Here is a 139,545-nt window from a genome sequence, read left to right on the forward strand (position 1 = left end):
AGCGGCCTGTTTCTTTTTTTTTTTTTTTTTTTTTTTTTCTTTTCAAATTTTTATTAAGGTATTATATGTGTACATATCTTACCATTGCCCCCCACCCCCACCCCACTCCCATACATGCCCTCACCCCCCAATGTTTTGCATCCGTTGGTTACTCTTATATACATGCATATAAGTCCTTCAGTTGATCTCTTATTTCCCCCACCTCTCCCTAACCTTACCCCTGTAATTTGACAGTCTGTTTGATGCTTTACTGCCTCTGTAACTATCTTTTTGTTCATCAGTTTATAATGTTTTTCATTATCCCCAAATGAGTGGGATCATGTGGTATTTTTCTTTCATTGACTGGCTTATTTCACTTAGCATAATGTTCTCTAATTCCATCCAAGTGCCTACAAATGGTAGTAATTCCTTCTTTTTTACGGCAGCATAGTATTCCATTGTGTAGATGTACCATAGTTTTCTGATCCAGTCATCTGCTGACGGGCACCTAGGCTGTTTCCAAATCTTAGCTATTGTAAATTGTGCTGCTATGAACATAGGGGTGCATATATCCTTTCTGATTGGTGTTTCTGGTTTCTTAGGATATATTCCTAGGAGTGGGATTACTGGGTCAAATGGGAGTTCCATTTTCAGTTTTTTGAGGAAACTCCATACTGTTCTCCACAGTGGCTGCACCAGTCTGCATTCCCACCAGCAGTGCACGAGGGTTCCTTTTTCTCCGCATCCTCGCCAACACTTGTCGTTTGTTGATTTGTTGATGATAGCCATTCTGACAGGTGTGAGATGGTATCGCATTGTTGTTTTGATTTGCATCTCTCGGATAATTAGTGACTTTGAGCATGTTTTCATGTGTCTCTTGGCCTTCCTTCTGTCTTCTTTCGAAAAGATTCTATTTAGGTCCGTTGCCCATTTTTTTATTGGATCCTTTATCTTCCTTTTATTAAGTTGTATAAGCTGCCTGTAGATGTTGGAAATTAAACCTTTATCAGTGATACCATTTGCAAATATGTTCTCCCATACAGTGGGGTTTCTTGTTGTTTTGTTGATGGTTTCTTTTGCTGTGCAAAAGCTTTTTATTTTGATGTAGTCCCATTTGTTTATTTTCTGTTTGGCTTCCATTGCCCTAGGGGCAGTATCACTGAAAAAGTTCTTTTGGCATATGTCTGAGATTTTGCTGCCTGTGGATTCCTCTAGTATTTTTATGGTTTCCTGTCTTATATTTAAGTCCTGTACCCATTTTGAGTTTATTTTTGTGTATGGTGTAAGTTGGTGATCTAGTTTCATTTTTTTGCATGTATCTGTCCAATTTTCCCAACACCATTTATTAAAGAGACTGTCTTGACTCCATTGTATGCTCATGCCTCCTTTGTCAAATATTAAATGCGCATATTGGTTTGGGTCGATATCTGGATTCTCTATTCTGTTCCATTGATCTATATGTCTGTTCTTGTGCCAGTACCAGGCTGTTTTGAGGACAGTGGCTTTGTAATACAGCTTGAAATCTGGTATTGAGATCCCTCCTACTTTATTCTTCTTTCTCAGGATTGCTGTGGCTATTCGGGGTCTTTTTTTATTCCAGATGAATTTTTGGAGAGTTCTTTCTAGGTCTGTGAAATACGCCGTTGGTATTTTAATGGGGAGTGCATTGAATCTATAGATTGCTTTGGGTAGTATGGACATTTTAATGATGTTGATTCTACCAATCCATGAACATGGTATGTTCTTCCATCTGTTTACATCTTCCTCTATCTCTTTTTTCAGTGTCCTGTAGTTTTCCGCATATAGGTCTTTTACCTCCTTGGTTAGGTTTATTCCTAAGTATCTTAATTTTTTTGGTGCGATGGAAAATGGGATTGCTTTTTTAGTCTCTCTTTCTGTAAGTTCATTGTTGGTGTATAGAAATGCCATAGATTTCTTGGTGTTAATTTTGTATCCTGCTACATTGCCGAATTCATTTATTAAGTCTGTTAGTTTTTTGATGGAGTCTTTCGGGTTTTTTATGTACAATATCATGTCATCTGCAAATAAGGACAGCTTTACTTCTTCTTTTCCAATTTGGATGCCTTTTATTTCTTCTTCTTGTCTAATTGCAGTGGCTAATACTTCCAGTACTATGTCAAACAGGAGTGGTGAGAGTGGGCATCCCTGTCTTGTTCCTGTTCTTAGGGGAAATGGTTTTAGTTTTTGCCCATTGAGTATGATGTTAGCTGTGGGTTTATCATATATAGCTTTTATTATGTTGAGGTATGATCCTTCTATTCCCACCTTGTTGAGAGTTTTTATCAAGAAAGGGTGTTGGATTTTGTCAAATGCTTTTTCTGCATCAATTGATATGACTATGTGATTTTTATCTCTCAATTTGTTTATGTGATGTATCACATTTATTGATTTGCGGATATTGAACCATCCTTGCATTCCTGGGATAAATCCTACTTGGTCATGGTGTATGATCTTTCTGATGTACTGCTGGATCCTATTTGCTAGAATTTTATTGAGGATTTTGGCATCTACATTCATGAGGGATATTGGCCTGTAATTCTCCTTCATTGTGTTGTCTTTATCTGGTTTTGGTATTAGGGTGATGCTGGCTTCATAGAAGGAGCTTGGAAGTGTTCCTTCCTCTTGAATTTTTTGGAATAGTCTGAGGAGGATAGGTTTTAGTTCTTCCTTGAATGTTTGGTAGAACTCTCCTGTGAAGCCGTCTGGCCCCGGGCTTTTGTTTGCTGGAAGCTCTTTGATGACTGCTTCAATTTCTTCCATAGTTACTGGCATGTTGAGATGTTTAGATTCTTCCTGATTGAGTTTTGGAAGGTTATATTTTTCTAGGAATATGTCCATTTCCTCCAGGTTGTCCAGTTTGTTGGAATAGAGTTGTTCGTAGTATTTTTTAACAATCCTTTGTATTTCGGCGGGATCTGTTGTTATTTCACCTCTTTCATTTCTGATCTTGTTTATTTGGGTCCTCTCTCTTTGCTTCTTGGTGAGCCTGGCTAGAGGTTCATCAATCTTGTTTATCCTTTCAAAGAACCAGCTCTTGGTTTTGTTGATCTTTTGTATTGTTTCTTTGGTCTCTATGTCGTTTATCTGTGCTCTGATCTTTATTATTTCCTTCCTTCTGCTTACACTGGGCTTTTCTTGTTGCTCTTTTTCTAACTCTTTGAGTTGTTGGGTTAGGTAATTTATTACCCCTGTTTCTTGTTTTTTGCAGTAGGCTTGTAGAGCTATGAACTTCCCTCTCAGGACTGCTTTCGCTGTGTCCCATAGATTTTGGATTGTAGTGTTTTCATTGTCATTTGTTGTCATGATGTTTTTTATTTCTTCTTTGATCTCTCTGGTAACCCAGTCATGGTTTAATAGCATGGACAGCGGCCTGTTTCTGAGGAGCGTTAGGGCTCTCCTTGGCCCCCCCCGCCCCCCCCGCACTGGAGGCCTCCTTGCTCCCATTCCTCTGATGAAGTGTCTCCTGCTCCGGGCGCTCTGAGGGACAGCCCCTCCAGGGTCTCTGCCCACTCCTGTGTGCCCCCATCCTGGCTGGTCGCGGGGCTGAGCCATCACCCCAGGGCCTGCCAAGCCGGAGTGGAGGAGACGCGAGGTCTGGGAGCCTGAAGGAAGGCAGTGTCTCTGGAGCTGTCTCTGAGGTGCGTTAGGTCCTGTGACCTACTGCTGCCCCCACCCCGCCCCCACCGTCTCCGGACCTGCGCCCTGAGTGTGGGGCATCTGGGCTCGGAAGGGTCGAGGCCACCAGCAGGGGTGGATGGAGAGGATGGCGATTTGTCATTTAGGAGCCGAGGGAGGCTCCTTGCTGAGGCCCCTCCCCATCCTCGTGACCTCTGGCCATGGCCACAGACAGAGAAACGGGGGCGGGGGAGGGGGGAGAGGCTTCCCAAATAACTTAGGAAGTCCTTGTCAGCCCCGTGTTTTCATTTAGCCGCCTGAGTGCAGGCTGCAGCGGCCCTCCGAGGCTCGGCCCCCTGGGAATTGAGTGGGAAAATAGGAATCCTGGAGCCTCCAGTGTTTGTGGTGGGGGAGCCGTGGGAGGATGGGATGGAGTCAGATCTTCCCGGGGCGGGGGTGGGGAGCAGTTCTGTGCTCAGCTCCGTGTGTGTGACCCCATGTCCGGGGAGCTCCGGTGGGAGAGAATCCCACCCGTGCGCTGTGCCCGGAGCTCCAGCCCAGGAGGAACACGAAGCGGGGTCACCGGGTGGGGACAAGTGCGGATGGTGGGGGCAGGGCGGAAGAGAGCTGTGTCTTTAAGACTGTGCCGTGGTTATACATACTTTTCTCTCCTGTGAATGGGTTTTGCTGTAAATTACAGCTCTGCCCGTGGTCCCTTGGGTCAAAAGAACTGGTCTCCAAACAGAAACAGCTCCGATTGGTGCCCTGCGCTTCCCTCCCAGCCCCTTCCTAATTGAAACCAAATGTGCAGCGTGCTGGATGCTGGGAGCCTGGCGCCTTCCCAGGAATCCTCAGAATGTGAGGTTTCTCGCAAAGGCATCTTGCATCAGCCCCGTGGATGCGCGCTGCCGCGGGCCCGCCGGCTGAGCGGGACCCGCTGTTCACACCCAGCTCTCCCTCCGGCCGGACCGGGATTACAGCTCCGTCCGTTGGCTTCTGCCCACAGTGCGCACTCCTGGATGAGTGTAAGTTCTGCGTGCTTTTTCTTCCCCTCGTTTTCTTTCTTTTCCGCAAACGAAAGCTGACTGTGCTTCTGGCATCTCCGGAAGAGTTTACAAAGGAGGCCCGAGGCGTTTCATCAGGTGGGGCCAGGCAGCTGGGCGGCTTGGGATCCAGGCCTCCCTGCTCCGGGCCCTGGGCTCTCGTTCCAGGGGAGATTGGGAGAGCTGCGCGGAGGGCCAGGGAGCCGTGGCCTGGGAGGCAGGCCTGGACGCAGAGCCCGGCGGGCGGAGGCGCTGGGCGGGAGCGGGGCTGGCCACTGGCCTTTGAGGCCCCAGTTTGAGAGAGGGTGTTCCCTGGTGCTTTGTTTTGGGGGCACCTCGGGCAGAGGGGTGCCTCGCCCTGAGGTTCTGTGCGCGGGGCCTGCGTGGACGCGATGGGAAAGCCGCTGCCTCCTGGTCCCCGCGCTGGCCTGGCGGCGCTCCCTTTGTCCCAGGACTTGGGGCTGTTTGCCTTGTTGGCTGTGGGACCGCTGAGTCGTGGCCGAGGCTCCAGAGTCCTATCCCCGGGAAGGAGCCTGTCCGAAGGGCGGACGCCGCCAGCCATTTCAGGCGGGAGCCCCTGCCGGGAGCGGGGCCTCAGCACCATTTTGCTGTCGGCCTGGCCGCAGCGCCCTCCCAGGAAGACGCCCTCCCAGGAGACGGGCCTGAAAGGCACTGGTGTCACCTGCCTCGCCCTAGGCTGGGGATGAGCTGGTCTGAGTGGGACCTCCGCTTCCCGCCGCAGGGATGCCCCTCCGGCCCGGCTCCACGGAGCCATTGCAGACAGCACAGTCTGATGCCATTAGTAAGCAGGGTGCTGAGGGTGCACGTGGGGCATGGTGTGGGTGCACTGGGCTGTGTGTGGACCCAAGACAGCGACCCCCAAGTGCTCACAGCACCCCAAGCTCCGCTCAGAGCTCCATGGTTGCAGCCCCACCTTCTGCAGGTGGCGGCCCAGGAGGGGGAAGCTGAGAGCGGTGGGCCAGCTGCTTGGACGCACTAGGAAGTCTGACAGCCCGTGCTGTCCTTGCTGTCCGCCTTTTCTAGCTGAGCCGCTGCAGCACAGCAGGTGCAGGAATGGGTGATGTGTATCTGCCTTGGACATGCTCACCCCCCTCATCATCTGCTCCACATGGAAGAGCCTTGTCCTCTCGGGTTGAGGACTCGGGCCTGGGCCGCGTCCCCAGCAGTGCGCCCTGCCGCGCGCCTGTGAGAGGCACTGGGCGCCTGGCGGAGGGCTCGTCCTGGGCGCTCCATGAACGCCTTTGTCCTGCAGAGCGCCCGGGAGAGCCGCCCGGCTCGGTGGGCAGCGCTGGCCGTGCTCTCCCTCCGACCCCTGGTCTGTGAGAGTGGCAGCCGCGCCTCATGGTGCTGCTGCTCTGAGAGGTCCTGGACGTGGCCGCGCCTGAAGGCTCTGCAGGGCCTGCACCCCCAGTCCAGTGTGTGGTCATGTGAGCAGCCTCGGCCAGGGCTGGTGTGCCGGCCCGAGGGGGTGTACTTGGGCATGTGACTGACAGGGTGGCCTGTCTCCGTGGCCACCTCCTTGATGGAAGCCGTCCCTGCTCACGGTCAGTGTCCCCAGGTTTCTATCTGAGCCTGTGGCTGGCGTGGCCACGACCCCGTCCCCTGCTGCTCCCGTGTCCCTGCCCCGCAGTGTCGCTTTGCACAGAGGGGTCTGAGGCGCCGGCACCGCCAATAGCTTTTGGAGAATTGTTGATATTTGGTTCCAAAAAGTATCGAAACATCCATGCCGGGAAACCAGGATCTTTACTGCCTGCTCCTCCGCGCCACGCTCGGCACTACTCTCACAGCACAGCCCGGTCGCTGTGCGTGGGGACGGGCCGCCCGCATCCAGGCCCTGGGGCCCCTGAGGTCTCAGCAGGTCCATCAGCTGTTGTCACCCACGATGTCCTGAACCCACTCAGCCACCCTGTGGGGCGGTAGGCGACCTGCTGGGGTGCAGCTCCCTGTGGTGGATGCACGGGGCTGGGTGGGCAGGTGACAGCGTGGGCGTCCAGACCATGCCGTTTCCTCATCAGACCCCGGCACCCCCTGCCCTGCCACCACCCACCCTTCCCAAAGCAGGGACACACCCTGGCCTCTCCCAGGTCCCGGAAGTGGGTGAGAGCTGGGGCCCCTGAGTGTGTGCTCACCCCTGACTACCCAGGCACCCCCTTCCCCGGAGTCAGCTCCTCAGGGCAGTTGGCTGCTGGGCACTGTGAGCACAAGCAGCTGTCCCAGGTCTGCCCTCCACTAGGGCCCCGCCCATCCCCCTCCAGCACAGGCACCTCCTCCTTGGTGCGTGGGCACCTCCTCCACTGCCCATCTCTGCCCACTGGGCCTCCACCTTCGTTGGCATCACAGGCCCCTGCGAGCTCCGTAATCAGGCAGACCTCAGGCTCCACCCCAGACGGCAAAGAAGGGCGTTTCTGCCTGGTGACCAGAGCACCTGGACTGAACCACCTCGGTGACTCTGGTGGCGTCCTGCCTGCATTTGGGGGCCTGGAGGACCACATGGTGTTTCGTCTTCATCTCAAGAATGGACTCTGAGTGGAGAACATGGTCTTGGGAAGGACACGCCTCTGGCCAGACCCTTGGAAAATCCAGAGACACAAGTTCAAACCTCCCTTCGCAGACCGTCGCGGCTCCTGGGGGCCAGAGTGCAGGAAGCGCAGCTCCGTCTGTCAGGGAAGAATGGGAACTTCCCGGGGCGGGGCAGGCCGTCTGCCTCCCTCCCTTCCTAAACGAAGGTGGCTGGAACTAGCCAGGTTTGAATGCCTGTGGCCCAGAAAGGGGTTGCGTGGATGTGGCGTTTTCTGCTTCACTCTGTCCGAGGTTAACGGGACTCACTCCTGTTGGGCAGCAGGTTTCAGAGTATCGACGAAGGGCCTGGTGCCAGCCCCGCTTCTCAGACCCCCTGTTCCGCCTCGGGCTCCCCTTCTATGCTCTGCTTGCCCTGTGCCCTGTCTCCATCCTCAGGCAGCCACGTTCTCCATGTTCAAAACCCGCTCCTCCTGGCTTGTCGCAGGTTCTGTTCTGGGTCATGTGCCCCTGTCACGTGCAGCTGGGGCTGCCCATCGCCGTCGAGCTCTCGCCATAACTCGGCTACGGAAATGGTCCCTTCTCTTAGACAAAGGACAAGTTCTAGTTATGTTTCAGAGTCAGCAGTCTAACGCCTGCCCCCTAGGTCTCCTCTCACACCTGCAGGGGCGACTCTCCCTCGTGGAGCAGGGGGCCCAGTGTCCTCGAGACCCTTTCGGGGAATCCACAGGTCACCGCTGTTTTCATAGCAGCACTAGATGCTTTTGCCTTTCTCTCTCTCTCTCTCTCTCTCTCTCTCTCTCTCTCTCCCTCCCCCCCCCTCGCCCCCCAACGAGGTGACGTGACATTCGCTCTCGCAGCAAATTGAATCCAGAAGCAGCGGAGACTCGTGTCCCAGTGCCGTCCTTCTAAGTACTTCTGAAAAGACGTATTTTTAAAAAAAGTCATTATTTATGTTAACACGCAATTGTCATTTCACTGAATTCGTAAATGACGAACTCTCAGTCCTCAGTGTCTGCTTCTGAATCGATGACGTCATGAGCAGAGCCTCTGGACAGCCTTTGGGCCCAGGTGGATGTGAGGTCAAAGGGGAAGAAAATGGGAATGAGGCCGAGTTCGTAATGAAGCCCTGAACCCGGTCTGGGTTCAGTGGTCTAGAATGTTCCGAGGCCTGTGGCCCGAGGCAGAGAAGCTGCGGTAATTAAGGGATAACGAGACCAGCTTTCCAGTGGAATCTGGTCCTTAGAGCATGTCCTGCGCCTGCTGACTGGAGAAGGCCCGGCCCTGGCGCTGTCCCATGTGAGGTTGGGGTGATGGCAGGAGGGGAACCAGGTTCGACATGGCCTTCAAGGCCCACTGGCCCTGGCTGGGTCGCAAGGAAAGCTGGGTCCCGGGTCCCGGGTCCCGGGTCTGTGCTTGGTGCTGATGTGAAATTCAGGGATGATGCCCTGAGTGTAGGAACCCGAGGTTGAATGTCTGCTTACTCTCCACACGCCTCGGGCCCTGGGCCCCACCCCAATTAGAGGTCAGATCTGGGGATCCCAGCTCAGGGGGAAAGCCCAGCCCCACGTGGCCAGGATGCCAGGGCCTTTCCTATCCCTTCAGGACCTGCCTGGACCTCTGGTTCCTGGATCCATCTGGGTTTCTGCTGACATTGCAATGTTATTTATTTAAAGTTGCTACCTTACAGCAATAACTTAAGGTGGCTTAGGGGAAAATACTTAACAGAACTACTACCAGCAGATGACAGCCAGAGCTGCGGGAGGCTCAGAAGCCTCAGTACTAGGAAGCCTGGCCCCGGGCCTCTCCTGCAGACGGGATACACCCCCTCCATCTCCATGTCGCCATGTCTCCATGTCTCCATGTTGGCAGCAGGTCAGCAGGTCGGTCTGGGTCTGGGACTGTCAGTCAGCAGGCCCCGCGTGCAGTGCTGGGACTCAGTCAGCAGGCCCCGTGTGCAGTGCTGGGACTCAGTCTGCAGGCCCCGCGTGCAGTGCTGGGACTGTCAGTCAGCAGGCCCCGCGTGCAGTGCTGGGCCTCAGTTTGCAGGCCCCGCGTGCAGTGCTGGGACTCAGTCTGCAGGCCCCACGTGCAGTGCTGGGACTGTCAGTCAGCAGGCCCTGCGTGCAGTGCTGGGACTCAGTCTGCAGGCCCCGCATGCAGTGCTGGGACTGTCAGTCAGCAGGCCCCGCGTGCAGTGCTGGGAGTGCCAGTCAGCAGGCCCCGCGTGCAGTGCTGGGACTCAGTCAGCAGGCCCCGCGTGCAGTGCTGGGAGTGCCAGTCAGCAGGCCCCGCGTGCAGTGCTGGGACTCAGTCAGCAGGCCCCGCGTGCAGTGCTGGGACTCAGTCAGCAGGCCCCGCGTGCAGTGCTGGGACTCAGTCAGCAGGCCCTGCGTGCAGTGCTGCAACCCTGTCAGCAGGCCCCACGTGCAGTGCTGGGACTCAGTCAGCAGGCCCTGCGTGCAGTGCTGCAACCCTGTCAGCAGGCCCCACGTGCAGTGCTGGGACTCAGTCAGCAGGCCCCGCGTGCAGTGCTGGGACTCAGTCAGCAGGCCCCGCGTGCAGTGCTGGGATTGCCAGTCAGCAGGCCCCGCGTGCAGTGCTGGGATTGCCAGTCAGCAGGCCCCGCGTGCAGTGCTGGGACTCAGTCAGCAGGCCCCGCATGCAGTGCTGGGACTCAGTCAGCAGGCCCCGCGTGCAGTGCTGGGATTGCCAGTCAGCAGGCCCCGCGTGCAGTGCTGGGATTGCCAGTCAGCAGGCCCCGCGTGCAGTGCTGGGACTCAGTCAGCCGGCCCCGCGTGCAGTGCTGGGACTCAGTCAGCAGGCCCCGTGTGCAGTGCTGGGACTCAGTCAGCAGGCCCCGCGTGCAGTGCTGGGACTCAGTCAGCAGGCCCCGCGTGCAGTGCTGGGATTGCCAGTCAGCAGGCCCCGCGTGCAGTGCTGGGAGTGCCAGTCAGCAGGCCCCGCGTGCAGTGCTGGGACTCAGTCAGCAGGCCCCACGTGCAGTGCTGGGATTGCCAGTCAGCAGGCCCCGCGTGCAGTGCTGGGACTCAGTCAGCAGGCCCCGCGTGCAGTGCTGGGACTCAGTCAGCAGGCCCCGCGTGCAGTGCTGGGACTCAGTCAGCAGGCCCCGCGTGCAGTGCTGGGATTGCCAGTCAGCAGGCCCCGCGTGCAGTGCTGGGAGTGCCAGTCAGCAGGCCCCGCATGCAGTGCTGGGACTCAGTCAGCAGGCCCCGCGTGCAGTGCTGGGACTCAGTCAGCAGGCCCCGCGTGCAGTGCTGGGACTCAGTCAGCAGGCCCCACGTGCAGTGCTGTGACTCAGTCTGCAGGCCCTGTGTGCAGTGCTGGGATTGCCAGTCAGCAGGCCCCGCGTGCAGTGCTGGGACTCAGTCAGCAGGCCCCGCGTGCAGTGCTGGGACTGGGCTGGGTCCTGGAGTCTGGAGTCCGGACCTGCAGCCCTGAGGGAGCAGCCCTGTCCTTCGTGCCTGCAGAGAGAGGGGGGAATCCAGCGTGGCCCAGGTGTGTCTGGTTCCTCGCAGCTTCTGCAGTTTTCAGAGCGAAGAGTCAGGAAAGTGGCTGCGAGCTCTTGGGGGGAAGGCTGAGTCCCCAGGGGTTTCTCCTCACTATCAAGACTTTCACAGGTTTGCCTGTTCATTATCTAGGGACCCCACCCCCATGTCTCCTTAGCCACCTTGTGGGAGAAAATATTCAGGTGCCCTTGTCCCCACAGACTCCTTGAAAGGAATTCTTTCCTCCTCCCCGCCCCCCTCCCTGCTTCCTCCCCTTCTTTCCCCCCAACAGGCTCCGGATACTGCATTGCTAAGAGGTCTTAGCCAAGCCTCCGTGGCATGCATTTCAGAATGAACAATTCGTAGCTACAGTTAACCACTACCCAGAAGTTATTGCAGGCTTCTCTATTACATGAGATTCCCCAAACATTAATTCTCTGAATCATTCTGCTGTACCTTTCAGAAACTATCATTGTGGTCTTCCTTCCCCGGCCACTCCATTGTAAGTGACTATTTCCAGAAATTACTACTCTGCTGTCCAAGGCATATGCTATGTATGGCCTCAGCCGGGAGCCTGGTCGGAGCCCCCACGGCCCAGCATCGGTCCTGGAAGTGTCCCAGGGGAGTCCTCTGGGGCCTTCTGGTCACGGATCCAGAGAGTGCTACTCCGTTTCCTGCGTGTCGTTAACAACAGGTGTTAGCCTCTGACCTGGAATCCTGTCCGGGCCGGGGGCGCTGCCTTGGGTCCCACAGCACTGAGTGCTCCTAATGGGTCCGCAGAGCAGTCCTGCCCGGGCCCCTCGGGACGTTAGCACTTCCAGGGGACTCAGGCTGAGGCTCAGGTGTCACCTCCTGCTGGTTCCCTCTGAGCCCCCTTCCCTCGGCATCCTGTCCCATTTCCTTCTGTGTCTCTATGGACAAAAGGGGCCACATGCTGACCTGACAAGCTCAGGGGAGGCCTGCATGGCGGTCTTGCAAACGCAGAGACCTAAAGTCACCACAGAGGATGGTCTGAAATTAAAAGCAGTTATGGTGGGTAGTTACATCCTAGGCTGGTATCTTCCCTGACAAGGTCAACCTTTACCTTAACTGAGCCCACCTGTCTTTTTGCACCTGTGATAACGTATCCTTGAAATGTCTGGGTCACTTGTAACTTGCCTTTTTTCTGGACCCCTTGGGGAACAGCCTAAAGTGCTGGGTGCCAGGACAGAGACCACAGATTCCTTCATTATTATTGTTATCATGTTAATTGTTGACTGTTAGCTATCCTGCACCCACCTAAGGATGTGTCTATCATTTTACATTTTAACCAATCCCAGGGGTTCCCCCCCTCTGCTCCCCCCCCGCTTTGCTTTCTCCCGCCTCTCTAATCCATCACCAATGGCTTTCCTGTAACCCACCTACGTCCCTCCTTTGATTGCAATGTATAAGAACAGATGAACGACCTCCATTCTCCGGAGCACTCTCTGCTTTCTGGCAATTGTCGACAGTTTGGCTCAAATAAACTCACAAAAATTCTTTACGGGTTTGAATCTCTTTGTCTCCGCGCCACCTGTCACCCTTTCTTCCCCTTCATTGGAGGGTGGCTCCCGTGAGCAGTGCTGCCAAGCTGCCTCCTCCGTGAAGGGAAGGGCTTCAGAGTTTCCCTCAAGAGCCACCACTGCACCCATGTCTGTCCCACGTCTCTCGGGTGGACACCTGGTCCAGGGGTTGGCTGGTGGGAGGCCACGCGGGGGCTGGGACTGAACAGCGCGAGTGTCTGCTGTCTCAGAGTGGGTCCCAGCTGGCGGGAAACGAGACAGCATGGTCGTCGCTGCACAAACCTCAGGTCGGGCGTTTGGATCTGTGCCGGTGACCATGGAGGAGGCCAGGCCGGGCCGAGAGCATCAGGAAGCACTGATAATGTTTTTGTTGTAAAACTTGACTTCCCAAAGCCCTGGGCCAGTGCGGAAGTCTCTGCCTTCAGGAGGAAACACCAGACAGAAGCCCTGGGCAAGTGGCAGGACTGATGACCCGAGAGCCTGAGAGGCTGGGCCAGCATTGGGGCGGGCAGGTGGGGCGGGACAGAGGGAGGGAGCTGCCCTCTCTGCAGGCAGGAGTGGTCCCCACGGACGCCCAGTAAACGTCCCATAAGCTGGTCTTTTCCCACAGTTGAATTTTATGGAGAATTTTCTTTTCTTCAAAGAGGAAATATATTTGTATCTAAAGAAATATCATTGAAACAGAAACTCCTTGCATTCAATAAAAACCCCGGTAATTCTATGTGAGCGATATGACCCCAGAGCTGTGACTCAGTGACCGTACCCCGTCCATGCTGTTTGAGAGGGTCTCACTGTCCTGGGTCTGTTCAGAGGAAACACTCCCAACCGGACCACGTGCGTCACAGAGATGCAGCCTCGGGGGGAAGACGGCCCGCGGCCTGGAGAGAGGAACAGAGTCTCCGCCTTTAAAACGATGGTTCTGAGAATTTTAGATGCTACAGGGAGGTGCTTTACTTCAGTTTTTATTCACTGAAGTTACAAGTCATGAAGTTGTATAAAGGTATTCAATCAATTATGTGAAAATGCACAGAAAAAATCTCGAATGAAAACGGGCCAAGGTGTTAACCAGGTTTGATTCCTGGAGAACACTTTTCGGTTCTTTATGCAGTTGGAAGTGTGTGAGTGAGCCTGCGTTCCTTCAAGATCAGGAAGGAAAGAAGTTGTGTAATTTCTATGAAAGGGGCTGCCTCCCTTCCCGGGACTCAGAGGCTCTTTGCTCTCGGAAGGTCTGTCCTGCTCCCAGCGGGGTCATCACCACACGTCAGTCTGCCCCTGGGGACGAAAACTGCTATTCACGCTCTGCTCATCACATGTGGATCTCGGGCATGCGTGGATCTCCAACACACATGGATCTTGGGCACATGTGGATCTCGGGCACACGTAGGTCTCTTTCAGGCACACATGGCTCTCAGGCACATGTGGATCTCTGGCACAGGTGGATCTCGGGCACACATGGATCTCGGGCACATGTGGATCTCTGGCACACGTGGATCTCGGGCACATGTGGATCTCCAGCACATGTGGATCTCTTTCAGGCACACATGGCTCTCAGGCAAACGTGGATCTCTGGCACACGTGGATCTCTGGCACATGTGGATCTCTGGCACCCATGGCTTTTGGGCACACGTGGCTCTCTGGCACACGTGGATCTTGGGCACACGTGGATCTCTGGTACCCATGGCTCTTGGGCACACGTGGATCTCTGGCACACGTGGACCTCGGGCACATGTGGACCTCGGGCACATGTGGATCTCTGGCACCCGTGGCTCTCGGGCAAACGTGGATCTCTGGCACATGTGGATCTCTCTTGGGCACACGTGAATCTCTGGAACACGTGGATCTCTGGCACATGTGGATCTCTGGCACATGTGGATCTCTGGCACATGTGGATCTCTGGTACCCATGGCTCTTGGGCACACGTGGCTCTCTGGCACACGTGGATCTCTGGTACCCCTGGCTCTTGGGCACACATGGCTCTCTGGTACACGTGGCTCTCTGGCACACGTGGATCTCTGGCACACGTGGATCTCTGGCACATGTGGATCTCTGGCACCCGTGGCTTTTGGGCACACATGGCTCTCTGGCACACGTGGATCTTGGGCACACATGGATCTCTGGTACCCATGGCTCTTGGACACACGTGGATCTCTGGAACATGTGGACCTCGGGCACATGAGGATCTCTGGCACACATGGATCTCTGGCACCCTTGGCTCTCGAGCCAATGTGGATCTCTGGCACATGTGGATCTCTCTTGGGCACACGTGAATCTCTGGAACATGTGGATCTCTGGCACATATGGATCTCTGGCACATGTAAATCTTGGGCACACGTGGATCTTTGGCACACGTGGATCTCTGGCACACGTAAATCTCGGGCACACGTGGATCTCTGGCACATGTGGATCTCTGGCACACGTAAATCTCAGGTACATGTGGATCTCTTGGGCACACATGGATCTCTTGGGCACATGTGGATCTCTTGGGCACACGTGGATCTCAGGCACACGTGGATCTCAGGCACACATGGATCTCTTTCTGGCACCTGTGGATCTCAGGCACACATGGATCTCTCTTGGGCACACGTGGATCTCAGGCACACGTGGATCTCTCTCAGACACACGTGGATCTCTCTAGGGCACACGTGGATCTCAGTCACCTACATGGAATGGAGATCTAAACCCTTGGTTTTTTGTCAGCATCTTTTAGACTCAAACCCAATTGCGCGTATGGGCTTCTCTGCCACACTCACTTTCTGCTAAATCAGAGCCCCTCTCAGAAGCATGGCTTCACCTGGGGCCCAGCGTCCTGTTTCTGACCCTCTGCTCATGCCCAGGGACAGCACATACCACCCAGCCCGGCGGGCTAGGGGCCCCTTTCCACATGACAGGTGGATGGTGCTGGGTGGACACTTCTGGATCTTGGATGGCACACCTGTGACCTGAGGGAGGGTGACAGCTGGTTGCCACGGCTCCCTGCAGCTCTGAAGCAGGTGACCGTGCTCTGTCACTGTCCCAGAGGTGGCATTCACCTGTCTGCACCTGCCTTGGGTGCCTGTCTAGCTCATGTTCCTTTTCTGCCACGATGTGACCCCAGCGGTTCCAATTCGCAGCAACTGTGCAGTCCATTGGCCACTCATACATACCGCCTCTTATCAAAACCACGGCATGCGCCAAGGACCTACGGATAGTATTTGAATAAAAATTCAGTGCCATGGGGAGATCAAGGAAATGTCGGGGAAGAAGGTGCGAACTTCCCTGGCGCTGGCTGCGGACCACAGGGCAAGGGGCATAGAGGCCGTCCACAGCATCTTTGGGAACCTCGGGAAGCCACACCGGCCTGCGGCTCACGGCTGCTCTTCTCCCGACCGCAGCCTCCGCTCCTTCAGGTTCCTGTAGGCTCCTCTTCCTCCTTTCTCGCCACAAGCCCTCTGTCCACGTTGGCTAGAGAAGAGGTCGGCCGAGAAAGGTGAGGATGTGCAACATGCTGCCAGGCCCCACACAGGGCACACGGGAGGAGGGCGTGTCCCAGCGGGAGGAGGGCATGTCCCAGCAGGAGGAGGGCGTGTCCCAGCGGGAAGAGGGCGTGTCTCAGCAGGAGGAGGGCGTGTCCCAGAGGGAGGAGGGCGTGTCCTAATGGGAGGAGGGCGTGTCCCAGCAGGAGGAGGGCGTTCCTAATGGGAGGAGGGTATATCCCAGCAGGAGGAGGGCGTGTCCCAGAGGGAGGAGGGCGTGTCCCAGCAGGAGGAGGGTATATCCCAGCAGGAGGAGGGCGTGTCCCAGAGGGAGGAGGGCCTCTCCTGGCCAGCCTCACAGTGGGGCTGGCTGAGGGGAGGCCTCTTGTTTATCCGCTGCCTGGGAGTGCTCGCTTCCTTCTGTTTCTTGTTAGCTGCAGAAGAGTCTGAGCTGCTTACAGGCAGGAATCTTGCCAGTTCATCTTTGCAGCTCTTTCTGGAACCTACTATGGTGCTACACACAGGCGGGTGTCAGTGCTGGGAACGATGAGTGATGGAGGACAGGCACGCCCGAGGGCAGTGGGGCCGTGTGAATTCGGGTCTGTGGTTGTGGTCAGAGCCGATGACGGGTCATTCATTGCTCAACAAATCTTCGGGGGGACACAGTGCACCCCAGCAGTGCTAGATGGTGAGGTGTACTCTGGGTGCAGCAGACGCCTCGTGGATTTGTAGGAATATGGCAGCCGAGACGGGCGGACACGTCATGATTTAAGCGCCTAAGAAAATATTTAGGGAAATGCAGTCGAGCTGCTTTGGGGTTCATATGACACACACCAGGCACGGGATGGATCCCTTTACGTGTATTCCTTGGCTCACGCGTGCCCAGAGGCTCTGTGACACAAGGCTGTGCAGGTGCTCTGGACTCCCCACCCGGGAGACGGACACATGTCTCCTGCAGGAGAAAAAACACAGCACAGAGTGGCCGATGCCCTGCCCTGGTCACCAGCAGGGGCGGGGGAGGGGGGCGGCTGAGAACCCAGGCGCCTGGCGTTGGGGTGGGGGACTGCACTGCTGGCTCGGGAGAGGAGGGGTGAGCGCAGGGGACAGGTGGCCAGTAAGCGGGGGTGGGGGAGGGGGTTCGGGGGGAGCGGTGACACACACAGGTGGGCCTGGCAGTGGCAGAGGGCGGGGGAGGGACTGCGGGGGGCAGCGGGGGAGGCACAATAACTACAGTTTTGAACAAAAAGAATTGAGATGAGATGACCCGAGACAGGAGAGGGAGAGGAGAATGTAAGAAAGCACCGAGTCCTCCCACAGGAAGGCCGAGCATTTCCACGGGGGTGTCACCAGGGGCCGTGGGCGAGGCGAGGAGAGAGCGGGGCGAGGCAGGCAGCGGGAGTGCAGAGCCGCCTCAGAGGGAGGACACGGAGGCGGTGCTGAGATGACAGGGAGAGGACCCAGGAGGGAGAGGCTCGGGAAGGGCATTAAAATGGGCACCACCTCAGCGACGCTCAGCTGTGACCATTCTCACTCGCGGAAATCGCTTGATGGCGCACTCACTCACCCGAACTGCTGCTGTCCTGGGCGGAAGGAACGAGGGGGTGGACACTTCCCAGGGGCGTGGGCATCACAGTCACCTTCCCTGATGGCCACGGTGCGTCCAGGGAGCCCGCCCTCCGACCGCGGCCTCCGCGCACCCACAGAAGCCGCTCAGGGTCTGCGCTCGGCCAGGCCAGGCTGTGGAGGCAGAGGCGGCAGCGGGCAGAGGCGGCCAGCGTCCCCGAGGCTCCCGCTTGGTGTTGGCCACATTTTCCTACCGCGTGCCATGGTCCTTCTGGCCTGTCCGTGAGGTTCGTCTCCAGTCCCCGGTCCTCGCGTCAGGCCCGCATCTATGAGCTTGTTTGTCCACCTCGGCCTCTCTGCCGGGTCCCGTTCTGGTTGTTTCTGGTCGTGTTTGCAAAGCCACCCGCAGCCTAGTGGCTGAACCCATGTGCGCCGCATGGCACATGCCATGCTGTCCTTCCACGCCCCCCAAACGGCAGGGATCTCTGTTATCTGCATGCATGTTATATGTACACACGTCATGACACACAGATTCCCGTACACTCTGTTTCTTAATTAACTGGCTTCATGTTTTGATGATGCTTCTAAGTGAGAAAGACTTACATAGGCAACTTCCTCCCCGTCGTGCGACAGCAGAGGTCCATTCCCAAGCTCTCCGGAGAGCAGCCTGCCCCACGCTGACCGTGAGCTTGACGTGCTCAACTCCCGGTCCTTCGCCCGGGGGGCGCGCTGACTGGCCCCACGGAGTCTGTCCCCCTGACACGGAGCCTCTCAGAGACTCAGACACGCTTGAGCTGGGCTTGTCGCTGGACGCTTGTGCGGGAGTTCTGGGCGCAGAGTGCCCGGACCCACTGGCCCCACGGCAGTGTCACCGTCACGCACGTCCCCTAGTGCCATCTTGCACGCCCTGTCGGCTCTGTAAGGAGAGATGAGGGCGTCCATTTTGGGGATGATACAATGAGCGCAAATGCACTTTCACGTTCTTGCCCTCAGAGAAAACTACTGCGTCCTTGCAGGCTTGGGGGCAGGAACCCCTCGGGGCGGCTTTGGGGGCTGGCATGTACCACGGGAGCCCTGCTCAGGAGGAGGCAGCCGGTCACGGCCATGACAGGCGGCCCCCAGCGAGCTCCTCTCACCGTGCAGACCCGGCTCCGGCTGGAGGAGAGCAGGCGCATCGGTGCTCAGGGGCGCGCGGGGACAACTCCCGTCAGAGTGTCTGGCTTTTGTTCCCCTTGTGGCTTCTGAAAGGGTGAGGAGGTGAGGCGACTCTAGATTCATGGAGTGTGTGCTTCATATTTGTGTAGGGCCAGCTATGCCTGCTATGTATCCATCTGTCTATCTATCTATCATCTATCATCTATCTGTTCAGCTATCATTCTATCACTATCATCTATCAATTGATCTATCTATCTTCTACCTATCTATCATCTATCTACCTATCATCTGTCTATCTATCTATCTATCTATCTATCTATCTATCATCTATCTATCATTCTATCACTATCATCTATTGATTGATCTATCTATCATCTATCTATGCTGCTCCTATTCAGTTACATACCTGACCCCACAGTGAATTATGAGTTTTTAGGGTGCACATATCAAGCATTGGTGGGGTGATGGGGGGCTGTTCTTGGGGGTGCGGAGGAGCTACATCCACGGTGGAGGTGAGCATTGGTCCGCATGCACGGCTTCTGACATGAAAAGCGTCCTGCTGACTCGGCAGGTGACTGGTTTGGAAAGTCTGATGGCCTGGCTCCCTGGCATCCATGTGCTGCGAGTGGAAAGAGGGCCGTTAAAGGCCCTTCGCTTTGGACGTGGGCCAAGTAGCTTTGATCCTGGGAACGCGGAGCTGGGGTCAGTGACCCGCGTGGACCAACGTATTTCTCCAGTGAGAGCCAGAGTGTGGTCTGCAGGTCAGGCGCCTCGGCCTTTCTCCGCCTGCGCTTGGTGCCTGGCTGCCCGGCCTCGCCAGGCCCGTGACCATGGCCGTGTTTACTGAGGCTCCCAGGCTGATGTCTTGCGAGGTGGACGGTGGTTCCGTGAGACGTGAACCCAGCAGCACATGCCCTGAGTTGGAGCTCGGAACCAAGGCTGCGTTGGCACCATAAGTCTGTGTGTTCCTTGATTTCAGTCTGTTTGTGGGAAGGCACTTATGCCCCATTTCTATGAGCAATTCGAGCTGTGTGTGGGGTCTGAATATGAGTCCATCTGTCGGGAGGCTCTGCCGTGACTCACACAGGAGGGCGTCCAGGGTGTGGCTGGCCTCAGTCATTGGAAAGCTGTCTGGGTTGAGCCACTGTGGCCCCAGGACACTGGCTGGAGAAGGTCCAGGAAAGCCGCGGGCCAGCGAGGAGGTGACGAAGGGTGCCCTTAGCCCTGCCCCCGCCCTGCCCGTGGTGCCGGTGGTACTGGTGGTGCTGGCAGGGGAACGGGCTTCTTCGCTCTCGTCAGTGGCTTGGTACCTGGTGCCTTTGTTGCCACTGAGGATGGAGGCCCAGCCCTGGGGTCTCCTCACAATGTCCTGCTGACACGTGCCGCTCTGTTGTGACTGGGGTTCCTGACTCAGCCCGGGGAGGCCGTGGTTCTGCGTGTCTTGGGCTGGCGTCAGCTGCCCTGGGGGTGGAGCTGTGGCTCTAAGCCAGTGGCAAGGTGTCCCTGCTCAGACATAGCGAGGGACACGTCAGCCGCACCTGCCGTGTGGCTGAACCGACATCCATGAGTCCATATGGATGTGCCGTGTGTGTGACGCTGTCCATTGAGCAGACCAGCCAAGGCACCAGGGCTGGTTTCGAGCTGTCGATGGTCGGTGGGATTTCTGGAGTGGGTCCTGCACTCACTGCCGCAGTCACTCCCAGATAGAGGCTGTTCCGACGGGGTGCAGGCCCACGGCCACCGTGTGGCGAGGGTGTCACGGGAGACAGGGCTCAGCCCTGTGGTCGACATGCCTACCCGAGAGCTGGGGACAGGAAAGACCTGAGGGTGGCCGCTGGAGATAGGCCACTGCAGGCAGGCTGGTTAGGGACATGGGGCCTGGGCGGCACAGCTGTGCATGTGGGGACACGGGACACGGGTGGCACAGCTGTGTGTGTGTGTGGGGACACGGGACACGGGCGGCACAGCTGTGTGTGTGTGTGGGGACACGGGGCACAGGCGGCACAGCTGTGTGTGTGTGTGTGTGGACACGGGACACGGGCGGCACAGCTGTGTGTGTGGGGACACGGGACACGGGCGGCACAGCTGTGTGTGTGTGGGGACACGGGACACGGGCGGCACAGCTGTGTGTGTGGGGACATGGGACACGGGCGGCACAGCTGTGTGTGTGGGGACACGGGACACGGGCGGCACAGCTGTGTGTGTGTGTGTGTGGGGAGGCAGGACACAGGTGGCACAGCTGTGTGTGTGTGTGGGGACACGGGACATGGGCGGCACAGCTGTGTGTGTGGGGGGGAACATGGGGGGCACAGCTGTGTGTGTGGGGACACGGGGCCTGGGCGGCACAGCTGTGTGTGTGTGGGGAGACAGGACACGGGCGGCACAGCTGTGTGTGTGTGGGGACACGGGACACGGGCGGCACAGCTGTGTGTGTGTTTGTGGGGAGGCAGGACACGAGCGGCACAGCTGTGTGTGTGGGGACACGGGGCATGGGCGGCACAGCTGTGTGTGTGTGGGGACACAGGACACGGGCAGCACAGCTGTGTGTGTGTGTGTGTGGAGGCAGGACATGGGCGGCACAGCTGTGTGTGTGTGGGGACACGGGACACGGGCGGCACAGCTGTGTGTGTGTGTGTGGGGACACGGGACACAGGCGGCACAGCTGTGTGTGTGGGGACACGGGACATGGGTGGCACAGCTGTGTGTGTGTGGGGACACGGGACACGGGCGGCACAGCTGTGTGTGTGTGGGGACACGGGACATGGGCGGCACAGCTGTGTGTGTGTGTGTGGGGACACAGGACACGGGCGGCACAGCTGTGTGTGTGTGGGGACACAGGGCACAGGCGGCACAGCTGTGTGTGTGTGGAGGCAGGACATGGGCGGCACAGCTGTGTGTGTGTGTGTGGGGACACAGGACACGGGCGGCACAGCTGTGTGTGTGTGTGTGGGGACACGGGGGGCACAGCTGTGTGTGTGGGGACACGGGGGGCACAGCTGTGTGTGTGGGGACATGGGACACGGGCTGCATAGCTGTGTGCGCCGGGCCTGTGGGTACCAGCACCTCCATCACCGAGTGGAAAAGGCTTCCGAGCGGGCTCCATGAAAGGTGTCTGGTGTGGGTGGGGTGAGTGTGCTTGGAGCGGAGCCCCCTCCTGGGGAGACTGGGAACCGGGGGCACAGAGAGGAAGCAGCCGGCCAACTCCCGTGGCCCCTCCTGGCCCCTCCTGGCCGCTCCGTGGGCTCGGCCGCGGGCGTGTTGTTTGGCTGGGACTCCTTCCCTTCGGTTTCCTTCTCCGGGGCCCGTTTCAGGGGCTCAGGGCCAAGCAGAGCCACTGGCCTGCATCCCGGCCTCCATGGCCACGCAAGGCGGGGTCTGAAAAGACACCGATCGGGGCCATTTGCTGGGCGCTTGCTGGGCGCCAGGCGAGCACCTTCCCAGGCCCAGCCGGAGTAGCAGCTGGCAGCCCACCCTCTGGGTTGGGGCCCAAACCACTGCCTTCAGGGAGGCCCTCCCCCCCTCCCCCTTCCCCCCTCTCTCGCCTTCTCTTCTCCCCCTCCCCCTCCCCCTCCCTCTCCCCCTCCTTTCTCCCTCCCTCCTCTCCTCTTCCCCAAGAGTCTGCAGCTGCCTGCCCTGCCTGCATGTCCCGACTTCTGGACCTGAGGCCCTGACTTAGCTGCCAATCTCCATGCCCTGTGGCTGGTCCCCAGCAGCCCCTGTGCCCTCTCCTTGCTCGCGGGCCCCACCCCGCCCTGGCTGCGCGGAACACAACTCCCGCCACCGTGGGGAGGGGGTGGGCGCACAGCCTTTGGAGGCTGCCCCTGGGCGAAGCACCTCCGCCTGCCCCTTGGGTGTGAGCCACAGAATCCGTGGACGGGGCTGCTGGTGGAGTGCTCCTCCTAGAAGATGTGGAGGTGGACGCAGCGTTTGGAAGAACTAGGAACCACCTCCCAGCAGCCGGGCGCCAAGCCCCAGCCCCACGCCTGGTTCTGCGCGGAGTCTGGACATGCCGCCCGTCCCCGCGGTGATGTCTGTGCTGAAAACCCAGGCTTCCGTGTGTCACGGAGCCGCTGGCTCTCACGGGGCTTGCCCACTCGTAGGCGCGTCGGCCATGAGACTGGCTGGAGGACTGTGCGACGTGACTGTCCCCGCCAAGCGTTGTCTCTCCGTGCCCGTGTCTGTTTGGCTCACTCAGAGCAGAAAACAAAAGCAGAACTCACTCCTGTGAGGTCATTTGTTTCCTTTCCACGTGAGTCACTTACTATTTCCACCGAGTTTGTCCACATGAAGGCCCGGGTTTGGTTTTACTGCTGGGCGCACATGAGGCTGAGACCAGTTCCACGTGACGTCCTCAGGAGGAGAAGTCTGCACCTGCGAATGCGCAGCGAACACTCAGAAAGGCCTCTTCCCCTACCGAGCGTCGGGGCTCCTCCACTCCGGTGCCGCGCCCGGCTGCGAGCCCAGCCATCTCCAGACAGCACGGCTGCTCCCGCGGCGGCCCCTGGACTGCACGGCCGCAGAGGGGGGTCCACCCTGGGGGACCGTGGCCTTGCTCTGAGCTGCTCACGAGGTTCTCGATGCTGGCCCTGCGGGCTCTCACCTGCGGGCTCTCACCTGCGGGCTCTCACCTGCGGGCACGGCTTTCTGTTTGCAGCCAGCTGGGCCCTCGCTGGATCTCAGCCATGGCGCCCTGGCTGCCCGAGACACAACTCCCGCCACCGTGGGGAGTGTGTCAGCCCCGAGCGGGGCCTCTCGCTGTGGCAGACGCTTGGCCTAGAGTCCCAGACCCATCTGGACACTCACATCTGTGCCACATTCCTCTCCAGGGACCCAGGTGCTGGGCATCATGTGGCCACTCCAGGGCCGTCCCAGAGGCTCACACCTGGGGACCGTTTGTCCTCGGGCAGTTGGGACCCTGGGGCTCCCGGACGATACGGAGACTCTGAGCCCTCGGTCGTCCTCCTGGCATTGCTGGCTGGGACCCCGGGTGCACGCAGGGCTCCCCGCAGAGGCTGAGCCGTGTGGCCGGCAGTCACCCATTGAAAGTACATTGAATACGTGTACCACGTGGGTTGAATACACATTCTCTCCAAAGTGTTAGAAGCACTGGGAGCCCAGGACTCACGTTGGGTCGGGTGTGTGACAGCCGTTGGAAGGCGTGCTCCTGAGAAAATGCAGCTCCGAGGACTTAGCCAGAGGCCGCGGCCCCACTGTCAGGGCAGGACAGCGTCCTCGCCTCACACTGCGGTGTGAGCAGGGGAGGGAGCTGGATGGCGGGCCTTAAGCCATGTTCCTCCCCGGGTTCTGTCTCCCACGCATTTGCCAGGAAATGAGGCGGGACACGCGCTGGACAGCATCAGCTCCCGCTCCTGCTCGTCTCAGGACGGACGCCGAGGCAGATCAGGGCTGGGGGTCAGGCCCTGGGAGGGCGCGGACAGAGGCAGCCTCCCTGGACGGAGGTAGACACCTGAGCAGCGGGCTTCATGCCTGACCCCAGGAGACCTCGTTCTTGCAGCTGCACAGGGCTGGCTGCAGTGTTTTGGGAAGGCGATCCGTTTTGCCCTCCAGCTCTGACTTCCGGGGGAGCTGAGCGCCGCCCTGAGCAGGGTCGCTGCAGAGAGAGCGCTGTCCTCACCTGCCACGTGGCCACTGAGTCCGGCCAGACGACGCGCGCAGGGAACGCAAGGCGGCGTGGCCGCTGTGTCAGCACGCCGACTGGGGGTCGCGGGGGCGCCCGTTGTGTTCCTCCCGCAGCACAGCCCCGCCTCCGGCCTCACTGCTCGCCGCTGGCTCGCTCGGCCTATCCAGGCTCTGTGGGTCGTGGCCCTCCCTCCTTCCTGGTGGGTCAGTCTTTCCCTTTTCCTGTGGGCTGCCTGCCTCTCCCATCAGCTGCAGCAAACACAGACTCTCAGGCCCCTGTTCCCTCCAGCTGGGAAGCCTCACGGACCAGTGAGCCCACGAGGCCCCCGCACATAGAGCCATAGTCCCTGGCGTGTGGCCATGCCCCCCAAGCGATTCATGTGCGGCCCCCGCCCAGCTCCCGCGCCCGCGCCCGTGCCCGCTGCTCTCGGAGTGTGTAGTTTATGGGGCTACAAAGTAGCTGCTTTGACGTGCACTTTCAATGTTGCCTCCTAACCCGTCAGCCTCACGCCTCCCATCCTCTCACTCGCGACCGTACTCTGTTCTCTGCTGCGGGTTTTAGTCAGAGGACGCCACTGCTCGTGGTCCGGAGGGCAGGGCCCTGCAGGCTCTGCAGCGGACGGGGGTCCCAGGGCAGTGTCGGGTGCTGCACGGTCCCACCCTCAGAGGAGCAGCCGCGCAGAGGCTGTTTCCACCGAGCATTCAGCCGGCAGAGAAAGGGACGTAGGGTGGCGTCTCTGATCTATAGTGTGTGCGTGCATCGTGTGTGCACGTGTGCATGTATCGTGTGTGCATGTGTGCGTGCACGTATGCGCATACACGCGCATGTTTGGGTGTGCACATGTGAGTGTGGTGTGTGCCTGCACTGTGCACATGTGTGTGCACATGTGTGCACACATCTTTTCCTCTTTGCCACCTATCACGTTGCTGGCGTGCAGAAGGTCAGTGGCTGCTGGCTGCCGTGTGTGTATAGCCTTCGCTCCTTTGGAAAGTAGGCATGTGTTTAGGGGAAGAGACGAGTGAGGCCTGAGGGATGGAGCTGGGGAGTGGGGCTTCGGGGTGTCTGTGAAGGTGGTTCCAATATGTAAAGCATCAATGCTGGGTGCCGCGGTCCCTGCAGCGGGCGTCCGGCCCAGTCCCTGGTCGCAGTGTGTTTGTAATGTGCTAATACAGGCAGCACCATGCAAGTGGGTAAAAATGGAACAAGACTGAGTCGTATGAAAAAATTAGCTTCCGGTCCATGGTAGAAGGTGATTGACACGGTGAGGAGCTGGGCGGGGGGGCGGTGAGATTGCTTGCTCGTGGTCCCCGTGGGAGGGTGGTGGTGTGAGTGCGGAAGGGACCAGGTGGAAAATGAATGGTTCTGACCACCAGCCATGCCACGGGTGGCGGACTTGCCCCACAGCCACAGTCCACTTGAGTTCCTTCCTGAGACCGAGGTGGCGGCAGCGGAAGGGAACAGAGTCTGCGCACCTGCCGGCCGTCGACTCCGCTCCTCTTTCCGCTCGGTGGCAGGGGCGGCCCGAGGCGCTCACAGCATGAGTCCCAACAGGCCCGGGGGCTGGGGACCAGGTGTCCCAGGTGTTCCGGCCCCAGTGTTCACGTCCCTCCTCCCAGCCCCAGCCTTGCCCACGTCTCCAGCTCCCCAAACCTCCTCCGACCCCCTGGGAGCTGCTGGGGTCCCTGTGAGATTGTGACACCGTCTGCCACGGTCTGGACGCCAGATGGGCGTCCCCACAGTTACTGCTGAGGAGGGTCCTGCACTGACTTCAGACCTTCCTGCCTTTGTCCTGGTGCATGTGTGTGCGTGAGCATGTGGGTGTGTGCATGTGTGTTCATGTGTACATGTCTGACAAACATTGTGATCGGGAAGGAACTGAGAGCTGGGGAAGGGTCGCCCATGTGTTGCTGTTAAACCCACAATATTGTCACGTCTCTGCCACTGCCTTCCCTGGCAGAGGCACCTCGGAGGGGCATTTCCGAATCTGCGGGGTCCAGGGTGCTGAGCACGGGAGCTAGGTTTGTGGGGGCAGCACGGGCCTGCTTCTCATCTGTGGGGCCCCTTCACCCAGAGTCACACTCCAGGGATGTCTGCGGAGGCCCCCAAGCTGTCAGGGCCGTTCCCAGAGTGTGAGGGCCCCGGGGGCTCTGCGGGGGAGCCGAACAGCACAGATGCTGCTTCCAGTTGCCTTGTGGGGGCAGCAGGTGCCCTGAGACTCGCCGGCCACGGGGAAGCCCGAGGGAGACTGTCCCCTCCACATTGCCCACGGCTCCATCCCAACGGAGTGCGGGTGCCTCCCAGGCCCGGGACTGGCCTCCTTCTCATGAGGCCTTTGGCTGGACTCCTCGGCCTGTCCGTGTCCCAGGGGTGAGGACAGGTTCCTGCAGCCTGGGGCATGGGCCTGCCCTCTCTGCTGGTCCAATCACTGCAGCTGGGCCTCTGTCCCGGAGTGACCTGGCCCTCCCTGACAGGCCCAGTGCGTGGCCACAGCGACATTCCCTCCTGATGCAGTGTGTGGCCACAGCGACATTCCCTCCCAGGCAGTGTGTGGCCACAGCGACATTCCCTCCCAGGCAGCGTGTGGCCACAGCGACATTCCCTCCCAGGCAGTGTGTGGCCACAGCGACATTCCCTCCCAGGCAGTGTGTGGCCACAGCGACATTCCCTCCCAGGCAGCGTGTGGCCACAGCGACATTCCCTCCCAGGCAGTGTGTGGCCACAGCGACATTCCCTCCCAGGCAGTGTGTGGCCACAGCGACATTCCCTTCCAGGCAGCGCGTGGCCACAGCGACATTCCCTCCCAGGCAGTGTGTGGCCACAGCGACATTCCCTCCCAGGCAGTGTGTGGCCACAGCGACATTCCCTCCCAGGCAGTGTGTGGCCACAGCGACAGTCCCTCCCGATGCAGTGTGTGGCCACAGCGACATTCCCTCCCATGCAGTGTGTGGCCATGCGACGCTCACTCCAGTGCGGCCAGGGGCTACTGCAGGGCCGGCGTGGCTTCTCCTCCTCTGGGGCCTGGGCGGGCCGTGCAAGGAGCCGGGCAGCCACGGGCTTTGTGCTGTCGCATGGAAGCCACGGGACTCTCGTTGAGGCGCAGGGCAGCCTGGGCCGTGGGCGGGCCGTCTTCGGGACAGGCAGTGGCCTGGCGCTGAGCCCGGCAGTTTGGAAGCAAGGCCAGTGGATCATGGCGCCAGGGAGGAGTGGACCCGGGGTGCTCCATGCCCACCTCTCCAACCAACAAGGGCACCCAGCCGTCAAGGGCCGCGGGCCTGCTGCTTCAGGCACAGCCTGGCGAGTGCGGCGGGCCAGCATTCGGTCTGCGTGGTGCCACCCCCAGTGCTGAGGTGCCCACCTCTCCTCCCACTTGCTTGCGACCCCGGGAGGCTGACCCGACCGTGTGTGTAATTTTATATCCTCACTAAGGGGGCCTTCCAGCTTGTCCGAGTCCAAGGCCACCAGCCCTCCGTCACGCAGACCCTCCCTGCCCTGCGCTGCCCTGGGCCCCGCTCGGCCATGTGCGGGCACCTGGTGGCTTCAAGGCCCAGGCGGCACCCGCTCCCTGTCCCCTGCCCTCCCGCCCTCACAGCACCGTGCTGCCGGCTCACCGTAGCTGCGGCCCTTCCTTGGTGCCCGCCCCTCCTCCCCCCTACCCCCCCGCCCCGTTTGGTTTCACCGGTGACACCGTTCCCTGCTCCCACCCACATCGCAGGGTGTCTGTAGGAAGTGCTCTCCACTGGCGCCTCAGACGAGGGGGGACTGTCGGTGGCCCTGCGTCCACTGGCGCCTCAGACGAGGGGGGACTGTCGGTGGCCCTGCGTCCACTGGCGCCTCAGACGAGGGGGGACTGTCGGTGGCCCCGGCACTGGGCGAGCACTCGCCTTCAGGAGGCCCAAGCGGGTCACATGAAGGTCTCTGTGGGCCTCCTGCGGGGACAGAAAGCAGGGCCCCTCTCCCTGAGGCTCTGGCGGGTTCGTGTGTCTCGGTGACAGAGACATCGCCAGGCCCCCGAGTGGCTCCGAGCCCCTACGGACGAGGCCTGTGCCAAGTAGCCAGCAGCCTGAGGGCCAGCGCCTACGGGGTCACACGCCCCCACATGGAGCCTGAGGGCCATGCTGTCTGGGCCTCAGCTGGCTTCCTGGGCGCCTGCCCTCAGATGAAAGTGGGGTGTGGGGTGGGGGGTGTGGGGGGGCGCGCACTGCCTCTGGGAGGCCCAGCCGTGGCAGCACCTGCTGTGAGCCTATCGCAGAGGCGATGCTCGGCTGTGCCTGTGTTCCGGGGGGCGGGGGGGGTGGGGGGTGGGGCTGGTTCCAATTCTCGGGCTCGACGGCAGTGTCAAGAGTGTGCACCCGCCTGAAAGCCACCCCAGGTGTCCAGGGAATTTCACTCTGGCTTAAAGAAGCCATTACCGAGACGAACAGGCCTAAGGAGGGAGGCGTGCTGAGGCCACAGGCAGGCGGGAGGCGGGAGGCGGGGACAGGCCTGCCACCTCTGACCGGGCTGCCTGGAGAGACCACCTGCCTCTGGCCCCTGCCTTCCTCACCTTGGACGAGACAGGACTGAGAAAGACGGGCTCTCGGGTCCGTCCGAACTCCCGTGGTGGCGGCTCTATGACCTTGAGGACGGGCATCCCTCCTTCATCGCCAAACACGCTGACCGCAGCCCCTCCTGCTGACCTTCCCGGCTCCGTGGGGACGCCGCCCAGGTGCCCGGGGTCTGTAGGGCCAGGAGGAGTGATGGGCAGGTGGGCAGGGCTCAGGGGCAGGATGACAGTCCAGGGACGGAGCAAAGTATTCAGGAAGGAGCCAGGATGCTGGCCCAGCGAGGCTCAGTGGCTGTCCGGGGTCTCAGCCCAGGGACACGGGACTGCAGCGCAGGCAGCAGATCACTCTGCTTGAAAAAGGCCCCTGCCTCTGTCCTCCCCTCGTCCCACTCATCAGAGAGGGCGTTAAGTGTGACCCCTCTGCTTCCATGTGGACAGCATGACAGGCAGAGGGCATCACCCAGGCGTGGTCTGTGCCCACTGCCTGAGGGGCGTGCTGGTGATGATGCCCGGCGGCACGGGAGACTGGGAGCTCTTGCCCCCTCTGCCTCAGATAAGCTCTAGTTGTCTGCATCTTACAGATGAGAGAGCGAGACAGAGGGAAGCACAAGGCAGGGGGGGCTGGCTGCTCCGTCCCCTCTGAGCAGTGAGGGTCACCTCAGGTCACCAGGCACGTGCAGCGTGGACACCTAGGGAGGGGCCGGGCCTCCCAGGGAGAGCTGGGAGTGAGGAGACCTCATCACACACTTGAAAAGCAAGAAAAACCGTGAGGATGTTGGGGCAGCTATGGGACATGTGCATGGGTGTTTGCACATGTGTGTGCACGTGTGTGCGTGTGTGTGTTTGGGGGCTATCTCCTGCCAAAACCGGGCCCACATCTGCACACTTGTTTGCTGAGTATTAATTCCTCCCCGCGTCCTCTTCCCCTTTGTTGAATCTGAAATGAAAATGACTCAGCAGAAAGGAAAGCCACACCCTGATGCCCTGAGTGAGAATATGCTTGGTTCCCCCACCAAGCCCTCGTCACCATGGCGCACGGGCCGGGGCTCTGCTTCTGACCCTGTCTGTTACCTCAGCCCTTCCCATGGCCTCTCGAGGCCCGCCCTTCCTGCAGGGAGGCCATCTGTGGAGGTGGAGGTCCCACTGGGGCCACGCGACCTTCCTGGAGGGCAGGCCCTTCCTCTCTGGCCCCGCCACGGGCTCGGGAGAAGGGTCCTGCGGGGGGTTGGTGACTGGTTTTCAGATCTGGGGAGACCAGCGGCTGCCATGCTGGTACGCCTGCTCTGGGAGGATAACCTGGGTTAGGGCACGCTCCTGCCGGAAGGTCCTGGGAGGGTTTGCTGTTCGAAGGCACCCGCCCTGGTCCTTTGGGAAAGTTGAGAATTGTCCGTTGCGGGGGGACTCCCTGATGGGGGGGCGGGGTGAGCAGACGGAGCATGTGTGCACTCTGGATGCGACGTGAAATGCGCTGCGTGGAAGCTTGTCACCTGAGGACTGAGGGCCGGCCGTGGGGGGTTCGGCTGTTTCCTGGTTCAGCTTCAGAGGAAAAGACGGTTGTTCATATTCAGACTTCGGGGAGAAAGAGCGCTGTGCCTGGGGGATTGCTCCAGGGGTGTGAGGCCACTGAGGCGCCGGGGCTCCCCTTCTGTTAGGACAAAGGCCCCCAGGATCCGCTCCCCTGCCCACCGCTCCCCATGCTGTGTCCGAGTGGACCCGGTGCTGCGTCTGCAAATAAATGAAGTTACTCTGACAGCTACGCCTCGAACGCACTTCCCTGTACATCTAAATCTCCACTCTCCATCACCACCCATCCAGCCACCATCTACCCATCTGTCTAAATACCCAGCTGCCATCCATCATCTCTCTGTTGCCAGCTATAATCCACCCATCTGCCACTTTCATCTTCCTGTGATCCATCTCCCTACCAGTCCTCAGTCACCTCGCTCGCTCTACGCACACTCACTGCCGCCATGACGCACAGACACCAACTGTTTGGAGACAGACGGCCGGGGTTCCCCAGGCTCCCAGAGCATCGCCCCATTGCCCCCCGTCCCCCGCCGCCGTGTCCCAGGGGTGGGAGCTCACTAAGAGAAATCTTCCCAGGTTTTGCTATTTACAAAATATTGCACCAACAGTGCTCCAGGGTTCCCCTCTCTCCACACCCTTGCCTACATGTGCTTTTATTTGTATATTTTTGAACAATAGCCGTCCGGACAGGTCTGAGGCCGTTTCTTGTGGTTTGGACTTGCATTTCCTGATGATTAGCGATGCTGATGCTGAGCATCTAGAATTATCTGTTGGCCATTTCTGGCTTCTTTGGAGAAATGTCTGTTTAACTCCTCAGCCTATTTCACTCGGGTCGTTTATTTTCATTTTCGGCGGTTGGGTTGTGGACGCTTTCACGTGCTCTGGGAATTCATCTCCGGCAGACGTTTGGTTCCCAGAGGTTTGCTCCCGTCTCAGAGGCCGCTTTTCGGCCTGCTGGCGGCTCCTTTGCGGCAGAAGCTTTTGGTTTGCTGGGCCCTCCCACTTGTTTGTTTTTGTTGCCTGTACGTTTGCTGTGACATCTATCCAGTCAGTGCCAAGACCACTGCCATGAGCTGTTCCCTGTTTCCTTCTCAAAGGCTTACAGTTTCCGGCTCCCGTTCTGAGTCGCGTCCGCGTGGAGCAGGGCCCGGCCAGCCGCCCGCGCCGGCGCGGCGTTCTCAGCACCCTCGGCCGAGGAGCCCGGCCTTTCCTCGGCGTCCCTGGGAAGATCACTGGGCCACGGCCTCGATGGAAACATTAGGAAGATCCTAACAAATAAAAATAAAACAAAACCACCAGGTGACCCAGCCATCCTTCTGCTGGGCATTTGTCCAAAAGGACAGCAACGAGGGCCTGAGGGCGGCTGGCACACGCATGTCCCCGCAGAGCTACTCACAAAGCCACGCTGTGAGTAGCGATGAATGAGCAAGGGCCATGTGTGTGTCCACGCAGCGGAACACTGTTTAGCCTTAAAGAAGGACAGTCTGCAAGGCCCGCGGGTGGACCTCGTGGACCTTACGACACGAGCCAGTCAGAGACTAGCACCGCTCGCTGCCTGCTGTTGGTCTCCGACACCACCAGCTCCCGGAAGGAGAGTGGTTGCCAGGTGGTTGCCAGGTGCCGAGGAGACAGCAAGATCCTAGAGCTGATGTCCACGTTGTGCATATGGTCCCATCTTTGGCCGTTGGGAATCTTTCCTTGGTTTCTGGGTCCCTTTGACCCCCCCCCCCCCACCATTTTGTGGGTGTAGCTTCCTCAACTTCCGACACGGGAAGTGTTCAGGCTCGTCTTGTCCGTCTCCTGCCCCCGTCCCAGAGCCGCCCCGGCCCAGGCACCCTGCTGCCTGTGGGGGCGATGGTGTTAGACACAAGGTCTGCATGGGGAGTTTGCTCATTGCTACTGGGGTGCCATTGCTCCTCAACCCTGTCAGCTGACAAAGCGAGGAGACGTCTGTGTGCGTACTACCCGCATGCATACACGTCCACAAATACTTCATTAAGGTGGACGTGGTTCGTGCTGATGCCTCTGCTCCGATTCCTCACCTCTGGGTCATTCTGGGGGAACATGCAATTCCCAAGCACGGCCCCAGAGCCACCGAGTCAGGGCAGGGTTGGCCTTACATTGTTTCAAAGGCAGACAATGAACATCCTGGAATATATTTTTTGGTTTAATGTTGGCATTAGTATCAGAATTATGAAAGTATTGTAAGTGTGAGTTTTACTGTTTCATCACTCACCATTTGGGTAAGTATTAATCTTAGGGCGACTTTGTTTCCTGCCTGTAGTATGAGCATTCCAATCCCATGAGCGTGTGAACTAACAGTGTGAAAGTCTCACATTATGTGACTATTGCGTGTCCATTCAGCTCTCAGGGCCTGTGGTTTGAAGCTCTAAGTACAGAAACCAACGCTGTGGGAGCATGAGCCTCGGGCACGTGTGCCCTCGTGTTGGCACGCCTCACTCACAGCTCTCCTTCTCTCTCCCGTGCCCCGCCCGTGGGCTGCGCTGCAGGTCCCTCGCTGCCTCTGAGATGGCCCCGGCCCCCAGGATGCCCTCGGTGCTGCTCCTGTTGCTGCCCATCTTGAGTTCTGCAAGAGCTCAGGTCAACCCAGGTAACAGCGTCGTTCAGCTGGGCCCGACAGGCCGGCCGACGGGGCAGGGGTGGGGGGGTCACAGCAGGAGCAGAGGGGAACCCACTCCCCACTGGGGAGAAGCACGGGGCAACCTATCAGAGTGGGGGTGGGGCCGCAGCCACGTGCTCTGCACCTGTAGAGCAGGAGGCACTGGCCGGCTCAGGCCTACGTTTTTCCTGGGGGATCTGCGGCAGGTCCTCCTTCCTGCACGTGTGGCGTGCTCAGAAAGAAACGTCTCAGGAGGAAGCTTTTAGGCCCCCCGTGTTTTTATTACATATATTTTAAACTTACATTGACATAGACAATGGTATCACCTGTCTGTTACCACGGTGATGCTGCCTGGCCACCTGGGCAGGGGGTGACAGTCGGGCCTGGATGGACCGTTCTCCGAGTTCCTCTTGAGCATTGAACCTGGGGCCAGCTGGTACTGTCCGTCTCCGTGGCCTGGCTCTGAGGACCAGGATGCGGGCTGTGCCCCGCAGCTGGTGTGGGTGGATTGCAGTGGAATGACTTGGCGGCCAGAGCAGACGCGGGAAAGTGTGGCATCGCCTCGGCCAGCCTGTCATGGGCCCGGCCCGGGGTCAGAGGGCCAGGACACGGAAACCACTCGGGGGTGTGAAGGATCGGGGCTGTGTCTGCATTGGCCGCCGATGCAAACCTAGGAAAGCACACATGCCAGGTGCTCCCACGATGGACTCGGCCCGCGCGCCGGGCCCTCAGCCCCAGGTCAGGAAGCGGCGCCACGCCCGCGCCCACGGCCCGCGCCTCCTCGCGGCGGGTGAGTTTTGCTGGCTGTGCACCTCCGTCAGTGCCTCAGTGCGCGGAAGTGCGCGTGCGCCTGGCTCTTCCGTCTGAGGTGTCTGACGTCGCCGTGCTGCGAGCAGTGGAGCCTGTCATGCCGCGTCGTGTTGAGTATCGTGTGTCCGGTCCACGTGGTGGGACAGGGCATTCCGGTTCGGCTGTTACACGTGACGCTCCTGTGACCGTGCCGTGCAGGCCTTCCGTGGGCGTGTGCGCTCAGTTCTCTTGGGTGTGGCCTAAGAGCGGAATTTCTGGGTTTTGTGTCACCCGTGACCGTTTTGGCACACTGCCGTGGGGTTTTCCCAGACGCCTTTGCCGGTTCGCCAGCCCCGCAGCGTGAGGCTTCTGCTCCGTCTGCACTAGGACGTGAGAGCGTTTTCATTTTCTTTCCTTTTTTTGAATTTATTGGGGTGACACTGGTTAAAAAAACCACACAGGTTTCAGGTGCACAATTCCACAACACACCATCTGTCCACTGTACTGTGTGTTCACCGCCCTAGTCAAATCTCTGCCACCACCACTTACCCCTGTGCCCCCCTCCCCCGCCCCTCTCTCCTCCAGAGCGCATTTTTACGTTGTTCCCCTCACGTAGCACCAGGGTCACTTGTGAGCATGCTCACCCTTTCTCCTCGCAGAAATCCCACTTCCATGGGACGGGCTTTGTGCCGCCAGGAGGGGTCATCGACACACCTTACACTCACAGACTGGCTGTGCTGCGGACAGCCCACTGTGGGCCTCAGGTCTGAGCGTGGACGCCGTCCTCTCCTGTCCTGTTCCCACCCGTGGGGTTGGGTGGCTCCTGCCGCACAGACAAGCCTGCTGTTGTCATTGTGTCGTTGTTCCTGCTCTGATCTCCAGGAAGAGCCACTGTGAGTGACAGAGGCACAGTGCTTGCCCCTGGGTACACTCACGAGACGGCGGGCATGAGGCTTGCACAGCTGCAGCGAAGGAGCAGCCTCCGGTCAGAGGCCCGGCTGCGGCGGGAGCAGGAGCGTAACCCTGCAGCGTTTCCCGTTTCTAACGAATGATCTGTACAGGACACGAAATATCTCTGTGTGTTGTGTGTGTATGTGTGTGCATGTGTGTGCATGTGTATGTATGTTTTGTGAGCGCATGCATGTATATTTGTGTGTGCACATTTGTAGGTACATGTGTGGTGTGCATTTGTATGTCCACAAGTGTGTGTGTGCGTGTGCATGCGCTTGTGTGTGTAGACTTGACGTGGCCTGAGCAGAGCCCTGGGAAGGAGAGACCTCCTGGTTGAATTTCTCTCCTGTGAGTGATGCGAGACGTGCGTGTTGGCTCTTTGTGTGTGTGCTGCTGGCCTCGTCTGCCCTGAGGGTGCTCCGGTGTCCGTCCTGCCAGTGAAAGGATCGCTCCATGGAACAACGGAAATGCATCTGCCCCTTCAGCACCCTTGACTGTGCCAAATAGAAAAGCGAGAATGCCCCGTCCCAGGAGAGGGTGACTGGCAGTCCTGAGCCCTTACTGCATTGCCGGAGCCATCAGCAGCTGTGCTTCTCCCACACCTCCTGAGGCAGGTCAGCATGATCCCGAGTCCCGGAGGAGGACTTGGGCCCCGGTCCACTAGGCAGCTCGCTCGGTGCGACGGGCGAAGTGCAGAGCTGGGCCGCACCGCCTCCAGCCAGCGCCTCCCTGACCTCTGTGCTTCACCTCCTGCAGCTCCCAGCACGGGCTCCAGTGTCTTCGTGCTGAGAGGTGGAGGGTGAGAGGGAGCGAGAGATGAGGGGCCTGGCGAGGTCAGGCGAGCAAAGGAAAGGAGAGCAACTGAGCTAGAACACGTCCCAGAGGCACCAACAGGAAGTGAAGGTGGGTGGCTGTCGCGAGGGGCACCAGGCAAAGGCAACGCGGTGTGGCACCTGAAGCAGGAGCCGCCTGGTTTTTGGATCCTCAGCAGGTGATGGGAGTGCCTGGTCAATAGCTTTGTCTTCACCCGTGATAACAAAATGCTCCACCATGTTCTCCCTCCCAGGATGCAGGTTCCATTATTTTTTAAAATTAGAGTCTTTATTTTATTTTTAAAATTTTCAATAGATTTATACCCCTTCTGCCATCCCTCACACCCTCCACCTCCGGCCACTGACCATCGGTTCTGTTTCTATGAGCTTAGTGTTTTGTGGTGGTGTTTTTTTTAGATTGCACATTTAAGAGAAATCATATGGTATTTGTCTTTCTCTGACTCCTTTCATTTAGCATAATACCCACTAGGTCCATCCATGCTGTCACAGATTGTTAGATTTCCTCCTCTCTATGGTCTTGTAGCATTCCAATGTGTAAACGTACCACAGGTTTTCAATCCAGTCACCTATTGGTTGGCATTAGGTTGCTTCCTTCTTGTTGCTACTGTAAGTGTCGCTGCATTAAATCTGTAGATGGCTTTGGGTAGTACAAATATTTAAATAATATTGATTTTCTCACTCCACGAGCATGGGATATCTTTCCATTTCTTTTTTTAAATAAATCTTTATTGTTCAGATTATTACAGGTGTTCCTCTTTTTTCCCCCATGGCTCCCCTCCACCTGATTCCCCACCCCACCCCATGCCCTTACCCCCCGCCACTGTCTTCATCCATAGGTGTAAGATTTTTGTCCACTCTCTTCCCGCACCCCTCACACCCCCTTCCCCCTGAGAATTGTCAGTCCACTCCCTTTCTATGTCCCTGATTCTATTATATTCTCCAGTCCATTCTGTTCTTCAGATTTTTTATTCACTTGATTTTTAGATTCACTTGTTGGTAGGTATGTATTTGATGTCATTTTGTTGTTCATAATTTTTATCTTTACCTTTTTCTTCTTCTTCCTCTTCTTAAAGAATACCCTTCAGCATTTCATGTACTCCTGGTTTGGTGGTGATGAACTCCTTTAGCTTTTTCTTATCTGTGAAGCTCTTTATCTGCCCTTCAATTCTGAATGATAGCTTTGCTGGGTAGAGTAATCTTGATTGTAGGTTCTTGCTGTTCATCACTTTGAATATTTCTTGCCACTCCCTTCTGGCCTGCATAGTTTCTGCTGAGAAATCAGCTGACAGTCGTATGGGTGCTCCCTTGTAGGTAACTAACCGTTTTTCTCTTGCTGCTTTCAAGATCCTCTCTTTGTCTTTTTCCCTTGGCATTTTAATTATGATGTGTCTAGGTGTGGTCCTCTTTGGATTCCTCTTGTATGGGGTTCTGTGCGCTTGCTGAACTTGTAAGTCTATTTCTTTCACCAGGTAGGAAAAGTTTTCTGTCATTATTTCTTCTAATAGGTTTTCAATATTTTGCTCTCTCTCTTCTTCTGGCACCCCAAAAATTCAGATGTTAGTACGCTTAAAGTTGTCCCAGAGGCTCCTTACACTATCTTCAACTTTTTGGATTCTTTTTTCTTTTTGTTTTTCTGGTTTGGTGTTTTTTGTTTCCTCATATTTCAGATCTTTGGTTTGATTCTTGGGGTATGTTGATCTACAGTTGAGTTTCTGTATATTCTTTATTTTAGACAGTGTATGCTTAATTTCTGACTAGTCCTTTTCCATTTTTTTGGCATTCTCATTAAGATCCTTAAAGGTCTCACTGAGTTCCTCAGAGGTTTTTAGAAGATTCTTGAGTAACCTTATAAATGTGGTTCTGAACTCTATGTCGTCCAGTAGTTTGCTTTCCTCCATTTCTTTCATTCGTGACATGTTTCTTTGTCTCCGCATTTTGCTGCTTCCTATGTTGATGGAGTGGCTTTGTGTGGTAGGTGACCTATAGGGGCCAGTAGCTCAGCCTCCCCAATCACCTGAGGTGGACGCCTTTGGTACACCCCTTTGTGGGCTGAGTGCAAAGTCTTGGTGTAGTTAAGCCTTGATTGCTGTTGGTACACTGGGAGGAATTGACCTCCAGGCCAATTGGCTGTGAGGACCCGCTGTGTCTATAATGGAAGAACTGCTGCACTGGAGACACGCTTATGGTGCAGGACTTGTTTCAGTGGGGCTTTGGTGCTCACTGAGTCTGCCTCTTGAATGTGTCACTTATGGATGTGAGGAGTTGAAATCTGGTGTCTCACACTGACCACTAGGTACACTGGCTTCTGGCTCTCCATTGGGGTGCAGGTCAGCTACTGTCTGAGGCCACCCAGCAGGAGGTACAGGAGAACTACAGTTTTCTCCTCTTTACTTGGGGTTTGGAGGTTTTGGAGCTGTCTGACCCAGGCTGCAAGTTTGCTAGGTTAAGCTGCGATAGGGCAGGCCATTCATATGCTAAAGCCACTGCTTGGAGCTTGGGTGGGTTTGTAGGTTGTGTGGGGCAGGGTCTCAGGGCGTCAGTAGGCTAGAGTGTGGCAAACAGCAATGGCTGCCAGTTAGCTGGCTTTGTGTCTCCGACCGCGTCCCCGCGTCCCGTGCCCCAGCGCAGTAAACAAGTATTCCTGCGTGCAGCTCTGCAATCAAGCCTCCCTCACTTTCTGACCTGATGGCAGACAGTCCAGCTTCTCCCCGTAGGAGTTTGGGTCCCCCGTGTCTCCCCAGAAACTGGAGTTTGGAGTAATCGGGAGCTTGTCTCCCTTTGGGTTGAAAAAAGCAGTGCTCCCAGTTGCCCGCCGCCAGCCCGATTGGCGCGCCTCTGTACCTCAGCTTTTCAGCACTTGTGCACGTCTCAGTGCTCTTTTCTCTTTCCTTCTAGTTGTAGAACTTCCACTCAGCCAGCTTTCCTGTGGTTCTGGGTGACAGACGTTTTGTCTTTTAGTTGTAGTTTTGAAATTGTTGTGCGAGGCAGCAGTTTAGGTGCAGTTTACCTACGCTGCCATCTTGGATCCTCTCTCTTTCCATTTCTTTGTGTCTTCTTCAATTTCTGTCATCCCTGTTGTGTAGTTTTAACATAAAGGTCTTTTCCCTCCTTGGTTAAATCTGTTTGTAGGTACTTCAGTTCTTTTTGATACAATGTGAGTGGGCTTGTTTTCTCTCCTTCTCTTGCTGGTGGTTCTCGTCAGTGGAGATGCAACAGCGTTTGTGTGTTGACCTTGTCCTGGAGCGGGATGCAGGTTTCTTTTGCCATCACATGTCAACTGCCCTGGGGCAGGGCGTTCTGAGACTTACACAGGCAGTCAGCCGCCCTCACCCTCTGTCCACATTGTTGCCAACTTGGTTCTTCTTGTCCCCGAGGCACATGCTACACAGTGGGGAGGGTGTGTGGTAATGGCAGCGTGAAGACACAGGCCCTGTGACCTCCCCACGGCCATGGAAGTCAAGAGGTCTCAGTTCTAGTTCCAGCTCCATCACCATTCAGCTTTGTGACTTCGGTGAATCTCTGGGCCTCACTATGCTCACCTATAAAATGGGCAGAATAGGCTACTCTGCACTTCACAGGAAACCAGGTGAGACAGCGGGGGGTCAATGGGCTTTGGAAAGTCACACGCAAATATTGAGGGATGGGATTTGTCACTTTTGGATTTGTGATTTTTTTTATTAGAGAGGAAGGGGAGGGAGAGAAACAGAAGAGAGAGAGAGAGAGAGAGAGAGAGAGAGAGAGAGAGAGAGAAGAGAGAGAAACATGGATAGGTTGCCTCCTGCATGCGCCCCACCTGGGGGATTGAATCTAAAATCTGGGCATGCGCCCTGACTGGGAATCAAACCCATCACCTTTCGTGTATGGGATGACTCTCCGCCCAGCGGCCAGGGTTGGGGGTTGTTACTTACGGAAGAGGAAGGCATTGAAACACCTGGACAGCGTGAAACAATCGTCCTGTCAAGCAGCTGATGGAGGAGGAAAGCAAAAGACCTCATCAGTGACCACGATGGCCCTTGTAGTTCTGAGAGAGACTCAAGGGACCTTTGGGGTGTGTGTGTGTGGGGGGGGGGGGGGGCGGGTTCCACCAACCCTGGACTCTGGTCACCCTAACTGCAAGGGGCCAGGGCCCTGTGCCAGGCCAAGTGTGTCCCCTGACAGTGGGCTTTTCTGGGGAGAATAGTCTGATTGCTGACTTAGCTCTTGGTCTGACCAGCAGGCCTCAGAGAAGCATGGATGTGGCAAGATTGGCGTCCCAGCGTTTTTTTAAAATGTGTTTTTAAAAATTGATTTTAGAGAGACATAAAGGGAGAGGGAGAGAGAGAAACATCCATGTGAGAGAGAAACATCGATTAACTGCCTCCCACTGCACCCCAGCTAGGGATGGAACCCACACCCGGTTATGTGCCCTGACAGGGAATTGAACTGGTGACCTTTGGTGCCTGGAAGCATGCCCAACCCACTGAGCCACACAGCCAGGGCAGCCGCCCAGGACTTTTTGGTGGTTTGGACACATATACAGTAAAGTAAAAGTTTGACTTTACAAACAGTGAGGTTTTGAGGGGGGACATTAAGTAGGAGGTGGTGAGCTGTTTAAAAGTCTGTGACTTTCTCCTGCTTCCCAGAGTTTATGACCCGGGCCACTGTCCGTGTGCTGTGGTGACCATGGCTGAGCTCATGACTCCCACCTCCCGCCTCCCTGGTGCTTGCTTCCATCAGTAAGGGGTGGGGGGTAGGAGAGGCAAAAAGGAAGTCAAGGAGCTCCCACCGTCTCTGGGTTCTTCTGTAAAAAAGGATCCAAATTATCCACGTGGGACATGGCCTCACAAGAGGATAGGAAGCCGAGAGGATCCTGTGGGAATACCATCGCTTTACAGTAAAGGGTGGGGATACGGAGCCCAGAGGGGCCAGGGGTGGGCAAACTTTTTGACTCGAGGGCCACCATGGGTTCTTAAACTGGACCGGAGGGCCGGAACAAAAGCATGGATGGAGTGTTTGTGTGAACTAATATAAATTCAAAGTAAAGGAGCGGAGGGGAGAGCAAGAGAACCGGATAGAACAGCCGGATCCGGCCCGCGGGCCGTAGTTTGCCCACGGCTGGCTAGCCAGAGGGGACCTGGAAGTCCTGCAGGCCCTGCTGTGGCCCCGCCCCCAGCCTCCTGCAATCCCTGCTGTGGCCCTGCCATCGCCCCTGCCCCCTCCCCGCCTGCCCCTGGAGTCAGGACTTGAGGTCTAACAGTGCAGTGTGTCCTAAGCACAAGTGAACTTAAGCAAAGGTTCATCCTGGCGCCGGAGCCTGGCTATGGGGGTAGGGTAAGCGCACCATGAGAAAGCTGTGATTTTAATTTGTTTGCTTTTAGGGGGTTAGACCAATATTTAAGACTTCATTACAGCTTTCCTTATTGAGGAATTTGCTCAGTAGTGACAGAGAGCTTTGCTAGGAACTACTAATGCTAACAGCAACAGCATATATCTTCGCTTATTGGTTGTGTTTCATGATTAGATAAAATTGACCCCTAATTTCTCTTATGGGGATGGATCTGAATTTCCCCCTTGAAATGCCAGGAGCAAGAGACTTAGACGTATTTGGACACATGTGAGCACATTTCCCCTTGTTTATAGCCACTGAGATGCCTGGCCTGTGGGAAGCAATTGGCTCGGCGAAGCTGGGGTTCTTCTCTTTAAAATGTGCTTGGATCTTCGACTCTCTCAAGAAGATGTGAGCCCATAGTCGGACCGGCCAACAGTTAAAATGCCCTGTGTTGTCTGGAGCTCCCTCCCTGGTGGGTCCTGAACTCTGATCTTGCTTGGTCAGAACTCAGCTCAGCCTCCCTATGTGTTTAAGTTGCTGTCTCCACATCCAGCAACTGTGCTGAGTGAGAGAGGCTGCCTCCAGGGGGCCGGCTCTGGAAGCTCGGGACTTTTTCTCCGGGACCCTCTGCCTGTGCAGAGCCCGTAGTCCACCCCTTGCCCAAACCGACAAACAGCTAAAGTGGCCGCAGAGGGTCTGTCTCCTGTGTCTGCCCCTCTGCTCTCCAGACCTCACCAAGGATCAGGTGCCCTCAGAGACCATCTGTGGATTTCATCTGTTCCTCGGTTTCTCCTCAGGGGGGCGCTGGTTCCTGCCAGCTCCTCCATCCACCAAAAACAGGAAGAAGATGCTAACTTGTACCTTGTGGCCATTGTGAGTCAGGCTGATTACCTTTTACTTTTGAATTGGCTATGAGGAAGCTCAGAGCCCAATTTGAGGCCCATCATTAGCAAAACATACAGAACCAAATGCAATGTGTTTTGGATATTAACCTGAATAAGCTCCCTTTATTATAGTCCCTATTTTTTGTTGCCCTTAACCCCTCTTTCTTTCCTCTCTTCCTTCCTTCCTTCCTTCCTTCTTTCCTTCCTTCCTTCCTTCCTTCCTTCCTTCCTTCCTTCCTTCCTTCCTCCCCCCTCCCTTTTCTTTCTTTCTCTCTTATTTCTTTCTTCCTTTCTTTTCTTTCTGTTTTTCTGTCATATCTTATATAACTTTGGAAGCCAACTGCAATTTTTTTTAGGCTGTGTCAGAGGGAAAATAATTATAAAATAAATAATATCGCCCAGCTGGCATGGCTCAGTGGTTGAGCATTGACCTATGAACCAGGAAGTCAAGGTTTTATTCCCAGTCAGAGCACATGCCTGGGTTGCAGGCTCGATCCCCAGAGCAGGGGGTGCAGGAGGCAGCTGATCAATAATCCTCTCTCATCATTGATGTTCCTCTCTCTCTCTCTCTCTCTTGCTCTCTTCCTATTTGAAATAAAAAAAGTCTAAAAAATAATACCTAACTTTTATTAAATGACATGTCTCTAAGTAGCTGACACATATTAACTCATGTGTGTCACAGCGTTCCTATAACCAAGTTATCACCGTTAGACTGCAAGCAGCCTTCCAAGGCTTGAGAAGTGGCTGCCATGCCTTCCAGGAGGCCCCCATCCATTCCCGAGCGCCTTGTTTCTCACAGAGCACCCAGCTCTGTGTGACCCCCCAGACCTCCAGCCGGCTTGGTACAGACGGGAAGGCGAGCTTGGAGAGCGGCAGAATCAAGTGCTGAGTGTAGGCACTCCCCGGCCGCCTGGCCGGTGGCTTCTGTGCTCCTGGCGTCCAGCTGCCGCGCCATGCAGCGCCCTCCTGGCAGCGAGGTGCATGGTCTCACTGTGCAGCCTCTGACTCTGTTACCAGGGGAGGGGTGCACCTGTCTGACCCTCGTGCAGTGCCTGGACTCCAGGACAGCTCAGGGAGCTCAGCAGGGTTATTTCTGGAGAGTTCTGGGTCTTCCAGGAAGACTGTAATCCCAAAGGGCAGTTCCTAAGGGGAGTCTCAAGGCAGGCAAAAGGGGCTTGGCAGAACAGCTCCTTGTCCCCGGAGCAAACCCAGTCATCGTCCGTGGCCCCTGGCAGGGTCCCATTGCACGGAGCCTTCCCTGATACTTCCCTGGCTGAGCTGCAGGTGGACCTGTGGGGACTTGTTTCAGCTTCTTTAACTGGGTCATCCTGTCCTTTCTGGACTTGGAAGAACTAGACAGTGGTAGCCTGGGGTCGACGAGAGAGGACACAGGGATCGGGAGACCTGGGCCCGGCCTGGTCACATGAGTCAGCGGCATCCTTGGTCTGTCAGCCCTCAGCTCTGGCTGAGATTTAACTGGGGCCGTTGCAGGGGCTTGTCTCCTGGAGGCCCTTCCTGGCTCTGAAGGCTCAGGATTGCAGGCGTCCTGTGGACCACCGACCGTCTTGAGCGCCCCTCCCGGTCACTCGTGTCCTCCCTGTGCCCAGAGGGGCCTCGTGTGCGCCTGGCGTTTTCCTGGAAGCGCAATAGGACTCGCACTGACGGGAGCCGAGGCCTGGGACTCGCAGCCAGACAGCAAACAGCACGAACAAGCAGCCCTTTGAGGCTTCCACCTTGGCAGCATCGGGCGCCCGTGGTTCCTGGGCAGCTGCTCCTCCCAGGCCCGTCCGCCAAGCCCACCGGATGCAGCGCTGGGGATGCGCCCCCCGGGCCTGGGCCACGGGCGCTGGTAGTTTTCCACTCTGGGAGCTGGAAGAGGGAGTCAGCTTCTCCGTCCAGGAGATGGGCAGCGGAAGCGTTGGGGAAACCACCAACACAGCCAGGCAGCAGAGCCAGGAGCCACGCTCTGCCTGAATGCCAGGCCCTGTGCCCCTCGCTGTGCCCCTCCTGGCTCTGGCCGTGCCCACATGGGCTCCCAGACAGACCTTGGGGCCTGAGGAATTACAGGGTGGGCGTGGGGCCTCGGGCCTGGCACTTAGAACTTGGGCCACTTGGCAGCTCTCACCTTCAGCCTTGGCTGGGTCCCTTCCCCATAGGAGTTTGCCTGAGATCGGCGCGCTCAGCAGGCAGGCCCGGTGCTGCTGATGAGGGCCGCGCAGGTGCCGGGCCACGGCTCATCCTGGTCCCAGGGACCCACCGGGATGCAGGACGCCAACCCCAGCTTGTCCTTCCCTGCACCCTTGCCCTGTGGCTGAGGGGGCCCTGACTCAGGCGCCCTGCCTGGCTGAGCCTGAGCCTGTGTGAGAACTCTCAGGAGGGGGCCCGGCTGTGACCTGCTTTTCAAGGTTTTTTGGCTATTCTGGGATCTTTGCGTTGCCCTCTGAATTTTGGAATAATTTTGTTTATTTATGCAAAAACGCCCATCCCAAGGCTGTGGCTGGGTGGCACGGATGTCCTCACAGCCCTCCCTGTGCCACCTCCCCCGGCGTCGCTCTGGAGCAGCTCAGCAGCTGGTGTGGCGTGCGCACCTGCCGGGCCTGCCTCAGTCTGTCCTTGGGTGTCTCACATCACGTCCCAGAAGGGACAGCTCCTGCGTCTCCTTAGGCCTCTAGGCTGTCACCTTGATGCCTTTTACGTTGTGTATGGTGTGAACCCACAATTCATTATTGCTCTTGTTTAAACGGCCACTTGCCCCTTAAAGAGATACAAACAACACGAATCCTCCTCCTCGGCGTTACGAGGGACTTGCCATTTTGGACGGGAAGGTGCTGTCACGGTGTCTGCGGGCCCCTGGTCTGTGGGCCTTTCCTCTGGCTGCTTCTAGGTGTTCTCTCTGTGCATTTTTAAGCCATCGGAGGAGGACCTGTCGCATAGTTTTCTTCATGCTTCTCGTGCTTTAGCTCATAGAGCTTCTTGGGTTTAGACTTTTCATCAAATTTTTAAAAAGTAAATCTTTATTATTGAAAGTATTACATATGCCCCCCATTGCCCTCTCCACCCCTCCCCCTTCATCAAATTTTATTCAATTAGTTTTCTGTCTCCCTCCCCCTCTTCCTCAAGGAGCCCACTGATCTGAATCCAGGAGGCCTGAAAATTCCCACATCTTACTGATGTTTTATTTTTGTTGACTGATTGATTTTCAATCTTGTTTTTTGTTTTGGATAGTTTCCATTGATGTTTTTAAGTTCATAAATCTTTTCTTTGATGTCTGATCTGTAATCCCATCCAGCATGCTTATCTCACATGTTCAAGTCTCATCTCTAGAAATCTGATTTACTAATTATCTATCTATCTATCTATCTATCTATCTATCTATCTATCTATCTATCTAAAAGCCTAATATGCAAAGTGTCCTCTTGGGAGTTCAACCGACCAACCAGGAGTTCGATCGCTCGCTATGATGTGCGCTGATCACCAGGAGGCATCGCGGAATGAAGGGAGGCCCTGTCTGGCACCTGGCAGCTGGGGAAGGGAGGCCCCGGCTGGCAGCCAGCAGCTGCTGGGGACTCTACCCATGCACGAATTTCATGCACTGGGCCTCTAGTCTATATATATAAAAGGCTATTATGCTAAGTGTCCCTCCTACAATCCGACCAGTTGCTATGATGTGCATTGACCACCAGGGGGCAGATGCTCAATGCAGGAGCTGCCAAGCTGCAGTGACTTGGCAGCGGCAGTTCTCAGGTGACACACCCTGAAACCAGAGAGGAGCGAGCCCAATTCCTCGTGGGGCTGCATGATTCCACCTTTGGCCGTGGGTTAATGTGGTTGCTGGGGCACTGTCGGCCCCGAATCTGGTTTACTGCACACTTGTGTTTGCGTTCCACATCCTGTATGACAGCAACTTTGCAGAGTGCCTTCTCATACTCTGGGACTCCTCGGGGGATGTCGGAGAGCCGGTTTTGGCCCTATCCCCACAGGCCAGGCCGAGGGACCCCACCTGCCGGAGGGACCCTGCTCACTCGGCAGCTGCCTTTCGAGTCACGGCGCCACCCCAGGTGCAGCCGGCCTGGGAGGGACCACAGGAGGTTGGCTCCAGGGCATGTCCCGCCCTGCCGGCCACCTTCTAATTAATTTCCTTTCAATGTGCATGAATCCATGCACCGGGTCACTAGTATCATATAAGATCTCCTTACGGTTTAAATACACGCAACACAGTTCTGTTTTACTGTTTGATTTCCCAACTCTCATTTCTATATTAGCTCTGAATCAGTTGCAATTGGTTGATTTTTTTCTCATTAAAGGTTCTATTTCCCTGCTTCTTCACATGACTATTTTTTTCTAATTACATGGGACATGTTTAGCTCAGAGGTATTTGTTTTTTGTCTGGAATGTAAGTGTAGCTGGGAGGCCTGCATTTCCTCTGGCCAGTCCTTCCTGCAAGCTCTGTCCCCTGTCCTCCGGGGTCTGCTCTGTCTCCACTCAGGACACCCTCCAGCCCCGGGGGCTCTCACTCCTGAGCCCCCGACACGGCATGGCAGGAGCTGGTGCAGAGTGGGCTCATCGCTTTCTTTCCTCTTTCGGGGTCGCTGCCCTGCGTTGCCTGATATTCATTGTATTGGACCCCAGTTTTTCACATGCTTTATCCTTTTTTGTGTGTTTGTTTCACCCAGGAGAGCAAACCCGGCCCCAGCCCCTAACTTGGATGGAGGGGGTCCATCTCAGGTTCTGGATTGAGCCAGGGGTCTAGCCTGGTGCTGATGGGCCGCGGCTGTGCTCAGCACCTTCCCGGGAGTCTGGGCTTGCTCCAGAGTTCCATGAAACCACTCCCGGGAGGAAGGGGTGCTCTGGGCTCCGGCCCCGGGTGGCGGGGAAACCCCACACCTGCTAGCAGGGAGTGTGTGTTGGGGGGAGATCGACATAACTCGTGTTAGAGTCCTTGTCAGTGTTTGGACCAATCGGTACTTTGGCCGCGGGTCAAGGGTCAATGCTCAGACGATTGCGTGGTCATCGGTTTGGGGGCAGAACCTGGAAGGCAAGGCTGAGCATCATGGGAGCAAAGCGGTCGTAGTGATCCTGAGGAGCTGAGTCGTTTTTTCCATGTTTAATAACCAACCGTGCTCTTCCAGGGAGGCCTCTGGACGTAAAAATACGGACTTCCTGTCTTTGCTTTCTCTTGGTCCAGCCGTGTGCCGCTACCCCCTGGGCATGTCGGGAGGCCACATTCCGGACGAGGACATCACAGCGTCCAGCCAGTGGTCAGAGTCCACCGCAGCCAGATACGGACGGTGAGGGCGGGGCCCTAAGGGGGGCCGGGGCAGCAGCTCCGAGTGGGACCGGCTTCCTGCACAGGCTGGTGCTTGGCGGGAGCGCGTGGGAGCGGTAGGACATCACGGGCTGCCCCGGGCTGCGTGTGCTCAGGGAGAGTTGGGGCTCGGCCGCAGGTGCAGGTCTGGCGACATCCTGACCGCAGAGGCCAGGCACACTACAGCGGGGGCTCCGGATGCAGTGGGCTGGCCTCGCCCTCTCGCTGGGAGTTGCTGGAGGGTGGCTGGGCGGCAGATGCGGGAGGTGCAGGTTAGCGAGGACCTGAGCTCGGAGACGGTCCTCCGGGGCCTGCTCTGGGAGCATCCTGCTCTCAAGGATGCCTCCTGGGAGGCCGCATCCCCAGGAGCATGGCGCTCCCCGTGCTCTGGGACCGGGTCGTCTGCAGGAATAAGCTCCTTGTCAAAAGCCCCTCGGGCCGAACCTGCCTTCTTCGAGCTGAGTCTTTTGGTGTAAAGTGTGGATATCTGTGAAACTGGCATCACCCATAAGAAGAGCAACCTCCATACATTCCACTCGTGCATCAAGGACAAGAGGGGTGGTGGGGCTGAACAGGGTCAACAGGGTCCGCAACACCTGTGAGCAAAGGCACGTGCCAGGGAAGAGGGCTGGTGTCCCAGGGTCCCCAAACGAGCCTGATACCCAGTCCACCGTTCTGCTCCCGGCAGCGCAGCCTGGACCTAAGAACCAGATAATTCGCGGTTCTCCTCTCCCCTCACTCCCACCATGTTTCTACCTGCTGGGCAGCCACGCCCATCCTGCTGGCTACACTGCCCACACTGGGAACCTTAGGCCCCACCCTCCCACCTGCTGTGACATCCAGGCGGCCATCAGGGGAGGCAGTGCCGTGACTGTGTGGAGGCTTCACGGCACGGCCCCTCCATTGAGGTCCCGCATCTGGAATCAGGCCTCCCTGTGACCTGAGGCCCAGCTCCCAGGGATGACTGTCCTCTGGGTCCCTGGTGCCAGGGAGAGGGGCCTGACCATGTGGGGGCCCGGTGGTGCAGCCGCCGCAAGGGAGAACGCCCTGGCCCTATGCCAGGCCGGGCACTGCTGGCTGCATGGGGAGCGGCGTTGTCTGGGAGTCACGGGTCCCTGTCGCCCCCTCATGCCTCAGGCTGGACTCGGAGGAAGGGGATGGAGCCTGGTGTCCCGAGATCCCGGTGGAGCCTGACGACCTGAAGGAGTTCCTGCAGATCGACCTGCACTCCCTGCACTTCATCACCCTGGTGGGGACCCAGGGCCGCCACGCCGGTGGCCACGGCATCGAGTTCGCCCCCATGTACAGGATCCACTACAGCCGGGACGGCGCACGTTGGATCTCCTGGCGGAACCGGCACGGGAAGCAGGTCAGAGGCGAGACGTCCAGCCCTGGGTGGAGACTTGGGGGAGGAAGGGTCAGCGGAGTGTCGCAGCCATCCCACTCGCTCTGCTCTCCGCTCAGGTGCTGGATGGAAGCAGCAACCCCTATGACATCTTCCTGAAGGACCTGGAGCCGCCCATCGTGGCCAGGTTCGTCCGCTTCATCCCGGTCACCGACCACTCCATGAACGTGTGCATGAGGGTGGAGCTCTACGGCTGCGTCTGGCTAGGTAGGTCTCCGAGCACCGACGGGGGCGGCAGGTGAGCGGTCCCAGGTGCAGCACTTCCCTCTCTGTCAGGGGAGAGAAGGGGCGTCGCTCACCCAGCCGGGCTGGTCCCCATCCCGGGATGGGGTGTTCCCAGCGCGTCACCACTCAGTCACCTGGCTGCTCTGTGGACCTCCGCAGCCGGGCTCCTGTGCCCAGGTCGAGGCCTGGGGGGCCTGAGCGCAGGGGCAGCCGGATCCTCCGGGGCTCGGGGCTGGTCGGCTCCAGGCGCTGACTGTCTGTTCCCCTCACAGACGGCTTGGTGTCCTACAATGCTCCAGCCGGACAGCAGTTTGTGCTCCCTGGGGGCGCCGTCATTTACCTGAACGACTCTGTCTACGATGGAGCTGTTGGGTACAGGTAAATTCTGGGAGACTTGGTTCTCAGAATGGGAAAATGGCCACTAAAAGAGAACCCTATTTTATCATGGATTGGGATCAATAGCCAATCAATCAATCAATTAATCAATCAACCATCCAGTGTTCCTTCAGACCCTGTCCTGGGCATTGTGAGATAATTCAGATGATGCCAACGGGTAGTTTACTCACCAGGAAGTGGGGCCTTGCTGGGAGAACAGGGCAGTGGCAGGGAAACTGAGCCAACGGGACGGCTCCGGGGCCGAGGGCGCAACCGTGCTTTCCCCTTGAAGCAGAACATAGGGTCTGACACACGAATGGCAGCCGTGCACGGGCCGCAGGGACTGAAGGCGTCCGTTAATAAATTGCACAGGTTAAGAAGTTCAGGCAGAATGACCCCCATAACTATAGGTGCTTTAGAAGGTGTGAAAAGACGGGGACAGTAGGTAAGGCTTAGGATAGACAAGGCGGGTTTGGTTTTGAGGATGGGTTGGTCCTTGGAGCGGGGCGGCAGGGGGCGGGGTAAGGATGCCTGGCCCAGGAGCTGGAGCTGAGGGTGGGGTGGGGGAGTGAAGACAAGGACTCCTGGCCCAGGAGCTGGAGCAGTGACGGCCTGAAGTGGACCTGTGAGGCCGTGTGCAGTCTGTTCGGGCCCTGCAGGAATTAGGGTTGGATAAGACCTGTTCCCACCTGTCCCAGGTGCCACCACACCTGGCCATTTGCCCACCCACTTCAACACCTCATCTCGCTCAGCTCAGTCTTGATCGGCAAAAGTGGAGCCTGGCGGAGTCAGCCCACGGCGAGGGCCAGACTGGAGCTCTGAGGTTGGTGACTCAGGAGCGTGAGGTCCAGTGCCCACGGCCCCGAGGGGAGAGCAGGTGGCTCCCTGCCGCCCTGACTGCAGCCTCCTGCTCCGGTCACTTCCTTCCCATCTGCTTGGTCCCGCTCCCCCGCTGCTTTATCGGCGTGGCATCATCCCTCGGCCACAGCCCAGCGGCCGATTCCCTGGTCCAGAGGAAATCCCAGGCTTGAGTCCAATTTGCTCACCTATCGCGCCTGAGGTGCAGGCGCCCGCCAGGCATGGTAGGCATTCTCACACTGCAGCCCCTGGTCCCGGAGCTCACAGTAGGGATGGGGCTAAAACAGGGACCAAGGGCCACACGTGGGTGTGAGTGAGCTGTGTCCCAAGCCGTCTGGTGCAGAGGAGGGGCACGCCAGGAGGAGCCCAGCATGGAGGGAAGACCCTGGTCCACACAACGAAGGTTCCTTCGCTTTGCTCCGAGGCTTATGTGATTAAAACGGATGGAGAAGTGCCCGTGAAGGGAGGGAGCTGTACGTGTACGGAGGGCCAGCGAGCACCTGATAGGGTGGATTGACGGACCCCAGACGGTGGTGGAGCCAGCAGGCAGAGGGCGTGGAAATGGCGCTGGAGGCAAAGGGGCAGCGAGTGGACAGGACCACAGCCTCCCCTTTAGGGGAAGAGCAGCAGTTCAGTTCACTGAAGCCACAGGTGCGAGGCAGAGCGAGGCAGATTTTATCGTAATTCGTAGGAACCTGAATGCCAGGGCCAGGACGGGCTGTGGGGCAGAATGAAGTTCTCGGCCATATGGTGACTGGGTGGGGGTGAGGAGGGGCGTTCACGCAGGGAATGAGACATAGAGGCTGACATGTGACACGAGGAGGTGGGAGCAGTGAGATGCCGTGTGGCTGAGCGGGACACGAGCTCCCCAGTGCAGAGTCCTGGGAAACGGCCAGAGCAGCAGGCTCCCACAGCTCTACCCTCAGAGCGGCCTTGTTCGGAGGTCGAAGGGCTGCAGGGCCCAGAGCAAAACTGAGCCAGTCCCAGACCCTCGTGTAACCCATGCACCTCACTCTGTGGGTCTCATTGTCTATAACTTTGACTAAATTAAATATAAATGAGTACTTAAATGTGGCAGGTTTTTTATTCTTAAACTAGAGGCCTGGTGCACGAATTTTGTGCACGGGGAAGGGGGTGTCCCTCAGCCCAGCCTGCACCCTCTCCAATCTGGGACTCCTCGAGGGATGTCCGACTGCCCGTTTAGGCCCGATCCCACCCAGCAGTTGGACATCCCTCTCACAATCCAGGACTGCTGGCTCCCAACTGCTTGCCTGCCTGCCTTCCTGATTTTCCCCAACCGCTTCTGCCTGCCAGCCTGATCACCCCCTAACCACTCCCATGCCAGCCTGATTGATGCCTAACTGCTCCCCTGCCAGCCTGTTTGCCCCAACTGCGCTCCCCTACAGACTTGATCACCCCCAACTGCCCTCCCCTGCAGGCTTGGTCACCCCTAACTGCTGTCCCCTGCAGGCCTGGTCCCCCCCAACTGCCCTTCCCTGTAGGCCTAGTTGCCCCCAACTTCCCTCCTCGCCGGCCTGGTCACCCCTAACTGCCCTCCCCTGCAGGCTTGATCTCCCCCAACTGCCCTCCCTTGCAGGCCTGGTCCCTCCCAACTTCCCTCCCCTGCTGGCTGTCTTGTGGCGGCAATCTTGTGTCCACATGGGGGTGATGGTCAATCTGCATATTACTCTTTTATTAGATAGGATTACAGTTTACTTTCAATATTATTTTGTATTGTTTTCAGGTGTACAGCATAGTAATTAGACATTTCTATCATTTACCAAGTGGTAACTCAAGAAGTCTAGTCCCCCCGGCACCGCCCGTAGCTATCACATGGTCATTGGCTCTGTCCCCTGGGCCATGACTGCCTGGGACTGCCGACTCGCACTTCTCAGTCCCTTCGCCTCTTTCATGGGATGGGGTGCAAGGGCCAGTTGCCTCCTGTCCTTTAGTTTGGTGTCGGATGGGTTGTTGGGGTGTGGGCTGGCTTACTGGAACTGACTCACTGAATAACAAGTTTCCAGCCCGCTCAGGGACCAGGACATGGGACGGGCAGGCTGCTGTCCACTCCATGTGTGTCCCTTCACTCGCTCACTCCTGGATTCATTAATCAAATGTCTTTGATAACATTAGTCATTATAAAAAGACTTGTTATGTTCAGTATATAAGAATAGGTAAGGACACAACAGAGCATAGAAAGTGATAAAATACTGTTTAAAAGCTTTGCTACTGAAGGGGGAATCAAAATCAAATGTTTTGCAAAATTCATTGATATGAAGCTTAATGCTGCACCGATGCAGGATGAATGAGCCAATACTGTGAGATATATCAGATTTTTCATAATCCTACACCCTCCATGATAATCAGCTTCTTCAGAACCCGGCGCAGACGGGTGAGAGATCCTCTGTGAGCATGTGCTAACTCGGGTGCCTCTGTCCCCTCCTCTTGCCCTTGGCCGGCAGCATGACTGAAGGGCTGGGCCAGTTGACGGACGGGGTGTCCGGCCTAGATGACTTCACCCAGACCCATGAGTACCACGTGTGGCCCGGCTACGACTACGTGGGCTGGAGGAACGAGAGCGTCGCCAACGGCTACATCGAGATCGTGTTTGAATTTGACCGCATCCGGAACTTCACCACCATGAAGGTCAGCAGGGCGCATGCCCTGTGCGTGGCGGGGGCTGGGCGGCCCTGGGTGGGGCTGCAGGACACGCTCCTGACTGGCCACGTGCGGCCCCCAGTCCCCAGCCTGTCTGGCCATTTCCTCATTGTAAACAAGGCAGTCGGACAAGGCTGCTGTCCCTTGTTGCGTGTGGTGCCAGGGTGCGTCCATCAGCACGGGGGCGGTCTCCAGGGCCCACCATGCTTGTAGGCCCACAAAAATGGTTAACTCCTTTAAATATCAGAAGAAAACAATTCACTTTAAGGCCAAAAATTATCCTCCCCTTCTAACAACACAGTTGTAACAATTGATTTTCATATCTCTTTAAGGAGGGAGGGGCCCACAGAGGCACAAGTGCCAGGCTGCGGAGGCGACCCTGTGCCAGGGAGGTACCTCACTGTCCCACCCAGCAGGGCGCTCCGCATGGCGCTTTCCCCACGGAGAGGGTGGGCTTTGCATTTTGAACCACTTCCCACCCGGTGCCTCCCCCAGCACCGAGCACCAGCTGTTCACGGGCAGCGATGTGTTTGTTCTCTGACTGGACCCCTGGCTCCTCCACGGCCCCCCCGTCGGCTCTGGCCCTGCACTCAGCGTACGACAGCTCAGTCACCTCTGGGAGCGGCCAGGCTACCGCCCTTGGTTGCCTGCGCCAGCTGTCTGTCCCCAGGTCTAATGTTCTGCCACGCTGGTGCGAGGAGGCGAGCTCGAGGGCAGGAATGGGACCCTGGCAGAGAGCCCTTCCTGCGGTCACAGCCCCGCAGGCAAGTGACCAGGGAGCGGACGCGGGCCTCCCTCTGGGCCGGAGCCCTCGCCCCGCATGGCAGGCTTCGGTCTTTCTCTGTAGGGACTTGGGGGATCTATCAAAGGATGGGGTAACCTCCGCCTGAAATGAGGCCTGGAATGCAGGGTATGTCCATTTCTGTGTGCGGCCAGTGCCGGCGCGGGAGAGTCACGGCCCGGCCCCTCCCCCAGGTGCACTGCAACAACATGTTCGAGAAGGGCGTGAAGACCTTCAAGGAGGTGCAGTGCTACTTCCGCTCGGAGGCCGGCGAGTGGGAGCCCAACGCCGTGTCCTTCCCGCTGGTGCTGGACGACGTGAACCCCAGCGCCCGCTTCGTCACCGTGCCCCTGCAGCACCGCATGGCCAGCGCCCTCAAGTGCCAGTACCACTTTGCCGACACCTGGATGATGTTCAGCGAGATCACCTTCCAATCAGGTTGGGGCTGGGCCCCGGGAGCGGGTGGGGTGGGGGGCGCCCCCGCCGGTGGCTTCTCACGGGCACGGAGGGACCGTGCTCCTGGCTGCCCCCATGGAGGGACAGGGACGGGGCCGTCGGGAAAGGACGTTTGCTTGGCTCTCACATGTTTGTCTAAAAGAACTGAGATGAGGATTGAAAAGTGAGGGCAGGGCGTGCTGGACGCTTCTGTAAAGTGAGCCCGTCGGCGGAGGCCCACCGCGTCCCTGTTCAAACACCCAGAGGAAATTTTCTAAAAACACAGGAAGAAGCACAGGGAGCCCATCGGCCCCCCCAGCTCCGACTGTCACACCTGTTTGCTCTGTTCTCCCTTTGCCACAGTGTTTCAGGGCAAATCTAAGGCAATGTCTGATTTCATTACTAAAAATGTTAGGGTGCCGCTCAGAAAATCGCATGGTCTTTACATGCATAACACCACTGTGACATCTAGCAACATGTGACATCTAGCAACAAGCGCGGCCATTCCTGCATGTCCCCGACGGCCCGCCCACTCTCTTCGTGCTGTCTTGTGAGGTCTTCTGCACTTGGCTGATTGGATAAGGCCCTCTTGGGCTATTTCTTTTATTATATTCCCAAATGTCTCTTTTAATCTGAAACAGTCCTTTTTAAAAAACTGCATTCTGGTTTGGCTGGTGGCTCATCCCTCAGACAGGAGGGTATATCTAAGGCTGATTTCAGTTCTGGTTCCATATTTATTTTTGTCAATGGCTTTTCTTAGATGGTGCTTTGAGCTTTTTTTAATTTATTTTTTTGGGGGAGGGGAGACTGTTTTATTTATTTTTATTTTTTAAAAATATTTTTATTGATTTCAGAGAGGAAGAGAGAGGGAGAGAGAGATAGAAACATCGATGATGGGAGAGAATCATTGATTGGCTGCCTCCTGCACACCCCCTACTGGGGATCGAGCCCACAACCCGGGCATGTGCCCTGACCAGAATCGAACCCGGGACCCTTCAGTCCACAGGCCAACACTCCATGCACTGAGCCAAACCAGCCAGGGCTGATTGTTTTATTAGGGAAACTTTTGCCTGATTAACCTGCCAGAGCTTTCACCCCTCCCCCTGAAGAAATAATTTTTAAAGGGACAAGCAGTAGATTTACATAGATTTTTAGAGTCTTTTCCTAGTTTCTTTTCTAAAGGCTATTTGTGAGTAAACCTGGGATTGTGTAAAACTTTCTCATGGGTCAGGAAGTCAACAGATTTAACCTCAGGGATGTGTTTAGTGCTTTATGTCGAACCTCGCCTGGGCTGGGATGTTAGGAGCGCTCTCGGGCAGGGAGGGGGCGACCCCCACGGGCCTGCACCTCCAGGATGCAGCTGCTTGAGTCAGTCAGCTCCTCAGGGATGCTGAAGGGCGGCCTTCCACCTCGTGCATTCCTCTGCATTCATCAGCCACCGCGTCTTCCGACCGGGCCACCTCCTGCACCATCCGAGCCCCAGGAGGGCAGGATGCACGCCTGGTTTCCCCTCGTCAGCTGTCAGCCGGAGTAGGTGCCCTCGCCACCTTCACGGACATCCAATGAGCGCTGTTTGCTTTCCATCCTTGTTGGTTTTGGTTCACTGCGCACTCACTTCACTGCTTTTTATAAATTCAATGTGTCGAGTCAAATACAGCGCTTCTACCTTCTGATGCTCAGACTGTCCTGCGGTGAGCGCACACCCCCTGAGCAGGCCCCATGTCCTTCAGACCCAGCCCCACAGCCTCGGGAACGCTCCTGTTTTTAGAAGGAACAGCTGCCCCAAGCCCATTTTGAGCATTTATTGCCCCAGAAGTGGGACCGATCATTTCCTCCGGGGATCTTGGTTGCTGTTGGTGGGAATGATGTCCAGAGGTCACCGTGGGGTCACAGCACTGTGCCAGGTCTGGAGAAGCCAAAAGGCATTGAGGATGTTGTCAAATTGGGACCAACAATCAGCAGTCAGAGGAGAGAAGAGGCCACAGGCAGTGGAGCTGCCTGGACGCTGCCCGAGGACTGCGCCTGTGCGTGGCCCGGAGGACCCGTGTGGGCGAGAGGCAGCAGGAGCGGAGGAGAGACCAGCTCCGGGCGAGCAAGGGCCCCACACTTCCTGAGCTGGTTTTCAAAGAGAAGCTCCAGGATGCACTGCTTAGAAAGCCAGCCTGTGCCACGATGCCCGTGGGAGAGGCTCCGTCCGGAGGGCATACGGGTCATCCATGGGACGTGTTTATGAAGAGCAGACGGATCCATGGTCCAATGCGCTTACGTGTGTGAAGGGGGACCGCGGACTTCCGTCCACGCACAGGGTGTGCACAGGGGCTGGTACCGCAGTGCAGCGAATGGCAGCCTGGACGGTGTTAGGCTCCTGGGGCCTCCTGAGCTTTGGGTCCCACGTCACGATACTACTCGTGTTCACTGGACCCCAAGGACCCAATTCCGAGACGTCCTGGAGGGCCAGCCACCGCGCACAGTGTAAAGCATGCTGAGAGGGAGAAGCGTGAGGGTTTGGAGAGAGACGTCTATGGAACACAAGTGCAGGTCTAGTTCTTGACCTCCTCGACCAGACACCCCAGAGGAGAACTTCAGTTGCCCACGTCCGTCTGGCGAATACCGGGGTCCAGTCCTGAAGCTGCGGCCTCCCAGAGAGAGCACTCGGTGCCGCCCTCTGTCCGCAGGACGAGGCGCGTTCACAAGGCCAGGACCAGGCCATGCGCAGGGTGAGAGCCCTTTGGTCGCACAGTTGGACTTCCTGCGGGGAAAGAGGCCCTTGGCAGGACCCGTGCTCCTGTGCCTTGTCTGACTTTGGGTCTTACTTCCTATGAGCTTCATGATAATATGTAGTCACGGCTCTCCACATCCCCCTCCCTCCCTCCCTCCCTCCCTCCTTCCCTCCCTCCCTCCCTCCCTCCCTCCCTCCCTCCCTCCCTCCTTCTTTTTCCTTCTTAATCCTCACCCAAGGACTTTTTCCCCATTAATTTTTAGAGGGAGTGGGAGGGGGAGAGACACACAGAGAGAAACATCGATGTGAGAGAGACACGACGATGGGTTGCCTCCCACATGTGCCCCAACCAGGGCTGGGGATGGAGCCTGAAATCAGGTATGTGCCCTTGACCGGAACTGAACCCGTGACCCTTCAGTCCGTGGACTGATGCTCTAACCACTGAGCAAAACGGGCCAGGGCCACATCACTGTTTTTTTCTTTCTCATATCATGGCACCTAGTATATAATAACTTACACAAAAGTTTTACAAAAGTTGCGCTTACTAAATATATGAATGGTGATATTTTTGTTTAATGTACAACATGATTTTATGTTTAACCAGTAACTGCCATGCATCCCAAATGGAAACCATCCCCACACACCATGGTATTTTGAATTTAATTTAAAAAATCAATTTGCAATGAATATTATAAATATATTACAATCTGGGTGCTCTTGAATATTTCCAGCTGAAAATTCTCACGAAAAATCATTTTAAAGTTGGTCAGGGCTGCCACTTAGAGAAAGCATTTTTTATAGACGCGCGTGGCGTGCGGGGAAGGTCTGCAGACGCTTATGGCGTCCAATGGGTTAAGAAAGGTGAGGGGCAGGCCGAGAAGTTGCGCTTACTACATAGATGCATGGTGACATTTTGTTTAATGTATGACATGATTTCATGTTTAAGAAAGGTGAGTGGCAGGCCGAGAAGTTGATTTCACGCTGGGCCCGGCTGGGCCCGCCCTCTGTAAGACTGCTGCCTGCTTCTCGCCCACAGCTCTGACTCAGCCTGTCTTTAACAGATGCTGCCATGTACAACACCTCCGGGGCCCTGCCTGCCTCGCCGGGGGCGCCCACCACCTACGGTGAGTCTGCCTTCCACAAACTAGGTGAAGGGAGCTCCTGGGGGCGGAGACTGCACCTGCTGTCTGTGTGGGCGCTGGCGCAGGTGGCTCTGCCCAGAGACAGCGCCCCCACAGGTAGGCCCAGCTCCCACTCCTCCCTGCCAGCACCTGCTCGCCCCAGGCGAGGCGGCCTGCTTCCAGTGGCTTCGTGAGAGCTGGGGAAACGGGAAACAGAAGCAGGGGGAGACGTTTCTACCCGCGGCCCGGGGTGTCCAGGGATGGGTGGGATGCTGAGAAGCAGCACCAGTCTCTCTAATCGGAGATAAATATGCAGACGTGTGTCCGTTGCTTCGGACACTCACTGGCCACAGGAGCCAGCCGCCTGGGAAATGCGTGACCCTGTGTCTCAAAGACGGGCCTCGGCGAGTTGTCACATCTCAGAGAGCGCAGGCCGGGACCCTCACCTGGTTCTCATGAGGTGTGACGAGGGGCCCGTGGACCCCGGCCATGGTGATAGAGGAACAGCATTTGGGGAAAGTTGGAAAGCTGTCCATGATCCAGTCTGACACGGGAGGAGGAGCGAGAGGATTGATAGCAAGGCCGAGAAGAAGCAGGTGCTAAGGTGGCACCGGAGGAGTTATCTTGAGGCCCTTGTCCCTGGTCCAGGCCCCCTTCTCTTCCTTGTCCCACGAGATGACAGTGTTCTCCGTCTCTCTTCCTGGTTGCAGACCCAATGCTGAAAGTCGACGACAGCAACACCCGGATCCTGATTGGCTGCCTGGTGGCCATCATCTTCATCCTCCTGGCCGTCATTGTCACCATCCTCTGGAGGCAGTTCTGGCAGAAGATGTTGGAGAAGGTGAGAAGGCGTCAGGCCGCTGCTGCCCCAGGACCCAAGGGCGAGCTGTGAGAGTTTGCACCCAGCGAGGAGCTCGCCCAGGCCCCGGGAGCGCAGGGTGGAGAGGCTTGTAGCTGAAGGAGCCAGAAAAGAACGGGCCAGGTCCACGTTCTCCTTTTCAGAGTGGAGACGGGCCCTCCCCAGAGAACTCCCCCCAATCGTTAGATCTCAGCGCAGGCTTCGCCTTGGAGATGCTGATTCCCTGGATGGAGGGGGGGCGGGCAGGCATGTGTGTTAAAAATTAACGGGAGGCCCAGCCAGCGGGGCTCCAGGGTTGAGCATCGACCAGGAGGTCAGGGTTCAATTCCCAGTCAGGGCACATGCCTGGGTTGCAGGCTCCATCCCCAGTGTGGGGCATGCAGGAGGCAGCTGCTGAATGATTCTCTTTCATCATTGATGTTTCTATCTCTCTCTCCCTCTCCCTTTCTTTCTGAAATCAATATATATTTATTTATTTAAAAAAAATTAACAGGAGCCTAGCTGGTGTGGCTTAGTGGTTGAGCACTGGCCCCTGCACTAGGAGGTCACAGGTGGATTCCCTGTCAGGGCTCATGCCCAGGTTGTGGGCTCATCCCCAGTAGGAGATGCGCAGGAGTCAGCTGATCACTGTTTCTCTTCCATTGATGTTTCTATTTCTCTCTCCATCTCTCTTCCTCTCTCTCTTAAAACACAATTTAAAAACATTAACACGTGATTCTGATGGACAACTCATACCTATTTAAAACCTCTGACAATGCCGCTCCTCTTCTCTGCTGTTTATTTTTTGGTGTGTGAGTGTGTGTGTGTGTGTGTGTGTGTATGTGTGTGTGTGTATGTGTGTGTGTGTGTGTATGTGTGTGTGTGTGTGTGTGTATGTGTGTGTGTGTGTGTATGTGTGTGTGTGTGTGTGTGTATGTGTGTGTGTGTGTGTGTATGTGTGTGTGTGTGTGTGTATGTGTGTGTGTGTGTGTATGTGTGTGTGTGTGTGAGTGTGTGTGTGTGTGTGTATGTGTGTGTGTGTGTGTGTGTATGTGTGTGTGTGTGTGTGTGAGTGTGTGTGTGTGTGTGTGTGTATGTGTGTGTGTGTGTGTGTGTATGTGTGTGTGTGTGTGTGTGTATGTGTGTGTGTGTGTGTATGTGTGTGTGTGTGTGTGTGTGTATGTGTGTGTGTGTGTGTGTGTGTGTGTGTGTATGTGTGTGTGTGTGTGTGTGTGTGTGTGTGTGTAAAACATCCAGCCTCACTAATATCCAAGCCAAGTTCTCACAATTCTATTCCTACTTCTCTGCTTGCTTAAAGTTACAATTGTCCACCCCTTTGGGCCCCTTCCTCAGAGTTTCTTGTCCAGGCCAAATTATCTGAGTAATTGTTATTACATTTGTCTAACGCTTTACCGTCTACAAGGACTTTCACGTGTATTTCACTTGACCCTCACTGAGTGATGGTGAGTTGGGCAGAGTTTCACTTGACCCTCACTGAGTGATGTGAGTTGGGCAGAGTTTCACTTGACCCTCACTGAGTGATGTGAGTTGGGCAGAGTTTCACTTGACCCTCACTGAGTGATGTGAGTTGGGCAGAGTTGTACCTGACGGCCTTTCTCATGAGAGCACGTGCTGCGCTCACCGTCACACGGCTCATACCCGGTCGCTATGTTCTTTCAGGTGTCAGTCTTGAAATGTGTTGTTATCTTCTTCCAAAACATGCTTAGCTCACCACCGGTGGACTAGCTGTGACTTGTTTGGTTGCTTGGGCCAGAGGCCAGTTCTCTGGACACGATGGCTTAGAATCTCAGGCTCTTCCGAGGGGTAACGGTTCCTACCTTTGGCCGTGGATGTCCTCCTGGGCCAGCAGCTCCGTGGACGTGGGCTGTGGGGTTGGCACTGCCTGTGAGGGGAGGGGCGGGGCAGGCAGAGCCTGGGAGGTCCCCGGGAGACCAGTGCCCACGGGGAGGGGCGGGGCAGGCAGAGCCTGGGAGGTCCCCGGGAGACCAGTGCCCACAGGGAGGGGCGGGGCGGGAGAGGCCGGGAGGCCGGACGGCATCACGGGGCTCCAGACTGAGCTGCTCCAGTCAGTGTCTGAGATGACCGAGGTTGGCGCTAGGGTTTCGGCCGCAGCATTTCACAGAAGCGAGGCCTGTGCTTCCCTGTGATTTAGGGCCTCTATCGGCAGTCTGAAAGCACTTCCCTGAGTTAAAGCTCTCACCACAAATAGCGACTGGAGACTGACAGGAGGCACCTGCAGCAAGCGTGACGCCTGGACATGCGTCTGACGTCCAGGGCGAGGGTAGCCCGGGGGGCGGGGACGGAGGTGGAGGCGCTGGTGCTGTGCACGGAGGTTGCTGGGCAGTAGAGCTGCCGTGTCCTGGCGGCACAGTAGGTAGGGACCGGGGGCGGGGTCTGTGCTCCCCGCTCCAGAGCTGTCTCTCTGTGTCAGCCATGCTTTCCCCCTTCCCTGGGCCTGGTTTCCGAAACGACTGCGCTGGGCGGAGGGGATGCTGACTGGGCTCCAGGCACGAAGGAGAGAAAACGTTTGCCCTGGACTGTTTATGTTGGTCCTTGAAAAGTTCTTTCTCCCCTGGACCCCGAGCAAGGTCCCTGCAGAGGCCCTGTGGCTCCGAGCGCTGCGGGCGAATGCCGCGTGGAGACCCCGTTCCCGGGAGTCACTCAGCTTTAGCTCCAAGCTGTAGTTCCCGTGGGCTCCTGGCACGGTGCGCGCGGATCTTTCTTGGAGGTTCAGCATAAGCATTGAACCCCCCACCCCCCAGTGTGCTGGGCTCCGCTTAGGTTTGGGGATTTGACTGCCACAGGGACCGTCAGGCTGGGGGACAAAGCAGGCGTCTCAGTTTCTCATCGACCCCACAGTGTGAGGTGAGGGGCCCAGCAGTCGCAGGCTCAGATGCTGCATCTTTCTGAAGGAGCAGCAGGTCACACTAGACAGGACGACAAACAGTAGCTGCTGTGTTCCTGAAGCAGCTGGGATGCACCTGGGCATGCAGACCATTCTGTCGCCATGGCACGGCTGCTAGTAAACCTGGGCGAGAGGGACTTGGTGAGCCACGGACTCACTGTGTGTGGCACATGTTTAGATGCCCAGCAGCGCAGGGGGAGCCAGCCAAGTCCACTGCTGGCGAGGACATCGAAGCATGGGATTGAGAGCTCTGGTTGGTACGGACAGGCTCTTAGCGGGTCAGGTGAATAGCGTCTGTCAGGGCCTCAGGGGACGCGAAGGGAGGCCGGGCGGCGGGGGCGGGGGGGGGGGAGTAGGGGGAGCGGGGCCAGGTAAGAGGAGCCGGAAGGCCCCTGTGCAGCAAGCCCTCCCTGCCCTGCCCTGCCCAGGCTTCTCGGAGGATGCTGGACGACGAGATGACCGTCAGCCTGTCCCTGCCCAGCCAGTCCAGCATGTTCCATAACAGCCACTCCTCGCCGCCCAGCGAGCAGGGCTCCAGCTCCACCTACGACCGCATCTTCCCCCTGCGGCCCGACTACCAGGAGCCCTCCAGGCTGATCCGCAAGCTCCCAGAGTTCGCCCCCGGAGAGGAGGAGCCGGGTGAGGCTGGCGAGGCAGCAGAGAGCCGAGGGCAGCCTTGGCCGAGGGTGGGCGTGCCACCGGCCGGTCAGCTGGAGTGCCCCCGCCGCCCTCCCCGGCGCCCACGTGCCTCCACCGAGCACCGGCCTCTGCTCCTGCCCGAGCAGATGCTGGCAGGGCCCGCCTCAGAGGCGGAGCGAGGGCACAGAAGGGTCACTGAGGCGTCTGTGCCCGGAGAGCCTGACGCCCACCTCAGCAGCCTCCTCAGGGACAGAGGGGCCAAGTGCCAGAGCAGGGACTTCCAGCACCATGTCTGCGGGGTCCTCTGGAGGAGGAGCAGACGAGGCTGCGGCGCCCTGGGTGCCTAGCTTCCCCACCCAGCCCGGTTCCCCCACGTCAGCTCGTCTCTCTTTGGTGAGGTTTACTGGGGTCACGCAAGATTTATTATGAGCATATTGCTGGCTTTTCTCAGGAAAAGCTCCACTTGTAAAGCAGTGCTAGCGGGCTACACCCAGTGTTCTTTTAAAAATGGCCGTGGGGCCACATCAGAGGGGCTGCTGGGCCCCATCGGGGGCGGGGACGGTGCTCAGGGGAGGGGAGGGCAGGCGACAGACCCCGTGGGGCGCCCGCGGAGGGAAGAGAGGAAGCTGCCTGCGTGGACTCAGGGATGCTGCGTTGAGGGCGCACTGGCCTCGGGGTGCAGACAGGCAGCAGGAAAAGGGCAGAACCTGAACGACGTCCCAGGCTGGAGCAATGCAGCTAGCTTCTGGACGCTAACACCCCTCATATTTTAATGTTTTCTTTCAAGTTAGGAAGGGTCTTCAACGAGATCCTGTAAATTTACCAGAAAGCATTTCAACACCTAAACTAGGTCATTAAACCAGTGGTGGTGCCTCACAATGAAGGGATATGCTATTAGAGAGAGCTCCAGCCTTAACCTCCTGCCCCGCAGGCCACGGGCCGCCTGGAATAGCGTCCCAAGGTCACTCAAGGACATGCCCGCGGTCCTGTGGTCTGAGAAAGGAGGCGAGGCCGATGGGGCCTATACTTTGAAGCCATGAGGAAGCTGCTGGGAGCCCAGCGTGGGGGGTGGGGAGGCTGGGGACCGGCCCCATCCCCGTCTCTCACGGACCCCTCCCCAGGAGCCTCAGACCCCGGAGCGAGCCCTCCGCCCGTGTCTTCCAGGCTGCAGCGGCCTTGCCAAGCCAGGCCCGCCCGGCAGCGCAGAGGGCGCGCCCCACTACGCAGAGGCGGACATCGTGAACCTGCAGGGCGTGACCGGGGGCAACACCTACTCCGTGCCCGCGCTCACCATGGACCTGCTCTCGGGGAAGGACGTGGCCGTGGAGGAGTTCCCCCGGAAGCTCCTCGCCTTCAAGGAGAAGCTGGGGGAAGGCCAGTTCGGGGAGGTGAGTGGCTCTGACAGACGTGGCCCGGAGAGCGGAGTCCCTCCACGGTGGACTGGCCTGCGGATGCCCCGCCATGCCTCCCCCGCGGTCTCCGCAGGAAGACGGTGTTGGGTCACCTCACCTTTGCCTGGCTCCGTGGCTTCCTGGGCCCGCTCGCTTCTGTGTGGGAGTGTTAAAGCAGACACAGCACCAGGCTCTCCAATCCCTGAGAGCATTCAATATGTTCACATTTGTTAGGGTGACAGAGGGTGGGGACCCGCAAGATGTGACTGTCTCCCATAAACTGTCCCACACCGTTCTCGATGGCCACTTGGTTCTCCCTTCATGGGAGTTACGTGTACGAGGGTCTGCACATGCTCCCCGCCTGTGTCCCTCAACCGCCCGGGGCCTGACTCGCCGCGCGAGCCGAGGAGGAGCAGCGGGGCGGGCGCCTCAGGGCAGGCCTGAGTGTTGGCCCTTCCCTCTGCGTCAGGCACCTCGTCACCGGCCTCCCAAGGTCAGAGCAGTGGCCGCCCACGCTCCTGCTCCCGCGGTGACGCCGGGTTAACAGGAGCGTGGGGCTGGTTTTCAGGCGTGGCGTGCTCCTGCCCTGGTGGGTTTGGTGTTGCAGGACGTGCAGGAGTCCATGCTCTATGTCCTCATCCTGCCCCGAGTTACAGACGCAGGCTCACGGGGCTGTTACAGGATTCCGCACGTGCAATGCTCGCCCTGTACTAAGGGACCTTCTTAGGAAATTGCCTGGCCTTTTGTCTGATCAGAAAGGTTCAGCGTTTATAGCGGCTCGCACTGGGTGGGGCGGCCTGCTGTGGTGAAGGCTGTGCTGCACACTCACTCACTCACCCGTGCCGCGTTCTGGTCCGTGGATGCTTCCTGTATACGCAGGCACACGTCGTGTTGTTTGTATGCATATTTGGGTGGTAGTTGTGTCACATGTACCTTCTATGCGTCTGATTGTTGGACGTGTGTGGTGACTGTTCGTCCCTCCCCTGAGGCGCCTGCGGAAGCTGAGCCGCTTCGGGAGCGCTGGTGCTGAGACGCATGCCTTTCGTCCAGGTCCATCTCTGCGAAGTGGAGGGAATGGAAAGGTTCAAAGGCAAAGACTTTGCCGTCGATGCCAGTGCCAGCCAGCCGGTTCTGGTGGCTGTGAAGATGCTCCGGGCAGATGCCAACAAGAACGCCAGGTCTGTGGCTGCTTTTTGAGTTTCCTTGATGTGTTTCATCCTCAGATCAGGGACACCCTGGGAAACTTCTGAGCCAGCTTTTCTTTGGAGAGGGTAAGGTCTGTGAGCCACCTCACGTTTCCATGGTTACGTGTTATCTTCTACCGGGCCAGCATCCTCACCTTAGTTCTCCATCTCCCTCCCAGACAAAGGCACATTTCCCACTGGACTCACACCCTGTTCACTCCCTGACCGTCCGCACGGCCTGACCATCCCCACACCTGGCCGTCTGAGTGGGCGCTTCTCCCGCCATTGTCCCTGGAGGCTCCCGAGTGTCCTACCTGCCGGTCACACATGCTCTTGCTCAGCCTTCTCCGTCCTTGTTTCCATCTCCATTCACTCTCTCATCTTTCCCCTCTTGTGTGCTCCTTTTCTCCTATGTCCAGCAACCCCACAGTGAGCAGCTGCCTCCACTTGGAAAAGGACCATGGACCTCAAAGCGAAAGGATCCACGGTCCTTTAGCAGTTTCCCCAACGGGGACCCTCCCCCCATAGATCGCAGTCCCCGCCACTCCACTGTCCTCAACCTTTCCACAGACGGGCCCCGACGAGGCCCCACCCGGGGACCAGGCACTTCCCCACTTGTGTTAGCCTCTTCGTCTCGCTGAGACTCAAAGTGAGAGAAAGTTTCTGATCCCTCCTCAAACACCGTGAACTCCAAACACGGCGAATCGGGTACAGGAAGGTCTTGCAAAGGGCAGGGTGTAGGATGAAGAAGAAAAGCCAGGGAGGAGACCTGAGGGGCCCGGGACTGGAACTGAGAACTCCCGTCCGAAAGACAAGAGTATGAATGACAGATGACCCCTTGGGTCTCATCCAGTGATGGCACCTCTTCCTGCATCCACACCCACTGAGCAGTGGTGGCGGCCGAGGCTCTGGCCCCCGTAGAGCCATGGGGACCCTGTTTGGGGTTGTTGTACTTGACGTGGTTTGGGGGTGTCCATGGATAGAATTTTCCTAGAAAACTCCCAGGAGACTAACCGATCTGCTCCAGTAATTTGGGGAATGTGGGCTGGTGGTCGCACCCACCCAAACATCGCTATGGGAAAGGGCAGAGCCACTTTGTGACTCGGGGCGGCTGTCACCAAATGCACAAACAATTCCTAGTCTTGGCCCAGTAAGTACTATTTTTGAAATGACCCCATATGGCTACCCATATCAACTGTAAGAAACTGTGTTGATGTTGGGATCGACAGCTGGTGGTGCCTGTACGAAGAAAAGCCAGCAGGAGAAAATGTGGGATTACCAGGTAGACCCGAGGGCTCCTGGCTTTATTAATAGGGTGGCTCCAGGGCTTTTCCAAGGGGTAAGCCTGCTGTGCGTGTCAGATGCGATTTCCGGTGAAGAGGCTAACTTCACGGCGAAGAGGTTCTGGGCGGCGTGTGTCTGGTGCAGCCTGTGGTTACCTCTCCGCGGGCAGGCGTGTGTCTGGTGCAGGCTGTGGGCACCTCTCCGTGGGCATGCCTGTGGCTGGGTGCAGGCTGCCGACGTGACTGTCACAGTTCTTGTTCTCAGAAGGTCACAGTGCGGCCGGGGCCTTGCTCCAGGCTGTGAGAGTGAGGCAGCTCGACCGGTCCTCTGTCCTCCCGAAGGTCATCTGGGAACCAGACTCCTGAGGGGGTAGATGGGCGCTGTGCCACCTTCGCCTCCTGACTCTGGCTCTGGCCTCTCTGGGCTTATCCACGTGTGTCTCTCTCCAAAGGAATGATTTTCTAAAGGAGATAAAGATCATGTCCCGGCTCAAGGACGCCAACATCATCCGCCTCTTAGCCGTGTGCATCGCCGATGACCCCCTGTGCATGATCACCGAGTACATGGAAAATGGGGACCTCAACCAGTTCCTCTCCCGCCACGAGCCGCCCAGCTCCACCCCCAGCCAGGTGCCCACTGTCAGGTAACCGCCATGTCCCTCCCCTGTCTGCCTTCCTGACACTAACCTGGTCTGCAGACGGGGAGCAGCGAACCCCACAGCTCGCTGTGTCCGGACGGGGTTGGCGTGTAGGGAGTAGCTGCCCAGGGAAGAGCAGAGAGCCAAGTGGGGGTCGGCGTTTGCTGGGACCGTGTGGAATGTGCACGTGTCATGCTCCTTCTGTCCACAGGCGACTTTCCCTCTTGTTTTTCCTCAGTTATGCCAATCTGAAGTTCATGGCGACTCAGATCGCCTCGGGCATGAAGTACCTTTCCTCCCTGAATTTTGTCCACCGCGACCTGGCCACACGGAACTGCCTGGTGGGCAAGAACTACACCATCAAGATCGCCGACTTCGGGATGAGCCGGAACCTGTACAGCGGGGACTACTACCGCATCCAGGGCCGCGCGGTGCTGCCCATCCGCTGGATGTCCTGGGAAAGCATCCTGCTGGTGAGCGGGCCGCGCCCGGGGGCGTGGGCGCCGCGGCCAGGGACTCCCAGCAGCTGAGGCCACCACAGGCTTGCTGTCTGCTCGGATGGGATGACCTGCTTTGAGTGCTAACTGTTACTTTTTAGCACTTGCCTGTTTCTGCTGGTCAATGTAACGTGCTCACTGTAGGGAATTTGGGGAAAGGGTTAAAAATGCACCCATGATGATAAGGGATTTAGTATTTTTTCCCTCTCTCCTCTCTACCTACTGAGTGGTCTTAATTAGTTTAGGGAATTAAAAAACCATTTAAAAAATGTTATACACACAAAATAGTTTTCTTCTGTATTAATTTCGTAACCATATTTCTAATTCATTATTTACACTGATCTCTATATTTTTATTTTAATGATTATCACCATTTACTTTTTATTTTAAGTTCATCATTCTTTGTTTTATAATTTTTATTCAACTCTTGGTCTTCTGGACCGTGGGTGGATAAGAGAGACTTTTTTCCCAAATATCATTTCTCCTGACCATTGACCCTGAGCCCGTGTCCAGGGGAAGCAGCCCTGAGTGAGGCACGAGGGTGTCGGGGACTTCCCGGACCTCTCAGCGCCTCTGCCCGCTGTTTCAGAGCCCGGGGTGGGGTGGGGTGGGGTGGGGTCACTCAGGTTGGGAGACCCAGCCCCACCTGCAGGCAGGTGATTCTGATTTCCTCTCCTGCCCCGATTAAACAGGGCAAGTTCACCACGGCCAGCGACGTGTGGGCCTTCGGGGTGACCCTGTGGGAGGCCTTCACCTTCTGCCAGGAGCAGCCCTACTCCCAGCTGTCCGACGAGCAGGTCATCGAGAACACCGGGGAGTTCTTCCGGGACCAAGGGAGGCAGGTGAGGCCGGGCTGGGAGGCGGGGCCGGTGCTCTGTGGGGAGAGAGAGGCGGCCTGGCTTAGCAGGACAGGCTGGCTGGAAGACAGGCCACCGGATGAAGTCCTTTGTCACGAATCATCCCGATAACGTGAAAGACCAGCCCCTGCCCAGGCACCATGCACACTCTCTGCTTCTGTGCCCCCCCCGCCCCTGGATCCTTGGGGGGCAGGAGGGGGCAGGTCAGGCTCCTCTCCAGCCAGACATTCCAGGAAATAAAATCCTCGCTCTCAGGCTTGATCTATCTCTTGATTTAAACTGTGAGGTTTGTCTCCCTGGTTGACAAAGAGAAGCTTGAAAGTAAGTAAGTGATTTATTAGCATTCATGAAAAATCGGTGTGGACTTTCTGGCGGTGTTTCTAGACGTCCATATCCCGAGACAATGAGGTGCGCCCTGGATTCCCACCCTCGGCTGGTACTCCGCCTCTCAGGACAGGACAAGCAGGGTTTCCAGCCTCCTGGGCCCCCGTCCCTGGCAGATGCTCTCGGGCTGGTGGCTGATCAGCGACCTCCCCAGCAGGGCCCGGCCCTGGGAGCGGCATCTCAGACCAGAACGTGACAACAGCTGGGGAGAGGAGGCTCTGGCAGGAGATTTACACAAATGGGCCCCATTGTGTAAATAGGGCCAAGCCAGTGTCGGACCATGAGGGCGCAGGCTGCACGTGGGAGGGCTTGCGGCTGGATTTTACCTTGATCCTTGGTGGCCATGTGTAGCAGGGATTTCAATTCTCTCTCTTGGTTGTGAGGCAACAGCTTCCCACCCGTGGCAAAGGGCAGGGTTACCGCGAGCGCAGGCGGGAAGGCAAGGGCCCAGCAGTGCTCTCAACTACCTGCGCCTGCTGGGCTTCTGGGAGGAGGCGTGGTTCCGGTTGGAGTAGCTCCTGGAATTATGGACAAGGGAGGAAGATGGTGACCTTTTTGTCTCTCAGCTTACTGTTTGGGGACTGAAATCTCACAGGGGAAAATGTGTCCTCGAGGCTGAATCGGACCATAAACAGCCGCAGAAGGCAGCATGCTGGCCTCGTAGGTCCACCGCTGCTCACGTGTCAAACAGCTTCGACGTAGCACTAAGGTTACAAATGTGGTTACTTAAATGTTATGCTACTCAGTTTCACGATATAATAGTTTTGTCATTTAATGGAGTTTCAATTTCTAATAATCTCTGGGATTTTTTACTCATTTTATTTTATTATTATTATTATTATTATTATTTTAAATATATATTTTTTATTGATATTTTACAGAGAGGAAGGGAGAGGGATAGAGAGCTAGAAACATCGATGAGAGAGAAACATCGATCAGCTGCCTCCTGCACACCTCCCACTGGGGATGTGCCCGCAACCAAGGTACATGCCCTCAACTGGAATCAAACCCGGGACCCTTCAGTCCGCAGGCCGACGCTCTATCCACTGAGCCAAACCGGTTTCGGCTTATTATTATTTTTTAAAATAATTATTGTTTTAAAATAATTATTTTTTAAAAAAATGCAACAATATGTCCACTTTCCCCCCCATTGACTCCCTCCAGCCCACCCTGCCCCGCCTCAGGCCTTCAGCACCCTAATGTCTGTGTCCATGGGCCATGCATGTATGCACACAAGGTCTTTGGTTGATGACCCTCCCCCGCCTTCCCTCCGAGATTCCGCCTCTGTCCCATGCTTCCAGCCTCTGGATCCACTCCGTTCATCAGTTTATTTTGTTCATTAGATTCCACATATGAGTGAGATCATGTGATACTTGTCTTTCTCTGACTTATTTCACTTAACATGAAACTCTCCAGGCCCCTCCATGCTGTCACAAGGGGTAAGAGACCCTTCTTTTTACTGCTGCATAGTATTCCCTGGTGTAAATGTACCACAGCTTTTTTATCCACTCGTCTACTGATGGGCACTTGGGCTGTTTCCAGATCTCAGCTATTGTACATTGTGCTGCTATGAACATAGGGGTGCACCCATTCTTTCTGATGGGTGTTTCGGGTTTCTTAGGACATATTCCTAGAAGTGGGACCACTGGGTCAAATGGCAGATTTTTACTCATTTTAAAATATTCAGTGTAAAAAGCCCACCATTTCCCACTGGTAGTGAACTAATGTATTCTGATCAAATGCCCAGTGGTTGAGCAGTGAAGTCAAATATTTGACGAAAGCCCAGGCCAAAGCCACATATCACCACCCTGTTCTGAGTAAGCCTCTAAGCACAGATTTAAATTTTCAATAAGAATTTATTAAATTTGCTCTGGCCGGTGTGGCTCAGTTGGTTGGGTGTTGTCCTGTGCACTGAGGGTCGCCAGTTCGATTCCAGGTCAGGGCACATGCCCAGGTTTCAGGTTCAATCCCTAGTAGGGGCGTGCAGGAGGCAGCCAGTAGATGTTTCTCTCTCTCCCTCTCCCTTCCTCTCTCTCTAAAAATCAATAAACTAAAAAGAAAAAATGATTTAACACATTAACTTACTAAATGTGATTTATTAAATTTCTATCTTATTATTTCATATTAGTACATTTTATCACATAAATACCAGAGGCCCGATGCACGAAATTCGTGCCAGAGCAGGCCTTCCTTCCCTGGGCTGTTGGCACCAGCTTCCCTCTGGCACCAGGACCCCGGCTGCCCTCACAGCCCCGGCTTTGTCCGGAAGGTCTCCGGAAGGTCTCCCGGTCTAATTAGCATATTATTCTTTTATTCGTATGGATGGATTATATTAATTTACAATTCATATTTTACTGGTTTACATTTTATAGGTAGAGTTTCGGTGTGTGAACTGTGAAAGTCTGGGCTGGAGCGCAGTGCGGGCGTTTCTCCCACTGCCCCTGCCAGGTGTCTGTCGTGCAGCCTGCATGCGGCGTCTGTCTGTGCTTTCCCGATGGCACCGTTACCATCACAACTTACCGAACAGAGTGGATATCACTCAGGAAAACTTGAGCGACATGAATTCTAGAAGGAATTTTATACTCAGGGCCCGTCGCTTGGGCAATCCTTTGCATTCAATTGAGGGGCATAGAAGCCTCTGGAGCAGTCATTTCAATACTTAAAATAAATGTGCTTAACAAATGGTGAGGAATTTCCTGAGGCCACTTTCCTTGGAAGCTCGTGGTCTAAATGGACCCCGGGTTCTAACCACTTGGTCTCCAGTCTGAGATGTCCTTTTGCTGCTGCCTGACCTTTGGGTTGGTGGTGGGGACCCCAGAACAGAAAGTCCTGCTGAAGAGACGAAGTGGGGAGGGGCCAACAGGCTGTGGACCCCCGGGACTCAGGGATCACCTTCAAGACGGTGGGATGAGGGCGAATCAATGACGACGTAGCAGCTCTCCTTTCCCCTCTTTCCTTAAAGTTCTCCTTTCTGTTTCCAAAGACGTACCTCCCGCAGCCCGCCATCTGCCCCGACTCCGTGTACAAGCTGATGCTGAGCTGCTGGAGGAGGGACACGAAGCACCGGCCCTCGTTCCAGGAGATCCACCTGCTGCTCCTCCAGCAGGGGGACGAGTGACGCGCCTCACGGGCCAGGTCCGCCAAGCCGCGCCCACGCCACGCCACGGACGCAAGTGCACGCGAGGCAGGCTGTTCCTTTTCTCCTGCCCCTCGTTTCCCACTGCTCCACCCACTGTCCACCCCTGACCCATATATGCTTTTTTTTTTACGTTAAAGAACTAAAAAAGAAAAAAAAACACCGCTAGGGCAGATAAAACCCAGTAAAGAAATCTTCATTGATGTACCAAAGTGTTGCGAACAAAGGCTAGATAATTTAGATAATTTATAAAGGCTAAATATGCTTATGTTTATAAATGTGCAGACTCTACAATATTTTTTCCATGTTGCCTTTAAAAATAGTCTCAGAAATAAAAACTTGAAGAATACTCATGTCTGAGGGACCTGAGACGAGGTTAGGGAAAGCTCTCGGCAGCAGGGCCTCGGACAGCGGTTCAGGGACTCGCCGGGTGGGTCCGCTTCCTAGTTTGACCTCTGGGCTCATCCCACTCCGCCCTTCCTCTTCGGTCCAAGTGGCTGACACCCGTTTGGAAACCCCTGCTCTTTGGAATGGGCGTTCTGCCCATTCGTGGTGGGCTCAGGCCTGCAGTCTCTGTGCCTAGAATACAGAGGCTGCGCAGGAAGAACCGTGCTGTGTGGTCGGGAGGGTTGTCATTTGCAAACAAGCCAGCGGCAGCCCCTGTCTTACCACATGGTCGGGTGTCTCCGTGAGGCCGCTTTCGAATCCGTAGAAACTGGTGTTTTGATAGCTTTATCTCGGCCCTCGGGTCATCTGCTGCAAAGCTGCCAACTGTTTTAATAAATGAATCTGGCGCACTCGCGGCCGGCGGAGCTCCTCAGGTGTGTGCGCGAGGGGAGCGCCTGCCCCGAGTGTTCCTGAGGGGCTGACTGGGACCAGCGAGGGGCGCGCCGCCCTGAGTGTTCCTGAGGGGCTGACTGGGACCAGCGAGGGGCGCGCCGGGCTGACTGGGACCAGCGAGGGGCGCGCCGCCCTGAGTGTTCCTGAGGGGCTGACTGGGACCAGCGAGGGGAGCGCCGCCCACCCCCCCTTTGCCAGGGGCACGCAGGATGAGTGGGCTGAAGAACTAGGGGAGACAGACGTAGACTTGGACCCCAGAGCCGTGATGTGTGAGATGGTGTTGGGTGACCCTCTGCACAGGTCAAGCGTGATGGAGAGAAAGAGGGAAGTCTGGCTTCCAAATTTGTGGCAACAGATACCCAGTCAAATCAGAGTCCCGTCAGAACAGCTCCCCAGCTCCCTACCCCACACACCCCCAGAGCCAGAGGACAGCAGTGAAGAGAGCCCAGTTCCCGCTAAGGGGACACAAGAGAAGACGGCAGAGGACACGGCTTGCGTCCCTGCTCAGCCCCCAGCCTTGCTCCAGGCCATGGCAGATGCCTCACCCCCACTCCCCAGGGCACTGGCGGGGCCTCTCCCTCCCCCAGCAAACGCCCTTCCCGCCGTGTCCTGGGACTCGGTCTCCGGTCTCTCCCTCGATGAACTGGAGGCTCACAGGTGGGAGTCAGGACCACGTCGCTTTGGGAGCTTGACCCGTTTCTGCTTTGAGCCAACTGTGCCATCTTGGACAAGTCTCTGCCGCCGGGACGTGCCGCCTGGTCTGTAAGATGAGGGCGTTGCAGCAGGTGGCCGAGAGGGCTCCCAGTCCGATGTGTCCTGTGCTCGCTGGGCACCGGCTCACCTCCTGCCCGAGAACTGTGGTCCGGAAGCGGCTGGCGGGAAGTTGCTGCAGCCGCACTAGTAACACCGCCACGTGTGCGCTCCCACGCCTGTCCTCTCATCAGACACAGGCAGGGCTGACCACGCTCTCTTACACCTTGGGACTTGCCCCTCTCTGCGTCCAAGGTCCATGTTAGCGTCACGTCCTATTCAGAGTCCCCAGAGAAACAGCTGATAGGAGACACACACACCTGATCTTCATAAGGAATCGGCTCAGGTCCTCATTTGCAGGGCTGAGCAAGGACCCAGGAGGACAGACCACCGGGGGCCAGTCCAGGGAGGAGGCTGAGGAGTCAGCTCAGCTTCAGGCGGAGTGAACTCCTTCCTTCCATCCGAATCCTCATCGGAGTGGGTGCGGCCCGCACACTGGACAGGCCTCTGCCTTCCTCAGTCCAACAACCACAGCTAATCTCATCTGGAAGCAGCTCAGGCACCAAATAACGCTAACCTGGCACCACAGGGCCAGTAGGGTGAACACATAAGACCAGTCATCATGTTTCTCTAGAATTCAAGGGACTTGAGCACGCCCCCAGCGGGGCCCAGCAACCCTGCCAGGACTGCTGAGGGGCAGGAGGGCGGCATTTCTCCCGTCCTGTGTCTAACTTTTCTCCTCTTGCTTCTTTTCCACATCCCGCCTCAGCCCACTGCATTTCATGAGCCCGCAGAGAGCAGTCCTATTTAAAAGGAATGTGGTGTGTCTGGGTCTCCCGGGCCATGGGTGAGAGAGGTCACCGGCTCCAGGTGGTGTTCTGTTATCCTTTCTAAGTCACCTTTGTTCTGTCTGTGGAATGTTTTCCATCCAAGGTGGTGGTTTTAGAGTCAGATCGGCATGTCTGGAGGCGCGTCAATGTGCTGAGAGCCAGGCCCCGCCCTGGATGCACGGCCCAGACTCACCTTCGGAAAGGGCCTGGCCTGGAGGGCCTGAGGGGCTGTGGTGTTAGTGCTGGGGCAGGATCGCCTGCAGGTGCCCAAGGTGTGACAGAGCACAGTACGGAGGGGTGGTAGATGGTGAACGAATGTGCGTGTGGCTGAGCGGGAGGCAGGTGGCAGGAAAAGGCCGCAGGAAGGAGAGCGGACCTCGCACAGGTAGCTGCGAAGGGTCGGGAAGCCAGACAGACTCCGGCGAGGGCGAGACTCTGTTCTGGAGACGGAACCGAGTCAGGGCAGAAAAAGTAAGTGTCGTGAAGATGAAAGGAGGATATGTATGCAGAGAAGGGATTCCGGATGGTGGCGATCATAAAAATGTTGATGAGAAGAGGAGACATCGGGCAGTGTGAACAGAAGGGAGCTTTGCAGAGCCTCCGAGAGAAAAGTTCCTCGTGGACGCGGCCCCCGGTGCCCGGCAGGGAGGCCCTTCATTCCCAAGGAAGCAGGTGGTGGAGGTCTGGGCGCCTGTGTCCTCAGCTGTGAGGCCATCAGCTCCGCCCGCCGTGGGCCTGGTCCCCAGGAGCTGCCGGGGTGCAGACCTGGGCCTGGGGAGCTTGCAGACCACCACCCGGCTTTGCGTCCCATCTCCTGCTTCTGTTAAGAGGATCACTGCTGGGCCCAGCAGGGTCACAGAACAGGGAAGCATCAGGCTCGAGGTCGGTCGACGCAGTCTCGTTTGACACCCACGCAGAGGTGGATGCGGTTGGAAGCCCCGTGTCGTTCTCACGCCATCCAGGCTCCCGCATGGAAGTGGAGCTCAACCCTGTGTTTTGTGTCAAAGGAGGACAGAGGAGAGGGAAAGAGGAAGAAGGTCCAAGGAGATATTCTAAAATAGAGTAGCATCTGTTTTGCCCAGAACTATGAAAAGTGAAGAAAATTACAGTTAAGGCTTAAGTTCTTCTTCAAATAGGACTGCTAAGTCCCTGATCCTAAGCTGAATTTGCAGTCCTGCCCTCTTTGCCTTTTCTGTAAGACCTCTGACCTCTGACCTGTGGCCTGGCATATGGCAGGTCCTTGAATGCTTCCGGGAGTTACAGATCCTGGTGTATGTTGGGAAATCCTCCTGAACTGACATTTAACATTTTTATAGAAGCAGATGAATGTCTTTTCCACTTGGTAAATGCATTGGAACGCCTCCCAACACGGGAAGGAGCCGGAATGGTTAATGATGACTGGACGGCTGGCATTGTGAGTTCTCTGCTACAGTCAGCTGCACTGCTTGGTAGGCAATGGTTTCTAAAACTAGTTATTTCAAAGCATTTTATAACTGGCAAGAAGTTGTAAAACTAGTACAGACTGGCCTCACTCTAACACCAGGCTTTCCCACTGGTAACATCTTACGGAACCATCACGCTTTTCCAAAGCCAGAAAACTGACATTGATCTAATGTTATTAACGCAACCACAGACCATATTCAGATTTCACCAGTTTTTCACATGCACTGATTTAGTTTCTGGATAGGTTCAACCCTTGCTGGTTTGTAACCTGGCCTTGCTTGGAGGCCTTGAGAAAGACACCATCTGGATACAAATGTACAAACTCTTAAAGAGAATGTAACGAACTCACTTGTTCCTTTATCAGTGAGCATTATCCTGCCCGGCCGTGCATGAGCACGCATCTGCTGACCTTGCTTGGCTGTTTAGCATCTGGAACAATCAAGAACAACTTGGAAGGATCAGGCAACACAGAGGACAGTGAAGACCTGACATGGCTTGCTGGCTACAGAATCTATAATAATAATAGCATAATATGCTAATTAGACTGGACGTCCTTCTGGATAACCTTCCAGATGAAGCCAGGGCTGTGATGGAAGCCCGGGTCCCGGGTGCCAGAGGGAAGCCGGTGCCGGCAGCCGGGGTTGAAAGGCCTGCTCTTACAGAATTCCGTGCATCGGGCCTATTGTCAGGTGTAAAGGGAAATCCAGGCGGTTCCTGCTGTTTCTGCAGCAAGGAAGTGTCGTAATTGTGGCAGAGAGCACTCCAGAGTGAACCAGTGAAGGAGTGGGTGGCACCGAGTGACGGCCCCAGGGCTCCTTGTGGGAGGACTGGAATACAGTGGTACAGACCCTAAATGTGATAAACTGTTTTCAGAATAGTAGAGATTTCATTTGCCTAAATATCTGTTCTGAAATGAAATAAACCACACTAGACCAAATTAAATACTAATTTCAGGGGGGGTGGTACTGAGGCTCCCGCTCTGTGGCTCCCAACTGTGAGGTTTGTGGCAGTGTCTTAAGTGCCCTGTTTAGGACTCACAAGATTGTAACTGTTTACCACTGCGTCCCATATCCCGTAAAGTTCCTGGCCCAGCCTCACCGGCGGGGCACCCCATACATGCTTAGAGTGTTGTTTTTGAATGAATCAAATATAGAAACAGAAACTTGTCAAACTGCATGACTGGTGAATTAGGGAGAATTGCTCTGCTGTGCTATAGAGGGTTTGTTTTAATTGAGGAAAGAGTAGAAAGGGCCAGACCTTACCTGGTGGAGAACAACCTCCATCTGTGTATTTCCTGTGTATACCTTCCTCTTCGAGGCCTTTAGACAGCATTTCAAGGTCGTTCTGTATAAGGCAGCCCATCCAGAGCAGGCACCAGACTCTGGCCCCTAATTCAGCCCTTTTGAAACAAATTTTGCAGACATCTTGTCAATAACTTCCAGGACTCTAAAGGGGCAGGACGAGTCAGCCCCGAGCTCGCCCGAGCTTGCAGGCGGTCAGGACCCGCAGGTACCAGCACAGGGAGGGTTTGCAGAGGTTTGAGGGGTAGTTTTCATTCCGAGTAAAAACTTGTTTTCTTGAAAAGGCTTGGAAGTAACGGAAGGTGTGAGCATTCCTACAAACACACCCAGTTTGCAGTCAGTCCAGCTGCTCGCTTCTGCCCTTCACAGTCCACGCCACCCGTCTCTTCCCGTGGCTTTGCTGCAGGATCAGAGCAGGCTTCCTGTGAGGAGGGCACGCCTGGGCGGCTCTGCGGACTTGGGAGGCCATGGGCCTTGTCCAGAGGTAAAGAGAAAACTGACTTAATTTCTGCTTAAAACTATTGTAGTCATTCCAAAATAGAGCATGAAGAATTCTCTGTATTAGAAAAAGAATGAGATACCAATTGTATATTTTCTTCTTTATTTATTCTCTGTAAGTCTGATAATGATAAATTGTAAATAACAATGATTAAAGAAACATGCTACTGATGGGTGGTTTGAGCCTTATCACTCTTCCCCCTTGGGCCTTGCGTCCTTTTTGGAGAAGTGATGGGGCGCGGGGTGGGGTAGACCCGTTTGTGGGGGCGGGCTCAGCAGAGGGTTGCTGACACTGGCTTCTCACAGAGGAGCGGACTTTGTTGGAAGAGAAGCATCTTGGCCTCTGGCATATCCAAACCCACCAGAGACTGGGGTTCTGTGCTGTCAGATGGTTCGGCTGGCGGAGATCCAGTCCGAAATTAATTGGGGATCCTTAATTGTCACAAAATTGCTTGCTTGATACACAGAAGTCCCTCCTAAATCCAAACATGGTTTGGCTGAGCTGTCTCCCACCCCCACCCCCCCCCACACACACACACACACAAAGAGCAACAAAAGCTGTGAACAACCGGAATGCTGACTCCGGCTCTGTAGCAGAGATTAGGATGCAACCACCCAAAACAGCGCACTTCCTGCCTGCCCTGAAGAATGTGTTCACCCTCTTACTGTTCTGAGCACCGTGAACACGTTTACCAGCGATGGCCACGGGAGAGGAGGGATTGGATGTAACTCAGAGAGCAGCCAGAGGCCACAGAGCCACCCGGTCTGTGACGTTCCAGGACGAATGCAGCCCATAGCCCACGTTTTTGGAAACTGGCAGTTCTTGCATGTTTCTACATATAGTTCCCCACAAAATCCATGTTCCAAAGATGACTTTTTAGAGGAGCGGTGTAGGGTAGAAGTGGCGGTCAAGTGGCACTTTGCCTGGGTACTCAGGTAAAGAGGAGGGGCAGTAGGGACAGTCCCCCACTTCAGCTCCTAGACCCGAACTTCCCTGAAATAGGAGGGACTCTGCTGCCAACGCCCCAACTCGCGGGCCAGAGACGCGGCGCGAGCGCAGCGTGGGTCGGGAGCACTCCCCAGGGTGGCCGCTACCGGGCGGACCGGGATCGGGGTGTGAGGGGGTGGAGGGTAGGAGGTTGGGGGGTCATCTGCGTGGCGGAGAGCGCGGATTGGCTGGGGGTTTGGCATCCCTGGGCTCCGCCCTTCGGCCTATCTCACCCCACCTCGGTCCCGGAGCAGAGGGCACCCGGCGGGCTGCGATTGGAGGGCCCAGAGCGAAGTCTGTGACGCTAGGAGGCGGGGCATCGCCGGGCCCGGGATCTGATTGGAGGACGTGGATTGGGCGTGTCGTGTCTGTGTCACCGGGTCCTGATTGGGCGGCGGGCGTGGGAGGCGGGGCCGGCAGGGCTCAGGGCTGCGCGGGTCCTGCTGGGCTGTGGGGCGTGCGTGCGCTGAGATGAGGAAGGTGGTCTTGGTCACCGGAGCGAGCAGGTGAGGCCTGTGCGCCCGGCCCGCAGCGTGCCTGCGCCCCCCTTCTTTCCTGTCCGCCTGGCTCTGACCCAGGGAGACAGGCAGGCTGGGCACCGTGTGGTTAATTCCGTTTCTGTGTCTGAACCCAGTGGTGTCGGCCGAGCGCTGTGCCAGAGGCTGCTGGAGGAGGACGACGGGCTGCACCTGTGCTTGGCGTGCAGGAACCGGGGCCGGGCCGAGGCCGTGCGCGCCGCGCTGCTGGCCGCCCGGCCCTCCGCCCAGGTGAGCACCGTGCAGGTGGACGTCTCCGACCTGCGCTCGGTGCTGCGGGCCGCCAGGGAGCTCAGGCGCAGGTGAGCCTCTCGAGACGGGCTTTCTCACTGTGGTTGTGCACCCAGCAGCTGACATCGGGAGAAAGGGCCTCGGTGTCACACGGAAGTTCTGCTCCTCATTCCCCTGCGATCATGCTTATTTTATGAGGAGTAACCCAGGAGTGCGCCCTGGCGTGCGGCAGCCGTGGGTGCCTTACGTAGTGAGCTCCTGTGACACCTGAGAGCATTTTCTGCATCTTTGCTCGCTGGGTACTAAATAGGTCAGCAGGCACTGATCTAAAGAGATGCAGACGGAGACATGAGAGCAAGGTGCCCGAGAGTCCTAGGACTCGACACCGCCGTGGGCCCTGGAGCCCAGCTCTCCTCCCTGGCTCTTCAGGGAGGACATTTAGTTACCGCAGATTAGTAATTTCGTATTACTAAATTAGTAAGGTATTTAGTGAGTTAGCCCAAACTTAAGGCAGTGAGGCGGCGGGAGAGAAGGGAGCCCTAAGGTAATCAGTGAGCTGTCAGCCGCCCACAGCTTGGGGTGCAGCATTGCTGTCCTTATCTAATTCTCAAAGCAGCGCTTGGAGGAGTGTGGGATTGCCCAGACTAGGGAACGATGGTTGTCATGATGCAAATTCGGGAGTATGACTGTGTCCGGACAGATCAGATTAGGTGAATGTTATTATTATATAAATTTTATTTGTCAACTAGGGAGGATGTGAATCTAAGAAAATAAAATAAATAAAGCCCCAAACTTCCCCAGACCAAAGGAGGGGTGTTTGATAGACAGGGTAGCTGCAGGGCCTAATTGGGGGACGAAGCTAAGGAGTATTGATCAGAGAGGTCTGACTTCTCAGCCTATTGTAGCTCCCAAATCCTGTTTGAAGCCAACATCAGAAAAAGAACGCTCACGTGACTGACCCTCTTGTCTTGGTGTTTGTTGGCAGGTTTCAGAGGTTAGACTATGTGTACCTGAACGCTGGGATCATGCCCAGCCCACACCTAAACCTCAGGGCACTGCTCTCCAGTCTCTTTTCAAGGTAATGCCGTTTCCAGGTAGCCGATTGTCAGGAAGGTGCTTGCTTCGGCCTAGTTTTGCCCTGGGCGTGTTAAGTTGGGTGGCAGAAGGTGTGTTGAGAAGAATGAAGACAGGAGGGAAGAAAAGCATTCATCTCTGGGAAAGCCGTGTGTCATGATTCCGTGTTGTGGGTCCGAGATGTCTGTAATGAGCCCTTCAGAAGGAGGGCCAGCTGAGGGGCTCCAGCCCCAGGAGGCACCTCGGGCCAGGGCTCTGACCAGCAGCCAGGGAAGCGCACAGAACTCGCTGTCTCCCTGGAGATTCTCAGTACAGTGCCGTGGCTCTCAAAAATGTTTGACCCTAACCTGCAGGAAGAAAGCAATCTTACCTGTGACCTCATGTGCTTATTCATAGAGGTTCTTGCTAGACTTTTGTTTTACTCTCTTCCATTAAACACACACACACACTCAGTCCCACACTGGCCTTGACCTAATATACTGATCTTGCGGCAGATGCTGTAGTAGGACGTTCGATGCTCTAAGAATGACCAGTGAGAGCACCAGCCGCCTGGCTGTGTTGGGCATTTCACCAAAGTTGTGTGCGGGGATCCCTCCTCAGCATCGGCATCGCTGTTGTCCTCGTTGACCTGTAATCTGGTTTAGAAAGAGGTGACGAGGGTTTTCGCAGGTCTTAGAGGCTCGGATGCTGTGGCATGTGAGCACTTCTGGGGAAAGGAGGCGTCTGCATTGTATTTAACACAGTCCCCAGTCTGAGAAACAGGCATTCTCATCCCCATGGTACAGAACCAGAGACCTGGAGTTTGGGGCAGGAAGGGCTCAGGGAGGTCTCCTCAGTGGCTCTGCTTGCAGGAGCTTCATGCAATTCTCTTCTGTTTCAGAAAGGTGATCCAGGTGTTCTCCACGGCGGAGGGACTGTTGACCCAGGACGACAGGGTCACTGCCCACGGGCTCCAGGAGGTCTTTGCAACCAATGTCTTTGGCCACTTTGTCCTGGTAAAGTGCCATCAGGCCTCCACTCAGCACTGGGGCACCATAGCTCTGCTTTGTGAAGCTCAGTAGCGTGGGCTGGCATTTGATCTTTGAGTATTTAAATAGGACCATCACTCTCTGGAAACACTGGTCCCTGCAGCAGCCTCTTGAGAGATTATTTTTTCTTTTGCCATCAGCTCTGGAGAGCAGAGAGAAAGTAGAAAGGGACACACAGAGGCCGTCAGAGATAATGCTCAGTGGTCTTTAGAGCTGGGCTGGCCTCAGAGAGGAGGCGAGCAGGCAAGCCGTTACTGAACGTGGTTCATAGCTGATCTTTTGTCGCCTGTTTCTTGAGCCCCCGCGCTGTGCGCTGCAGTTCCGGCTGAGGTGCCTTGTCCAGCTTGCTCCACGCTCCGGCCTCCGGCTAATCTCTTGGGTGACATTAGCATCTAGACGGTCACGCCAGCTGTGTCCAGTGGCTTGCCATTGCTCAGTGCAGGTCCTCTTCCCGCTCGCTTTGCCTGTGCAACCTGCTTCTCTGACGCCAGGTTCATGGTCACTGTTCTGCACATTGAGCCTGTTTTCCCTGAAAGTTGGGCCACCTCCTTGAGGACTAGCCTATATTTTATAATAAACGGAGATACATACAAACACTGCGTATCATGAAACCGGCAAAAGAAATGCAGACTATTTTGCATCGATGTGGGATAGCCTCTAGGATTTGATTCTTACGGTGAAACAGCGTGAAGCTACACCTCTTCAAAGTACGTACACATCTCTCCTATTTCTAGAATTCTATAAATTGGGAACACTGGCTGCCAGGCCCTTGGGAATAAGTGGGAGGTTCATGTTTCATTCTATATCCTTTTGTACTATTTTTTATATGATACTAGTTTTCAATCAAAAATGAAAATATAAAGTCAGGATGGGTTGAATTCCTACCTGGTCATTTTAAAGTAAGTTCACCAAGGTCATTATCTGATACCCCTTTTATCTTTTTGTAGCCCTTTCCTCTTCCTTTGGCATCTTTGCTTAGTAAAGTATTGGTGACGACAGATACCCACGTGGGCAGTGTGTGCTTGTTGCCCCGAGTTGTAAACTCGACGTTAGTTTCTGCTCAGGTGTTTCCGTTGGGTCCGTCTTGGATGTGCCCTCATCACGATGGCTTTGCTTCTGTTTTAAGCACGTCCTTGCTGACACTGTAAGATGCTTCAAGGTCACTGTATGTTCCCTGCCCTAGACCTAGAACAGGCTGTTCCTCTAAAGCAGTGGTCAGCAAACTGCGGCTCGCGACCACTGCCCTAAGGAGAGCTGGTTCCTTTCATTCGAGGGGGTGTTAGACACCAAAACCTGGTGCTTGTTGAGGCAGCAGGTGCTTCTGGGCCATCTGCTGGCAGCAAGGGGATGCGCATGTGTGTGCCAACCCACGTGTGTGCACATAGCTGTACATATTTCCACATGTAACCATCCGCACCTTAATGACTGTGAACACGAGTCCATGCTGTTGTCTTCACTCTCATCCACACCACGCACGGCATTCTGGCCCCTCCCCGGCTCAGCTCCCAGTGACAAACCTGCCCCATTGCAACAGACATTATAGTGGTTTCCAGATTGTTACCAGTCCTCCCCAGTAGATCTTGACTCGCTTTTTGTTCCCTTTTCCTCACTCAGATTCGGGAGCTGGCCCCCCTCCTCGGTCGTGGTGATAGCCCGTCCCAGCTCATCTGGACGTCGTCCCGCAGCGCCCGCAAGGCCAGCTTCAGCCTGGAGGACTTCCAGCACAGCAGAGGCCAGGAGCCCTACAGCTCCTCCAAGTACGCGCTGGACCTCCTGAGCGTGGCCTTGAACAGGAACTTCAACCAGCGGGTGAGGCGGGGCTCAGGGGCGCGGGGTGGGGCGTGGGCCTGAGCCGTGCTGATGCTGTGGCAGCGCTCGCTGTTCTCCATGGCCGTGAGAAGATGCACGTTGTTTCTTTAGCAGGATTGCCCTGAGGAAGGATGAGACCTGAATGGGATCGATGGTTGGTGTGTAGGAACGTTTTAGGGCAGAAATAACGAGATCCTGATTTCTGGGGCATAGGGGTGCGTGCACCGTCTTGTACTTCTTCAGCCGTGTTTCCCGGCCGAGCCGCGCTACGGCACCTGCGCTGGGAACCCTCGCGTGCTTTAGGTGCTCTCTCCACCTGTGTATTTCATGCCTTTCCCGCCCCAGGGAGCAGGTCTCAGCGTCCCCCTTCCCGTGAGGACGTGGAGAGGTTAAGTGGGGTGCAGCTCAGGGTGGGACTCAGGCCGTCTGACTCTGTGGCCTGGATTCCCCCAAGCCATCCGGCGCCCCGAGTTCATATTGGTGTCCCGTCGGCGAGGAGGCCCTTGGTGAGCCCCGCGCTCTGCTGTCAGTGCCCCCGGGTAGAGGGTGTTTCTTTGGAGGGCACCCTTGTCAGTCACGCTGGTTCCTGCAGCCTCGGGGATCTGGGCGTGCTGCGTCCTTGTATGTCTCAAACGTTAGCATCTCCTGTCGTTCCCATGGCATTTTCCTGGTGGCTTTTTCTGTGGTTGGAGTGTGAGGCTGTGCAGCAATTTAATTCCACTAATATTTACAACAGTCTTCCCATGTTTAGGGCACCAGGCCAGGCCTGGGGCGGAAGAGGAGGGAGAAATTACAAGAGGACCGTGAAACCATGTGCCCGGAGGGGAGCCGCTTTTGTTGGTGTTGTTAATCCTCACCAGTGGAGATTTTTTCCACTGACTTTTACTTTTTTTATGTTTTTTTTTTGGGGGGGGGTGATTTCTTTTATTTTTTAGAGAGAGAGAAACATCAGTGTGAGAGAGAAGCATCCGATCGGTTGCCTCCCACATGCACCCCAACCAGGGCTGAGGATCGAACCTGCGACCCTTTGGTTCCGAGGCCGACACTCTAACCCCCGAGCAGCACTGGCCAGGGCAGGGAAGCAGCTGTGGTGGTGCATTAGCCACAGCAGCCATCCTCCCGGGAGGGTGTGGACGCGCTCTGTCCGGGAGCAGAGGCCTGTCCGGCGGCCCCGCCCTGCGAGGCCTGGCTCTCGCAGTCCTGCCTCTTGGTGAGGCTGTGCACATGCAGCAGCTGCGAGCCTGCAATGGGACCGATGGACCCTGGCTCAGCCCCTGGCCTGTGACCTCAGGCACAGGTTTCACCTCCCCGGGCCTCAGCTCCTCACCTGCCAGTAGGGACAGTAATGGTTCCTGCCTCCTGGCGCGAGGGTGGTTCTGGAGCAATCAGCAGTGCTTTGCGCTCAGAGCGTGCCTGTGGGTGTGCACAGGGGTGTGCTGGTGTGTGCACACGGTCTGCATGTGTGTGCTCGTGCATGTGTGGGCTGTTGTTATTCTTGTTACTGTGTTACAGTTGGAGCCCAGTGTGCTGGTCCAGTGGAGATCCTCTGGCTTCTCGAGATGACAGCTTGTCACAACTGCTTGTCCCCAGACCCCCTTGTGGGGCAGGTCAGCATGGTGGGCTTGTCTGTCCACAGATAGCTCTGGGCTAGTGAAGTCTGGTTGTCAAGCAAGTAAGGCCGGGGTGGGACACCTTTTCTGCCCAGGGCCACCTGGTGTTTATAACATCATTCACTTCCTGTTGCTCCCTTAACATGAATTGATGTTACTGTGAAAAACACTCCTAGAGCGATTGAATTTCGAGTCCTGCCTGTAGTTGCCTTGGCAGGGCCAGACCCAATGATCTCGGGGGCCTCCTACGGCCCCAGGGCCAGATGTTCCCCACCCCACAGTAACGGTTGGGATTTCATCCTACAGCTCTGGCCAGTGTGGCTCAGTCGTTTGCTGCTTCATCCTGTCCTGGTTCAATTCCAAGTCAGGAAGGTACTTAGGATGTGGGTTCGATCCCCAGCCAGGGTGCATGTAGGAGGCAACTGGTCAATGTTTCTCTCTCACATCAATGCTTCTCTCTCTCTCCCCCTCTCCCTCTCCCTCCCTCTCTCTAAAATCAGTAAACATATCCTTGGATGAGGATAAAAAAGAGGGGAGACGTAGCTGAGGCCGCTGCCGCCCGGTCTGCACTGTGGCTCAGCCTCGTGGCCTTGGCTTTTGCTCAGAGAAGCAGCCAGGAAAGAACTGCACCCTCCAGAGCTGGAGTGATGCGTGTGCTGGGCCCACAGGCTCCCGCCGAGCTGCCGTCCGTGGCGACATCCCCGGCCATCCAGAAGCACCGGGCCGCGCGGTCCGTGGTTCCCGTGGGTGGTGGTCGTGGCGGAGCCCCTCCCTGCGTGTTTCTGCTGTTGCTCAGCATCAAGGTCTAGTACACAGACGTCTTCGCTTTGGGCTGACGAGTCCCTGACTGGTCCCCAGAGCAGATTCCTGTGCTGTCTCCGGGGAAACTGACTTTCTTGGGAGGAGCTGTTGGTCTGTAAGGCTGGTGAGCCCAGGTCCCTGGCAAATGCGGGGACCCTGGGGGCTGGTGATCAGTGTGCATCCCGGAGCCTCACCGCCCCGAACAAAACAGAAACTTCGCAGGTGCATTCTGCCCTGCGGCCGTCTGTTACACTGGAACTTGCAGCGTTCTGTTTAAAAAATAAGATGAAAAGTAATAAAAATATGAGTTGAAATGGTCAATATCAAAGAAGGTCAAATGTAGTAAAAATTAAACGGATTCACTAGTAAAGCAAGTCCCAGTTCTGCAGGGACAGACTGCACAGCGCCCCCTTCTGGTCCATGAGCGGTGTTACTGGGCCCAACAAGACAGCTTTCTAAAATGGGAGTCCTGGCGAAGGCCCGGAAGCCTGCAGTGGGAGGAGGTCTCTGTGGGCCCCCACAGCTCTCTGTGCTCTGCCTCCAGGACCAACCCCCGCCCCCCGCTCCCCCCGCAGCTGGAGTCTGGGTCTGTGCACCTGCTGGGAGGCAGACACACAGGGCAGTTCTTGTCTACCCCAGAGGCAGAGACGTCCTGGGCGTCCTGTCTCCAGTGATTTTTGGGATTGATAAGCTGACCTGCTCCTGACCCAACAACATGGGAACTCAGGTGCCGGGCCCACTTTCTCCAGCTCCAGGCCTGGCTGCTCTTTGTCCGGCCGTTGATTTAGAGTAGAGACCGTCTCACTCATTTTCTGCACCCTGTGTACCTCCCACTGGGGGTCCTCAGCCCCGAGCTTCCACTGACAGGGTCTCCCCAGCGTCCAGGACCACTCGGAGCAGAAGCCTTTCCTGCCTGTCCTGGCGTGTTGGTGCGTGTCCTTGATTTGCCGCCATGTCCTGGGCTCAGTCAGCACCCTGAGCTCAGCCCTGCCTGCGTCCCTGCGCCCCCAGGGCCTGTTCTCCAGTGTGGTGTGCCCGGGGACCATGCTGACCAACCTGACCTATGGAATCCTGCCCCGCTTTGTGTGGATGCTGATGATGCCAATCATATGGCTGGTGAGTGCACCCCGCCCACCACTTCCTTTCTCTGTTGATGTCAGCTGTTCGACTTGGGACTAAAGGGTGTGTCTGAGGGTTGGGAAGTGATTTCAGAAATTGAATTGGGAGGTGGCAGAATCTCACGTCCCTGGAGGATTGAAGGCCATGGCCAGTAGCCTCTGCTTGCCACCAGCTGACCCCCACGCTGCCGCCCCTTCTCCTGAGCGTGCTCCGTGGGCCCAGGAGTCCCAGGGCCGTCTTGTGGGAGCCTGGCTGCATGGTGGTTCCTGGCTTCCTCGTGCTCGGTGTGGTCACACGCCTGTGCACACAGCTCCCAGGAGGCCGCGTGTGCGCTCACAGCCGCAGAGCCACAGGTCGGCTCTTCTGGTTTGTGTTTTGAGAGTTTCTCGCAGGAGTGCCTGCAGCCACTAGAAAATGCTCCGTTTAGGAACTGCCCTTCCATGTGGAGCTCAGAAAACACGCCCTCCGTCGCCAGTGCAGAGAGGCAGGAGGAATACGCCTCTGCGCTCCGAGGGGCTGGCCTGGAGGGGTGGGATTAAGTGACATTTCTTTTTTAGACTTCTTTATTTTTTGACACTTAGTAAATGCTCAGGGATCAGAAGTGCAGGCTGTCCTTTTAAATGTGTGATGAATGCTGCTTTGGGACCTTGGCTAAACCGCCTCGGATGACGCCTGTTTTCTCTCCGTCAGCTTCGCTTCTTTGCAAACGCTTTCACCCTGACGCCGTACAATGGAGCCGAGGCCCTGGTACGTGATGGTCCCCAGGGCGATGGTGGCCGGCGGTCAGTGGGCTTCCCGGGGAAGGTGCACCTGTGGGTCAGCATAGAGGCAGCAAAGCCCAGGCCACTTCCTGGGACGGAGATGCTCCTTCCTCCATTCACGTCGAAGTCGAGCTGTTACTGTTGGGAAACCATTGCGTTTACTTACGGTGCTCTGGCCGACGCTGCTAATGGCTCACCGTCATCGTTTCTGTCGGACACACAGGACGTCCCCGAGGTCCTCTACTGCTGGGTCAGGGTCACCAGGTGACCTCCCGCGCCCTCTGTTTGTGCCGTCTGGGTGAAGTCCCCCACTTAGGCACTCCTGTGTGTCTGTCCCTCACTCCCAGCGCTCCTTCAGGACAAGGGGCACAGGTCACCAGCAGAACTTTAAACCGTGTTAATCGTAGGAAGCGACGCTCAGTCTTACACTGAGAAATGCAGACCAAAGGCACCGCAAAACCTCCTTCCAGCTCCGAGTGGCAGAGATGAGGGCGTTGGAGATGCTGGCTCTGGGCATGCTGGGGGTAGCTGGGCTCCGGCAGGACCAGCGAACACGGGAAATGCGCAAACCCAGCCATTCGGCTTCGGTGTTTATCTTCTCTGTGTGCTCAGACTCCTAGGTAACGCTGGACTGTCACTCATCACAGTGCGGTTGTGACAGCAAACACCTGTACATCCGTCCATTGGAAACTGATTATGGAATGCTGGCTACTTGGAAAGAGAATGACACGACCCGCTTACCCTGATTACAATGTCTGCAGATGCTTGCGGAGTGTGGGGCCCTGCTCCCCGTCAGGGCGAGCAGAGGCCCTGCTTCCAGCAGACACGTGGTCTTGGGTAAACATAGGAGATGCTGGTAGACTTTGCTTCCAGAGAGGGGACCGAGGGAAGGCCGCCGGCCGCAGGAAGGGGAGGGGCTTCTGAGTGGTGTGCCGTGTGCTTGTCTGTCACTAAGGCGACCGGCTGTTTCTGAGTTACCCTGGTGAGTGGGGCGCCGACGCCGAGGAGGCCGTCTCCAGGCCATGAACTTGAATTTGCGGATTAAGAGAAGCGGCTTTCGCTTCAGGTGGCTTTTCTTAAGGATGCCATCAAGCAGGCTGCCCTTCTCCCTTCTGTCCCAGCAGCGGGTCGTGGAGACGTGACACCGAGCTGGTCAAGAGGACTTCTAGTCCAGGTCCCCACCGGCTGCGCCCTCGGCCAGACAGAGCCCAGCGCCCCCTCTTCCTTTCCAGGTGTGGCTCTTCCACCAGAAGCCCGAGTCCCTCAACCCTCTGACCAAGTATCTGAGCGCCACCACCGGCTTCGGGAGCAACTACGTGACGACGGAGAAGGTAGGCCGCCCGCTCTCCCGGGAGGCTGTGGGTCGCTTCCTGCTGGCCCCTCCGGTCCTCCCCGTCGCTTCCTGCTGGCCCCTCCGGTCCTCCCCGTCGCTTCCTGCTGGCCCCTCCGGTCCTCCCCGTCGCTTCCTGCTGGCCCCTCCGGTCCTCCCCGTCGCTTCCTGCTGGCCCCTCCGGTCCTCCCCGTCGCTTCCTGCTGGCCCCTCCGGTCCTCCCCGTCGCTTCCTGCTGGCCCCTCCGGTCCTCCCCGTCGCTTCCTGCTGGCCCCTCCGGTCCTCCCCGTCGCTTCCTGCTGGCCCCTCCGGTCCTCCCCGTCGCTTCCTGCTGGCCCCTCCGGTCCTCCCCGTCACTTCCTGCTGGCCCCTCCGGTCCTCCCCGTCGCGAGTGCCTCCCCGTTCCCAGAGGTGTTCGTGTCGTTCCCGTCACCCCTTTTCTGGTTCCCTTCCAGATGGACCTTGACGACGACACTGCTGAGAAGTTTTACCGCCGCCTCCTGGAGCTGGAGAGGCACCTGCGGGCCACCCTCCTGAGCACCGACTAGCAGAGCTGCCGGTGGTGGGAGCACGAGCCCCTCTGTGCTCCGTGCGCGGGGCTCCTGGCGCAGGGGATGGTGTCGTCTGTGGTGAAGGGAACGCTCCGTCTCCCTTCCGTCCCGCGTTCCCTGTAAGCTGTGCGTGCTCATGGAAAAGGTTCAGAGGGGAAAATCACCTGGCTGTTCTCCGGAATGGTGGCCCACCTGCTCAGCCAGAGCCCCAGCCGCCACCTCCTGTGGGGGTTCCTGTCCCGCCAGCTGGAGCCCCAGCCAGGCTCTGGGCCAGGCCTGGCCTTGAGGAGCCAAGACGCGGGCACACGGGTCCTCCTGGTGGCCAGTCCTGGCGGGAGACACGGCCACTCGGAGTGACAAGCTCAGCTGTGCCCCTTGTCCCGGGAGCATCTTCCCGTAATTCTTCCCCTGCTCCTACCGGGCCCGGGCTCCGCCTGGCCTCCCCTTAGGCGCCGCGTGGCTGGCGCAGTGTGCTGGGGCCGCCTCAGTTATTTCTTACAATTTTTTTAAATTAAAGATGACAATTAAAAATATATATTTTTATTGATTTCATAGAGGAAGGGAGAGGGAGATAAAGATAGAAGCATCAGTGATGACAGAATCATCAATTGGCTGCCTCCTGCATGCCCCCTACTGGGGACTCAGCCTGCAACCTGGGCATGTGCCCTGACCAGGAATCGAACCGTGACCTCCTGGTTCATGGGTCAGCACTCAACCACTGAGCCACACCGCTGGGCTTTCTCACCATATTTTAAAAGCATCGTCTTGACATTGAGGTTAGTCCACGTTACCATGGGCCTGACTCTTAACACCATCTGCAGATCTGTTCATTACTCACCAGCCCATTTTCATGCCCATGTTTTAATGGATGTAAACTTGGGCAAAAATGATTTACTCACATTTTATGTTTCAGTAAAGTTTTCCAGCTGAGCTATTGCTGTTGTTGGCAGTGGTCAGAGGCAGTGGTCGGAAGTCGGATCAGACTTTGTTTCCATGACATGAAGACAAAATGCTGAAATGCTTAGGCGTTTTTACCTTAAATATAACCAATACTTGGGACACAATAAAGTGAGTGAAGTTTTGGATGAGTCAATAACAGTGAAAAATTATATATAAATATAATTTCCATACATTTTGAAGTATGAAATTTTTGTTATAATCTCTCTAATTTTGTTGCTAAAGATATTTTCAATAAAGTTAAACCTGTAGGCAAAAATGAGGGCTGGACCCTCCCTGCGGAGGAGGGTGAAGTGGACCCTGACGGAAGGGCTGGCTAGGGCAGTAGCGCCTGGCGGACACCCAGGTCCCTGAGTGCAGGGGGTGGGGTTGTCTGCTTCCTCTACCTGTGGGAGGGTGAGCATTGAGCGCAATAATGTGCGTGAGGGAAGGAAGGAAGCGTTTTCTGGAACGGTGACAATGAAGTTTTTATTAGAAACGGTGGGATGTCATGGCTCAGATGCTACAGGTCAGGCACGGGGTGAATGTACCAGTTTGGCACCACATGAAATGTCTGGACACACGGCTGGAGTAATGCAGCTGGACTCCGGGCGGATCTGGGTTCACAGATGTGGAGACAGCTCGATGCAGGGAGTGCGCCGTGTGTGTCTCCGTCCACGGACACGGAGACAGGGACAGGTATCCTCAGGCCCAGCAGTGCCACGCGCGTGCTGCCTTGGCCTGTTCCCTGGCCTCCGGCTGTGGCTGCAGGAGAAACACCCATGCAAAATGGGGAACTCGCGCGGGTCGGTTCGAGGAGACAGGCACAGATGGCGAGGGCTGGTGGTGTGCACGCAGCCTCTGTCCTGGCACAGCCTCCAGCACAGCCAGTGAGTTCCTGTCTGTCATCCGAGCTGCCCCGGGCTGCCACCCGTTTTGCTGGGAAGGAGACGTTGGTGGGAGCACATTGCTTGCCAGCTGTTCATGATTCGGTTGCCAGTTTGATGTGAGCAGGTGGAAGGTGGGAACAGAAAACCAAAGCGGGGTGCCTGGGACGGAAGGCGGTCTGCACAGGCTGCGAGTCCAACCCTCGGGCCCAGGACCCAGGGCAGTGCCCTCTGGCTAGCAGCTGGCGCTACAAGCGTCAGAACAGGCGGCACCATCTCCTCAAGGCAGGTGCGTATTTTTGAGACCTTGGCCATGGGTGCGGTGCATTGCTTACCGGTTCTCAGAAGACTCCCCTCCCCTCTCTTTTCCTAGACTGGCCTCGCAGATTCAGGGAAAGGGGGAAACGGTCGGAAATAAAACTGCGCACGTTTCTATAGTGGCTGACGTGTTACTCTGAGGGGACGGGAGGGTCGGAGAGGTGACCTTCAGGCTCCCTGCGCGGGGTCCTGGGACCCCCGTGCCCAAATATCTCCCCCATGCTGAGCAGCCGCTCAGCCTCGGGGGGCACCCGGTGCCGCAGGTAGTGGGCGTTGGCGGCCCTTGCCAACACCTCTTGGAAGGAGGGGGCCCCCGGAGACACGTGCTCCCCGGCGCTGAGGCCGGGCTGCAGGCCTGTGGCCTCTGGTCTGGCCTCACTGAGGGCCTCGCCGAGGGCCCTGCCATGGTCACCGGCTGGGCTGGCCTTGGGGCCGGGGGCTGTGGAGCGGGGGGCGACGGCTTGGTTGGGCGGTGTCTCCCCTGTGAGGTGGGAGGTCACATGGCTTTGAGGCGGCGACTGCTCTTTGCTTCTCGCGGGGCCCTCAAGGCCATCGTGGCGGAAAGACGCCCGGGGCCAGGCCTTACGTCCTTCCTGGGCTGTGTTGGTGGCCAGGGCTCTGGGAGGGGTGAGGGGAGGAAGGGTCTCTGAAGCCCATGTAGATGCCCATATGTTGAATTTCCAAGTGATTGGACCATGGCCCCACATGGGGTGTCAGCCAGGTCACAAGGGGGTTGGGGGGGGCCGTGCTGCCCCAGGGTGGCGTTTCCTCAGGGAGGGGCCCTGGCGGAGACAGCGGAAGGAGGTAGGTGGGCGCCCAGGTGGGCACGGAGGGGCTCACCTGGCTCCGGTGGCGGCCTGGGGGGCCCTGAGGTTCCCTCCCCGCTGCGGGCGCACGGGGGCGCCTCCTGGTCTCCGCTGAACTCGGTTCCTGGAGTAGGAGGGGCAATTTCCCTTGCCGTCTGCTTTGAGGAAATGAATACCTGTTATGGGTTGAATTGTGTCCCACAACTGATTCCTCGCAGCCTGACCCTGGGCAGCCTGTGGCCGTCGGCAGGAGGGCCTTACAGAGGCGCTTGGGCACCATGAGGCACCAGGGTCCCTGGTCAGATGGGACTGGTGTCCATCACACGGGGCGATCGGAAGCAGACACACGAGGAGGAGACAGGAGGGGGACATGAGGGGAATGTGAGGGGAGACAGGAGGGGACACAAGGGGGAGGAGGCCTGGAGGTTGCTGGGGCTCCTCCCTCCCTGCGAGCAGCCTGGCCACACCGGGTCTGGGCCCCCAGCCTCCAGGGGGCATGGCTGTTGTTTAAGCCCTGGCTGAGGGTAGGACGCCCAGACCTGGGGCCGTGCGGGAGGAAGAGAAGCTGAGCCGTCTGTGCCGGCCAGGACCTCCGATGGACGCTAGGGCACCAGGCGTCCGCCCGTTTGCCTCGAGTGGGTGGGAACCGTCTGCCAACGGCCATCTGGATATTTATAGCTTCATCTCGGGCCACACAAGGCTCTTCGCTTGCACACTCGCCTGCTGTATTTGGTCAAACATTTCTTTACCTCCTCTGCATGCCTGGGCTGGTGAGACCCTATGATGTCACAGCCTCCTGGGGCCGTGGCGACGTCCCCACCCCTGGCTGGAGCGTGCCCTGAGGGTTTAGGAATTGGCATCCAGTGTAGACTGCCCTGGAGGCTTCATGTGAGCATTTTACTTGTGGAGCAGGGTGTTTGCTGAACCAAATATCTCGGTGTGAGTGACAGCCAGAGAGGGTGCCAACCGTCTCCTTCCCTCAGTCACGGCCTCCCACCGAACAGGGCCGCGTGGCTCCACCCCAGCTCTGTCTCTGCACCGTGCCCGGGCGAGTGGGCTCCTCCCCGGCTCTGTCTCAGCACCGTGCCCGGGCGAGTGGGCTCCTCCTGGCTCTGTCTCAGCACCGTGCCCGGGCGAGTGGGCTGCTCCCCGGCTCTGTCTCAGCACCGTGCCCGGGCGAGTGGGCTCCACCCGGCCCTGTCTCAGCACCGTGCCCGGGCGAGTGGGCTCCTCCCCGGCTCTGTCTCAGCACCGTGCCCGGGCGAGCGGGCTCCTCCCCGGCTCTGTCTCAGCACCGTGCCCGGGCGAGCGGGCTCCTCCCCGGCTCTGTCTCAGCACCGTGCCCGGGCGAGCGGGCTCCTCCCCGGCTCTGTCTCAGCACCGTGCCCGGGCGAGTGGGCTCCACCCGGCCCTGTCTCAGCACCGTGCCCGGGCGAGTGGGCTCCACCCAGCTCTGTCTCAGCACCGTGCCCGGGCGAGTGGGCTCCACCCGGCTCTGTCTCAGCACCGTGCCCGGGCGAGTGGGCTCCACCCGGCCCTGTCTCAGCACCGTGCCCGGGCGAGTGGGCTGCTCCCCGGCTCTGTCTCAGCACCGTGCCCGGGCGAGTGGGCTCCACCCGGCCCTGTCTCAGCACCGTGCCCGGGCGAGTGGGCTCCACCCGGCCCTGTCTCAGCACCGTGCCCGGGCGAGTGGGCTGCTCCCCGGCTCTGTCTCAGCACCGTGCCCGGGCGAGTGGGCTCCACCCGGCTCTGTCTCAGCACCGTGCCCGGGCGAGCGGGCTCCTCCCCGGCCCTGTCTCAGCACCGTGCCCGGGCGAGTGGGCTCCACCCGGCCCTGTCTCAGCACCGTGCCCGGGTGAGTGGGCTCCACCCGGCTCTGTCTCAGCACCGTGCCCGGGCGAGTGGGCTCCACCCGGCTCTGTCTCAGCACCGTGCCCGGGCGAGTGGGCTCCACCCGGCTCTGTCTCAGCACCGTGCCCGGGCGAGTGGGCTCCACCCGGCTCTGTCTCAGCACCGTGCCCGGGTGAGCGGGCTCCTCCCGGCTCTGTCTCAGCACCGTGCCCGGGTGAGTGGGCTCCTCCCGGCTCTGTCTCAGCACCGTGCCCGGGCGAGTGGGCTCCACCCGGCTCTGTCTCAGCACCGCGCCCGGGTGAGTGGGCTGCTCCCCGGCTCTGTCTCAGCACCGCGCCCGGGTGAGTGGGCTCCTCCCCGGCTCTGTCTCAGCACCGTGCCCGGGCGAGTGGGCTCCACCCGGCTCTGTCTCAGCACCGTGCCCGGGCGAGTGGGCTCCACCTGGCTCTGTCTCAGCACCGTGCCCGGGTGAGTGGGCTGCTCCCCGGCTCTGTCTCAGCACCGCGCCCGGGTGAGTGGGCTCCTCCCCGGCTCTGTCTCAGCACCGCGCCCGGGTGAGTGGGCTCCTCCTGGCTCTGTCTCAGCACCGCGCCCGGGTGAGTGGGCTCCACCCGGCTCTGTCTCAGCACCGTGCCCGGGTGAGTGGGCTCCTCCTGGCTCTGTCTCAGCACCGCGCCCGGGTGAGTGGGCTCCACCCGGCTCTGTCTCAGCACCGCGCTGTCACAGCAGTTGCAGGGGACCCGCGTCTCCACACACTCCCTGGTGGCCATGGAGTTGCAAGTCTCACACCTGTTGGCTCTGTCTCTGGGCTCCCTGAGTGGACATGGGGGTCGGGGGCACCCGGCGGAGGGAGCAGGACCAGATGGGGGCCGAGAGTCACACCTGACGCCTCCAACCCCGTCTCTGCACTCCTCTGTGGGCACTCAGACCAGGTAAGTCCTGTGTGGGCCCCGCTTCCTTTGCCTTTAGTGTGTGTGTCTCTGTGTGTGCATGTGTATATGTGTATGTGCATATATGTGTGCATGCATGTGTATGTATGTGTGTCTCTGTGTGCATGTGAATATGTGTATGTGCATGTGTATATATGTGTGTCTCCATGTGGACATGTGGGTGTGCATGTGTGTATATATTTGTGTGTCTGTGTGTGCATGTGTATATGTGCATGTGTATATATGTGTGTCTCTATGTGTATGTGCATGTGCATACGTGTGTGCATGTGTATATGTGTGTGTGTCTGTGTGTGTCTCTGTGTGTGCATGTGTCTGTGTGTCTGTGTGTGTCTTTTCCATGTGAGAACTTCACTGACTCCCTCTACACTGAGATTTTGAGCCTCTCCCAGCCCTGGCTGGTGCTCAGTGGATAGCGTGTCGGCAGGTCACTACTCAGCAATTTTAGACCATCAGAGCTGACGGGTACTGAAGGAGCGTAGCTTTTCCCTGACACTTGACCTTTTGGAGTTTCTCTATGAAGGCGTGGCCTGCCGCTAGCCAATGTCCGGCTGAGCCTGCCTGCCTGCTTGTGCCAGGAGGCGTCCTCTTGACTGACAGTCCCACCTTCTCAGTATCTCAAGATGCTCCTTCTCCTCACCTGCCAACACCCTGCGTTAGGTCTTCACGCCGTGAGGCCTCCCCTCGCCCCTCTGACCATGGGACAGGCCACCGCCCCACTCCCAACCCTCAGGCTGGGGTCTCCACTCTCCTGCCCCTTCCTGCCCCCCAGCTTCCTGCAGCCCGAGCTCCTGGCAGCCAGCGGGCCCCATGTGCACCCTGCACGCACCCTTGTCCCGGCCTCTCGTCCCCTCCAGCTGGGCATGCATGCCGCCTCTTTGGGAGGCCTTACCTGAGGCTCTCGAGACCAGGGCCCTGGCTCTCCCGCCTCCCCTGGAAGTGCCCTCCCTTAGCAGCGAGCATTTCCATCCTCAGCTCCCAGGCAGCTACCTCCCAACGCCGAGGTGAGCCCCTGGCGGGCGTGGGCTTGCAGGTCGGGTTTCTTGTTGGCATTTCTGCCTCCATAGGAGCAGCCGAGACAGTGTCTTGTGCAGTCTGGTCCCCAGCCCCCTGGCCCAGAATAGTCTGCGAAGCCTTACCCTGCGGCTCCAGACTCCGGTGGAGGCGGGATGCGCACTCACACAGGCCCTGGGTGCACGGGGGCTCCACGCAGTTGTGGGCAGTAAGGCAGGCACAGCGCCCAGCAGACACGGGACTCACTGCTCCTCTCCTTCCTTTCCCCGAACCCACTGTCAAGAAATCCGAGGCTCAGAGAGGACCCCCTTTCCAAAGGATAGAGTCGGGGGCGCATCGAAGTCTTCTGCCTCTTCCCTGCCCCTGAGGCCGCGTCACCAGGCGCCCACCTCGGCCGCCGGCACCTCCCCCTTGGAGGCCTGTGGACTCGGCGAGGGCCTCGCCCCTTCCCAGGGAGCAGCTTGCTTGTCACAGCCAGGGAAGCGGGGAGCAGAGAAGGCTGATGCCCCGTTCAGAGTCTGCGCTGCAGGTTAGAAGTGACTCCAGGCCGATGTGTGGGAGCCACTTGTGGCTCTGTGTCCCCCCTCAGCTGTGAGGCCTAAGGAGCTGACCCGGTGGGACACCTGGCACCCTGAAGGCATGGTTCTCGGGCTGGGCTGGCACCTGCCTGGCAGAACGCGTGTAGCTTCGAAGAGGTGAGACTCTGATGAATTATGGAATGATCTTAGAACCCAGCTGCTCACGGATGGATTCCCCGTGTACGACCCTTTCCTGACTGACTGGCACGAGCCAACGCTTGCTAGGTCTTACTTTGCATCAGGCGCTGTGCCAAGTGCTCGCTGAATCTGAGTAAGTTCCGCAGGTAGGTACCGTCATCCCCATTTTACACCCGAGGAAGCGGGGGCACTGGCAGGTGCAGTAGCCGCTCGAGCCTCACAGGGAGTAAGTGACAGAGGGAGGGCTTCAGCCCTGAGGCTGGGCTGGGTCCATGGACGAAGGTGGGGCCTGCTTCGGAGGCCTGGGCTCTGCGCACACGGTGCCCCCCTCTCCCCCCGTGATGACCAGTGACTGCTAACTAGGACTAGTTAGGGCTATTCTCATTGTGACTCTTACCCACACAGAGTGGGCTGGCTGGGTCCTCAGTGTGCGCCTGGGAAGGGCAGTGCCTGGGAGACCGGCCTGTGGGAGGAGGGACTAGAGGTCTGAGAATGCATCTACATGAAGAGGCATCGGGGGGATGACAGGAACACTGCCCTTTGGCATAAGAAGAGCGAGAAAGCCCAGAGTGGACGCAGTGCAGGGCGTCCGAAGCGTCCCAGCCTTGGCAGCTGTGCAGGTGGGAGGCCGCTGGGTGGCCAGGCGGTGGGCAGAGCTGGGAAAGAGTCTGCACAGCGGGGCAGAACCCTGGAGCTCAGGTTTGACGCCCTTCCCTAAGGTGCCCGCACACTCACCGCTGCGCTGTGAGTGGTACGGACCAGGCATGAAAAGCCGTGAAACCCACTCAACCCGAGGCGTGAAAGGAGAGCAGAATGAAAACCAAGGCGAGAAAGGAGGAAACAAGGGTTCCAGCGGGAGAGCGAATTGAAAGACGGGGGCGGGGGGAGCGAATTGAAAGACGGGGTGGGGGGGGGGTGGGGAGGGGGGGAGGGCTCAGCAGGAGGTCAGGGTGTGGGCGTTCCAGGAGCTGCGAGGGCCTGGCCCTGAGCTGCTGTGCCCAGCCCCCCGCCCCCACCCCCCTCCCGGGGTTACCTTGCTGCAGCCTCTGCAGCTGTTTCTGCAGCTGCCGCTGCTCCCAGGCCAGCAGCCTCAGGTGGCACAGGTAGGTTCGCTCGAGTCTCTGCAGATGCTGGCTAAGCCTGGCCTCAGCCTGCTTGGCGTGCTTCCTCTCCAAATCCAACTGCTTATGCAGCGGCCTCCTGACCATGTGCCCCTCCGTCCCCTTCATGTTCTCCCAGGCCACACGGAGACCACGACACAGCGAGTGGGGCGCCTGGCCTGGCTTCGCCCAGCGGGTCTGAGCCACGGCTGCCTGTGAGGTGGAGTCACACTGGTGGGAGGTCTGCTCTGCGGTGAATGAGATGCCAGGGACCAGAGGATGGAGGGGACAGTCGCTCCTCTGAGCCCCGCCTCTGCCCAGAAATCCGTGGTGGATGGCAGCCCCCCCGCCCCCAGGACCTGCTGTAAGATCAGGGGAGCACACAGGACTTCGGGGGAAGAAAAGCAAGGCTGTCTGTGGAGAAGCGTCACCACCCACGGGGCCCCTCCCGCCCCTCGGGGTCCTGCTCAGGGGCTCCTCCTTCACTCATTCACACCGCTGCCGGTAATGGGCCCATGCCAGCCACTCTGGGAAGGATGGGGTTCCCATGGGAGGGGGATTTCAGGTTGGTGACTTGGGAGCCAAATCGGAACAATCAATCTTTCAAAAGTGCAAAGAGTGGGACCTGCTGGTCCAGAGCGCAGACCTGCCGAGCTGGGCGCCACCCCCCTGGGCCTGACACAGCCCTCGTGGTGCCCTCAGCCTCTCGTCTTCCCAGAACGTCCCCCTCCTCCCTCTGGACCCTGAGGTCCAAGCCCAGGGTGACTTCTCCCTCCTGGGGCTCCTGCATTAACGGTAGGGGCAGGTCTCCCCTCTGGAGCCGGGGTGAGTGGGGTTCCATGGATAACACGGTGGTGGCAAGATACGGTCAGGGCGAGGGAAGATGAGTGAGGACCTGGGGGACGCTAGGCAGCCCGCTGTGGACCCCAGGCCAGGTGAGCAGCGCTTACCTGCAAGCCCGGCTCCCACGGAGGATGCTGTGCCCTCCTCTGCGCTGGGGAAGGAGCTGAGCTGTGCTTTTGGGTACAGGGGTCTGGTGTGGGGAGCGAGGCCAGCGGGAGCGAGCACGGAATATGCTTCAAGGCTGGCAGAGCCGTGCCCCCGCACAGGAATGCTGGCTGCCTGGCAGGCTCGCCCCAGGCTCTAAGTGCCAGCGTCCGCCCTCCCCCCAGAGGGTCCCGCCCCTTCCTGTCCCCCGTGTCCATGGAGCCCAGAGTGGAAGCCAGGCATGTCTGCTCACACCCCCTTCTTCCTCTGTGTTGCCCTGCTCCCCTCCTGTCCCCATTCCTGCTCCTGGGAAACCAGGCCAGGCCCCGGAGACGCGCGAGTGGTTTTCTGTCTGTGCTTGTCTGCGGGGCAGGAGGGACCTGTTTCCTGGCACCACTCACCCCCAAGCTCCCACTGTGTCCCCGCATTTTAGTGCCAATGATAAAATTTCCCAAGCTCAGACCCAGAGCCGGGAGAGGGAAACTGCAGGTGGCTTTGGGATCATCTCAGGGACAGCGGCCAGGCCACTTGTTGGTTGTTGCCTTGGGCGTCATCTGAGAACAAGAGGCGTGAATGTTCCGCAGGGTTTCTCAATCTCCCAGAACCTCCCGGAGGCAGCCAGGCAGGCCTGTTCCCCACGGTCCCCTCACACAGGCTTTAGTAGGAGATCTCTGAGGGGGCTGCTCTCTCAATGGGGAGCGCTCCCCCCTCTGCCCTTCCCATGACATCATCCTCTCTCCTCCAGAATGCCAAGGCCTGGGCCAGGGAGGTTCCAGGAGAACCACCAGCCAGAGGGCACCTCGCCCCCATTGGGGGACCTGGCAGAACCACAGAGCAGCCCATGCCCACCTTGGTGGCCCGGAGCTGAGCACAGCGAGGAGGGCTCAGGAGAGAGTTACTCCCTGCCACCCTGTGCCACCCTAGAGGAAGCTGCCAGGGCAGGTTTGCAGAAGGGCCCCGAGTTTGAGGGGCAAGAAGGAGCCTGAGTGTGGTGACTCGGGAGGGAATGGGGCCAAGCCGCAGGGTGCAGAGGGGCCCCGGCTCCTGGTCCTGCAGGAGCGGGGCTGGAGGAGGGAGCAGAGGCTGCGGCCTTGCCCTGGGAGACTACAGGTCCAACTAAGACATACTTTGCCCAGAGCAGGCGCAGAAATGGCAGGGCCCGTGGGTGGACTGCAGAGGCAGCCAGGTGGAGGGGAAACCGATGACAGCCACAGGAGTGGCAGCCACAGGATGTCCAGAATCAGGGGCAGCGTTGTCCCCCAGGTCAGTAATGAACACGCTCAGGTAAGACGCAGGACATGGGTATTTGGACAGCACCATGGCGAACTCAGCCTCGGGAATGTCCTCAGCCTCCCTCCCTCAGCAGTTGGGGAAAGTACACAGTTTTTGCATACCACACGCCCCACCTTGCACCTAACGGCTGCTGCTCAGGATGCCGTCTCCATGGTGACACGCCCATGTCTGCCCCACCTACATGCTAAACATCAACCTCCCCTGACACGAGTGTCCCTAGGCCACCAAGACAGAGTCCCACAAACTGGGCAGTTTATTTTACTTATTTACTTTTTAATATTTGTTAAATTGATTGGGTGACATTGGTCAACATGAACATATAGGTTTCAGGTGTGTGTTTCTATGCTAGAAGATATGTATATTGCACCGTGTACCCACCACCCAAGTCACATCTTATCCTGTCACCTCATATTAGGACCCCTCTGCTCCCACCCCCTTCCCTCTGGCAACCACCTCACTGCTGTTTGTGTTCATGAGTTTCAGATTTATATCCCACACATGAGTGATATCATATGGTTCTTAGCTTTTTCTGACTTATTTATTTCACTTAACATAGTATTCTTAAGGTCCATCCATGCTGTTGCAAGTGGTGCTATTTCATCCTTTCTTAGGCTGAGTAGTATTCCATTGTGTTATGGACCACATCTTCTTTATCTAGTCCTCTATCACAGAGCACTTTGGTTGTTTCCATGTCTTGGCCACTTGTGAATAATGCTGCAATGAACATAAGTGCATATATCTTTGCGAATACACGATTTCAAGTTTCTTGGGCATGTAGCCAGGAAAGGGATCACTGGGTCGTATGGTCGCTCTGTTCTTAACTTTTTGAGGAGTCGCCAGGCTGCTTTCCATAGTGGCTGCGCCATCTGCATTCCCACCGGCAGTGAGTGAGGGTTCCCTCTCTCCACAGCCTCCCCAGCACTTGTCATTGCTTGTCTTGTTGATAATGGCCCCTCCAACAGGCAGGTGTGAGGTGGTATCTCACGGTAGTTTTGATTTGCATTTCCCCAGTTGCCTGTGAGGTTGAACATCTTTTCATGTATCTATTGGTTGTTCATATGTCTTCTTGGGAGAGGTGTATGTTCAGGTCTTCTGCCCACTTTTTGATTGGGTTGTTTGTTTGGTGTTGAGTTTTATGAGTTCTTTGTGTATTTTGGAAATTAAACTTTTGTTGGAGCTACTGTTTGCAAATACTATCTCCCATCTGGTTGGCTGCCTCTGTGTTTTGTTGTCAGTTTGTTTTGCTGTGCAGAAGCTTTTTAGTTTGATGTAGTCCCATTCATTTATTATTGCCTTTACTGCCCTTGCCTTTGGGGTCAAGTTCATAAAATGTTCCCTACAACCAAGGTTCATAAGTTTGGTACCTATATTTTTTTCTATGCAACTATTGTTTCAGGTCTTTGACCCATTTTGAGTTAATTTTTGTACATGGGGGCAAACTGCAATCCAGTTTCATTCTTTTGCATGTGGCTTTCCAGTTTTCCCAGCCCCATTTATTGACGAGACTGTCTTTACTTCACTGGGTGTTTCTGGCTCCTTTGTTGAAAATTCTCTCTTTGTCTAAACAGATGGTTTTATAGCTGGGCTCTCTATTCTGTTCCATTGATCTGTGTGTCTGTTTCTCTGCAGGAACATACTGTTTTGATCACCGTAGCTATGTAGTATAATTCAAAGTCAGGTAGCGTGATACCTCTAGCTTCGTTCTTTTTTTCTCAGGACAACTTTGGCTATTTGGGCTCTTTTGTGTTCCCATACAAATCTGATGAATTCTCGTTCTATTTCTTCAAAAAATGACATTGGGATTTTGATGGAGATGACATTGAATCTGCATATTGCTTTGGATAATGTGGCCATTTTAACTATTGTAAATATTTCTCTCTTTTCTGCGTCCAGCGCGGCTAGAGAGTGGTCCAGTTCCTGAGTAGGGGTGGCTGGGGATTGAGAAAATGAAAGAAAGAGACAGACACAGAGATAGAAGTAAAAAGCTGGGACTGGGTGGGACCGCTGTCCTCTTCTGATGGACAGTGACCCAGAGCTGATGCAGTGTGTTTATTTTATACCCCAAATACCAGGAAGTTTTACTAAAAGTCAAGACAAAGGAGATTATTCGCATTCTAGGATGGGCCTGGGTCATATTCGTTCCTGGTGCTTGGCTGGATTTACATAATAAAACCCACCCGCTGGCACCTGGGCTGAAATGAAGGTCAAGCTGACAACACTTCTGCCTTTTGGCAGACGGTGCTTCCAGGGTGTGGCTTTGCCTACCGCCCTGGATTCAGCTGACAATTTAAAGAAATGCCCATGTGCCTTCCCAGGCGCTCTCTACAAACTATGTTGATTCTTCCAATCCATGAACATGGGCTACTTTTCCATTTTGTTGTGTCTTTTTCCATCTCTTTTAACAACGCTTTGTAATTTTCAGTATATAGGTCTTTCACGTTTTTTGTTAAGTTTATTCCTAGGTATTTTATTATTTTGGTTGCAATTGCAAAAGGAATTTTTTTCTGAAGTTTTGTTGTTAATATACAGGAAGGCAATGGATTTTTGCATATTAGTTTTGTATCCTGAAACTTGACTATATTTGTTTATCATTTTTTTTTGGTGGAGTCTTTAGGGTTTTTTTATGTACAGAATCATGGTGTCTGTAAAAAGTGACAATTTGACTTCTTCCTTTCCTATCTGAATACCTTTTATTTATTTCTCTTGGTTTGTTGCTCTGGCTAGGTCTTCCAGCATTATGTTGAATAAGAGTGGTGAGAGCAGACATCTTTGTCTTGTTCCTGATCTTAGAGGAAAGCTTTCAGTTTTTCACCATTGAGTATGGTATTAGCTGAGGGTTTATCATAGATGGCCTTTATTATGTTGAGGTACTTTCCTTCTATTCCCATTTTACTGAGTGTCTTAATCATAAGTGGATGCTGTATCTTATCAAATGCTTTTCTGCATCTATTGATAAGATCATATGATTTTATCCTTTCTTTAGTTAATGTGGTGTATTACATTGATTGATTTGTGTGTGTTGAACCATCCTTGTGCCCCTGGAATGAACCCCACTTGATTGTGATGTATTGCTTTTTGGATGTCCTGTTGTATTCGATGAGCTAGTATTTTGTTTAGGATTTTTGCATCTGTCGTCATCAGAGATATTGGTCTGTAGTTTTCTTTTTTTGTGTTATATTTGCCAGGTTTTGGAATCAGGGTTATATTGGCCTCATAGAATGTGTTAGGAGGTGTTGCCCCTTGTTCAGTTTTTTGGAAGAGTTTGAGAAGGACAGGTTTTAATCTTCTTTTGAATGTTTGGTAGAATTCACTGGTGAAGCCATCTGGTCCTGGACTTCGGTTTTTTGGGAGGTTTCTGATGGTTGTTTCAATTTCCTCACTGCTGTTCTGTCTATTTAGATTTTCCAATTCTTGCTGATTTAGTCTAGGAAGGTTACATATTTTTAGGAACTTATCCATTTCTTCTAGGTTATTGAATTTGGTGACAGATAGTCTTTCATATCATCCTTTGTACATCTGTGATGTCTGTGGTGACTTCTTCTCTCTCATTTCTGATTTTGTTTACATGGGTATTTTCCCTTTTTTCCTTAGTGAGTCTAGCTAGGGGTTTGTCAATTTTATTAATCTTTTCAAAGAACCAGCGCTTTCTTTTAATGATTTTTTTAAGAGTCTTTTTGTTCTCTATTTCGTGTAGTTCTGCTCTAATTTTATCACGTCCTTTCTCCTGCTGACTTTGGGTTGCCTTTGTTCTTCTCCTTCTAGTTCTTTAAGATGTGATATCAGGTTGTTTGCTGTGAATTTCTCTTGTTTCCTGAGCTAGGCCTGTGATGACATCAACGTCCCTCTTATTAGGAAAAAGGAGAGAGCTCTATGAGACCTGTCCAGCTTTCGCTGCATCCCAGAGGTTTGGATACGTTGTATTGCCAGTCTCATTTGTCTCTATAAATCTTTTGACCCAGTCATTTTTCGTAGTATCTTGTTTAATCTCCACGTATTTGTGGCTTTCTTTACCTCCTCTTTGCTGTGGATTTCTAATTTCAAGGCATCGTGGTCAGAGAATCTGCTCGGTATCATTTCAATCTTCTTGAGTTTGTGGATGTTACCGTGTTTCCCCGAAAATAAAACATCCTCCGAAAATAAGACCTACTTACAGGTTTCCTTCTGAGTGAAATATAAGGCATCCCCCGAAAATAAGGCCCCAGGCTCTGTCTCAGAATGAAAATTAATTTACCGTAAACTGGTCGCTAGGGCCGCCCCGACTGGCGTCTAGCAACCAGTGACGTTATGCGGAGTCCTGACATCACTTCTGTGTGGAGGCGGAGCAGAGGTCGGAGTAAGCGGTGAGCACGGGGCGGGAGAGAGGAGGGGACTTTCGCAGATGCGTGTAGAAGAACAGGAGGATTAGAGCAGACGGGACGCGGCGAAGGTGGTGAGTGCTAGTCTGTCTCTGGTGACACTACCTGATGCTCGCGGCCGCCTTCATGATGACTGAAGGTTCTCAGTCAGTGGCAGACCCTGCTCCAGCCCAGATCCAGGCCCCAGCAAGCCCAGTGACAATCCCCAGGCAGGCCCCAGGGGGTAAATGTCTGATAAAGGGGTAGGGGGGATGTCTGGTGAAGGTGTTCAGTGGCACAGGGGTGGGGGAGGGGGATCACTTAAAATGACACAGGAGGATCAGAGGGGGCAATCAAAATGACACAGGAGGATCAAAAGGGGTTACTAAAATGGTAATCCCCCCTCTGATTCTCCTGTGCCATTTTGATTCCCCCCCTGATCCTCCCTGTGTCATTTTGAGTGATCCCCCTCCCCCCACCTTGATACCCCAATTCTTTTTTTTTTTACCCCTAGAAATGAGCACAAAAAGAAAAAGCTACTCCGTGGAGTATAAGAAAGGAATCGTGGAAGACTCTTGGGGCCAAAATCTTACTGCTTTCTGCAAAGAGAAGATGTTGAGTATCCGATTGGTCCGAAAATGGTGAGCAGAGTATGGTAACCTCATTGAACAAGTGGTCAAGGGAAATGCTAAAAAGCGCAAGTGTGGATCAGGTCGGCAACCATTATTTTCCGAGATGGAAGACCTGATCTGTGAATGGGTTGTTGACAGGAGAGCAAAGGCTTTGGTTGTGACTAGGGCTCAGATTCAAGAATTTGCCCTTGCAATGGCACCACAGTTTGACATAGCCCCCGAAAACTTCAAAGCATCACAACACTGGCTGGATAATTTCCTTCAGCGAAGTGAACTGTCTTTAAGAAGATCCACAACATTGTTTAGGTTGGAAGATACTCAAGTTATTAAGCGAGCACTTGCATTCAAGTCCTTTATTGATGATGCTGACTTCTCTAAATACAATCTTTCCAACATGATTGCTATGGATGAAACTGCAGTGTTTATGGGCCAATCATCTCAAACAACAATTGAACAGCGGGGTGCCTCCTTGGCGTACATTCCCTCCACTGCTTACGAAAGTGCACGTGTTTCCTGTATTTTGGCAATTCGTCTGGATGGCACTAAAATCCCACCTTTAATCATTTCTAAGGGCAAGAAGGAAAAGATTGAACGTGTTTTGGGCGTTTTTATTCTTGAAACTGAAAAAGCCTGGGCCACACAAGCAGTTATAAGGAAGTGGGTCGATTTAATGCTGCCGCTTGTTATGCGAGGGAGCCAAAGAGGTCTGCTAGTCTGGGATGCAGCCAGCACTCACTGCGCTAAAGACATGAAGACATTTCTTCACGAAAGAAAAATAGATCAGATAATGATTCCCGCAGGAATGACGGCCTATCTCCAGACTCTTGATATTGCAATAAACAAGCCATTCAAAGACAATTTGCGCATGGAAATTAATGACTACATTGAAAATAGAATGGAGAGAAATCAGCATGGAAACTTTGTGAAACCTAAACTGCAAGAAGTTGTGACTTGGGTGAAGAATTCATGGGAGAAAATCACTGACAGTTGCATTGCAAATGCACTGCGAGCAGGCTACCTTGACAAGAAGTACTCATTTAAAGACAGTGCTATTGCTAAACATGAGAGATTTGGTCCACTGATTCTGAAAGAAATGGAGTCACAAGAAATTCACCAGGAAATTCAGGAATTGGATTGTTATGATGATGTTCCAGAAGATGATGACATGATTATCATTGAATAAATGAGTAAATTCTTGATACTGTAGGATTCACAGTTTGTCTGGTTTGTGTTGACAACTACCGTACTACCGTACCGTATACAGGTAATAAATTTCCTTTATTTTCATTTAACAATAAATGTGTACCATATTCTTCTTCATGGAAAAATAAGACATCCCCTGAAAATAAGACCTAGCATGTCTTTGGGGGCAAAAACTAATATAAGACACTGTCTTATTTTTGGGGAAACACAGTAGTTTTGTGACCCAACATATGGTCTGTCCTTGAGAATGTTCCATGTGCGCTGGAGAAGAATGTGAAATCTGATGTTCTGGGATGAAAGGTTCTATAACTGCAATTACGTCCCTTTGGTCTAGTGTTTTATTTGAGGCTGATATTTATTTGTTGACTTTCTGTTTGGTTGATCTAGAGCTGTCAATGGCGTATTAAGGTCCACGATTATGACTGTGTTTTTATCTGTTTCTCCTTTTAGTTCTGTGAGGAGTAGTTTTATATACTTCAGTGCTCCCTGGTTGGTGCATATATATTAACAAATGCTATGTTTTCTCAATGAAGTGTTCCCTTTATTATTATAAAGTATCCATCTTGGTCTCTTGTTATCTTTGTTGTCTTGAAATCTATTTTGTCAGATGTAAGTATGGCTACACCTGCTTTTCTGTGGATGTTATTTGCTTGGAGAATAATTTTCCATCCTTTTATTTTAAATTTACCTTTGTCTTTGCAACTTAGATGTATCTCTCATAGGCAGCATGTGGTTGGGTTTGGGGGTTTTGATTCACTCTGCTACTCTGTGCCTCTTTATTGGTGAATTCAGACCATTTACATTTTGGGTAACTATTGATATATGAGGATTTTCTATAGCCATTTTATTTTTTGTTTTCTGGTAGCTCTGCCTCCATTGGTTCTTTCCCTTTATGTTTCTGTCTGTTGTTTTTCTTTGGTGGTATTCCATATATCTTTCCTGTTTCCTCTTTTTTTTTTTTTTTTTTTTTTTAAAGCTGTATGTTCTGGGTTGGGGATTTTTATGTGTGGTTACCATTAGGTTTATGAAAAATTAAGTTGTATATTGTCAGGGACAGGTCGATTCTCATTGGTGGGGCAGTCAGAGAAGCCGTGAGAGGTTGTGGGTTATAAGAATGAGTCTTTATCGCAGAAGCCAGTGGCCATACCGCCATCAGACAAGACAGTTCTTTACAGCAAAGTCCATACAGGCAGGCAGCCGGACACCAGTGGTTAGCATGTACCTCTTCCCCACAAAGCCGCTGTAGCAATCTCTGTGCTCACAGCTATTATCTGAGCAGCTGCACGCTGCCCCCTAGACGCACCGTCTCACATCATAGTGGTACCTAAGCTCTCTGCCTCAGCAGCTTCTCTAGCCTCTCTGGCTCAGCAGCTTCCCCTGTCTCCCCTGCCCAGCACACTGGCTGGTCTCTGTAACCTCACACAGTAGCTACCTCTGAGCTCTCTATGAGCTCTTAGCCTTACACCGTATCAGCAGCCGCCCTCAGCTCCGTCTGAGCTCTCCTCTCTCCTGCACACATAGGAGCTACATTCTCTGTGCCTACTGCCTGTGCTTCTCTGAGCCCCCTCTCCTCTCTCTGGTCAGTAACCCGTATGTTACTCCAGAGACAGAAGGCCAGCTGCCAATGGTGACATCCATCGTTTTGGCTACAGAAGGGCACAGAGTACCGCGAGGCCACTGTGGCCTTGCAGCTGCTTATGGTGTCTTAGTCTTGGGCACCCCTCTTAGGCTCATGCTCAGAGCGCTCTTGGCTATTCTGGTGTATTGACAGTGAGGCCTCTGTGCTCCCATTGGCCTGACTATCCTGGGACCCATATATATATCACAGTGTTTTCCTTTTGAGTTCATCTGATCTTCATCTTCTTTGCCGGTTTAGACCTTTCCCCTCTCCCCCTTTATGTTTTTGTTGTCACAAATTATCCCTGTTTATGCTATAAATTTTTTCGTGATCTTACTTGTAGTGTTGTGACCTTGTGTTCTTTGTTTTAGGTAGAATTACTCCCTTGAGTATTTCCTGCAATTGAGGTTTTCTGGTGCTAAAATCTCTTAGCTCCTGCATGTCTGGGAATGTCTTTATTTCTCCTTCATATTTAAAGGAAAATTTTGCTGGATATATTACTCGTGGCTGGTAATTTCTTTCTTTCAGATGTTTAAATACTTGATTCCACTCTCTTCTGGCTTGTAGAGTTTCTGCTGAGAAGTCAGATGAAATTCTGATGGGCTTCCCTTTGTAGGTCACTTCCTTCTTTTCTCTGGCTGCTTTGAGAATTTTTTCTTTGTCATTAATTTTGACAGCTTCAATACCAAGTGCCTTGAAGAGGGCCTCTTTGGACTGAGTTAACTAGTTGTTCTGTTTGCTTTTTGAATTCGAGTATCTGGTTCTTTCCATAGATTTGGGAAGTTCTCATCTACTCTTTGTTTTACAGACTCTCCATCCCACGCCCCCTCTCTTCCTCCTCTTCAATACCTGTCACTCTAATACTGCTTTTTCTGACGGAGTCAGATAGGTCTCATAGAGCTCTTTCCTTTTTCTTTATGCTCAGGTCTCTCTCTTCTTCCCTCTGTATCATTTCTAGATTCCTATTTTTTTAAAATATATTTTATTGATTTTTTACAGAGAGGAAGGGAGAGGGATAGAGAGTTAGAAACATCGATGAGAGAGAAACATTGATCAGCTGCCTCCTGCACACCCCCCACTGGGGATGTGCCCGCAACCAAGGTACATGCCCTTGACTGGAATCGAACCGGGACCCTTGAGTCTGCAGGCCGATGTTCTATCCACTGAGCCAAACCAGTTAGGGCTCTAGATTCCTATTTTTGATATCATTAATTCTTTCCTCTCTCTGGTTGGCTCTGTTTTCTATGCTCAATAGTTCATTCTTTTAAAAAATATATATTTTTATTAATTTCAGAGAGAAAGGGAGAAGGAGAGAGAGATGCTTACATCAAGGATGAGAGAGAATCATTGATCAGCTGTCTCCTGCATGCCCCCTACTGGAGACCAAGCCTGCAACCTGGGCATGTGCCTTGAACCATGACCTCCTGGTTCATAGGTTGACGCTCAACCACTAAGCCAAACCTGCTGGGCAGTAGTTCACTCTTTTTTTTAAATATACTTTATTGATTTTTTTACAGAGAGGAAGGGAGAGGGATAGAGAGTTAGAAACATCGATGAGAGAGAAACATCGATCAGCAGCCTCCTGCACACCCTCTACTGGGGATGTGCCCACAACCAAGGTACATGCCCTTGACCGGAATCGAACCTGGGACCCTTCAGTCCGCAGGCTGATGCTCTATCCACTGAGCCAAACCGGTTAGGGCAGTAGTTCACTCTTAATCTCCTTATTGCATGCTGCATTTCCAGGATTATGGATTGGTTCTTTTTTTAAAGTTTAATCTCTTTAGTAAATTTACTTGTTTTTGTTCATTGTTTTGTTTTCTGAGGGCACTGTGGGTATTTTCTCACATCTTGTTGAATATTTTCAGAACTGCAACCTTGAAATCTCTGTCATTTATATCACACATTTCCATGTGTTCCAGCTTGCTTTCTAGGGATTTTTCATTTTCTTTCTGGTCATTCTCATTACTGTGATTCTTCATAGTATTTGCTGTCCTCCTTTGCTTACACATTTATCTCTGATGAGCTTTCTACTATTTTCCAGTAGATGGCACTGAATTGCAGGATTTTTTACCTCTGTGGTCTCCCAGCCTTGAACCTCTGTGGTTTCTGTAAGACAGTACTGCCACACTGCTTGGGGGTAGGGTTTGTTTGCCCTCACTGGAATGGCGACCCCTGACCTCCCTGGGGTTCCACCCCAAGCACCCTTCCTGGGGATCAGTTACAGAGCAAACAGTGGTTCTGTCCAACAGCTCTTGGTTTGCAGATAATATGCTCCCGGACCCGACTCCAAGGCCATGGGAGCTGAGCTTTGGGAGTCCGAGCGGGCCAGGGCTCTGTGGTTCTGTTTCTTTGTCTGAAACACCAGCGCCTGGCCCGGCAGCGGAGAGCCTCACGGCAGAACTTGGTGCTCTGTCAGGTGTCCGCTGACTCAGACTCTGTTCGCTCTCTTGCCGCTCGCCCTGCTGGGCTGCCCCCCACAGCTCTCTGTTCCTCCTGGCCAAAGGAGGTGCCTGCTACCGCAGCTCTCTCCCCTCTCCCGGCCGGCCGAGCCGCGAGCTCCTAGCTGCAGGGCTGCGTCTGCGGGCTCCTGGCTGCAGGGCTGCGTCTGCGGGCTCCTGGCTGCAGGGCTGCGTCTGCGGGCTCCTGGCTGCAGGGCTGCGTCTGCGGGCTCCTGGCTGCAGGGCTGCGTCTGCGGGCTCCTGGCTGCAGGGCTGCGTCTGCGGGCTCCTGGCTGCAGGGCTGCGTCTGCGGGCTCCTGGCTGCAGGGCTGCGTCTGCGGGCCGTCATGCTTTCCTCTCTTCTCGTCTCCCTGTTTACTCCCGGTTCCCCACCTTTAGATGTTTCAGTGTGCGGGTCTCTCAGGCGTGTGTCTGTGTTGAGCAGGGATTTCTTGATTTAATTATATTGGTTAACTTGTTGAACTTTCAGGGGGAGAGGAAAAGGTACACTCTCACAGGGCCATTCCTCTGACATCACTCTGGGTGGTTTAAAAAACCAGAAATTTATTCTCTCGTGGTTCCGGAGCTGGAAGTATGAAGTTAATGTGCTGACAGGGCCACACTCGCTCCTAAGCCTCCAGGTGGGACCCTTCCTCACCTCTTGCAGCTTCCGGTGGTTCCGATGCTCCTTGGCTTATGGCCGTATATTGGACAGCAGTCATATTGGCTTAGCACCCACCCTCCTTCAGTATGACCTCATCTTAAGCTCATCTCATCGGCAAAGACTGCATTTGTAAATAAGGTCACACTCCTAGGGACCAGGGGTGAGGACGGATATTGTTTTGGGACCATGATTCAACTATGACAGGGACATGTGCAGAGGTCCTGTCACAGGGACGGGGGTTGAAGACAAGGATGAAGGGCAGTGACATAGTCAGTGAGTGAGGGTGCTCACCCTGAAACACCCAGACCTTCAGGCCACCTGTGATGATGGTGGTGGTGAGAGTGAGGGCCAGTTCACTGGCTCTGCTTTGCTTTCTAATCCTCACCCGAGGATATGTTTATTGATCTCAGAGAGAGGAAGGGAGAGAGAGAAGGAAGGAGAGACGTCGACCAGTTGCCTCCCGTATGCAACCCAACTGGGGGTTGAACGGCAACCCACATATGTGCCCTGGCTGGGAATTGAACCTGCCACCGGTCAGTGTCCGGGACGACACCCCCACCAACTGAGCCCGCTGGCAGGAGTCTTTCTGAAGCCACATGGAGAACGATTAGGCCTGTGCTGGAGCTAAGGTCCATGGGCCGCAGAAGTAGCCCCAGGCCTGAAAGCAGGTGATGGGGCGTCTCAGTTGGGCTTGTCCAGTTAGAGCTCTTCAAGGGAAAACTTGTCGTTTCTGAGTAAAACACGAGGGGGCGCTCCTACACCACACACAGCTGGGGCGACTGAGGCAGGACCGGGAATGGGAGTGGGAGCGGCCAGCTCTTCCCTTCCTCTTTCCTTTGCATTTAACACCGGCTCCCTGTCCTTGCATCGGTTTTCATTATTTTACGGCCACGTAAGCTGAAGCTATTTTTTTTGGTCAAAGTCAGGAAACTTTTTTAAAGGATAAAACTAGGTTGCATGGCTCCATCGCCTCTTCTTCTGTGTTCGGGGACAGAGAGCCGAGGTGTCTGAATTAAAAGGAACTTCTACAGGCTCCTGCGCAAAAGCTTGTGCCAACCGTCCACTCAGAGCCACCGGAGCCACTTTGCAGGGAAATTCACACAATCAGGTTATAGAGTGAAGGGCTTTTTAAAAAACAAAAAGTGCCCAGCTCACACGTGACCTACCGGTCATGCTTTTGTTGTGAGGTTCGTCTGGGCAGGAGGCCGAAGTGCCTTCAAACTGCTGAGGACGTGGCCAGGCTCCCGCCACTGGTCTCAGCCGCCCGCACGCGGAGCAGCCCTACTTCCCGCGCCGCCCCTCAGGGACGTCCGGTGGCCCTGTGTGAGCCGCGCACCTCCTTACTGTTCACCGGGGCCTGGCGTGTCACCTCCTGCGGGAAAAGAGCCCCATCTGCTCCCTGGCGTCTCCTGCCTCGGGGACCTGCCTGGCACCAGCCTCACGTCCAGCCATCGTGGTGCAGGCTGTACCTCTAGACGTAGCTGTAAATTCGCTTATAAAAGGGAGAAGCCCTGGTCCACTTGGTTTTGTTCTGTGCTGATTGCCTTTATTTCTTACTTTTCTGTTGCTTTGAGGCTCCCACTCTTTAGACACATCTCTCAGCTGTGTCTCCTTCTCTGTAACTGGGTCCCAAAGCCTCCCTGGCCATGGAGGGGCCCCGTGTGTCAGCCGCCGCCGGTGACGCTGCCCCTGGGCTCCTCCAGCTACTTCCTCTCTGAGTCAAGTCCTTGCTCTGGAAGCCAAACTTCGGTGCTATGAAGCGGAGAAATTTACAGAAACTACACACAGGCTTCTTAGCAACTTGTCCAGCACAATCAGCACCCGCTAAGGTTGATGCTTGGTTTCCCATCCAAATCAGTCCCACACGCACACTGTTCAAATGCCCGCGGGAGGCTAGGCCCTCGGAGCTGGACGGACAGGGTCGGCCAGCAGCCCCTGCCCGAGAGACTCCGGGGCCAAAGCCACGGGGTTGGCGGGAGCAGGCATGTCGCTGACACCTGAAAAGCTATGAGACCCCGTGGGCCAGCTGTCGGGAAGAGGGTCGGGAGACCCAACTCACAGCCTCTGTTACAGGGGCCGGGCGCTGTTTAATCTCAGATCTCAACTGCTCACTCTTCAGACGACTGCGTGGGCTCCTGTCCCCTGTCCTCCTCACGTGACAGGGCAGGAGACGAGGTGGAGAGGGTGGGCCCCCGTGAGGAGTCCTGGCCCTCAGAGGTGTCCCGGGAGGTGGGGGACAGCTTGCCAGTCTGGAAGCAGACCACACACAGGTCTTGTCAAAGCCCCGTCAGCTGTGGGCCCCCGGCCCTGCGAGGGCAGGGACACCCAGGGCCGCTCAGGACGTCTGTGGTCCTAATCCTGCGTTGGTATCACGAAGACTTCAGGTGAGGGGCCCCTGGCCCACCCTGGTGGAGGGGGTTGTTTTGGCAGCAGCCGCTGGGGCAGAGCAAGGAGGCCCTTCTCCCACTCCCTCACCCTTCGCCCACACGCCCGCCTTCCTCAGGCCTGGGTCAGGCTGTGCAGGTCAGAGCCTGCGTCCCCACGCCCAGCGCAGCCTCCTCCCATCTCGTCCAGAGCCGTCCGAGAGGTGAGGGACCACGCAGGCAGGTGTTCCACGTGACCTCCTGGAGGTGCTGGGGTCCCCCTCTGCCCTGCCTTAACCAAACCCCCTTCCAGCTGCCTTCCACACCCCTGAGAGCGTGGCCATGTGGACCTGTGTGTGGACAGGGCAGCGGGGTGGGTGGAGACCAGACTGCTCCTGGCCCAGAGCCCGTGTCCTGCCTGCTGCCTGTGCCTGTGCCCATGTCCCGCATTCCCCACCCTGTGTCCCCGGGGGGGGGTGGGCGGGGTGTCGGGGCCCAACAGATGTTCGCTAAGTGCGTGACTTCCAGCCTGTGCCGCGGGCCGCCTGGCAGGGCTCCCAGGGGCCTCCAGAACCAGATGGCTGTCCCCAGGTCCCCTCGCTTCCCCGGGTGCAGGGAAGCACGTAGCCCAGTGGCAGGCCCTGGGCGGGGGGAGGGCGAGGAGAGGGAGAGGGACTGTTTGTGTCAGTGTCTCCATGTGCCTGACACATTCTGCACCGCCTGCCCTGCCCCACCGATGACCCAGGGCACAAAGACAAGGCTGACACGGAACTCCCTGTGGCTTCTCGCCCTGTGGTCCCACAAACAGCTGAAAAGGTGGGCCTGCTGCCCTGACGGCGGGCGGCGAGGCCTGGGAAAGCCGCAGCCGCCTCGCCTCTGAGGTGGACTTGCGGGAATGTGCTGGTGTGGGAGCCGCGCCAGCCTTAGGACTGAGCCGACTGCGCCCCCGCTGCTGCGTGGGTTTGCGGGAGTGACAGAACCCGCGAGCACACGGCTGGGAGCAGCAGCCCCACCTTCCCGCCCACGGCCACGCCCTGTTCTCCCTGCGCCCCGCAGTGCTCAGTGCCCGACACACGGGTTTCCGACGGTGTGAGGGCAGGTGGGGCGACACAGGGGTCACTGCTGCAGAAACACAGCCAGACCAGGTGTCCCTACTCACTCCTCAAACCAACTGCTCCGGCGGCCCCGCCGGGCCCTCGCTCTGTCTGTGCCGCCTCGTCCTGGTGAAGCAGTGGGGGGAGGGCATTTGGTGGCCGGCGTGGTGTCTCGCCATTGTCTCCAGGTTCTTGACTCCTGTCACTTGGTGCCCCTCCGTCGTTACGTCTTCTCTGACGGCACCGCAACCGCCCGGGCCTCCTTCCTGCTTCGTGCCTGGACCAGGCGCTCCATTCCACGCTGGCCTTGCTGTGACGATGCAGGACCCCGCCTCCCGGGGACCCAGCCCCAGGCCCTGTGTGTCTCAGTGCCATCTCCTGCCACCGGGTGAAGAAGTGTGTCCCTTGCCCGGGGACCAGCACCAGGGCGGGTCCCTCTGACAGACGCAGAGCAGGTGGCTTGGGAACCAGCGCCGAGAACCACGGTCAGGCTGCGCTGTTGGTGAGGCCAAGTGAGAAGGGTCTTGATTCTACTAGTAAAGCCAGGTGTAGGATGAGTTGATGGGAGAAGAGTTAACTATTAGTGAGAAAGTTATGGCTTATCTGTTGCTCCAAACAATCACTTTTTAAAGTAATGGCTGTTTAATACTCATTGACATTTACATGGTTTGATGAATATTTTATTTTTTTAAAAAGGAATAGTAGCTGGGCCAGTGTGGCTCAGTGGTTGAGCATCAACCTATGAACCAGGAGGTCAGGGTTCAATTCCCGGTCAGGGCACGTGCCCGGGTTGTGGGCTTGATCCCGTCTGGGGTGTGCAGGAGGCAGCCGATCAATTATTCTCTTTCATCGTTGTTTCTCTCTGTCTCGCTCCCTCTCCCTTTCTCTCTGAAATAAAAAGAAAAGGGAAAGTAAATGTATGATAAATGCCTGCTCTGCTGGAGCACAGGGCCCCTCAGACTCGGCAGGTGAGGTGAGTCATTTCATATGTAGCCACACGCGGCCCGCACCTCACCCGTCACCCAGGGGCAGCCTGTCCACCAGATTTTTGTGTCACTTCTTGGAAGACAGTAACTCCTTGAGAAGCTGCTGTTTAGAACTGAAGTGGCTGCGAGTCCCGGCGCAGGGATCGCCGGGGCCCGCCGTTGACCCCCAGCGGCAGTTCCCACACTTGGGAATCAGGTGGGAGCCCAGGAAGCCTTGCTCACGGCCCAGGCCACTCGTCAGAATGTCCCAGGTGGGGACAGGCCTTCTCACATATTCCTTTTGTTTTTTCTAAACTTTATAATGTTTAAAAAGTGTTTAAATTGATTTGAGAGAGGGAGAGAGAGAAAGAGAGAGAGAGAGAGAAAGAGAGAGAGAGAGAGACGGAGAGAGAGAAAGGGAGAGAGAAATATCGACTGGCAGCTTCTGGGAACTGAACCCGCAACCTGGGTATGTGCCCTGACTGGGATCCAACCGGCAGCCTTTCGGTGCATGGGACGACGCGCACCGCTGAGCCCCAGCCAGGGCCTCGCCGTTATTCTCTTACCGCTTTGGCATCTCAGGACCCGAGGGCTTGTGAGAACACAGGTCTCCGTGTCTCACCTGAGTTTCTAATCTGCAGGTTGGTGTGAGGCCGGGAAGTCTATGTTTCTGGCACTTTCCCTGGTGCAGTTGGTGCTGGTCTGGGGCTGTGCTTTGGGGACGGGGATTGTCTCTCTACACCCAAAGCAATGACCTTATTGTTTACAACATTCTTATCAGAAGTGGGGTGAGCTGCACCTCGAATTGACGTGTGCCCTTCCGTGCTGGACGTTTTTGCAAGAAAAAGGATTGACCATATCTCCTACCTGTCTTCTGTTCTCAAGGCGGGCACAGGTGCATGGGGCGGGCACAGGTGCATGGGTGGGCACAGGTGCATGGTGCGGCCACAGGTGCATGGGCGGGCACAGGTGCATGGGCGGGCACAGGTGCATGGGTGGGCACAGGTGCATGGTGCGGCCACAGGTGCATGGTGCGGCCACAGGTGCATGGGGCGGCCACAGGTGCATGGGGCGGGCACAGGTGCATGGGCGGCCACAGGTGCATGGGGCGACCACAGGTGCATGGTGCGGCCACAGGTGCATGGGCGGGCACAGGTGCATGGGCGGGCACAGGTGCATGGGGCGGGCACAGGTGCATGGGTCGGGCACAGGTGCATGGATGGGCACAGGTGCATGGTGTGGCCACAGGTGCATGGGGCGGGCACAGGTGCATGGGGCGGGCACAGGTGCATGGGACGGGCACAGGTGCATGGGCGGGCACAGGTGCATGGGATGGGCACAGGTGCATGGGACGGGCACAGGTGCATGGGACAGGCACAGGTCCATGGGGTGGGCACAGGTCCATGGGGCGGGCACAGGTGCATGGGGCGGGCACAGGTGCATGGGGCGACCACAGGTGCATGGGGCGGCCACAGGTGCATGGGGCGGGCACAGGTGCATGGGGCGGGCACAGGTGTGCATGTCCCGTAGAGAGAAAGCAGCACATTTGGAAGTTTGGGCAGAGTTTCCGTCTTATCTGCATTTCTCTCAGAGGCAAGGCAGCTGTCAGCGAGGGTCCCAGATGGTTTCTAACACCCAGTTTCCTGGCCCTTAGCTAATGGCGACGCTGAGAAAATGCTCGTTTTCCTAAAACAAAGTGTCTCGTTCTCCAGGATCTGTGAAGGAGCTCTTTTTCCGAGGTTGGTGGCGGTGACCCTGCGGGGCTGTGGTGGAGAGAGGCCTCCACGTCCCTGGAAGTTGTTCGCACTTTGGTCCCGCGCCCACAGCGGGGCGGGGGAGGGGGGCAGGGCTCACGTGCTGACCTTGCTCCTCTCCGGCTTCTGTTTTGGTCTTTCCTGTAAGCAGATTAGTCCAGATGGATGGTATTCATCCTCCAACCGTGGCCTGTTGGGGTTAGAATAAGCCAGAAATTTAGGGGCAGGGCCGTGTTCTTTCTCCAGCGCCTCAGGCTAATCTGCGCTGGCTGCACTGGCTGCTGCCCACCAGGTCCCAGGGAGGGTCCGCACGGCAGTGGCCGGCTCACCATCCATCTACAGTCTGGATGGATCAGGGCTTTGCAAAGACAAGGCTACCGGCCCGAGTTTCTCTGACCTGTCACCTCTGCTGAGTCCTCTGGCCCTGAGTGTCTGGTCAGACGTCCTGCTGTCCCCCATGCAGGGAGGAGGCAGGGGTCCCCAAGGCTCAGCGGTCTGGGGGGCAGTGGAGTCCCGATGTGGCTGACAGGGCTCTGGTGCCCAGATTTCCCCCGTGCAGGCCACGCAGACTCCCCGAGTTGGTTCTGCTCCTGCACCAAAACCATGGACAAGCGACGGAGCCCTCTAATGCAGGGGCCGCTGTGGCCTGACCTCACTCCCTGCAGTCACAGGAAGTGACACGTTTCATGCCACAGGTACCTGCTGAGCACCCACGGCCGTGAGTCTCGCACGCACGCTGCGGTGACACGGTGGGCTCCCTGCCACGGTGGTCAACCCCCTCCCCCATGCTCTCCTGGCCCGTCGGCTCTGCCTGCGGTGTCGCGGGCCTGGGAGGGAGGTGCAGTCCCATGGGTAAGGGAGCTCGGCTCTGCCCCAGAGCCACCTCCTCAGGATGTCACCACGCTAACTGCTTTGTGTGTGGAAATTGGGAACTCTCTGGAGTGGGGCCTGTCTAATGGGAAGACAAGCACTGGGTCTATATGGCCAGTGTCCCCATGTCCCCCAGCCACTCGCGCGTCCCCAGGACTTGGTGCCTGAGCCACTCGCTGGACCAAAGCTACAAAAATGGAGATCAGCCACTTGCCGTCGTCCGAGCCTCTGTGCGTCATGGGAGAGAACATGTGCACACGAAGACAGCCGTGTTAAAGGCCCTTCACAGCGCCCGGGGCCTGTGCCTCTTGGAGGAGGGGAGAGCGGACTCGGCCGGTGTGTCACAATCCTTCCGAGGAAGCCCTCCCCGCCCCAGACGGGGCTGCCTGGTTCAGGATATGTTCTGGTGTGCCCTAGGGGTCAGCACAGGAGCAACATGGCTGAGGGGTGCTGGGGATCCCCACGAAAGGCGTGTGGTCTGGTTTGCATGGGGGCCAGGGCGTGGGGACACTGTCTGGGCCTGTGTGGGGTGAGCATCGCCTGACAGGGGACAGGGACCACTGACGTGGCTTTAAGTCAGATCATGGATCACAGCAAGGCCCAGATTCAGGCAGGTCTTCCGCTTCTTGCTGAATTGCAGGTGTTTTAATCAGATGAGCCCCCTCAATGGCCACGTAGGCTTCGATGGAGGGTCACAGGCGGCAGTACTGCCTCAAAGCCCCGCCCGCCGGGCTCCTGTCTGTCTGCTCCCGGTGCTGCCCATTAGGGGCGTGATGCTCCCCTGATTGTTGGCTTGGGAGGGGAGTGCCTGGGCCCTGGCAGCCTGAGGGGAGGAGACTGGGCCGGGGAGACGGCCGGGGCTGGTGCTGCCTGGACCGGAGGGAGCCCAGGACGGCCTCCCAGGATGCGCGGCGGCGGCAGTGACTGCGGCGAGCTGGCAGGGGCGCCGCCGGCTCTGTCGTGACGGCTGCTCTGGGCTCCTCGGGGCAGCGCCGGAGGGCAGGTGCTGGTGTGACTGTCGGGCAGCCGGAGGCCCAGGTGGCCTCTGATGTCTTGTTCTCGAGTTATTGTAATTAGAGGGAAAACAGGATTCTCCTTGGTTAGCGAGTCTACTAAGTGGTGGGCTCTCTGACCAGCCCCTGAATTTTTGGATGGGCACAGTGTCGGAGATGGGACACACTATTTCCACGTCACAGAGGAAGACATGGAGGCAGCGGGTGAAGCCCTTGGACATGGGCGTGACCAGCAGCAACCTCTCCCGATGCCGCTCCGCCCGGTGTGGCCGGCGTTTCACCGCTTGTCTCTGACCCGCACCCTTGAACCACATCTGCTACTTTTCTATCAGAAGAAGGAGACACGTCCTTTTCTCGCTTCTCTCGGAGACAAGGATGGAACATGACATCACCGTCAGCGTGAAGAAGAAGCCCAGCTTCCGCTCCGCCCCTTGTCCCCTGCTCCTGAGGGGTGGGGGGGTGGGGCGCAGCGGAGCAGTTCCAGGCAGGAGCGCGGGAGTGGCTGCGCGAGCGCCCCTCACTGCACAAGCCTTGGCGGGCCCCCCGGGAGGTTCCGGGCAGGAGATGCGGGCAGGCAGCCTGGGAGCGAAGACAGGCCGGCCTCGGCCTCCTCTTCCCTGACAGGTTGGAGGTAGGCCTTCCTCTGGCCTGAATCGGACACACATGGTTCCAACTGAATAGGTCAGAGGTGGGGATGTGGGCATATGGAGTTACTTATTAAATCGGCAATATTTTAACACTAAGGTCTCATCACCTTCTGTGCGTGGGCCGTGCGGGCCGCTGTGCTGTGAGCAGGCTATCCTAGGAAGGAAGGCGATGCTGAGCCACAGACTCTCACGGCGACGGCACACGCAGCATTGCGGGGACTCCACGTGCAAATAGTGCCACATGCTCCGTGGCGAGAGGCGTGGTGCCTCTGAGAACTGGCCGGGGTGCTCTTGCTTCTTCCCCGTGGAAGAGGGTGCTCAGGCCTCTGGACTGACATGCTTCGCTGGCGGTGGAACCAGGACATCGGGGACTGAGCCTGAGCCGTGGGGTCGGCGTCTGCACTTCAGCCGCCTGCCGCTCACATCCTGGCTGTGGAAACTGCATGGTGTCTCACGTCCCTGAGCCTCCGTTTGCACGCGTCCCGTGAGGACACGGCACGTCCCAGGGTTGGTGTGAAGAGCCAGTACGATCATGTGTGACGTGCACGGTGATCGGCAGGTGGACGGCATGCTGCTGACCCACCTGCACCTGAGAGCCCTGAGCCCAGGTGCTGCGGACCCACCAATGCTCTGTGGGATGGCCCTCCCTGCCCGGTCCTCACCCTGTCCCGCTCCATCTCTGCTCCACTTACAGGTGGAGAAAACCACCACTCCCAGCATGAGACTCCACCTTCAGATGTCAGCCACCCAGGGTCCTCAAACACCTCCCTCTCCTTCCTCTCCTGCCTCACCCTCAGCCCTCCCGCCATCCAGGTTCACCCAGGCATTGTGCTCAGGAGGACAGGGGCCTCTGCAGCTTCTCTTCGGCTCTAGGACCCGATGCCTTCATCCTGCTGAGCTCAAGCCCTTCAGAAAGGAGGGCGTCACGCCTGCCCTGCAGCCTGGGTTCCGGGGTGGGCGGGAACCTGGGGAGGCATGCTTCATTCTCTCGGGTTGGGGCAGTTGGGGACTTTAGGTCCTTCCTTCATTAGTCCTGGGCTGTCCCTGCACACAAACATTCCACCGCGTGGATGGGAAGGCCCTAACCGCAATCCCGTGTCTCCTTCCGAACGGGCAGATGGGAAGGAAATACTCGGGCTGAGGTGTGCTTACACGCAGGTGCAGAAGCAGACACTCGTCTTACTTATCAGAGGAGTCATTTGAAGATGCTTTTCTCATGTGCACGTTGTTGATTCATTTATTTAACTTTCATTGACCCATTCCCAAATCATTGGAATGGTTGTCAGTATGCTACAGCTATATATAATCTACACTAATAAAAGAGAAACATGCAAATTGACCATCACTCCGCTACACCCACCATCCAATCAGGAGCTAGTATGCAAATTAGCCCAACAAAGATGGAAGCAGCCACGGAGCTGGAGCAAGCAGGAGGCTTGGTTTTCCCCCTGTGATGGAGGAAGCCAAGCTTCCTGCCCGCCCTGGCCAGTCCTGGCCTCCGCTCAAGGATACAAAGTTTCAATTATAGAAGATAAATAAATCCCAGATATCTGCTTCCAGCTGGCCCTGGCCTCCGCTCAAGGAGGCGCTGAAAAAAAAAAAAGAAAAGAAAAAAAGGAGGGGCTGGGAGCCTGGATTGCCAGGGGGCATGGCCAGCCTGAAAACAGCCCTCAGCTCCTCATCCAGGCTGGCCACACTTCCATGGGGTGCAGGTCCCCACTGGGGGGCTTGACCAGCCTTCAAACAGCCATCAGCCCCTCACCCAGGCTGGCAGGCACCCCAGTGGGGACCCCCACCCTGAAGGGGGTGTGGTCAGCCTGAAAACGGCCCTCAGCCCCTCACCCAGGCTGACCACACTCCCCCCACCCCGCAGGGACCCTCACCCCATGGGGGTGTGGTCGGCCTGCACACCACCACAGGCCCCTTGCCCAGCCTGCCCCATGCCCCAAGGGAACCCCCACCCTGATCTGGGACACCCTTCAGGGCAAACCAGTTGGCCCCCACCAGTGCACCAGGCCTCTATCTATACTAATAAAAGGGTAATATGCTAATTAGACTGGGAGACCTTCCAGGAGACCTTCCGGACATTCTTCTGGACAAAGCCATGGTGGCGGGGCTGAGGTAGAGGCGGTTAGAGGCCAAGAGGGGAGGGCAGTTGTGGGTGATCAGGCCAGGATGGAACGGCAGTTGGGGTGATCAGGCTGGTGGGGGGTGGGGCTGTTGGGGGTAAGCAGACCAGCAGGGGGGCCAATTGGGGGTGAGCAGGCCATCAGTGGGGGTCAGTTGGAGGTGATCAGGACAGCGGGGGGGGGAGCAGTTTCTAGTGAGCAGGCCAGCAGGGGGGCAGTTGGGGGTGAGCAAGCCAGTGGGGAGGGAAGGTGGGGGTGAGCAGGCCAGCAGGGGGGGCAGTTGATGGTGAGCAGGCCAGCAGGGGAGGCAGTTGGGGGTGAGCACACTGGCACAGGGGATAGTTGGGGGTGATCAGGATGGCGGGGGGTGGGCATTTGGGGGCGAGCAGGCCGGTAGGCAGAGTGGTTAGGGACAATCAGGCAGGCAGGCAGGCAGGCAGGTGAGTGGTTAGGAGCCAGCAGTCCTGGATTGCGAGAGGGATGTCTTACTGCAGGTTTAGGCCTGATTCCTGTAAACTGGCAGTAGGACATCCTTCGAGGGGTCCCAGATTGGAGAGGGTGCAGGCCTGGCTGAGGGACCCCCTGCCCCATGCACGAATTTTGTGCACCAGGCCTCTAGTATAATATAATATAATATAGCCCTTTAAGATTATGTTTTAAGACTATACATCTATATATCTGTAATGACACAGAGCTAAAACCCAATGGTTCAATTAAACAATTTGATTCAGGAATCAAATCTCTTATAATGTATAATCCCATTTTTATAAACATTATAGTTGTGCCTAAAATAGATAAACTAAAATACTAACAGGGATTGTCTCTGACTGCTGGGCTTACTATTGGTTTTGTTTGTTTGTTTATTGTTTTTATTATACTTTTCTGTGCTTTCTAAATTTTCTACCATAAAAGGTATATTTGTTGTTTAATTAGAAAATGTCATGTTAAAAAGGAGACGTAGAAAGGATATTCGGAACTTTCTGAGTTAATGAAATGCAAAATATTTCAGGAATTTTTTCCATAAATTTCCCCCATTCTTCCTGTGGGAGATAAAACTGGCATTACAGATGGTTTAAAGATTTAAACATAAAAATAGCTTGCAACATTTCCACAGGAAAGCGCTGGTTGCTGAACTGATCGCCTTGGAATGAGCAAGCCTTCAGGCAAGAGAGGAACCCGGGTCCCGTGGAAAATGTATGACGCGTTTGACTGCATAAAGAGCTTCTTAAAAAATCTGTTTGGCAAGAAGAAATGCCTCAAGTAATGTTAAGAGTCAAACCACAGAGAAGAAAGCATTTTTGTAGCAGATGTGATGGCTAACTAGTCGTCTTCACTTACAGAGTCCATCTAAGTCATTAAGAAAAAGACTGGGAAACATGGACAAGCGGGGTTTCTGCTTTTGCCGACAGCAGACTCAGTGCGTTAGACCACGATCTCGTCCTGACAGAAGCCCATCAAGGGCAAAGGAGAGCTTACGAAGTGCCGGATAAGGAGGGACAGGTCTAGGGAGGCCGGGGATCCCAGCGGGGGAGCCTGGGGCCATGGCCGGTCGGGAAAGGGCAGCGAGGCCAAGGGGACACGTGCCCTGAGTGGAGCCCCGGCAGGAGAGTTGGGGGAAATGTTGATTCAAACACGATGGAGTCAGCTGCCTGCCCTGGGCATCCTCACCCCCCTGGAGAAAGACAATGAAAGGCTGAGGGGAACTGATCACAGGTGTAAGGTGATGGTCATAGAAGACCGGAGAAAAACCAAGCCACGCTTAGAGAAAGGGGAGTTACATTTTATTATAATGATGCGCAGGCCCAGAGAAAAATGTGTCTTTCAAATTCTGGGCCCCCCACTTGGAGGAAACTTTTTCTATTTATACTTTTTCTAGCTCTTTGTCTCCTAAATTTGGAATGAGACTTCCGGGCCTTCTGAGAAAGAAGGCCTGCGTGCTGGGAAGGGGCCATGAGACCATATCTCAAGGCCTGGCCTGTCGCCAGCACTGACAACTCTGTCTGGGGCATAGTTTATGGCCTCTCTGGAATGGGGGTAGTCTTATTTCCCTTATTATTTAGGCAAGCAAGCGTTTCAGAAGCTAAAATAGCAGGGTTTAAATTTCAAACAGCAGTTTTATATAAGATGGATGCTTCATAATAAAATGCACATAATAAATGTAACTCCCTTTCTCTAAGCGTGGGATGGTTTTTCTCCAGCCTTCTGTAACATGATTATGAAAGATGGGGGGGTCTTTGCTGCAGAAGGAACTGAGCAGCAGGCCAGGACTAGTTGTCAGGGTAGCAGAGGTCCAGAGGAAGTGGACTTCGAAGCTGAGCCCCTGACGTGGTACCAACCCTTGAGGGAGCCAGTGAGCCTCGATGGCACGTGGCTTCCAATGGACCCCTCCCCCTCCCCTTCCACTCGGTGTTCCACTCGCTACTCCACTCGCTACCTGGCAGCTTCTTGTCCTTTGCTCCAAGTGAGGACCTGGTCCCCTGTATCTTGCAGCCTTTCTGCAGTTTTGAGGTTCACCCTCTACCGTGTCCAGGAGGTGGAGCTTAAGTCTGGCTCTACCGATCATTGGTGTGACAGCAGGAGAGTGAGGACAGTTTATCTAAGGCCAAGTACAAGCAGACCCCTCTCACAATTCTTCCTCTGAAATCTGGAGAAACAGATTTGGAGGAGGGTAAAGAATGTCTGCAAAGTTGCAGAGCTAGGAGGTGGTGGGGTCGGGGTTCCAGCCCAGATCCACCTGTACCCCAAACCCACTCTGTGGTCGGCTTCAAACACCTGGGCCTCAGAGTCTCCAGGTGGAACATGTGAATAATCACGCTGCCTCGTGGACCTTGGGGAAGGCGCACGGAGCGTGGGGAGGTGCTTTGCACAGAGTGGGCCCACGGACGCAGGAGCTGACAGTTATGGAGGGATACTAGGTGCCAGGCCCAGCGCTGAGAGCAGCATCAGCACGTGTCATCCATGAGCAGGAGCACTTACACCCATCGCAGAGCTCCGGGACAGGCTGAGCCATGTCCTTGCGGCTCTGTGGCGTGCAGGGACAGACCCAGGCTGTCCTCAGGCAGCTAGCTGGTCTGGAAGCCGAGAGCCTGAGCTCTGGCCATTGCACCCACCTTTCACCCACAAGGTGCTGCGCCTTATTCACTAAATGTGGCCTGGTGTTCGTTTCCCAGAGCTGCGCGGACAAAGGACCACAAACCAAGCGGCTTAAACAACCGATGTTTCCTGTCTCAGTCCTGGAGTTACAAGTCCCAGGTCAAGTGCTGGTCCCGCGTGAGGGGGAATTGGCTCTGACCTCTCCCCTCCCCCCGCACCCTGCCTTCCACCGCTGGTGGTTGCGGACAGTCTTTGGGGTTCCTAGGCTTGTAGAAGCATCAACCCAGTCTCTGCCTTCGTCTTCCCATGCTGTTGTCATAACTGGGTTACGAGCCCATCCTAATTAGTCACAGCAGCAACAAGCTCTTTCCAAACGAGGTCACTTGCTGATGTGCGGGGGAGGGGTTAGGACATCAGTGTATGACATTGTGGGGCCACACTCAGTCCACAGGGCCCGTCAGCAGAAAACTCCGGAGAACCTGTGCTTGCTGCTGAGCGAACAGATGCTGTGCCGGGCTGCGGCCATCGTGCCCCCTCTCCGCACCTTCAGAACCACAGGGCTGGGAGGCGTCTGCACTGGGATCTTCCCACACCAGGTGAGGGCTGGGGTTGGGACAACACCACCTCACCCATCAGGAGGCTGTGCACGCTCTGGGGACAAATATGATTGACATGCTTCTGCTTTATTGCTGTTTCTTTGGTCAACACCACTCTCAATTAAGTCTCCTCTTTACATAACATCTCATCGTGTTAGTCAAGAGAAGGTTCGCCTTGTAGCAGGGCCCAGTGGAAGTCTGGAGACGGTGGACTTGAGCCAGATCCCCCTTCTGTGGGCTCAGTTTCCTCCTTCTGGGACCTTCCCGGGGTGGTTCGTGCCCTTGATCTTCCTAATCCAGCTACCCCTGCCCTGGCCCACATGTCACACCTGCCCCTGGCCTTCAGTCTGGCCTAATCAAGTTGTATGAATTCTTACCTCCCACCTTGGACCTCACATGCACCTTAATTAGTGGCAAACTCATCACTGGTCTGCAGGGGTCCTGGCTGCAGGCTAGACTGAGGTCAGTCCTCGCAGGAAGGGTCTGGTGCCCAGGAGCAGGACAGACAAGTCCCCATGGACACTGGCTCCTCAGGGGTGGGATGGGGGAGGGCAGAGAGATGGACAAAGCAGACTCACTCTCCATGGACAGGGGTGAGGGGGGCAGGGAGGGAAGAAAATGTCAGGAAGGTGGGGGAGTCTTACTGCCCCCAACCCCTCCAACAGGAAGGGTTTACCCAAATTAACAAGCCTAGTTCCAGCAGAGCTGGGACCAGAACGGGACTTGGGAGCACCTGCCGCCAGGAGTTCCACCCTGTCCCATGAAGAACCAATGCTGGACGGTCCCACTGCCTCCACTGCAGACAACAGGCACCCAAGAGGCCACAGCCCAGCCGACAGGGCTCCCAGATCCTCCTTACGACTGAAGATGGCTTTCATCCCATTTCCCAGGACGACTCGAGGCCAAGGCTGAGAGATCAAGTCACCAGTCCACAGGCACAGAGCTTGGCAAACTCAGGGCTCAGGGCTCACGTCTGTCTGGTGGTAAAGTCGGTTCTTTCTATGACCTGAGCACTTTCTGAAGGATGCGCCCTGAAAGGTGGGCAGGCAGAAAATGAGAGTGGCCAAGCACAGGCTCCCGTCCCAGGGAGTTACCAGGCCAGCTGACAAATTCTCTTTGTGATTCACGCACAGAAGGAAGTCCTGCCTAAAGAGAACCTGATGCTTTTCCAGCAAGAGGCAGTTAGGTTCTGTCTCCTGGGGTCAGGTCCCCTGGTGGCCCTTCCGTGCTCACACAGTGACCCAAACACAAGATGGCTAAAGAAAAGCTGTCCTCTGCTCTCCCGGGTGGCATAGTGCAGCAAACTGGGAAACACAATTCTTGGTGTGTCTGCCCTGAGTGGGCACAGCATGGGGAGGACCCTGATGGAGGTACAACAAAGACAGTAATAAAATCACTGCCATCGCCAGTGGAATTCTTCTCCATTTATTTCCTTGTGGGGGCTGTTGAAGACCGAATGGGAGGTGTACAGGTGCTGTCAGCTATTACTGAGCTCATTCCACAGCTTCGAGGGCCTTGGATGAATTGGGTCCCCTTAACTTTGGAAAGCACTGTCAATAGGCTCTTAGGTGGCAGTGGGTGAGTTAGATCATCTCAACAGTGAATGGGATGAATAAAGAGAGAAAACAGTGTTTTTCAGATGCACCTGCTCCAAGCTCTGTTTCTTGAGGTTGGAGTTGAACACATACAAACAATTAGGGAGGAAAATCACATCAGAAAGACATGGACGTCTCTGCCTAGGTCCTCTCAGTGTTTAGACTTACTTTCAGGTTTACTGTGTGGTTCTCTGTGGTTCAGATCATGGTGTTAGGAACATCTGCCCCTATTTAATGTTCTTCCTCCAGGTCTAGGACACATTGGATGACCCTCTGCCTATAAGTGACAACTTTCACAGTGCTGTGTCTTCCCGCTGCCCAGGGAGCTTGGCTTTCACACCAAATGAATTCCTGTGAAAATCTTGGTGTGGTGGGGAGCGGAAATGGCAGGGGAATAGTGGAAGCTACACTGACACTTTCCCAGGACCAAACTGGAAATACAACTAAAATACAGAAAAAAACACCCTGAAAAATCAACTGAAGACTAGCTGGGGAGAACTCTGCTAACCAAAGACAGAAGTGGAGACTGCATAGAGACTGGTAGGAAGTGCAAAGATGTCAAAGGGCTGGCCAGGCTCCCACACAGAGCAGCCGAAAGTCTGTAGAGAGATCTCAGCTGTGGAAGGTTCCCACTGAGAACTCTGGGGTCTAACCTCCAAGCTGAGCCCCCCAGCAGAGAGCACCAGAACTGAGAAAGGTGCATCCTCAACATCTGGCTGTGATAGGCAGCAGGGTTACTGTCTGCCAGCCAGAGATGGCTGGATATGCAGGTACCCTCTTAACGAGCCAACACAAAATTTCATGTGCTGCTACTCCCCTTGGGTTCCAGCAGAGGGCAGGCAGAGTGAACTGCAGCTGTGTGAGGGGAATCCAAGGTTGGTGGCTCAGGGGTTGGAGCTTAGAAGGCAGCCACCCCAGTTTCCTGTGCTGAGTCATTCCCTCACGCTATGGAGGACATCTTTCTTTGCAGTCATTTGCTCTCCAGGTGGTTTTAGACTGGAGGGAAGGCAGTTGCCTCACACTATTGAAAGATCTCTCACCCCACCCTGTGGTTGATAGCCTGATGCTAATCAAGCCTGAATACAATCAGAGTGCAGGCAGATGAGGATCTCTGGGTGCTTTGAGTCTTTCCCTGATCCCTTCTGGGCAGGGTCTGGAAAAGCAGACCCTGGTGCACATCTTGGTCCTTTCCCAAGGCTCCCAGCCTCAGCACAGGGAGGTACAAGGTGTGGATTGCTAATAGCTCCAAACAGACTACTCAGGGCCAGTCAGAAACAGCATCTGACATTATCCTGCACTAGAGATTGGGAGTCGTAGCAGATCTACCTAATACATAGGCACAAATCCAAACAGGCAGCCAAAATAGGGAGACAAAAAAAATCCCCACTTGAAAGAACAAGAAAATTCTCCAGAGGAAGAGCTAATCAAAATGGAGATAAGAAATTTGTCAGATATAGAGTTCAGATTAATGATGGCAAAGATGCTCAACAGCATGAGAAAAGATAGAGTAACTATGAAAAAAGACTAGCTGGAAATAAAGAATGACATAGCACTAATAAATAACACATTGGAAGGGATACACAGCAGATTAGGGGAAGCCAAGGATCAGTGAATTAGAAGACAGGGCAGAGAAAATCACTCAATCAGAGAACCAAAAAGTAAAAACAATTTAAAAAAAGGACAGCTTAAGGGAACTATGGGACAACATGAAATGTAATAATATTCACATAAAAGGAATGCCAGAAGGAGAAGAAAGTGAGCAAGGATAAAGAATGTTTTTGAGGAAATAATGACAGCATACTTGCCTAATCTGGTGAAGGAAAAAGTCACACAAGCCTAGGAGGCACAGAGATTCCCAAGCAAGAAAAACCCAAACAGGCCCATGCCAAGACGCATCATAATTAAAATGCCCAAAATTAAAGACAAAGAGAGAACCTTAAAAGCAGCAAGAGAAAAGCAATTTGTTATCTACAAAGGAGCTCCCATAAGGCTGTCAGCTGATTTCTCATCAGAAACTCTACAGGCCAGAAGGAAATGGCATGAAGTATTCAAGGTAATGAAAAGCAAGGATCTGAAACCAAGATGACTATGTCCAGAAAGGCGACTTTCAAAAATAGATGGTGAAATAAAAAGCTTCTCAGACAAAAAAAAAAAAAAAAAAAAAAAAAAAAAAAAAAAAAAAAAAAAAAAAAAGACTAAAGGAGTTTATCATGACCAAACCAGCACTGCAAGAAATGCTAAAGGAAGTGCTGTGATGAGAAGAAGAAACAGAGAGAGAAACCTAGGCATACAGAATTGAAATGGCAATAAATAAGTACCTATCAATAATAGCCCTAAATGTAAATGGAGTAAATGCTCACATCAAAAGGCATAGGGTAGCTGAATGGATACAAAAACATGACCCAACTATATGCTGTCAAAAGAGACCCACATAGAACAAAAGACTCACATAAGATGAGAGTGAAGGGGTGGAAGATGTTTTCCCATGCAAATAGGAATAATAATAATAATAAAAAAAGCGGGGATAGCAATACTCATATCTGAAAAAATAGATTTCAATATGAAGCCCATCACAAGAGACAACAAAGGTCACTACATAATACTAAAGGGATTGGTCCAACAAGAGGATATAACCCTGGTAAACACCTATGCACCCAATATAGGAGCATGTAAATACACAAAACAACAACAACAAACACAAAACTTCTAGAGGACTTTAGGGAGAGATCAACAGCAATACAGCAATACCCACTGACTTCACTGGGCAGTTCTTCCAGACAAAAAATCAACAAGGCAACAGTGTCTATAAATGACATACTGGATCAGATGGATTTAATTGACATTTATAGAACATTTTACCCCAAAACTGCAGAATATACATTCTTCCCAGGTGCACATTGACCATTCTCAAAAATAAACCACATGTTAGGACACAAAAGAAGTATCCACAAGTTCAAGAATATTGAAATCATACCAAGCATTTTCTCAGATCACAATAGAATGAAATTAGAAATCAACTATACACTAAAAAACATTCAAACATACGGAGTCTAAATAGCATGTTATATTTTTTTAATTTTTTAAAAATATATTTTATGGATTTTTTACAGAGAGGAAGGGAGAGAGATAGAGAGTCAGAAACATTGATGAGAGAGAAACATCGATCAGCTGCCTCCTGCACACCTCCTACTGGGGATGTGCCCACAACCAAGGTACATGCCCTTGACCGAAATCGAACCTGGGACCCTTCAGTCCGCAGGCTGATCTATCCACTGAGCCAAACCGGTTTCGGCTAAATAGCATGTTATTAAACCATGACTGGGTTATCAATGAGATCAAGAAATAAATAAAGGACACAAAAGAAGTATCCACAAGTTCAAGAATATTGAAATCATACCAAGCATTTTCTCAGATCACAATAGAATGAAATTAGAAATCAACTAAAACACTAAAAAACATTCAAACATATGGAGTCTAAATAGCATGTTATTAAACCATGACTGGGTTATCAATGAGATCAATAAATAAATAAAAAGCTTCTAGTAAAAAAATGAAAATGAACACAAAACAACCCCAAATCTCTAGGACACAGCAAAAGTAGTCCTGAGAAGGAAATTCATAGCACTACCTCCAAAAACAAGAAAAATTGCCCTAGCCGGTTTGGCTCAGTGGATAGAGTGTTGGTCTGTGGACCAAAGGGTCCCAGCTTTGATTCTGGTTACGGGCATGTACCTTGGTTGCCGGGTCCTCCCAGGCCCGGGCCCTGATCAGGGTATGTGCAGGAGGCAACCAGCCGATGTGTTTCTCTCACATTGATGTTTCTCTCTGTCTTTCCCTCTCTCTTCCACTCTCTCTAAAAGATCAATGGGAAATTATTCTTGGATGAGGATTAACAACAACAACAAAAAACACAAGAAAAATTAATAATAAACTATTTAACCCTACAACATAAAGAATTAGAAAAATAACAACAAGAAAAGCCCAGAATAAGCAGAAGGAAGGAAATAATAAAGACTAGAGCAGAAATAACTGACATAGAGACAAAAAAAAAAGAATACAAAAATCAATGAAACAAAGAGCTGGGTTTTGCAAAGATAAACAAGATTGATGAACTGTAGCCAGACTTATCAAGAAATAAAGGAGAGAACCCAAATAAATAAAATCAGAAAGGAAAGTGGTGAAGTAACAACTGACACCACAGAAATACAAATGATTGTAAGAAAACACTATGAACAACTTTATGTCAACAAGCTGGACAAAGTGGATGAAATGGACACATTCCTAGAAAAATACGATCTCCCAAAACTGAACTATGAAGAATCAGAAAACCTGAATAGGCCAATAACAATTGAGAAACTAGAAGCAGTAATCAAAAAACTCCCAGAAAGCTAAGGGCCTGGTCCAGATGGCTTCATGGAGGAGTTTTATCAAACATTCAAAGAAGAACTAACACTTATACTCCTCAAAATGTTCCAAAAAATCTAAGAGGAAGGAATACTTCCAAGCTCTTCTTATGAGACCCACATTATCTTAATTCCAAAACCAGGTAAAGACACTACAAAGAAAGAGAATTATAGGCCAATATCTCTGAAGAACATAGATGCTAAAATCCTCAACAAAATATTAGCAAATTGGATCCAGCATTAGATTAAAAAGATCATACACCATGACCAAGTGGGATTTATTCCAGGGATGCAAGGCTGGTACAATATCACAAGTCAATAAATGTGATATATTACATAGCAAATTGAAATACAAAAATCACGTGATCATATCAATAGAGGCAGAAAAAGCGTTCAACAAAACTCAACACTCTTATTTGATAAAAACTCTCAGAAAAGTGGGAATAGAGGGATCATATCAACATAATAAAGGCCATACATGACAAACCTGCAGTGAGCAGCATACTCTATGGGCAAAAACTAAAGCCATTTCCCCAAAGAACAGGAACAAGACAGGGATGACTGCTTTCACACTCTTATTCAACATAGCACTGGAAGTCCTAGTCATAGCGATCAGACAGAAGAAAGAAATAAAAGTCACTCAAATTCGAAAGGATGAAGTAAAACTCATTATTCACAGATGACATGACATTGTACATAGAAAATCCTAAAGACTCCACCAAAAAAAATACTAGATTTAATAATGAATTTGGCAATGAAGCAGGATACAAAATTAATATCCAGATATCAATGGCATTTTTATACACCAATAATGAAATCTCAAGAGAGAAACTAAACAATCCCATTTACCATTGCAACAAAAAATTAAGATACTTAGGAATAAACTTAACCAAGGAGATAAAAGACTTGTACTCAGAAAACTACAGTATGTTAAAAAAAGAGATAGAGGAAGATATAAACAAGTGGAAGAACATACCTTGTTCATGGATTGGTAGAATCAACATCATTAAAATGTCCATACTACCCAAAGCAATCTACAAATTCAATGGGTTCCCTATTACAATACCAACAGCATATTTCATGGATCTAGAACAAATATTCCAAAAATTCATATGGAACCAAAAAAGACCCCAAATAGCTGTAACAATCTTGAGAAAGAAGAACAAAGTTGGAGGGATCACAATACCAGATATCAAGTTATACTACAAAGCCAATGTAATCGAAACAGCCTGGTACTGGTACTGGCACAAGAACAGGAATATAGACCAATGGACCAGAACAGAGACTCAAGAAATTGACCCAAGCCATTACTCTCAATTAATATTTGACAAATCAGACAAGAACATAAAATGGAATCAAGACAGTCTCTTCAATAAATTGTGTTGGGAAAATTGGACGGATATATGCAAAAAAATAAAACTAGATCACCTATTTATACCATTAACAAGAATAAACTCAAAATGGATAAAAGATTTAAATGTAAGTCAGGAAAACATAAAAACCCTAGAAGAAACCATAGGCAGCAAAATCTCAGACATCTCTCATAGCAATATACTTACGAATACATCTCCTAGGGCCGTGGTCAGCAAACTGCAGCTCGCGAGCCACATGCAGCTCTTTGGCCCCTTGAGTGTGGCTCTTCCACAAAATACCACGGCCTGGGTGAGTCTATTTTGAAGAAGTGGCATTAGAAGAAGTTTAAGTTTAAAAAATTTGGCTCTCAAAAGAAATTTCAATTGTTGTGCTGTTGATATTTGGCTCTGTTGACTAATGAGTTTGCCGACCACTGTCCTAGGGCAAAGGAAACTAAGGAGAAAATAAACAAATGGGACTACATCAAAATAAAAAGCTTCTGCTCAGCAAAAGAAACCACCAAAAAAATGAAAAGGGGGCCCACTGTATGGGAGAACCTACATGCCAATGATACATCTGATAAAGTGTTAATATCCAAAAAATATAAGAAACTCTTACAACTTCACAAAAGGAAGACAAACAATCCAATTAATAAATGGGCAAATGACCTAAACAGACGCTTCTCCAAAGAAGACATACAGATGGCCAAGAGACATCTATTCTAATAAAAGGGTAATATGCTAATTAAACCAGATAGACCAAACATCTGGTTGTCTTGTCCTCCTTCCATACAAAGCCACAGTGGCAGGGGCCAAGGCAGAGGCGGTTAGGGGCGATCAGGCCAGCAGGGGAGCAGTTAGAGGTGACCAGGCCAGAAGGGAGGGCAGTTAAGGGCAACCAGGACGGCAGGGGAGGGCAGTTAGGGGCAACCAGGCCGGCAGGCAGAGGTGGATAGGGGCGATCAGGCTGGCAGGCAGAGGTGGTTAGGGGCGATCAGGCAGGCAGGCAGAGGTGGTTAGGGTGATCAGGCAGGCAGGCAGAGTGATTAGGGGTGATCAGGCAGGCAAGTGAGCGGCAGGTTAGGAGCCAGTGGTCCCGATTTGCAAGAGGAATGTCCGACTGCCAGTTTAGGCTTGATCCCACAGGGGGGATCGGGCCTAAACTGGCAGTTGGACATCCCCCGAGGGGTCCCGGATTGGAGAGGGTGCAGGCTGGGCTGAGGGATTCCCCCCCCCCACCCTGTGCACAAATTTTGTGCATTGGGCCTCTAGTCTATCTATATAAAAGCCTAAGCGACCAGATGACCAGATGATTGGACAACTGGATGATCAGCCAGCAGCTATGACATGCACTGACCCATACAGGAGGGAGGAGGGAGCCCGATTCCTTGCAGAGTCAGCCATTGGTTAGCTTGCTGCTGGGGTCCTGACAGTCCTAAATCTGGTTCACCCACACCCTGGACTCAGACAGGAGGGAGGAGGGATCCTGATTCCTCGTGGAATCAGCTGTTGGTTAGTTTGGTGCTGAGGCCCTGACAGCCCGAATCTGCTTCACCCACACCCCAGATCCAGACAGGAGGGAGGAGAGAATATGTCTGAAGACCAACTATTGGCACAATGTACCTCTGAAGCTGAAAGAAGCTTGCATCATCAATAGAATATGTCTGAAGAATAGTCATCAACAAGTACTACCAATACTGGTAGGAACCGCCTTCACAGCAAAAATAAAGTAAATGAAGATGCAATTATCAAACATAGTTGTGGTGGAATGACTATTAGATGTCAATTTTGCCTATCACTAAATTTCTCTGATGAAAAATCATCTAATTTTACTTGATGTTGTAGCAAAGGTAAAGTTTGTCCAAATGATGTACATTTTCCAGAATACCCAGCATATTTTAAAAATTAATGATAAACGAAGATTCTGACAGTAAAAGTTCCATGGAAAATATTCATTCGATAAATAGGTCTTTTGCTTTTGCATCAATGGGTGCAAATATCATATCACCATCAGGATATGAGCCATACTGTTTTAGAATACACGGACAAGTTTATCACCATACTGGAACTTTACATCCTACGGGTGGTGTTTCTTGGAAGTTTGCTCAAATCTATATTTTAGATACAGCTGAAGTGATGAGTAAAAGATTAGCTATGCCAGAAAACCAAGGTTGCTCAGAAAGACTCATGATCAACATCAACAACCTCATGCATGAAATAAATGAATTAACAAAATCATACTAGAGGCCCGGTGCATGAAATTTGTGCACAGGGGAAGGGGTGTCCCTCAGCCCAGCCTGTACCCTCTCGCAATCCAGGACCCCTCGGGGGATGTCTGACTTCTGGTTTAGGCTCAACTGACAGTCAGACCTGTGGGGTTTGGCCTAAGCCAGCAGTTGGACATCCTTCTCACAATCTGGGACTGCTGGCTCCTAATGGCTTGCCTGCCTGCCTGATCACCCCTAACAACTATGCCTGCCTGCCAAATTGTCCCTAATTGCTCGTGTGCCTGCCTGATAGCCCCTAAACATTCACCTGCCTGCCTGATCACCCCTAACTGCCTGCCTGATCACCCCTAACCACCTCTGCCTGCCTGCCTGATCAACCCTAACCACTCGCCTGCCTGCCTGATTGCTCCTAACCACTCGCCTGCCTGCCTGATCACCCCTAATTGCTTCTGCCTACCTGCCTGATTGCCCCTAACTGCTCACCTGCCTGCCTGATTGCTCCCAACCACTCTCCTGCCTGCCTGATCACCCCTAATTGCCTCTGCCTGCTTGCCTCATCACCCCTAACCACTTGCCTGCCTCCCTGATTGCCCCTAACCCATCTGCCTGCCTGCCTGATTGCCCCTAACTGTTCCCCTGCCTGCCTGATTGCCCCTAACCCCTCTGCCTGCCTGCCTGATTGCCCCAACTGCCTCTTCCTTGCCCCCCGCCCCTCTGCGGCAGCTTCACTCAGAAGGACGTCTGGAAGGTCGTTCAGCTGTCCAGTCTAATTAGCGTATTACACTGTTATTATTATAGACAAGATGCTACATGAGGTAGAAAAGGAGCCCAATCTGAAGCAGCAGCAAAAGGTATTGCTCCCATGGAAGTAACAATGTGATTAAATATGATCATAATAGCGATCCAGGTAGATATAATTCTCCCCATGTAACCGAGGTTGCCGTCATATTCAGAAACGAAGATGGAGAACCTCCTTTTGAAAGGGACTTGCTCATTCATTGTAAAACAGATCCCAATAATCCGAATGCCACTAAAATGAAACAATCAGTATCCTGTTTCCTACATTAGATGCAAGGCCGTATCCTATTCTTTTTTCATCTGGTGAAAAAGGCTGGGGAATGGATATTGCATTAAGACTCAGAGATGACAGTGTAATTGACAATAATACTAGATGAAATGTAAGGACACAAGTCACACAAATGCAGTATTATGGATTTCATCTCTCCATCCGGGACATGTTCAATCCTATTTTAAATGCAGGAAAATTAACTCAACAGTATATTGTCAATTCATATTCAAAAAATGGAAGCTAATCGGATAAATTTCATTAAAGCAAACCAATCTAAGTTGAGAGTTAAAAAATATAGTGGTTTGATGGATTATCTCACATCTAGATCTGAAAATGACAATGTGCCGATTGGTAAAATGGTAATACTTCCACCATCTTTTGAGGGTAGTCCCAGAAATATGCAGCAGCGATATCAGGATGCTATGGCAATTATAATGAGGTCTGGCAAGCCCGATTTATTCATAACCATGACATGCAACCCCAAATGGGTAGATATTACAAACAATTTAAAACGCTGGCAAAAAGTTGAAAACAGGCCTGACTCGGTAGCCAGGGCTTTGAATATTAAGCTGAATGCTCTTTTAAACGATATATGTAAATTGGATTTATTTGGCAAAGTAATAGCTAAAACTCATGTCATTGAATTTTAGAAACATGGTATGCCTCATGCTCAGATATTATTGATATTAGATAGTGAATCCACATTATGAGTGGAAGATAACATTGACCGTATAGTTAAGGCAGAAATTCCAGATGAAGACCAGTGTCCTTGACTTTTTCAAATTGTAAAATCAAATATGGTACATGGACCATGTGGAACGCAAAATCCAAATAGTCCATGTATGGAAAATGGAAAATATTCAAAGGGATATCTGAAAGAATTTCAAAATGCGACCATGGAAATATTGATGGATATCCCAAATACAAACGAAGATTTGGTAGCACCATCTCTATTGGAAATAAAGTTGTTAATAACACTTGGATTGTCTCTTATAACCCATATTTGTGCCTTAAATATAACTGTCATATAAATGTTGAAGCCTGCACATTGATTGTCAAATATTTATTTAAATACATTTATAAAGGGCAAGATTGTGCAAATATTCAATTTTCTGAAAAAATTATCAATCATGACGAAGTACAAGACATCATTGACCCCAAGTATGTGAGCGCTCCTGAGGCTGTTTGGAGACTTTCTGCAATGCAAATGCATGACCAATCTCATGCGATCATAAAGTTAGCTATTCATTTGCCAAATGATCAGAATTTGTATTTTCATACCGATGATTTTGCTGAAGTTATAGATAGGGTGAAAAGCATAACTCGACTGTGATGGTTTGGTTCTTATTGAATAGAAGGGATTCCGATGCGTGTAATTATTATTATTGGGAGATTCCACAACATTATGTGTTTAATAATTCTTCATGGAGAAAATGAAAGAGGGCGGGAATAAAGTATTGGGTAGACTGTTCACTGTGAGCGTTAGAGAACCAGGATGGTATTACCTTAGACTTTTGCTTCTGCATGTAAAAGGTGTGATAAGTTTTGCTGATCTGCGAACTGTAGGAGGTGTAATTTATGATACATTTCATGAAGCTGCTAAACATCGAGGATTATTAATCGACAACACTATCTGGAAAGATATGATTGATGATGCAATCATCCTTAATATGCCTAAACAATTAGGGCAACTTTTTGCATACATATGCGTGTTTGGATGTCCTTCTGATGCACACAGATTATGGGATGAGAATAAATCTCATTTTATTGAAGATTTTTGTTGGAAATTACACCGAAGAGAAGGTACCGGTGTGAGGTGTGAAATACATGCCCTTAATGAAATTCAAGAAGTATTCACATTGCATGGAATGAAATGTTTGCATTTCAAACTTCCAGACTATCCTTTATTAACAAATACAAATACATGTGATGAATCGTACGAGTGACAATAGGCAGAGGTTTTGATAAATTCTCTGAACGATGAACGGTTGGCAGCCTTTCAGACTATAACTTCAGCCATCGAAGATCAAACTGTGCACCCAAATGCTTTTCCTTGGATGGTCCTGCCTGTTATCCTGGAAAGATGACCAACCTTGTTGCAGAGACCAGAGGCGCCAGCCCTTTGAAGACACCCAGCCCTTTGCACTCATCAGGCCTTTGAAAATCTCCAGCCTGCATTTGGCATACCCTTTTGTTTACTTCCCCATGTAATCTTTGTCCTTGAACCCCATATAGGCAGCTGGCTTATGGGGGGGGCAGAACAGATTTTTGTGGATGACCTGCTGCTCTCCATGCTGCCGGCAGGACTGGAATACATGCTCATGTATGATTCAACCCTGCCTCTGCTGAATTGGTTCACGTAGTGACAGGCAGCGCGGACCCATTGGTTGTCTGGTTACAGAAGGGGTCAGCGAAGATTTAATTTTTAAAAACGTCTTTGTCACTTACAGTGTGACATTGCTTCTGAGTCTAGGTACTGGGCTGCCAGAAGGTTCCCTGCTGGACCATGGCCATCTTCCTGACCCCACGTGACCTCCAGCTCAGGCTGCCCTTTTCCGATCATTGCCTCTGCATCTCCTGTACACAAGCTTCACTTTCTGGTATTCTTGGAAATTTTCTTGTTCTTTTTGAGAAAAAGAAAGCTCCCCTAAGCCATTGTTTTTACAATTCATCTTAAGTAGGTGGAGTTTGACTGATAGCCATCAAGATTTGGGTTCCCAGAGTGGATGGACCAGACCCACAGTACCTTTCAGAACAAGGTGAGAACGAGGTTCCTCCTCCCGCCAGGTGATCCAGCTCACAGGTGCACTGCATCATCTTGGAGGACCTCCCACACGCGGCATCAGGGCCCAGCACAGGAGAGCTGTCCAGCTTTGCTGTTCCTCTTGGCCATTCCCACCCGGCGAGGTCTCAGCACTAAGTGCGGCAGTGTCAGAGGCCACCACTTCTGGTCACCAACGCGAGGACATCGAGTCTGCCACTCTGCCTGCTGCTCACATAGATCATCTCAGGAATGATGCTCTCGGGGTTTGTTCTGGGCCTGCCGTACCCTCAGGTTCCGTACTAAGGAACAGGTATTTAGTTTCTGGCACCAATCTCCTAAAACCCTTGGAATTTCCTGTGCTAAGAGCAATAAAGGCGCCTTCTGTGTGTTAATGAGGTGACTTGGAAAGCCCTAAGTTGCCTAAGGAAGGGGGAGGGGAGAGGCTGGAGGTTGGAACCTCCAGTCTGTGGCCAGTGGGTCAGAAGTAAAAAACCTGGACTTGGGGTTGGTGTCTGAAGTGGCGGGGGTCATGGGGGCAATCTTGTAGGACTCAGCCCTTAACCTGTGGAGTCTGATGCTGTTCCCAGTCACATAGGGTCAGGATTGAGTTGAACTGAGTTGTCCTGAGGATGCCCACCTGTATCTAGAGAATTGTTTGTTAATTGTAGGGACCCCCGCCACCACACACACACACACACACAGGAAATTGGGTCTGAGGACACAAATGACTACTATATAATCTTGTACCTCTTATAGGAGTGCAGTTTGCCAATTAAGTCTCAGCTCCATTCACTTTCTGGTGTCGAATCTCCAACCTCTCACTTATATGTGTTAACATAAAAAAAATCCAAACCTGTAAGGAATTTTTGTGAGTTTATTTGAGCCAAACTGTCGACAATTGTCGGGAAGCAGAATCTCAACGTTCCAGAGAATCGCGGGTTTTTCACCTTGTTTTGTACATCACAATCGAAGGAGGAGAGGTAAGTGGGTCACATGAACTCCATTGGTGATGGATTAGGGAGGCGGGAGAAAGCAAAGGGGGGGGCCTCTGGGATTGGATAAAAAGTAAAATGATAGACATATTTCTTTACTTAGGAGGGTGCAGGATAGATAACAGTCAACGATTAACTCAGTAACAATAAGGGGATCTGTGGTCTCTGCAGAGTGGTGCCTGTGCTTTGAGGGTCCGGGAAAAG

At 54.9% G+C, this 139,545-nt stretch overlaps 3 protein-coding genes across 15 annotated transcripts; 2 read left to right on the forward strand and 1 right to left on the reverse strand.

Annotated features, from left to right (window-relative positions):
* Positions 1-4,410: 4,410 nt before the first annotated feature.
* DDR2 (discoidin domain receptor tyrosine kinase 2) lies at positions 4,411-71,509 on the forward strand. Its single transcript, XM_080648133.1, has 17 exons — positions 4,411-4,640; positions 32,638-32,738; positions 46,698-46,800; positions 47,955-48,186; positions 48,282-48,429; positions 48,720-48,825; positions 52,143-52,326; positions 53,314-53,557; positions 57,335-57,397; positions 58,105-58,235; positions 61,587-61,797; positions 62,962-63,185; positions 64,239-64,366; positions 66,108-66,299; positions 66,532-66,766; positions 67,483-67,632; positions 71,015-71,509. The coding sequence occupies exons 2-17, from the start codon at positions 32,657-32,659 to the stop codon at positions 71,147-71,149; spliced, it is 2,568 nt and encodes an 855-aa protein (XP_080504259.1). The 5' UTR covers positions 4,411-4,640; positions 32,638-32,656; the 3' UTR covers positions 71,150-71,509.
* A 6,710-nt stretch (positions 71,510-78,219) lies between these two features.
* HSD17B7 (hydroxysteroid 17-beta dehydrogenase 7) lies at positions 78,220-89,878 on the forward strand. Of its 7 annotated transcripts, none has more exons than XM_080648334.1 (9): positions 78,220-78,323; positions 78,452-78,655; positions 79,570-79,662; positions 80,539-80,653; positions 82,301-82,495; positions 85,918-86,022; positions 86,716-86,772; positions 88,019-88,117; positions 88,572-89,878. In XM_080648334.1, exons 1-9 carry the CDS (start codon positions 78,289-78,291, stop codon positions 88,662-88,664), a joined length of 996 nt encoding a protein of 331 aa, XP_080504460.1. In that variant the 5' UTR covers positions 78,220-78,288; the 3' UTR covers positions 88,665-89,878. The 7 variants fall into 7 exon arrangements, 4 of the variants coding, with proteins under 4 accessions (XP_080504460.1, XP_080504461.1, XP_080504459.1 ...); XR_013959439.1 differs by having other exon boundaries at positions 78,221-78,323; positions 87,908-88,117; XR_013959440.1 differs by having other exon boundaries at positions 78,221-78,323; positions 87,911-88,117.
* A 191-nt stretch (positions 89,879-90,069) lies between these two features.
* Positions 90,070-98,352, reverse strand: CCDC190 (coiled-coil domain containing 190). 7 transcript variants are annotated; one of them, XM_080648536.1, is made up of 5 exons: positions 98,193-98,352; positions 97,176-97,455; positions 95,552-95,701; positions 91,649-91,769; positions 90,070-91,426 (listed from the first exon to the last, which is right to left on the reverse strand). In XM_080648536.1, the coding sequence occupies exons 2-5, from the start codon at positions 97,369-97,371 to the stop codon at positions 90,940-90,942; spliced, it is 954 nt and encodes a 317-aa protein (XP_080504662.1). In that variant the 5' UTR covers positions 97,372-97,455; positions 98,193-98,352; the 3' UTR covers positions 90,070-90,939. The 7 variants fall into 7 exon arrangements, with proteins under 7 accessions (XP_080504662.1, XP_080504667.1, XP_080504661.1 ...); XM_080648541.1 differs by having other exon boundaries at positions 91,649-91,772; positions 98,193-98,348; XM_080648535.1 differs by having other exon boundaries at positions 91,649-91,772; positions 97,176-97,490; positions 98,193-98,327.
* Between the last annotated feature and the right edge of the window lie 41,193 nt (positions 98,353-139,545).

This window comes from Plecotus auritus, assembly GCF_963455305.1.
Source record: "Plecotus auritus genome assembly, chromosome: 12".
Classification (NCBI taxonomy): Eukaryota; Metazoa; Chordata; class Mammalia; order Chiroptera; family Vespertilionidae; genus Plecotus; species Plecotus auritus.

Coding starts and splice junctions, on each gene's coding strand:
- DDR2 (XM_080648133.1), top strand. CDS start 32,657: ATGGCCCCGGCCCCCAGGATGCCCTCGGTGCTGCTCCTGTTGCTGCCC. Junction 48,826..52,142: donor GATGGAGCTGTTGGGTACAG/GTAAATTCTGGG, acceptor CTTGGCCGGCAG/CATGACTGAAGGGCTGGGCC. Junction 57,398..58,104: donor GGGGGCGCCCACCACCTACG/GTGAGTCTGCCT, acceptor TCCTGGTTGCAG/ACCCAATGCTGAAAGTCGAC.
- HSD17B7 (XM_080648333.1), top strand. CDS start 78,289: ATGAGGAAGGTGGTCTTGGTCACCGGAGCGAGCAG. Junction 79,663..80,538: donor CTCTCCAGTCTCTTTTCAAG/GTAATGCCGTTT, acceptor CTTCTGTTTCAG/AAAGGTGATCCAGGTGTTCT. Junction 80,654..82,300: donor TCTTTGGCCACTTTGTCCTG/GTAAAGTGCCAT, acceptor TTCCTCACTCAG/ATTCGGGAGCTGGCCCCCCT.
- CCDC190 (XM_080648541.1), bottom strand. CDS start 97,371: ATGAAGGGGACGGAGGGGCACATGGTCAGGAGGCCGCTGCATAAGCAG. Junction 95,702..97,175: donor GCTGCAGAGGCTGCAGCAAG/GTAACCCCGGGA, acceptor ATTTCTTGACAG/TGGGTTCGGGGAAAGGAAGG. Junction 91,427..91,648: donor CAGGCCGCCACCGGAGCCAG/GTGAGCCCCTCC, acceptor CACCCCTCCCAG/AGCCCTGGCCACCAACACAG.